This window comes from Mustelus asterias, chromosome 1 (assembly GCF_964213995.1).
Source record: "Mustelus asterias chromosome 1, sMusAst1.hap1.1, whole genome shotgun sequence".
Taxonomy (NCBI): Eukaryota; Metazoa; Chordata; class Chondrichthyes; order Carcharhiniformes; family Triakidae; genus Mustelus; species Mustelus asterias.
In genome coordinates, this window is record NC_135801.1 from 158,311,636 (window position 1) to 158,455,814 (window position 144,179).

General features: G+C 45.0%; 3 protein-coding genes across 6 annotated transcripts; 2 read left to right on the forward strand and 1 right to left on the reverse strand.

Annotated features, from left to right (window-relative positions):
- The first annotated feature begins 34,172 nt into the window (after positions 1–34,172).
- On the forward strand, positions 34,173–49,935 carry LOC144511855 (protein FAM221B-like). The gene is made up of 6 exons (XM_078242284.1): positions 34,173–34,381; positions 36,496–36,639; positions 38,017–38,127; positions 44,569–44,772; positions 47,224–47,343; positions 49,751–49,935. The coding sequence occupies exons 1-6, from the start codon at positions 34,207–34,209 to the stop codon at positions 49,933–49,935; spliced, it is 939 nt and encodes a 312-aa protein (XP_078098410.1). The 5' UTR covers positions 34,173–34,206.
- A 5,346-nt stretch (positions 49,936–55,281) lies between these two features.
- Positions 55,282–83,551, forward strand: cimip2b (ciliary microtubule inner protein 2B). Its single transcript, XM_078221740.1, has 6 exons — positions 55,282–55,493; positions 61,633–61,871; positions 63,516–63,691; positions 67,883–68,021; positions 78,898–79,104; positions 83,314–83,551. Exons 1-6 carry the CDS (start codon positions 55,426–55,428, stop codon positions 83,400–83,402), a joined length of 918 nt encoding a protein of 305 aa, XP_078077866.1. The 5' UTR covers positions 55,282–55,425; the 3' UTR covers positions 83,403–83,551.
- Positions 83,552–85,902: 2,351 nt separating this feature from the next.
- creb3l3l (cAMP responsive element binding protein 3-like 3 like) lies at positions 85,903–120,606 on the reverse strand. Of its 4 annotated transcripts, XM_078221709.1 has the most exons (11): positions 120,291–120,606; positions 117,379–117,426; positions 115,648–115,779; positions 112,535–112,847; positions 106,240–106,355; positions 103,034–103,126; positions 100,598–100,704; positions 99,248–99,316; positions 94,191–94,275; positions 91,534–91,621; positions 85,903–90,389 (listed from the first exon to the last, which is right to left on the reverse strand). In XM_078221709.1, exons 3-11 carry the CDS (start codon positions 115,777–115,779, stop codon positions 89,995–89,997), a joined length of 1,398 nt encoding a protein of 465 aa, XP_078077835.1. In that variant the 5' UTR covers positions 117,379–117,426; positions 120,291–120,606; the 3' UTR covers positions 85,903–89,994. The 4 variants fall into 4 exon arrangements, with proteins under 4 accessions (XP_078077835.1, XP_078077826.1, XP_078077853.1 ...); XM_078221700.1 differs by lacking the exon at positions 117,379–117,426 and having other exon boundaries at positions 120,291–120,450; XM_078221727.1 differs by lacking the exon at positions 117,379–117,426 and having other exon boundaries at positions 120,359–120,422.
- Positions 120,607–144,179: the final 23,573 nt, after the last annotated feature.

The following is a 144,179-nucleotide window of genomic DNA, read 5'->3' on the forward strand; positions in this document are numbered from 1 at the left end:
AGGTGCATTGGCCGTGCTAAATTCTCCCTCAGTGAACACGAACAGGTGCTGGAGTGTGGTGACTAGGGGATTTTCACAGTAACTTTATTTCAGTGTTAATGTAAGCCTACTGATGACACTAATAAAGAAACTAAACTAAAGTTAACGCCTATTTCTGGTAAGGAACTTGCACCTTTTAATGTGAAGACAGACACAAAATATTTGTTCAATGTCTCTGCCATTCCCTCATTCCCCGTGATAGTTTTTCCTGTCTCTGTTTCTAAGGGATTAACATTTACTGCAGTTACTCCCTTTCTTTTTAAAAGCTGTTACAATCTGTTTTTATATTTCTGGCTAGTTACATCTTGTATTCTATTCTTTCCCTTTTTATCAACTTTTAGCTTTGCTGCTATCGAAAACGCTCCCAGTCCTCACACTTGCTGTTTATGTTTTTGCAACACTGTACGCCTCCCCTTTTAATCCCTTCAACTTTCTGAGTGAGCTGTGGATGGGCCCTTCTTGCTGAGTTTTTGTCCTTGCATAGAATGTATTTTTGTTGAACATTTTGAATTGTTTCTTTAAATGTTTCCCATTGTTCACTTACCTCCATACCTTTTGGTCTATTTACCCAATTAATCTTAGCCAGTCTTCTCCTCATGTCTTTGTAATTACCTTTGTTTAAGTTCAAGATTTTTGTTTGTGACTGGAAAAGTAAAGACTAAATTTAACATGGAATTGAATGGTATTATTCTCAGTGGATATTTTACTATGACTACTCATTAACTCTGCTTCATTCCATAATAAGAAATCTAAGATAGCTTTATCCTTAGTCTGTTCCACTACCTACTGCTCCAAGAAACTGTCATACATTCTACAAACTCATCTCCAGACATTCCTGCCAATTTGATATTTGTTATTATTTCATGGAATGTGGGCGTTGCTGGTAAGGCTAACGTTTGTTGCTCATCTTAATTGCACTTAAACTGAATGGTTTCCAAAGCCATTTCAAAAGGCATTTAAAAGTTGACTACATTTCTGTGGATCTGCAGTCATATGTAAGTCAGTCCAGACCATGTAAAGAGGGCAAGTTTCCTTCTCTAAAGGACACTGGTGAACTTGGTGTGTTTTTATAACAATCAATGATAGTTTCATGGTCACCAGTACTGAGACTAACTTTATATTCCACCAGGTGCCATGGTGGGATTCATATTGTAAGAAGGCTCACAACACCAGGTTAAAGTCCAACAGGTTTATTTGCCAGCAAAAGCCACTAGCTTTTGGAGCGCTTGCTGCTCCTTCGTCAGGTGAGTGGGAGTTCTGCTCACAAACAGGGCATATAAAGACACAAACTCAATTTACAAAATAATGGTTGGAATGCGAGTCTTTACAGGTAATCAAGTCTTAAAGGTACAGACAATGTGAGTGGAGAGAGCGTTAAGCACAGGTTAAAGAGATATATTAACTGCTGTTAGGGGGGTCTATAAATTACTTTCACTAGCGTTTTCCGACTCTTGCTATTCCTAATTTTCACCCATACTGATTCAACGTCATGATCTTCAGAGGCCAGATACCTTCTAATGTTCTTATGTCAACCTTTACTATAAGGGCTACCCCACCTTCTTTGCTATTTTGTCTGTATTTGTGGAATATTGTGTACATTGAATATTTATTTCCTAAACTTGATCATTTCTCTCTATTTATGCCACTAACTCATCTATCTTATTACAGATGCCTCATGCATTCAGAGAAAGAACCTTTAATTTAATATGTTTCCTTCTATTCCCTGAAATGACATATTTGCCAATGTACATTTTTTGTTAAACTCTCTGTCCCTTCCCCTGTCCTACTCTGCTTGTCTTTACCCACATCGTTAAATTGTTCCAATATCGTGATCTTTCTCTTTCTAAAACTCGCTTTACCGGGACCCTCCCCCATCCTGTTAGTTTAAAGCCCTGTCCAGAGGCCTGGTTTTAAAATTGGCTAGTACATTGGTCCCCACTTGGTTCAAGTGGAGCCCATCCCAACCGAATAGCTCACTCTTCCCTGCGTACAGATGCTCGTGTCGTATGAATCAAAACCCCTTCATCCCACATCACTGTTTGAGCCACATGTTTAATTTTTTAACCTAATTCACCCTGTGCCAATTGGTGCCTGGCTCAGCTAACAATCCAGAGATAATTACTTTTGGTGTTCTACATTTTAATTTGGACCCTAAGTCCTCAAATTTACTTAATAGAACATAATTCCTGGTTTGGCCTATGTCATTGGTTCCCCAATGGACCAAGACAACTAATTCTCCCCCTCCCATATTAAGGCCATGAGGAAATGTCCTTAACCCTGGCACCAGACAAGCAACACAACCTTAGGAGCACCTTATGCCTGTTGGACAAAGTCAGGACTGAGGCTCCTCCATCGCTACATGCTGTGAGTCCCCATTCCGGCCTTCCCCCTCCTTGACACATGGCAGTGTCTGCAGCTTAGCCTTCAACTCAATGACTCTGAGCTGAAACTCCTCATGCCCCAGACACGTCATGCTGATGTTTGCCCTGGATGACACTGGTGTCCAGGCACTCTCACATTCCTTGTCTTGATGTCATTATTATGTGTTAGTTAATTAATTTTCCGTAATTAACTTATCATTAATAAACCCCACTACTCCCGATAAACATTATTAGTGAGTAGACCTACAATTAGGAATAAATTACGCACTATTGAAAGGTAAAGGAAGGAAAATATTCACCAAGTAATCACTTATCTGTTTCTGTGACCTCACACTTTGATTATTAATCCCTCTTGTGCAGTTCACAAACTCCTCTCACTGTTAACGACCCCACTCCTCTGAGAACAGCCCACTCCTCTCACACTCTCTCACTGTTAACAACCCCACTCCTCTGTGAACAGCCCGCTCCCCTCACACTCTCTCACTGCTAATGACCCCACTCCTCTCACACTCTCTGTTAATGACCCCACTCCTCTCTCACACTCTCTCACTGTTAATGGCCCCACTCCTCTCTCACACTCTCTCACTGTTAATGGCCCCACTCCTCTCTCACACTCTCTCACTGTTAATGGCCCCACTCCTCTCCCTCTCTAACACTGTTAATGACCCCACTCCTCTCACACTCTCTCACTGTTAATGACCCCACTCCTCTCACACTCTCTCACTCTTAATGACCCCACTCCTCTCACACTCTCTCACTGTTAATGGCCCCACTCCTCTCCCTCTCTAACACTGTTAATGACCCCACTCCTCTCACACTCTCTCACTGTTAATGACCCCACTCCTCTCACACTCTCTCACTGTTAATGACCCCACTCCTCTCACACACTCTCACTGTTAATGACCCCACTCCTCTCAGACTCTCTGTTAATGACCCCACTCCTCTCACACTCTCTCACTCTTAATGACCCCACTCCTCTCACACACTCTCACTCTTAATGACCCCACTCCTCTCACACTCTCTCACTATTAATGACCCCACTCCTCTCAAACTCTCTCACTGTTAATGACCCCACTCCTCTCCCACTCTCTCACTATTAATGACCCCACTCCTCTCACATTCTCTCACCGTTAATGACCCCACTCCTCTCACACTCTCTCGCTGTTAATGACCCCACTCCTCTCACACACTCTCACTCTTAATGACCCCACTCCTCTCACACTCTCTCACTGTTAATGACCCCACTCCTCTCCCACTCTCTCACTGTTAATGGCCCCACTCCTCTCACACTCTCTCGCTATTAATGACCTCATTCCTCTCACACTCACTCACTGTTAGTGACCCCACTCCTCTCACACTCTCTCACTGTTAGTGACCCCACTCCTCTCCCTCTCTCACACTGTTAGTGACCCCACTCCTCTCACACTCTCTCACTGTTAATGACCCCACTCCTCTCACTCTCTCACTGTTAATGACTCCACTCCTCTCACTCTCTCTCACTGTTAATGACCCCACTCCTCTCACACTCTGTCACTGTTAATGACTCCACTCCTCTCACTCTCTCTCACTGTTAATGACCCCACTCCTCTCACACTCTCTCACTGTTAATGACCCCACTCCTCTCACACTCTCTCACTGTTAATGACCCCACTCCTCTCACACTCTCTGTTAATGACCCCACTCTTCTCACATTCCTTCACTTTTAATGACCCCACTCCTCTCACACTCTCTCACTGTTTATGACCCCTCTCCTCTCACACTCTCTGTTAATGACCCCACTCCTCTCACACTCTCTCACTGTTTATGACCCCACTCCTCTCACACTCTTTGTTAATGGCCCCACTCCTCTCACACTCTCTCACTGTTAATGACCCCACTCCTCTCACACTCTCTGTTAATGACCCCACTCCTCTCACACTCTCTCACTGTTAAACACCCCACTCCTCTCACACTCTCTCACTGTTAATGACCCCACTCCTCTCACACTCTCTCACTGTTAATGACCCCACTCCTCTCACACTCTCTGTTAATGACCCCACTCCTCTCACACTCTCTCACTGTTAGTGACCCCAATCCTCTCACACTCTCTCACTGTTAGTGACCCCACTCCTCTCCCTCTCTCACACTGTTAGTGACCCCACTCCTCTCACACTCTCTCACTGTTAATGACCCCGCTCCTCTCACACTCTCTCACTGTTAATGACCCCACTCCTCTCACACTCTCTGTTAATGACCCCACTCTTCTCACATTCCTTCACTGTTAATGACCCCACTCCTCTCACACTCTCTCACTGTTTATGACCCCACTCCTCTCCCACTCTCTGTTAATGACCCCACTCCTCTCACACTCTCTCACTGTTAATGACCCCACTCCTCTCACACTCTCTCACTGTTAACGACCCCACTCCTCTCACACTCTCTGTTAATGACCCCACTCCTCTCCCACTCTCTGTTAATGACCCCACTCCTCTCACACTCTCTCACTGCTAATGACCCCACTCCTCTCACACTCTCTCACTGTTAACGACCCCACTCCTCTCACACTCTCTCACTGTTAACGACCCCACTCCTCTCACACTCTCTGTTAATGACCCCACTCTTCTCACATTCCTTCACTGTTAATGACCCCACTCCTCTCACACGCTCTCACTGTTTATGACCCCACTCCTCTCCCACTCTCTGTTAATGACCCCACTCCTCTCACACTCTCTCACTGTTAATGACCCCACTCCTCCCACACTCTCTCACTGTTAACGACCCCACTCCTCTCACACTCTCTGTTAATGACCCCACTCCTCTCACACTCTCTGTTAATGACCCCACTCCTCTCACACTCTCTCACTGTTAATGACCCCACTCCTCTCACACTCTGTTAATGACCCCACTCCTCTCACACTCTCTCACTGTTAATGTCCCCACTCCTCTCACACTCTCTCACTGTTCGTGACCCCACTCCTCTCACACTCTCTCACTGTTAAACACCCCACTCCTCTCACACTCTCTCACTGTTAAACACCCCACTCCTCTCACACTCTCTCACTGTTAATGTCCCCACTCCTCTCACACTCTCTCACTGTTAATGACCCCACTCCTCTCACACTCTCTCTCTGTTAGTGACCCCACTCCTCTCACACTCTCTCACTGTTAATGACCCCACTCCTCTCACACTCTCTCAATGTTAATGACCCCACTCATCTCACACTCTCTCACTGTTAATGACCCCACTCCTCTCACACTCTCTGTTAATGACCCCACTCCTCTCACACTCTCTGTTAATGACCCCACTCCTCTCACACTCTCTGTTAATGACCCCACTCCTCTCACACTCTCTCAATGTTAATGACCCCACTCCTCTCACACTCTCTCACTGTTAATGTCCCCACTCCTCTCACACTCTCTCACTGTTCGTGATCCCACTCCTCTCACACTCTCTCACTGTTAAACACCCCACTCCTCTCACACTCTCTCACTGTTAATGTCCCACTCCTCTCACACTCTCTCACTGTTAATGACCCCACTCCTCTCACACTCTTTCACTGTTAATGACCCCACTCCTCTCACACTCTCTCACTGTTAATTACCCCACTCCTCTCACACTCTCTCACTGTTAATTACCCCACTCCTCTCACACTCTCTCACTGTTAATGACCCCACTCCTCTCACACTCTCTCTCTGTTAGTGACCCCACTCCTCTCACACTCTCTCACTGTTAATGACCCCACTCCTCACACTCTCTCTCTGTTAATGACCCCACTCCTCTCACACTCTCTCACTGTTAATGACCCCACTCCTCTCACACTCTCTGTTAGTGACCCCACTCCTCTCACACTCTCTCACTGTTAATGACCCCACTCCTCTCACACTCTCTCAATGTTAATGACCCCACTCATCTCACACTCTCTCACTGTTAATGACCCCACTCCTCTCACACTCTCTCACTGTTAATGACCCCACTCCTCTCACACTCTCTCACTGTTAGTGACCCCACTCCTCTCACACTCTCTGTTAATGACCCCACTCCTCTCACACTCTCTCACTGTTAATTACCCCACTCCTCTCACACTCTCTCTCTGTTAGTGACCCCACTCCTCTCACACTCTCTGTTAATAGAACATTACAGCGCAGAACAGGCCCTTCGGCCCACGATGTTGCACCGACCAGTTAAAAAAAAAACTGTGACCCTCCAACCTAAACCAATTTCTTTTCGTCCATGAACCTATCTACGGATCTCTTAAACGCCCCCAAACTAGGCGCATTTACTACTGATGCTGGCAGGGCATTCCAATCCCTCACCACCCTCTGGGTAAAGAACCTACCCCTGACATCGGTTCTATAACTACCCCCCCTCAATTTAAAGCCATGCCCCCTCGTGCTGGATTTCTCCATCAGAGGAAAAAGGCTATCACTATCCACCCTATCTAAACCTCTAATCATCTTATATGTTTCAATAAGATCCCCTCTTAGCCGCCGCCTTTCCAGCGAAAACAATCCCAAATCCCTCAGCCTCTCCTCATAGGATCTCCCCTCCATACCAGGCAACATCCTGGTAAACCTCCTCTGCACCCTCTCCAAAGCCTCCACATCCTTCCTGTAATGTGGGGACCAGAACTGCACACAGTACTCCAAGTGCGGCCGCACCAGAGTTGTGTACAGTTGCAACATAACGCTACGACTCCTAAATTCAATCCCCCTACCAATAAACGCCAAGACACCATATGCCTTCTTAACAACCTTATCTACTTGATTCCCAACTTTCAGGGATCTATGCACACATACACCTAGATCCCTCTGCTCCTCCACACTATTCAAAGTCCTCCCGTTAGCCCTATACTCAACACATCTGTTATTCCTACCAAAGTGAATTACCTCACACTTCTCCGCATTAAACTCCATCCGCCACCTCTCGGCCCAACTTTGCAACCTGTCTAAGTCTTCCTGCAAACTACGACACCCTTCCTCACTGTCTACCACACCACCGACTTTGGTGTCATCAGCAAATTTGCTAATCCACCCAACTATACCCTCATCCAGATCATTAATAAATGACCCCACTCATCTCACACTCTCTCACTGTTAATGACCCCACTCCTCTCACACTCTCTCACTGTTAATGACCCCACTCCTCTCACACTCTCTCACTGTTAGTGACCCCACTCCTCTCACACTCTCTGTTAATGACCCCACTCCTCTCACACTCTCTCACTGTTAATTACCCCACTCCTCTCACACTCTCTCTCTGTTAATGACCCCACTCCTCTCACACTCTCTCACTGTTAACGACCCCACTCCTCTCACACTCTCTCACTGTTAACGACCCCACTCCTCTCACACTCTCTCAATGTTAATGATCCCACTCCTCTCACACTCTCTGTTCATGACCCCACTTCTCTCACACTGTTAGTGTCCCCACTCCTCTCACACTCTCTGTTAATGACCCCACTCCTCTCACACTCTCTCACTGTTAATGACCCTACTCTTCTCACACTCTCTCACTGTTAGTGACCCCACGCCTCTCACAGTTAATGACCTTGTTCCTCTCACACTCTCTCACTGGAGCAAAGGAGGTTGAGGGGTGACCTGATAGAGGTTTACAAGATTATGAGTGGTATCGACAGAGTGGATAGTCAGATCCGCTTTCCTAGGGTAGAAAAGTCAAGTACTGGGGGACATAAGTTTAAGTTGCGTGGGGAAAAGTTTAGAGGAGATGTGCGAGGCAAGTGTTTTTACACAGAGGGTGGTGAATGTCTGGAACGCGTTGCCCGGGGAGGTGGTATGCGGAGATTGCCCCTTAAATGATGCTGTCAGGTATGATAGCATCATTTAAGGGGCAACTAGACGAATACGTGAATAGGATCGGAATGGAAGGATACGGATTCCGTAAGTGCATATGGTTTTAGTTTAGGCAGACATCATGATCAGCCCAGGCTTGGAGGGCCAAAGGGCCTGTTCCTGTGCTGTACTTTTCTTTGTTCTTCGATCTTTGCTTCCAAGTTACCTATGACTTCAACCCCTCTTTTTGACTAGTCTGTGACACCCAGGTCAAATCTTACGATGTCCAACTACATTGGTCTTGGGTAAGGGACCTTGAAGGAAGTTTGGAAGGTTGAAGAAATGGGTCACTCCTGCCCAAAAGCTATTGTGTGAGCGTGTTTTTGGTTCAGCCATGACATACATGGTTGTTTTCCGTAAACTGTTCCAACTCCAAAAGTCTGAAAAGTGGTGCTACACTAGTCTGACCTGCCTCCCACAACAATTATTCCTCAAGTTTCAGCTTTCCCCTCTATTAAAAAAAAACATTCACTGTGGGAAGAGGAACTAAGTGTTTAAAACAGCTAAAGCTATGAATGCCAAGCGATACAAAGAAGTGATCAGAGAACTCCTTGTCTCTGAGACATCACCCATCCGTTTTGAGTGGAAGTCTGCATTTGTCCCCTTTGAGTGTTGAGGTAGCGATAATGGAGCTAGAGTTTCAGTACCAGTGAGGCTAAGGTCCAAAGACAGAGATTACAAATCAGACCACAGCAATTGTACAACGATTGCAGATTTAAGAACATTTAATGCAAATTGCAGAGAATTACAATATCATACAGCTCAGAATCATTGAAAGGATTCTTCACAATAGAATTGTTAAAGTAAATGTTTATTTATTAGTCACAAGTAAGGCTTACAATGAAATTCCCCGAGTCGCCACAGTCTGGCGCCTGTTCAGGTCAATGCACCTAACCAGCACGTCTTTCAGAATGTGGGAGGAAACCGGAGCACCCGGAGGAAACCCACGTTAGGCTCGGTTAGGTGCATATGTAAGATAACCTGGCATTAATAGAGAATTAAATATTAAAGTTTTTTTTACTGCTGATCCTTTGAACCCTTAGAAGTTTGCTTACAGTATTGGTTTCCTTATAAATAGCCACTTTCACTTCATACAAAGTCAAAATAGTTATCCATCTCTCTCATTAAAGCAACATTTCACATTTGTACTGTGCTGCATTGGTACCAATTTAAATTCAAACATCTATTTATCGACTATACAATAAAATATTGATGAAACTTGAATTGCTCAAAATCCATGGAGGATCTGTAATACAGGGTTAACCGTGTTTTACTTTTTAGTACTGCAGCTTTATTCATCAAACAAAAATCTCACCACTGTTTATTCAGAGACAATCTGTTCCCTAAACAGAAATCAACTGAGCTCAGGAAAGGCGTTTTGAGTTTACAATTTAACATATGGGTATTGGAATTTCACAAACATGCGATGCAACATAAACCTTCATTTTACAATGCTCTGCACCTTTTGTTTTGTTCTCCAGGAGTATCGCTTTCGGTCTAATCCTCCCACGAAAATAGATATTCAGCTGATCATGAAACACGATCCTCTCCGAGATATATACTAACATCTGACAAGCATAGCCGTTGTTTAGAAACGGCGCCATAGAATGTCGACATGCCCAAACTTGAATTCTTCCAAAGGCCAATCCTTCATCCGACAACTGAAAGTGAGGAGAGTTCAGTCTGGAAAGCCGTTTTTTTTTAAACCATTTTTGGTGTAACCTTTTGCTGGTGCAACCTTGGGTTGGTGTGGAGTTGCCTCTGCCGGCCGCTCATGTGGACTGTTGAAACACTTTGATGGTGTTGAACATGAGCTGGAGGAAGTTATAGAGATCCCCAATCTCTCTCAGCTCCATGGCACACTCCTTCACAACCTTCCCATCTAAAAGCAGCAAAAGACAAAACATGTTTCAATTTTCACTCCAAAGTCAATTGTTTTTAAGACTAGACAATTAACTAACCCGCAGTAACTGATGGCACTATTTTTTAAAAACAAGACCTCACTGTTTATTCCCGCTCTGCTTTCTCTGGTCACTTTCATTATCAGCGGCTTACTTTGCCCCAGTGTCCAACTCCCACCAGAGCAGTTCAACCCACAACCATCGCAGGCTGCTTTATCCCATTTACTCCGAGTGGGGCTGACCCCTGGGGAGGGAGTCTGGTCCGGGGGGGGGGGGGGGGTCTGGTCTCAGGGGTATTTATACTGGGGGTCTGGTCTCAGGGGTATTTACACTGGGGGCCTGTTCTCAGGGGTATTTACACTGGGGATGTAATCCAGAGGTATTTACACTGGGGGTGTGATCCGGAGGTATTTACACGGTGAGGGGGTAATCCTGGAGGTATTCATACTGGGGGAGGGTCTGATCTGAGGGTATTTACACTTGGGGTTAACCCTGGGGACATTTACTCCGGGGAGGGAGTCTGGTCTCAGGGGTATTTACACTGGGGGTGTAATCCCGGAAGTATTTACATTGGGAGCGGGTGATCCCTGGGGGTATTTATACTGGGGGAGGGTCTGGCCTGAGGATATTTACACTTGGGGTTAACCCCGGGGGGATTTACACTGGGGGTCTGGTCTGAGGGGTATTTACACTTGGGGGGGGGGGTGTAATCCCCGAGGTATTTACACTGGGAGGGGCTGATCCCGAGGGTCTTTATACTGGGAAGGGGTGATCCCGGGGGTATTTATACTGGGAGGGGGTGATCCCGGGGGTATTTACACTGAAGCTCTGGTCGTAGCGGTATTTACACTGGGAGGGGGGTTGCTGGTCTCAGGACACTTACCCGGTGTGGGCCGCGGGGGGGCGGGGGGCTTTCCTGAGGATCCCAGGCGAGGTTTCATTGTGTGGCGGTGCGCTCTGTTTCTGCTGCTGGAGACAAGGTGAGGATCTGCGGGGCTGGCTGGCTGCTCCTGCTGTGTCGAGACAGACTGAGTGAGTGAGTGCTTTAATGCCGGCCTCCTCTCTCTCTCAGCACACACTGCCTCTGAGCGCAGCCAGGAAGCTAGCTGCTTATTTTATAGCAGGTTTATATTTAGAAACTCTATGTATGAAATGGGAAACTTCCAACTCGTCATTTTCGTTCTTGTCATCGCTGATCACGTGGCCTGGCGGGTTGTTGTCAAACACCCTTATATGGAATATAGGGTCAATGACATTCACAAAGCTGAAATTATTAATTTACTTTAGATCACTTTACTCCACATTAATTTACTTTAGATTGGGCGGCACGGTAGCACAGTGGTTAGCACTGCTGCTTCACAGCTCCAGGGTCCCAGGTTCGATTCCCAGCTCGGGTCACTGTCTGTGTGGAGTTTGCACATTCTCCTCGTTTCTGCGTGGGTTTCCTCCGGGTGCTCCGGTTTCCTCCCACAGTCCAAAGATGTGCAAGTTAGGTTGATTGGCCAGGTTAAAAATTGCCCCTTAGAGTCCAGAGATGTGTAGGTTAGAGGGATTAGCAGGTAAAATATGTGGGGGTAGGGCCTGGGTGGGATTGTGGTCAGTGCAGACTCGATGGGCCGAATGGCCTCCTTCTGCACTGTAGGGTTTCTATGATTTCTATGAGATGTAGAAAAAAAAAACAAGTTTAACGTTCTCACTGTGCTCCTTTTTCACAGTACACCCTGAAGCCAGTCAGTGCCACCTTCCTGGTTGATGAGACTGGCCAGTAGTGTAGTGGGAGCTCTAAGAAAATGTGTTCTCCATATCATTTCTAAACCGACTGTTATTTTATTTTCCTTCGAATCCATCATCTTAGTCCCCCAAACGTCACTGAAACTATGTTTTGTAAGTGAAAAATATTAGTGCCAGCAGGCATTTTATTTCCAAGCGTGTGGTGTTTTGAAACATTAATCTTTAGCATAGCTCGGAGTTTGTTTTGCAACAGTTTAGTTATTTAATTCAATCCTATTAAAACATAAATTATAGAAGACTTTACTTATTTTTGACTGGGGGATGGTAGGTGGAGGGCTCACTGCTTTTCTTGATTTATATTTGTAACTAAGACCTGGGTGCATTGGCAAATTTCATATTCCAAAGATAGTGCAAGACTTGGACGCATTGTGAACTGTGAGGGAGATTGTGATGGACTTTAAGATGATATTAAGGATAATAAGAACAAACAAAGAACAAAGAAAATTACAGCACAGGAACAGGCTCCAAGCCTGCACCAACCATGCTGCCCAACTGAACTAAAACCCCCTACCCTTCCAGGGACCATATCCCTCCATTCCCATCCTCTTCATGCATTTGTCCAGATGCCCTTTAAAAGTCACTACCATATCTCGCTCTCCCGGCAGTGAGTTCCAGGCACCCACCACCCTCTGTGTAAAAAAACTTACCTCATACATCTCTTTTAAAACTTGCTCCTCGCATCTTAAACCTATGCCCCCTAGTAATTGACTCTTCCACCCTGGGAAAAAGCTTCTGATTATCCACTCTGTTCATGCTCCTCATAATCTTGTAGACTTCTATCAGGTCGCCCCTCAACCTCCGTCGTTCTAGTGAGAACAAACCAAGTTTCTCCAACCTCTATTCATAGCTAATGCCCTCCATACCAGGAAACATCCTGGTAAATCTTTTCTGTACCTTCTCCAAAGCCTCCACACCCTTCTGGTAGTGTGACGACCAGTATTGAACACTACATTCCAAGTGCGGCCTAACTAAGGTTCTATAAAACTGCAACATGACTTGTCAATTTTTAAACTCAGTGCCCCGGCCGATGATGGCAAGCATGCCGTATTCCTTCTTGACTACCTTCTCCACCTGCGTTGCCAATTTCAGTGACCTGTGTACACCGAAATCTTTCTGCCTACCGATAATTTTAAGGGTTCTGCCATTTACTGTATACTTCCTATCTGTATCAGACCTTCTAAAATGCATTGTCTGGATTAAACTCCATCTGCCACTCTCCGCCCAAGTCTCAAACCGATCTATATTCTGCTGTATTCTCTGATGGTCCTCATCACTATCCGCAAATTCACCAACCTTTGTGTCATCCGCAAACATCTGCAAAAATGTGGCGACTAGGGGAATTTCACAGTAACTTCATTGCAGTGTTAATGTAAGCCTTACTTGTGACTAAAAAAAATAAACGTTAAAAATATACTTTTTTACCAATCAAACCAGTTACATTTTCCTCCAAATCAATTATATATATTACAAACAGCAAAGGTCCCAGCACTGATCCCTGTGGAACACCACTTGTCACAGCCCTCCATTCAGAAACACACCCTTCCACTGCTACCCTCTGTCTTCTGTATCCATCTTGCCAGCTCACCTCTGATCCCGTGCAACTTCATCTTCTGCACCAGTCTGTCAAGAGGGACCTTGTCAAAGGCCTTACTGAATAGGATAAAAGGCTGGTGAAATGGGCAGAAATAGTGGCATAGTGGTTAGCACTGCTGCCTCACAATGCCAGGGACCCGAGTTTCATTCCCGGCTTGGGTTACTGTCCGTGTGGAGTTTGCACGTTCTCCCCGTGTCTGCGTGAGTTTCCTCCGGGTGCTCTGGTTTCCTCCCACAGTCTAAAGATGTGCAGGTTAGGTGAATTGGCCATGCTAAATTCTCCCTCAATGTACCCAAACAGGTGCCGGAATGTGGCGACTAGGGGATTTTCACAGTAACTTCATTGCAATGTTAATGTAAGCCTACTTGTGACTAATAAAACTAAACTTTAACTTTAACACATGGCAAATGAAATCTAATGTCAAGAAGTATGAAATTATACATTTTGATCAGAGAAATGAGGTGATGTGACATAAAATAAAGGATACAGGAAATGCAGAAGCAGAGGGACCTGGGTGCATATGTGCAAAAATCATTAAAGGTGGCAGGATAAGTTAAAGTTTATTTATTAGTCACAAGTAGGCTTACATTAGCACTGCAATGAAGTTACAAGTCATCACATTCCGGGGCTTGTTTGGGCACACAGATGGAGAATTTAGCATGGCCAATGCACCTAACCAGCACATCCTTCAGGGAGATTGTGGGAGGAAACCGGAGCACCCAGAGGAAACCCACACAGACATGGAGAGAACGTGCAAACTCCACACAGACAGTGACCCAAGCCAGGAATTGAACCCAGGTCGCTAGAGATGTGAGGCAGCAGTGCTAACCACTGTGCTACCATGCCGCCCCAAAAGTTACAAAAGCAGTTAATAAATTATACTGAATCCTGCATTTTAAAAATGGGGCACAGAGTACAAAAACAAGTAAGTTATGACCCTTCATAAAACACTGGTTTAGCAAACAGAAGGATGTGAAGGTTTTAGAAAGGGTGCAGAAAAGATTTACAAGAATGGTTCTGAGGATGAGAGACTACAGTTATGTGGATAGATTGGTGAAGCTAGGAATGTTCTCCTTGGAGAAGAGAAGGTTGAGAGGAGATTTGTTAGACATGTTCAAAGCCATGAGGGGTCTGGAGAGTATAAATGGGGAGGAACTGTTCCCATAGGCAGAAGGTCAAGGACCATAGGGGTGATTAACAAGAGAACCAGAGGCACGGTGGCGTAGTGCTTAGCACTGCTGCCTCGCAGTGCCAGGGACCTGGGTTCGAATCCCGGCTTGGGTCACTGTCTGTGTGGAATTTGCATGTTCTCCCCATGTCTGCATGGGTTTCCTCCAAGTGCTCTGATTTTCTCCCACAGTCTGAAAAACATGTTGGTTAGGTGCATTGACCTGAACAGGTGTTGGAGTGTGGCGACTAGGAGAATTTCACAGTAACTTCACTGCAGTGTTAATGTAAGCCTACTTGTGACTAATAAAAAAAACTTTTAAACATGAAGGAGAATTCCTTTATGCAATGTGGCCTAGTGGCCAACACCCTAAGCAACTAGACTCAACATACCAACATAAAATTGGACATTCTAAATCAAACACAGCTAAACAGCTTCTGCAAGCAAGGCCTGATGGAATGTGGACAGGCCCCGAGTGGACAGCGAGGTAGGGGGTCACCCTGTCGAATTCTGGTGGTCACGGTGGGGTGGCTCCCGCACAATCTTGAATACATCCACAGAAACCATGGCACACAAGGAGAACCATCATGTTAGGTGGGTTCATTGGACATTTACCGGAGGGATCCGAGACAGACCCATTAGAATTTAGGATAGGGAATACAGTGTGTTATCACCCAGCCATATTAGTGAACCTGCACCAGATACAGAGCACATCCTGGGCTCCGATTTCATGCATAAATGCAATTTATCAATTGACCTGACAAACTGTTGTGTCTGACTGATGGCTCAGACAAATGAGGCACCGATTGAGGTAACTATGGGGAGATATCGAGACAGGATTTGTACAGCTGGGAAATTTTGGATAAAACCTGCAGAAAGGACCAATAACTTTGTTGATTCAGAGGAACTCTTCCGGAGTAGACAATAAAAATATGACAAAACTTACTCCAACTTATAAATCTAAGAAAAGGTTTAATAACGAAACTTCATTGCTCCAACACTTGAGGCCTCACCCTGGGTCATTCCCAGTTCCCCAAAATTCCTGACATGTTCTAATTTATACTGAGTCAGCTGGTCAGCTGATCGTCACATCATTCTGTCATTGGTTACATGGTTTACTGGGCCAGCTGATCATTGTAGCTTGTTACCATTACATTCCAGCAGATCCAATGTTATCACCAGTTACAAAGAACAAAGAACAATACAGCACAGGAACAGGTCCTTCGGCCCTCCAAGCCCGCGCCTCTCATGTGCCCAACTAGACCATTTTAACAAACTTGGGAGCACAGGAGATTATTGCAACGCACACACTCGCATTCGGAGGGCACAAACATAACTGTGAAAGCATGACAGGGGAGATGGTTGCGGAAGGCCCTGGTCGAAAACCCCAAAAACAGTACAGCTTTCCAAAACAAACATTTTTCTGGGCGGCACGTTGGCACAGTGGTTAGCAAAGAACAAAGAACAATACAGCACAGGAACAGGCCCTTCGGCCCTCCAAGCCCGCGCCGCTCCCCGGTCCAGGATTGAATCCTGAATCCAGGATCCCCGCCCAATTTTCCAGCCTATCTACATACCAATATCCTATCCACCGAGCTGTCCCTCACAGCTACAATGCTTTGTTCATCACAACCTATTAACTCACCCCCATCCCCCCATTCCAGACCATGTGATCTCCAGGGAGAGGCGAAAACCCAGAGTGAAAACCCCAGGGCCAATATGGGGAAAAAAAATCTGGGAAATTCTTCTCCGACCCCCTGAGGCGATCGAAACGAGTCCAGGAGATCACACTGGCCCTGATCGGAAAATGCTTCCCAACCCTAGTCATTTCCACTTCCACGAACACCATATGAATTCCCTGCCCCCGAGACAGGTTCCCAACTATCCGCAGTCTCGCTCTGTACTGGCACCAGCATGATGATCATAGAATGAAGCCTTGAAACGAGAAACAAGGAACAATTAGCCCGCGCCGCTCCCTGGTCCAAACTAGACCACTCTTTTGTATCCCTCCATTCCCACTCCGTTCATATAGCTGTCTAGATAAGTCTTAAACGTTCCCAGTGTGTCCGCCTCCACCACCTTGCCCGGCAACACATTCCAGGCCCCCACGACCCTCTGTGTAAAATATGTCCTTCTGATATCTGTGTTAAACCTCCCCCCCTTCACCTTGAACCTATGACCCCTCGTGAACGTCACCACCGACCCGGGGAAAAGCTTCCCACCGTTCACCCTATCTATGCCTTTCATAATTTTATACACCTCTATTAAGTCTCCCCTCATCCTCCGTCTTTCCAAGGAGAACAACCCCAGTTTCCCCAATCTCTCCTCATAACCAAGCCCCTCCATACCAGGCAACATCCTGGTAAACCTCCTCTGTACTCTCTCCAAAGCCTCCACGTCCTTCTGGTAGTGTGGCGACCAGAACTGGACGCAGTATACCAGAACTGGACGCAGTATTCACAGCCCCAGGGGTTTGGGTTTGATCCCTAGCTTGGGTCACTGTCTGTGTGGAGTCTGCACGTTCCCCCCGTGTCTACGTGGGTTTCCTCCGGGTGCTCTGGTTTCCTCAAACAGTCTGAAAGACGAGCTGGTTAGGTGCATTGATCCGAACAGGTGCTGGACTGTGACAACTAGGGGAATTTCATAGTAACTTCATTGCAGTGTTAATGTAAGCCTTACTTGTGACTAATAAATAAGTAAACTAACAAGCTGAGGGCGAGACTACAAAAGTAATTACAAACCTATTACAACAGGGAGTCTTATGCCCGGTAACTTCAACAAACAATTCACCAATTTTTTTCTGTTAGAAAACCGGATAGTTCTTAAAGACTGACAGTCAATTATAGGGAACTAAATAAAATGACCCCACTCACAACATCAACAGTAGCAACCAGACTCAAGAGAATGATGAGGCAAGCCCCACAAATGAAATATTTTACTGTTCTGGATATTAGTAACGGATTACGGTCCTTCTCTTTAAACCAGCAGTGCCAGTACAAACTTGCCTTTATGTTCCAAGGGCAACAATATACATGGACCTTCTTGCCCCAAGGATTTCACAATTCCCCATCCATTTTCCACCAAAGATTGGCCAAAGAGCTAGCAGGTTTCTCACAACTGGAATGTCGAATTCAATATGTAGACAATTTCCTCCTACAGACAGATACCCGGGAGGAACATTTAAAATTGCTAGATGAATTACTGACCCTCCTTACAACAATCGGATTAAAAGTCAATCCCAAAAAAGCCCAGATCATAAAGTCCCAAGTCACATATTTAGGGACTACAGGGAAAACACAAAATTGAAAGGAACCAAATACAGACAATAGCCTAATTGACCCTGCCCAAAGTTAAAGTTAAAGTTTATTTATTTGTCACAAGTAGGCTTACATTAATACTGCAATGAAGTTATTGTGAAATTCCCCTAGTCGCCACATTCCGGCACCTGTTCGGGTCAATACACCTAACCAGCACGTCTTTCAGATTGCGGGAGGAAACCGGAGCACCTGGAGGAAAACCCATGCAGACACAGGGAGAACATGCAAACTCCACACAGACAGCGACCCAAGCCGGGAATCGAACCTGGGTCCCTGGCACTGTGAAGCAGCAGTGCTAACCACTGTGCCACCGTGCCACCCATTTAATAAGAATAACTTGTATTTGCATAGTGTCTTTAACATAATAAAACATACTAAGGCAATTCATATCAGCAGATCAAGCTAAATTGGACATCCAGCCACATAAAGAGATGCTATGGTAGATGCTTAATCAACTAAGTAGGTTTTAAAACTGTCTTAAAGGAGAAGAGAGAGAGGTGGGAAGCTTTGGGGAAACAGTTTCAGATCTCGAGGTCTAGGCAGCTGAAGGAACAGCTGACAATAGTGGATTGTTGGGAATTGGGATGTGCAAGGGGTCAAAGACATAAGACATAGGGACAGAAGCAGGCCACTTGACCCATTGAATCTGCTCTGCTATTGAATGAGATCATGATCATGACTGATAATCATAGAATCATAGAAACTCTACAGTGCAGAAAGAGGCCATTTGGCCCATCGAGTCTGCACCGACCACAATCCCACCCAGGCCCTACACCCCTATCCCTACATATTTACCCGCTAATCCCTCTAACCTACACATCTCAGGACACTAAGGAGATAATCCTCAACTCCACTTTCTTGCCTTATCTCCATAACCCTTAATTCCCTTACTGATTAAAAATCTATCTCTCTCAGCCTTGTACATACCGTACAGCCTTCTGTGGTAAGGAATCCATAGATTCACTATCCTCTGAGAAGAAATTCCTCCTCACCTGAAAATTGGAGAAATGTAGAGAAATGGAGGGATTTACAAACAAGGATGAAAATGTTTAAGGTGCTGCTAGGGTGGCACAGTGGTACAGTGGTTAGCACTGCTGCCTCACAGCGCCAGGGACCTGGGTTCGATTCCTGGCTTGGGTAACTGTCTGTGTGGAGTTTGCACGTTCTTCCCATGTCTGCGTGGGTTTCCTCCCACGGTCCAAAGATGTGTGGGTTAGGTGGATTGGCCATGCTAAATTGCCCCTTAGTGTCAGGGGGACTAGCTAGGGTAAATGTAAGAACTTGGGTGAGATTGTGGTCGGTGCAGACTCGATGGGCTGAATGGCCTCCTCCTGCAGGAGGTGACCAATGTCGTTCAGTGAGCAAGGGCATGATGGGTGAATGGCACTTGGTGAGAATAAAGATATGAACAGTAGAAGTCAGGAAAAACTCGGAAAGCTCAAGGCGGGAGAAAATTGGATTCTCACATCCTTAGTTAACTTGTGTGTTTCAACAGGAGATGATGACCTGAGGCACGGGAGGATGTGGAAGTAGATGGTCATGTCTGTTCGGGAATGGCGTTTGTGGTGGGATCTGAAAACATTGGCTTTAGTTTTCTCTGCATTTAATTGAAGAAAAACAGAAGTGAACAATCTTTTGTTTCTACTGTAAGTCATTCCTGATACACATGTCAATCATCTGACTTTCAAGAAACCTGATTAACCCTATGATTGACAACCATAACTGACCATACTGTCAAAGATGAAACTGGTCAGTGTCACGATACATTATATTGGCCATTTTCCAGTGTTACAGTTCACTTAACCCTTTCCAATTTACCCAATCCCTCCCTGCCCAAAATCTCCAGAATTATCTGAGTCTGGTATCAATGCAATTCCTCATGGGACTGCTTGCAGCCCCTACTGTCACTACAGGGTTAATTGATTCACTATAGTGCCTGGTGGGTGATTGAGCATGGAAGTGCCACAACTTGCCATAGGGGGCTTTAGGGGCCATGAGGGCTGTGGGAGGGGCATAGCTTGACATAGGGGCATGAGGAAGACCGATTAAGCTCATTTTTATAACAGGTCCCCTTGTGCAAACTATGGTCCACGACACCTCTAAGGTGCCATTAGCCATGATTCTTTAATAACCTGACCTGACTCAATGACAATTGCGGTGGTCTAGTACATGCCAATCCCTGTAACTGAGCCGGAAAGGTTAGGAGTGCAGAGTGAGGGATTTTGACCTGAACTAGACTGCGTCCTTAAAAGGCACTCCTGAAAACCATACAACCTGAGAATGGTGTTGGGAATCCCACAATCCAGACCTGCCCACCCTTTTTAAAGGGGTCTCAAGCCACTTGAGCTCCAGGCCACAGTGCTTCCACATTGCTGGGTCAATATCTTAGCACAATAACTGCAGTAGTTCAAGGCAAAAGGCCCATCATCATCTTAAAGATATCTACAGCTAGACACTAAATGCAGCATTGACAATATTACCCAGGTCTCAGGAGTGCATTAATAAAAAATGAAGTATAACTCACATTTCACAGCTGTACAGAGCATTCTCTATCAGTGTAGAAATGTTGCCCTAAGTGTTGATCCCTTATTCCAATTACCCCGATCCCTCTCCTTGGCCATGATTTTAAAATTGACTTGTTCCCTCCCCCATACCTATATTATTTTCTAGGATTTTGCCTCAACTGCACAAAGGAAGAGAAAATCAACCAGATTTACTGCCCAGGTCTCAGTCCATTGACCCTGCTCGTAAAGCTGCAGATTTGTACGTTGAATGCGAACAGGATCGGACACCCCCTTTGCTGACAAACCTTCCAGTTCAGTCTCGAGTGAGAGACTGGAAGATTGTTGCTGCTTGTTGGGCTGTCGCTGAAGAGTTGGGAGTTTCTATGGAGTCATTAACACAAACCATAATGATGTCATAAAGGCCTGGAAATAAGACCTGGTGGGCAACGTCACTAACTTGTAATGCTATCATGTATCCACACAGGTTAGCTGTTAGAGGCTGCAGGAACAATTCAGCACCGCAGCACCAAAACAAGTGAAAATGAAGACTTAACAAAGGTATGAAGGTAGGGGAAAAAAACAACAGTAGCAGAAAATAAGGTAAAAGCAAATTACTGCAGATTCTGGAATCTGAAACCAACGGGTCTGGCAGCATCTGTAAGGAGAAAAAAGAGCTGATGCTTCAAGTCCAGATGACCCTTTGTCAAAGGGGTGAGTGAGAGTTGGGTTTAAGGGGAGGCAATGGCATATTGTTGGAATATAGGCTTCCTGGTTGAATAATTGGACAGAGGCTTTTCCTACTGTGCAGTGGTATTGTTGCTGGACTACTAATCCAGAAACCCAGGGTAATGCTCTGGGGGTCCAGGTTCGAAACCAGCCATGGCAGATGGTGTAGTTTGAATTCAATAAAAATCTGGAATTAATGACAATGAAACTATTGTCGATTGTCACAAAAACTCACCTGGTTCAGTAATGTCCTCTGGGGAAGGAAATCTGCTGTCCTTACCTGCTCTGTCCTACATGTGACTCCAAAGCCACAGCAATGTGGTTGACTCTTAAATACCCTCAGGACTGGGCAATACATGCTGGCCTAACCAACGACGCCCAAGGACCGAATCTTAAAAGAGCATGACCGGGAAAAAGACTAGCTGGATTTAGGGATAACATAAGGGCAAGCCATAAATATTGATTCTGGAGAATTCTCTGCAAATTGTATCTCAAAGATAGCAATGACAATAAGCACCATATTGTTTGAAATGGAATCCATTGTTTGAAATAGAAAACCACAGATTTGATGTGGTTTGAGCTTTAGCCATTCTCAGCCTCATCCTGATACTTTAACACACTTATAAACAGTTACAAACGATATGCTGAATGGAGAATATTGTTGGAATATAGGCTTCCTGGTTGAATAATTGGACAGAGGCTTTTCCTACTGTGCAGTTATTTTTAACATCCTGAAAGTGATTTTGCTGAAACTGTTTATTACAATCAGGGGAGGCAGTGGCGTAGTGGTGTTGTCGCAGGGCGAATAATCCAGAGACCCAGGACAATGCTCTGGGGACCAGAGTTCAAATCCCACCATGGCAGGTGGCGAAATTTGAATTCAATAAAAAAATCTGGAATTAAAAGTCTACCATGACCATAAACCCGTTGTCGATTGTCATAAGAACCCATCTGATTCACTAATGCCCTTTAGAGAGAGAAATCTGCCGCCCTTACCTGGGTGAGGCCTACATGTGACTCCAGATCCACAGCAATGTGGTTGACTCTTAACTCCACTCTGAGATGGCTGAGCGTGACACTCGGTTCAAGGGCAATTAGGGATGGGTGACAAATGCTGGCCCAGCCAGCAACACCCACATCCCATTGAAGAATTAAAAAAAAATCATTATTAAATTTGGCTGCAGATTTGGATGAGAATTTAGGAGGCATGGTTAGTAAGTTTGCAGATGACACCAAAATTGGCCGGAATTGAACCCGGGGTCCCTGGTGCTGTGAGGCAGCAGTGCTAACCACTGCTATGCTACCGTACATTGCAGTAAAAGTAACACCAGGTGAATTACCTGACATCAATCTAAGCACTGAACACAATTGCCCAGGCAACCCTGCAAAGTTCCTCTCACCAACATCTGGAAACTTGTGCTAAAATTGAGAGAGCTGTCCCATAAATGAATCAGGCAACAGTTGTCTCAATGGATCATATCTTTAAGTTGAACTATCAAGTTTGTCCATCACCCATCCTTGGGTATGTCCCAGCAAACACACGAACAGCGTGCTCGGTGGGATAGATTCAGAACAGTGCGAAGCTGGGCACACTGGAGGCACGATGGGCCATCACATTACTGACAAAGACTAATTTCATCCACGTACACTCATTAAAAGAGAGGGACTCCCCAAAGGAAGGCTGAACAGGAAAGTCTTGGTGTTATTCACACTCATGCTCTTCTAACTTAAAGATTTGTATTTCCCCAAAAGTAAATGCAGTTTTCTTTTGAGCATGGGAGGGAATGAGTCAGCATTTCTGCAGCTGTGCACTTCCAGCTTTTTAAAATTGTGACGTATGTAGCTATTCTAAATTAGAATCACATTGTAATTTAATTGATTATATTCCCTGTTGTTAAATTCCACATCGATTTCATTTTGTTCCATTTGTAACAATTCACTTGATTTTAATTCTCAGATACAAAATGTAAATGTTGTGGAGATGTTGGCGTTGGACTGGGGTGGGCACAGTAAGAAGTGTCACAACACCAGGTTAAAGTCCAACAGGTTTATTTGGAATCACGAACTTTCGGAGCGCTGCTCCTTCGTCAGGTCAGTCCTCACTTACCTGATGAAGGAGCAACGCTCCGAAAGCTCGTGATTCCAAATAAACCTGGTGGACTTTAACCTGGTGTTGTGAGACTTCTTACTGTTACAAATTGGGTTGAATTTTACAGATTCCTAATGGATGTGTTTTTGGCAGTGGGGAAGGGAGGGCAAGTAAAATATGATAACTGGTCAGTTCACTGCATTCCTGCCCAGCCCCGCCGGCCTACATAAAATGATAGACAGGCGGGCATTGGAAATGGTAGCCCACCCACCATTTAAAAAATCTAATGGGCAATTGAGCTTTGAAACGAACCAATTCACCCGAATACACTGTACCCATGATGCCAGGATACAGAAGGCGTGGGCAGACAGGTGGCAGCAAGAGAAGGTCGTTTTTAAAACAACTTTGTGGAAAAGGTGGGAAAGAAGGGAGGGTAGGTACATCATTCGGGGGGAAGAACACAGTGCATGTTAGGGGCACATCCCCTTTCCTCCAAGATTTTACCCTCTCCTTTGTTCCTCCCCACCTGGCCTCCAAACACCCTCACCCACCCCTTTCATCTGCACCCCACTAGGTTCTCTGAACCCAGCCCATCCAAAATGCTGGACTTACCTAGGTCCAGACACCAGGGCTTCATCTCGAGGCCTACCTGCAATCCCAGCAGCAGCCACCACTGAGTTCTGGTGACATCGTTAGAGTTAAAAAGGTGAGACTTCCTCTCACTGAGGAACGGAAGCCCCACTCAGCTTGGTTAATCACCGGCAGTGGGTTATCGCTGCAGTACAGACTGTTCTTTTAAGTAGGCCATCTGATAACTGACTTTCACAATGTTGAGGAGAGAAGTACTCAGCCCATTATATAGGTTATTCATTGGTCTGTTTCAGTCTTACTCTTGTTATTGATTTAATTTCTCCACTTCTCATCATCATTTATCTTTATAAAAATTAAAAATCTGTGCTTTAATTATAAATTCTTTTTGACAATAATTCCATAGAATCATCGAAGAACCATCGAATCCCTACAGTGCAGTCGGAGGCCATCTGGCCCATCAGGTCTGCACCGACCCTCCGAAGACACATCATATCCTGACCCCCCTGCCCTATCCCTGTAACCCCACGCATTTACCATGGCCATTCCACCTAACCTACATATCTTTGGACATGAAGGGGTAATGTTGCATGGCCAATCCACCGAACCTGCACATCTTTAGACTGTGGGAGGAAACCGGAGCACCCATAGGAAACTCACAGACACGGGGAGAACTCGTAAACACAGATCGTCACCCAAGGCTGGAATCAAACCCAGGCCCCTGGTGCTGTGAGGCACCATAGTCAGCCACCATGCCGCCCATTCATTTTTTTCTATTGGTTTCAGTAATAGCATTCACATCTCTGTTGGAAAGTTGTGGTTTCAAGCCTCACTCTGTGGCATCTATCAGCATTTAGCAGGCAATGCAATGTCACAAATGCTGTTCTTTTGATGAAATGGGCTGGCACAGTGGCACAGTGGCACAGTTGCCTCTCAGCGCCAGGGACCCGGGTTCAGCTCCTGGTTCGGGTCACTGTCTGGGTGGAGTTTGCACATTCTCCCCGTGTCTACATGGATTTCCTTCGGGAGCTCCGGTTTCCTCCCACAAAGATGTGCAGGTTAGGTGCATTGACCAAGCTAAATTCACCCCCAGTGTACCCCAACAGGCGCCGGAGTGTGGCGACTCGGGGATTTTCACTGTACCTTCATTGCACTGTTAATGTAAGCCTACTTGTGACTACTGAATAAACTTTACTTCAATGTTAGACTGAGTCTTCATCCGCCCTCTAGTGGATATCAAAGATCTCAAGGCACTAACTGAGGAACAGCAAGGGAATTCTGCTGGTGTCCTGTTTAACATCAATAAATCTATTTGCTGCCATTCACCTGAATATTTGTGGGGTGCTTTTGTGTAAAAAGTGACATGGGGCATGCCTATTTACCAATAATGAGTGAGCATTGAAAGTAGTTCATTGGATGAAAAATGTTTAGACCTGAAATGCATGTAAATGCATTTTTATTATTTTCAAAACTACAGAGGAGCCATATTCTTAATTCCTTCCACCATCAGCCAGTGAAAATTAAATATGAACTAAACAATTTTTTAAAAATGAAAATGTATATTTTAGTGAGAATTATATTGGCTTCTCTGACACTGAACTCAAACTTTTTCCTTATAGATCATCAAAAATGTTTGTCCAGTTTTTTATCATGCTTTGTTGTTTTTGCAATGAAATTTTTTATCTTCTTCGCCCGGGAATTCTCTCCACTCTCTTCAGTCTGATGCAGATTGTCCTCAGAGGGCCCTATTTTACCATTTTGATTCCAAGTGCTGGGCAGACTTGAAGTTAGGAGTGTTTCAGATCCGACTTTTAGACCCGTTCTCAGGCGCCCCCATACACACTCTGCCTGTAAAAATATCAGCGAGTCTGAATCGCGGCTCACAAACCTGTGGGTGGGGTTTAACACGCCCGAAACCCTGCAGCTCTGATCTGCGCTTCCAGATGCGCATGCGCAAAAGAAAATAAGGGAATGTTGTCCCCTGCCACATCCCTCTCGGGCCGGATAATGCCTCCCCCTGACCCCCACAGACATTGTCCCAACCCCCCAACATTACTGACTCCCTTATTCCCCCCACCCGCCTGCCACCCAGACCGAACACGGGCCCCTCCCCCCTCGATCTCAAGCAGAGTGATCTACCCTTCCCCCCCACCCCAGACCCTTCTGCACAAGGCTCCCAATTCCTCCTGACTCTGATGGTTGCATGACACCTCCCTCTCTTTCCCCTGTCCCCAGTCATTGATGTGGAGTGACTCACCTGAAGAAGGGGCTTGGGGCTCCGAAAGCTTGTGTGGCTTTTGCTACCAAATAAACCTGTTGGACTTTAACCTGGTGTTGTTAAACTTCTCACCCAGTCATTGATCCATACTCCCCCTCCCCAGCAGCACACCTGCAAGTGCTCACTTGCCTTCCCCTCAGTGCTAACAAGCAAACTGCATGGAACTTGCTGGAATGCTCTGCCAAACTGCCGGCAGCTGATCTGCCCTAACGAGGGACAGCTCCATAAAAGACCCAAGGATGGACCGGCAAGCAGGCAGTGCAGGAAAAATCAACCACATGACCAGCCCCCCGATTTACTGAGGGCGACCTCTGGAGGCTGCTGGATGCAGCAGAGATGTGGGGGGGGGGGGCGGGTGATGATGGCAATGTGGCCTGGGAGGCCTCGTTCAGTGCCATGGCACTGGCCCCCAGAACCGGAAGCAGTGCTGCAAGAAGGTCAATGATCTCATCCAGTCAGCAAGGGTGAGTGCTGAACCCCATCTAGCATCTTCCCCCAAATCTGCCCCAGATCCTCTCATCCTCAGCACCCTGCATGCTTCCAGCCCCTGATCCCCAAGCACCTCCTTCCTATTCCCCCCCCCCCCACCCCCCAAGAGCCCCACTGCGCTTGCCCTCTAAGGGCCAACACCTGATGCTCTGCAGGAATCACACCATCATTTCTTTCATGGCTCCTTCTGTCTCAATGTGGAGATGCCGACGTTGGACTGGGGTAAACACAGTAAGGAGTCTAACAACACCAGGTTAAAGTCCAACAGGTTTATTTGGTAGCAAAAGCCACTAGCTTTCGGAACAGGCTGTCGGGTGGGTGGAAGTTCTGATTACGAACAGGGCACAAAGACACAAACTCAATTTACATGAATAATGATTGGAATGTGAGTCTTTACAGCTAATCAAGTCTTAAAGGTACAGACAATGTGAGTGGAGGGAGCATTAAGCACAGGTTAAAGAGATGTGTATTGTCTCCAGACAATACACTCACTCGCTGTCCTGTCTGGAGACAATACACATCTCTTTAACCTGTGCTTATTAACCTGTGCTCATAGTGTCGCTCAATCTGGCAACCACTGAGAATGGGTGCCCCCTGCCTGCCTCTAGGTGCCAGGTCCTGCAACAGGTTGCACAGGTGTTGCACTGTCTCCTTTTGAAGGCGGAGCCTTCGGCGGCACACGGTGTCCGACATCTGTTTGAATGACATTCGTGCACGGAACTGCCGGGGTCTCTGCTCCGTCCTTCTCCTGCGCCCTCCCCCCGCCTCTGGGTGAATAGCGGTCACCTGGTGGTCGTCTCCCTCTACTCCTGCAAATGGTAAGCCTGGACCTCCTGTGGCCGTAATTCTTCCTCCAGCTCCTCCTCCTCAGCTCCAGCAGCAGCCAAAATAACAGCAAGATCGATCGGTTGCATTGCAAAAGCCACCTCGTCACTCTGAAGTGGGGAGGGGAGGTGGAGAGGAACACATGTAGAGATTAAGGAATGCTGCTTGCCCCTGGCCCAGCAACAGTCACTGTCCATACTGCCCATTCCCCCATCCATATGCACCCCAGAATCACAGACCTCCCCCATTCCCCCAGCCACGTGCTCCCCAGAATCACAGCTCCTTGAAAAGCTCAGAGGTTGCAGCAGTGCAATTTGCAAGGGCTTTGTGTACACCCTTCAGCTGGCAGTGTGCTGAATGCACTAGGACCCAGCAGCATCCACAAGACCCGAGGTCAGTGCTGAGATCAGGGTCCGTGCTGCAAATCGGACACTGGACACCCTGCCGAGCAACAGCCTCCACCCTGCCCCCATACACTCGCAGAGCCCCCCTCTCCCCGACCCAAGGAACAAAATGGCCACAATGAAAGGGCTCCCCGTAAGCAGCAGAGAGCCATCGGACGCTAGGCACTTACATCCTCACTGATGGAGTGCCCCCGAATCAGGCTTACATGGAGCACGTCTGGTTCACGCCGATTCTGGATTGGCGAAAGTGATGGTAAAGGGGGAAGTGCAGGTAAAGTTGGGCATGCAGCCCATTAAGTCAATGGAAATGTATTTAAATGGCTGTCATGACTGTTTCAGGTGCGGTCCCAATTGTGGCCATTTTCGGATCTTGGTAAAGGGGGAACTGGAGCGGAGGGGGGCACGGATCGCGCTACTCGCCTCACGCCCGACTTTACCAAGTTTCGCACCTGAAAATGGGCGCAATGCGATGATAAAATCAGGCCCATAGTTTCCTATTTTAATGGTTCTTATTGTAAGCTTTGGTTAGACAATTTACTTAGGGTTACTTTTGTTTTGCGATGTGATTATTTGCTGCCCTCATGGTCAAACCCATCCAAGTAGCCAACAACTTTCTTTGAAAAAGTTAGCAGATCATTGTTTTGTTTGTTTAGCAGAGTCCCGAATTCCATTCATGTCCTGTGACTCGAACTGTCACTCGATCTGGCATGTGACCAGCAGTGCTGGGGAAGGTAGCCATACAATTAACTAAACCCTGCATCTGTGGATCGAGTTTTCAATTGCTTGAATAAATATTCTTTTTAGAAAGTCAATCATAAAAAGTAAAGATATAGGGGGGAATTTTCTGCCCCTGTTTTTAGTGGACGGGAATGGGGGAGGGGGGGGGGGCAGGCGGGGGGTGATGAGAATCGAGGTGAATCCCAAAAGGCTTTCATGTTGCTGGGATTTCCCCACCGAATTGTTCCTCCAATGATGCAATGGGGTTCCCACCAGGGAAGGTCGGGAACCCTATTACCATACATTAACATGCACTTAGTGGGCCTCCCTGCTGTATCAGCTTACCACGTAGTGATTTCACTAGCCCCCCTCTGCACCTCCACCCCCCCCCCCCCCACCCCCCGGCCTCGCTGCCGTGATATCACGTCAGTGGGGTTTACTACAGGTGTAGTAAAATGGGGAACTGGCGAACAGAATCTGGGTGCACAGGTAAGTATAGCCCCCAGGGGGAAAAGGGTCATGTTCAGGCCGTACCCTGGCAGTGCCTGTAGAGGGGGGGTGGGGGTGGGGGGGGGGGTGGGAATGGGGTGGGGGGATGGGGATGGGGGGGATGTGTTGTGGGGATGGGGGGGTGGTGGGGATGGGGGTGTGGAATTGGGGGAGGTGGGGGCCTCCCTGGGGGAGGGTTGGTCCCATGTCCATGGTGGGGGTTTGGTTCCCTGGGGAGGGGTTGGGGGGCCTGTGTCCATGGGGGAGGGCGAGGTTCCATGAGGAGTTTCTGCTTTCACGTTAATTTTTTCCGATTTCCCTTTATAAATAGCACCCCGAAATGTCAGGGGCTGAGGTTGCTGGCGAGGTGGGTTCATTCAGAGCCAGCTCCACCAGCGTGACATCATCGGACGCGCGCCTCCCATTTTTTCTTTCAAAGTGTTTGGAAATTTGGCAGGAAAATCTGGCAAGGCCGCTGACAAACTGCCCTCCGTTCTTCTCACCCAAGGCAACACGTCGAAAAAAATCATAAAATTCCCCCTGTACTATAAATTATGTTCTCCCAAAGGAACGTTCTACTGGGTACATTGACTTTTCAACCCCAATTTCTCAGTATGTACTCCGCACAGCTCAGGGAGTCAAAATTTCCAAAATCTACCTAATAGGATTTTATTCCATTTACCCGGGTGCACTCACAGTTTACAGGCATACTGCAGTGTGAATCATTTCCAGATGTATCAATTTTATACTTTTTCCTTTTTTTTAAAAGTATATTTATTAGTCACAAATAAGGCTTACATTAACACTGCAATGAAGCTACTGTGAAATTCCCCTGGTCGCCACACTCCAGCGCCTGTTCGGGTCAATGCACCTAACCAGCACGTCTTTCAGAATGTGGGAGGAAACTGGAGCACCCGGAGGAAACCCACACAGACACTGGGAGAATGTGCAAACTTCACACAGACAGTCGCCCAAGCCAGGAATCGAACACGGGTCCCTGATGCTGTGAGGCAGCAGTGCTAACCACTGTGCCACCGTAAGTGTGTTTCATGCTGCAACTGGAAAATGTTTTTTGTGGAATTGCGCTCAAATTTTCTTCACCTGTTTTCATCAGCATGAAATGCTTTTTATCTGCTTAGCCGTTCTCTCGTTAGGGCTCTTCATCTCAATTCATAGCACAAATCATGGTAAGAAGGACTCCAAATTGGTAGGGAAGGACTCCAAATTGGCGGAACGGTGGCACAGTGGTTATCACTTGCCTCACAGCTCCAGTGACCTGGGTTCGATTCCTGGTTTGGGTCGCTGTCTATAGAGTTTGCACATTCTCATCGTGTCTGCATGGGTTTCTTCCGGGTGCTCCTCTTTCCTCCCACAGTCCAAAGATATGCGGGTTAAGTTGATTGGTCCATGCTAAATTGTCCCTTAATGTCAGGGGATTAGCAGGGTAAATGTATGGGGCTACGGGGATAGGGACTGGGTGGGATTGTGGTTGGTGCAGACTTGATGGGCCAAATGGCCTCCTTCTGCACTGTGGTGATTCTGTGAAAGGGTTTAGAAAAGGATTGCTCTTTTTTGACAGTGTCCTTGTGCAAGTTTAAAAATAAAGAAACTGAGACAAATTGTGGTTAAAATGTTAATGATTCAGGAATAAAGTTCATACCCCGAAGAACGAAAACAATAATGAAGATGTTTTCACTATATTGGTAATTACTTCAGGCACACTGAGGGTGAAATTAAACCTCACTGCAGCATTCATCCAAGTGGAAATCAGGTTCAATTTAAAGGACCAACTCTTAAACCCAAACATGTCTGACACCACGGATCTGAAATTCTAACCCACTCAAAACCCATCCACTGGCACAGAGTGCATTATATAGTTCTTGCCTTCCCTGCTAGCTGCTATATGCTTCAATATGCTAATAAAACACCTCACACCTTTTTGGAGCTGCACCGGAGTAGTTGTCTAATCTACAGCATTCAGAACTACCTGGTATTCATGCAGTACAGCCAGTGGTCCTTAAACTGACACTCACAAGGCCATTAGGCAGTCTAAGGCGGTAATTTTCCAGCTGTTCACACCTCACTGCTGCTGCAAGCAAGGACGGAGAATTTGGCACTCAGCCAAATCTCCGTTTACTGCGGCGGGACTGGAGAATCCTGTCGGTGTGAACGGCTGGGTAAATTCCAGCCTAAGTGTGCAAACTCACAGGGATGTCAGACAGGAGTTTGGGCTGCAACACTCACCAGTAGGTGGGGCTTCTGCACTGAATGTGAATCAGCAACTTCACACCTTCAATCATATGTCAGTTTTCTCCCTCGTCCCTCAGAATTTTGAATAGCTCTATCAAATCTCCTCTCAACCCTCTCTACATAGGATAACATCAGCTTCTCTAATTGATCCACACAGCTGAAATTCTTCATTCCTGGATCCATTCCCGGATGTTCGCTAATACCAGTATCATTCACAACTTCACGGTTACTGAATTCCATGTCCAAATGCAACAAGCCCTGGACAATATCCAGGCTTGGGCCAACACGTGGCAAGTGATATTCATGCCACAAAGATGCCAGGCACTGACTACATCCAAAAGAGGAGAATCTAACCATTACGTTTTACATTCAATGGCATTACTATTGCTGAATTCTTCACTATCAACATCCTGGGGTGTTACCATTGAAGAGTAACTGAACTCAACTAACCCATATGAATACTCTGATTACAAGAGTAGGTCAGAGGCTGGGAATCCTGCGGCAAGTAACTCACCTCCTGACTCCCCGAAGCCTATCCACCATCCACAGGGCATTAGTCAGGAATGTGGTAGATACTCTCCACTTGCTTGGGTGAGTGTAGCTCCAACAACACTCATAAAGCTCGACACCATCCAGGACAAAGCTGTTCACCTGATCAGCATCCCGCCCACCAACTTGTATATTCATTCCCTCCACCACTGGCACACAGTGGCAGCCGTGTTACCATATATAAGATGCACTGCAGCACCTCCTCAATGGTTCTTTGATAGCACCATCCAAACCTTTACCACCTAGAAGGACAAGGGCACCCGCCAGTTCCTCTCCAAGCAACCCACCATCCTGACTTGTAAATATATTGCCATCCCTTCACTGTTGCTGGATTTAAATCCTGGAACTCCTTCCCTCACAGCAACATGGGTGTACCTATACCACAGGGACAATGGTAGGTGGCTCACTACTAAACTTTAAACTTTGAACCTTCTCAAAGGCAATTAGGGATTGGTGACAAATGGTGGATTTTTCAGTGAATACCACATCCCATCAAAGAAGTTAAAAAATAATTCTCATTAATCTCCCCTGCACCCACTCTAAAACCTCACATCTTTCCGAAAGCGTGCCGCCCAGACTGGGCACGAGACTCCATTTGAGACCAAATCAGTGTTTTATGATTGTTCATACTCTGTGACCCAACTAAAAGCCCGGGATCCCATAAAATCATAGAATCCCTACAGTGCAGAAAGAGACCATTCGGCCCATCGAGCCTGCACCGACAAGCATCCCACCCAGGCCCTATCCCTGCAACACCACATATTTATATGCTAATCTCCCTGACACTAAGGGATAATTTAGCATAGCCAATCCACCTAACCTGCACATCTTTGGAGTGTGGGAGGAAACTGGAACACCTGGAGGAAACCCACGCAAACAAGGTAACCCCGGCCTTTGTGCCTTGTCACTCAGCCAACTTTGTATTCACGCTTTCACTGCCCCTTTTATTCCAGGGGTTTCCGCTTTGCTGGCAGGCCTGTTATGTGGCACTTTATCAAACACTTTTTGGAAGTGCATGTACACCACATCTACCACATAGAGTCATAGAGGCTTACAGCATGGAAACAACATGGAAACCAACTTGTCCATGCCGCCCTTTGTTTTAAACCCCAAAGCTAATCCCAATTGCCTGTATTTGGCCCATATCCCTCTATACCCATCTTACCCATGTAACAGTCTAAATGCTTTTTAAAAGACAAAATTGTACCCGCCTCTACTACTACCTCTGGCCATCTGTGTGAAATAATTGCCCCCCTGGACACTTTTGTATCTCTCCCCTCTCACTTTAAATCTATAGCTATACACATGTAGGCCAAATGTGGGCAATTGGGACTAGCTTAGGGGTTTAAAAAAAAGGATGGCACGGACAAGTTGGGCCATAGGGCCTGTTTCCATGCTGTAAATCTATGACTCTATTCCACTCATCAACCTACTTGCCTCACCAAAAATCTCAATCAAGTTAGTTAAACACAATTTGCCTTCACCAAATCCATGCTGGATAATCCACACTAGTATCTATGCCACCACAAAGTTTTTTTGCATTCTCCATCTTCAATGTGTATCTTAAGCCATCCACTAAACTGCTACTTCCATCATAGTGTCAATTTGTTCTGCAGAGAATAATTCATTGCTGTTTACAATGTGCTATTTATTGGGTAGCACTGTGTTTGGCACTGCTGCCTCACAACGCCAGGGACCCAGGTTTGATTCCCGGCTTGGATCACTGTTTGCGGAGACTGCATGTCCTTCCCACGTCTGTGTGGGTTTCCTCCGGGTGCCTCCGGTTTCCTCCTACAGTCTGAAAGACATGCTGATTAGGTGCATTGGCCATGCTAAATTCTCCCCTCAGTGTACCTCAACAGGCGCCGGTGTGTGACGACTAGGACATTTTCACAATAACTTCATTGCAGTGTTAATGTAAGCCTTGTTGTGACAATAATAAATAAACTTTGCTTTCTGTTTTCACTGCTTGTTTCAGTGTTAGTGCTGCCCAGGACAGCCTTATCACCCATTGCTCTGTCTGCATTGTTGTTAATACAAACTGTTTCCTGGTTACTATGCAACTTAACACAACCGCACATGTTTACATTTCCAATCAGGTAGGACTTTACAACCTTACAGAGTTATGTTTTTGCAAAGCTCTAAAGAAACTTAACTGCGTGTTTGTTAATGTAAATGACGTTCTAAATGTACGCCCTAAAATGGAAACCTAATTTCACTTGTCAATGTTTCAGTGTCTGGCTGCAGTGACTGAGTACAGCTCAAACACCCACACACAATGTCTTCTAGTCGAGGCTCGGGAAAGCAAAAGGCAAAGACACAAGCTGCGGGTCACAAATCCAACCAGGGTGTGCCAGGAAGCAAGGCAGGCAATACACCTGGAGCGAGCCAAGCTCTGGTCCCATATCAACCATCACAAGCCCAGCAGCAAAACACAATGCTTGTTCCAAAAGGTAATGTGAAAAGTACTGCTGACTTCAAGGTCCACTTTAGTTATCACTTCATGCTGGTTGCATTGGATGAATGCAAAGTCTAGGGACTGGGGCTAGACTTGCTAAAAAAAATTCAGAGGAGGTGTGCTGACACCTTGCTCTTTCAGAGGGAGTTTTGTCAAAGCCCCATAAAAAGTGCCAAAGTTGTGACAGGAGTTGGGACGTCCACCCTGGAGATTCAGAGCTGCCATCTTTAATCAAGTCCAAAACCACAGAGCAGCAGCAATAGAATCGAAGGAGGAGTTCAAACCATTGTGTTTGGAGATGGATTAGGTCATGGATTAAGTTTTATGTTTTTTTATGTTTTCTATGTTTTCTTTTGTGGTGATGAAAAACCTTTAAAAACACAATAAATGTAATAACAAATGCGTCTTTATTATAGGAAATAGAAATGTGGCCTTCTATTTTATGGCCTTTGGTGTTACTTCAGAAGTTTCACCCAATCAACCTGCCCATTCTAAAGGTGACTATCCACAGCAACACAGAACACCTTAAAGAACCGGTGTTGTCCGGAGTTTCTTGTTCTCAGTTTGTTGCTTGTGAGAATTCAAGGAGACAAAGCAAATGCACCCCAGCATTCGTCAGCTTTGGAGAGTCTTAATTTTCTTCCCCTCCATGTACTTCACGACTGACCTGCTGAGGGACCTGTGATCCCAAAGGTATCAGCAGTCTCTGAAACTTTCACCTCCTCAACTGTATTAAGTGCCTAATTGGCCACCATAAGGCCTTCCCTGGGACTAAGAATCCTGGAAGTGTAAATCCTGCTCCCCGTGAGCTCCAGGCTGTTGTGGGAAATGTACCACTAAGTCAGGCTTGAAGGTTTCAAGAATACAGTTTTATTTTAATGAAGCTTCGTGGAGAAAAGGCACTAACAAGCAGCAAACCTTCTCTCAATGAGACAATAGGAGCAGTCCATCTTTATACCCTTTACACAATAGATGGACCGGACATCTAGCCATTATCACATCATTGTAATCAAGTAAGTGATTGATTGTTAACACATTGTTATAGACAAATACAGACAGATACAGACATAAGCATGTTGACATCACATTGTTCTATGAATGGATACATTTCCTTCATCAGTGACCATCAATGGTTTTAGTTTCTGTCTATTCATATAGTAATTTACAGTCATTGGTTTTCCTGCAGTTATGTATTCCCAATCCCACCTGTAGCTAATCTCGTTATCCAACCCTATTGTCCTTATCCTAAAGAGTGCCTCAAGCCCTGGCTGGCTTCCTGCAGGATTTGATTCCTGCATGTTTAACTTTGAATAGCTGTCTGTCCTTTATGTTTTAATCTCAGGTGGCTGTCTGTACTGAAAGTCAGTGCCTGTTTAATGTCTCTTTCCCAGGTGACTGTTTATGTGCCAGGCAGCCATTTTATGTGTACCCATCTGTATATTTTTCCCACTTCAAGGCCAATAAGAGGCCTGCAGCTCTCCATAGCAAGCAGTGTCACCAGGAGCAGTGGCAGATGCCAGTAATACATACACCGAAGGCCCAGGAGGGGCCCAAGACTCAATCTTAATGGGAGCTGAATGAGGGTCATGAGCTGTGGGTCATGGAACAGAGGTGGAGTGGGGAGGGGGGGTGGGTTTGAAGGAAAGTGTAGGGGGATGGTTTCCAGCTGCGCACCCTCTTCCCAATGGTTGGTGACCAAGCACTGAGTGGCTTTGAATAAGGGACCTACCCTTCCCTTTCCTACTGCTGCGGATTGAATAGGATGAGGTCTTTAAGTGGGCATTAATCATCCACTTGAGGACCTCAATTAGCATCAGGGCAGAAGCCATCCACGAGCCTCGAGGCATATGTGAGAAAGTGGCAGTGTCCCCACCTGGCACCCTCACGTCCAATTAAGTGCCCATCAGCCTCCAAACCCGCCACCAGGGAGCATTCAATTCCGAGCATTTCCTCCTCTCTTGCCAACCTTGATTGTTTCGGACAATATAGATTTTGGCTCTTCACCTTTACTTATCAATAAAGGAAAAATAAAAATGGTTCATAATAGTAGGATGAGGGTAGGTTGGAGAATCTATCTATTGAGAGGTTTCCTGCATTTGTCTTTTACAGGATATACAGTAAAACCCATAGTCCCAGCCGAAAAGGCTGAACTCATCTCAGTCGCCAAAGCAATGCACAGAGAACAGTTTGGGACTCGGGTAAAGGAACTGTTTGATCCTGAGAGAGAGGCAGCACTGGATGCACTTCAAACAGGTGATTCTCATTCCTATTATCTGTTCCCAGGATACGGAAGATACCGGCAAGGCCACAATCGAAGCAAAGATTTCTGACTGATATATTTCAAAAATTATAAACTTCATAGACACATTCTAAATTTTTTGCACACACGGCATGAAGCAAATGTTCCCCTTCATGTGAAGATGGAAAGTCACACTGGGGCTGAAGATTTTTTTCTTCTAAGGCTTAGTTTAATATGCATATTTGGTTCGCCATGATGTGGAAATGCCAGCGTTGGACTGGGATGGGCACAGTAAGAAGTCTCACAACACCAGGTTAAAGTCCAACCTGTTGGACTTTAACCTGGTGTTGTGAGATTTCTTACTGTTTTTGGTTAGAGTAGCAGGAGGGTGACTAACGTGAACCGGAAAGAACAACTCCAACCTTGCATTTTCATAAGTGCTAATATTGCACTGTGGAAGAGAGGTATACTGTTTTTCAGTCTGTATGAGCAGGAATACCTCCATAAGACCATAAGAATTAGGCCACTCAGCCCATCGAGTCTGCTCCGCCATTCAATCATGGCTGATATTTTTATCATTCTCATTCTCCTGGCTTTTCCCAATAATTCCTGATGCCCTTATTAATCAAGAACCTATTTATCTCTGTCTTAAAGACACTCGGTGACCTGGTCTCCACAGCCTTCTGCGGCAAAGAGTTCCACAGATTCACCACTCTGGCTGAAGAAATTCCTCCTCATCTCAGTTTTAAAGAATCGTCCCTTTAGCCTGAGGTTGTGCCCTCTGGTTCTAGTTTTTCCTACCAGTGGAAACATCCTCTCCACATCCACTCTATCCAGGCCTCGCAGTATCCTGTAAGTTTCAATAAGATCCCCCCCTCATCCTCCTAAACTCCAACAAGTACAGACTCAGAGCCCTCAACCGTTCCTCATATGACAAGCTCTTCATTCCAGGGATCATTCTTGTGAATCTCCTCTGGATCCTTTCCAAGGCCAGCACATCCTTCCTTCAATATGGGGCCCTAAACTGCTCACAATATTCCAAATGGGGTCTGACCAGAGCCTTATACAGACTCAGAAGTACATCCCTGCTCTTGTATTCTAGCCCTCTCGACATGAATGCTAACATTGCATTTGCTTTCCTAACTGCCAACGGAACCTGCACACTAACCTTAAGGGAATCTTGAAGAATGATTCCCAAGTCCCTTTGTGTTTCTGATTTCCTAAGCATTTCCCCATTTAGAAAATAGTCTAATTTCCTTTCTTACATTCTCTTGGAACTTTGGTACATTTCGATCTTGCCTTAAGGCACTTTCACTGACAATAAGTGAGTTGTAGATAGTTCAGCTATTATGCTTATAACCAATTTGTGAGTGATTGTATCACTTTGATAGGGATCTATATTGGATGGAGATGTCCTGAGTACAAATGGGATTGCATCCGAGTTGGAGTAAAGTCAAAGTGCTTTTGTGGACACCTCCTCGCTGAACATGAACATTTTACTGGTATGAACCTAACTTTGTACCTAATTTGATTATTTTTGGCTGAATGTAAAAAATAAGCTGGCAGGAATGCACTGAACTCAGCTTCTTCCACTCAAGTCTAAGGATCAGCTCAACATCACTCCAGATCTCAGCACAGCAGTGGTTATTAAACCATTGACATCTCAGGTTTGGAATAGTAGTCTTTATTTATTTCACAGGAACTAGGGACAGGAAAATTAGGTTCTCAGAATCGGGGCTCATCAGCTGATGGGCCGGACACTGAAGATCTTGGTGGGATAATCATACATGGACTCTAGAAGGAACAGCTTGATTCGATAAATGAACTTTTTCCTTCTAGAATGTACTTGGTTATATTCTTATCATAATGCCTACTTGGTAGCAGCAATCACATTGACATTTTATCCCAACCACAAAGATGACAATCTCATTTTATTCCCAAACTAAATTCAGTACAATTAAACTCTGAATGTACGGACATAAGAAATAAAAGCCATTCGGCTCCTTGAAGCTGCTCCATCTTCATCAAGATAATGACTGATATTTGGCCACAGCTTCACTCTCACACTCAATCCACATTCCCCTTGATTCCCCTCGAGCCCATAGATCCAAGTCTCATATATATTTAGTGACTGAGCATTCAGAACCCTTTAAGTGAAGAAATTTCTCCTCAGTTGTAAATGGCCGACCCCTTATCCTGAGACTATTCCTTCCTAGAGCCTCTATTGGAGGAAGCAGCCTCTCTGCAGCTAACCCCAACTCCTTTTTAGTGAGGAAAGGCAAAGTCAACTCAATCTCTCCTCACAGGACATCAATCAAGATTCTAGTAGACCATCATTGCTTCACCTCTGAAGCAAGTATATTGTTACGATGTGGAGGGAGTTAATTTAAACAGCCCTGATTTCTCCTCTCGTCACCATAAACAGAAAGATGTTTTGATTTATTTCCTGCTTTTTAAGCAGTGGCGTATTTCCCAACCCCTCGGTTTTGGTATCATCCAGTTTTCTATTAATAACCCCACAGCAAACCGGAGATAGATTAAATGACAGGATTAGATTATTTGCAGACACAAAATATGGGAAGGGGTCACCATAGAAATCATAGAAACCCTACAGTACAGAAAGAGGCCATTCGGCCCATCGAGTCTGCACCGACCACAATCTCACCCAGTCCCTACCCCCATATCCCTATATATTTACCCACTAATCCCTCTAACCTACACACCTCAGGACACTAAGGGCAATTTTTAGCATGGCCAATCAACCTAACCCGCACATCTTTGGACTGTGGGAGGAAACCGGAGCACCCAGAGGAAACCCACGCAGACACGAGGAGAATGTGCAAACTCCACACAGACAGTGACCCAAGCCGGGAATCGAACCCAGGTCCCTGGAGCTGTGAAGCTGCAGTGCTAACCACTGTGCTACCGTGCTGCCCACTGGGCACTCATACAATAGAGAGAGAAAGATTTACAGGGAAAAGAAAAAATAATGATTGTTTCAGATGAGTCCAGAGTCCAGAATCAAATGTCCATAAAATATTCTTTCACAGAGTGTAGCAGGCTGAAAGCTAATGATGTATCCACTTTTCCACTGGAGTTGCCTTCACATGAGGTGATGGGCATGCAGAGGTGAATCAGTCTTGTAGGTGATGGTCCAGAAGTTCCAGTAGAAACAGTATAGATTTCCCCCGTAAATCTTTCTCTCTCTATCCCGCTTCTGCTGTATGAATGCTCAGGGGGATACGTGGTGACCCCCCTCCCGTATTTTGTGTCTACAAATAATCTAATCCTTTGATTTCATCCTATCTCCGGTTTGCTGTGGGGTTATTAATAGAAAACTGGATCACAATATAGATGGTGCCATGTATTCAAAAAGGGCACAGCCCCTTTGCTGTGCTGCTGTTTGTAGATGGTATAATGGCAGACTGAGTTTTGCAGTATCGCAAGGCAATATAACTGGCTCCACCCATTCGGCTACTCCCATTTCTCCACAGTACGTTTGGCAAAGGGTGTGTATCCCTATCTGGATTCCCAAGATGGTTAAATGTTCCAAGTTTCGTCGCTCTCCATTGTAATTCCTCCTCTGTCTCAACCCCTAAGGGACCCACATTTATTTTTGCAAATCTTCCTTTTTATGTACCAGTAGAAGCTCTTGCAAAGTTAGAGATCATCATAGAATCCCTACAGTGCAGAAGGAGGCCATTCGGCCCAACAACAATCCCACCCAGGCCCTATCCCTGTAACCCCACATATTTACCCCGCTAATCCCTCTAACCTACGCGTCTCGGGACACTAAAGGGCAATTTAGCATGGCCAGTAAACCTAACCCGCACATCTTTGGAATGTGGGGGGAAACCGGAGCACCCGGAGGAAACCCACGCAGACACAGGGAGAATGTTCAAACTCCACACAGAGAGTAACCTAAGCCGGGAATCGAACCCAGGTCCCTGGAGCTGTCAGGCAACATTGCTAACCACTGTGCCACCATGCCGCCTGTGGTGAACCATCGTTGGTTCCCACTAGGTAGTACTGAGCCAGGGTCTGGCCAGTACTACGAGTCTGTATATATGTTGCTGTTGGGGTTAGGGTTGGGTTGTTCTACTTGTTACTGTTGGGGTTAGGGTTGGGCTGTTCTACCTGTATTATAGTTATTATGGTACATCCCAGTCGGGCTCCGCCTCCTGGGAGAGGTATAAAGGTCACTGCTCTGTCTGGGACCCCTCAGTCTGGGATCGTGTACTATATATGGTAGCTTCGTTGTAATAGTAAATAAAAGCCTTTATTTCCTTGAGCATCTCAAGCCTCGTGAGTAATATCGCGCATCACCGCCCCATTGATATTTCTCGCTGGTTCACTCATATTCTACTTTCTTTCGTTTTGGGTGGGATTTTACGGCCTTGCTCATCCTGAAACCATAAAATCCCACCCGAGGTCAATGGACCTTCCTATGCTCCACCCCTCGCCCACTCCAATTCCTGTGGTGGGCGGGCCGGTAAAATTCTAGCTTTTACCAATTTCTTTTTAGCCTTAGTTGGTTTTTAAAACTATTCCAATCTTCAGGTTTTTCGACTGTCTTATCTTTTAATCAAATTTCCTGATCTACTTTACCTAACACGTCCCTCATCACTGTGTAATTGGTTTCACTTAAGTTCAAATTTCAAATTTTAAGTATGTGGCCACAGAACTTGGTGTGAAATTCTATCACTCTTACCCAGAGGATCTCTTATTATGAGATTACAAATTAACCCTTTCTCATTACACATAACAACATCTAAAATACTGTGTTTGAAAAAAAAATTGTCTCACTTAGCAGGCAAGTTTGAAGAATATCAGTGTATCTAATAAATGTTGCAGACTGAATTCTGCTAATAATTTGTTCCAAGATCATGGAGATAAAAATATTTCACATCTATCTTTTACTTTTACATAATTTTAGAGATTCTAGAAAATATCATTGATTACCACTGTGTTTGTGGATTAGAAACATAGAAACATAGAAGAGAGGAACAGGAGGAGGCCATTTGGCCCTTCGAGCCTGCTCCGCATTCATTACGATCATGGCTGATCGTCCAACTCAGTAGCCTAATCCTGCTTTCTCCCCATAACCTTTAATCCCATTCACCCCAAGTGCTATATTCAGCCGCCTCTTGAATACATTCAATGTTTTGGCATCAACTACTTCCTGTGGTAATGAATTCCACAGGCTCACCACCCTTTGGGTGAAGAAATATCTCATCACCTCCATCCTAAATGGTCTACCCCTCAGACTGTGACCCCTGGTTCCGGACTCCCACATCATCGGGAACATCCTCCCTGCATCTACCCTGTCTAGTCCTGTTAGAATTTTATAAATCTCTATGAGATTCTCCCTTATTCATCTGAACTCCAGCGAAAACAACCTTAACCTAGTCAATCTCTCCTCATACAACAGTCTCACCATCCCTGGAATCAGCCTGGTAAACCTTCGCTGCACTCCCTCGAGAGCAAGAACATCCTTCCTCAGAAAAGGAGACCAAAACTGCACACAATATTCTAAGTGTGGTCTCACCAAGGCCCTGTATAATTGCAACAACACATCCCGGCTCCTGTATTCAAAACCTCTCACAATGAAGGCCAACATACCATTTGCCTTCTTTACCGCCTGCTGCACCTGCATGCTTACCTTCAGTGACTGTTGCACAAGGACACCCAGGACCCGCTGCACACTCCCCTCTCCCAATTTACAGCCATTCAGGTAGTAATCTGCCTTTTTGTTTTTGCTTCCAAAGTGAATAACCTCACACTGATCCAAATTATACTGCATCTGCCATTGATTTGCCCACTCACCCAACCTGTCCAGATCATTCTGAAGGATCTCTGCATCCTCATCACAGTTCACCCTTCCACCCAACTTGGTATCATCTGTAAACTTTGAGATGTTACATTTTGTTCCCTCGTCCAAATCATTAATATATATTTTGAACAGTTGCAGCCCCAGCACCGATCCCTGTGACACCCCACTAGTTACTGCCTGCCAATTTGAAAAGCACCAATTAATTCCTACTCTTTGTTTCCTCTCTGCCAACCAGTTTTCCATCCATCTCAATACACTTCCCCCAATCCCATGCTCTTTAAACTTGCATGATAATCTCTTATGTGGGACTTTGTCAAACGCTTTCTGAAAGTCCAAATATACCACATCGACTGGCTCCTCCTTGTCAACTCTACTGCTTGCAACTTCAAAGAATTCCAACAGATTTGTCAAACATGATTTCCCCTTCATAAATCCATGCTGACTCTGTCTGATCCTGCCACTGCTTTCTAAATGCTCCACTATAAAGTCCTTGAAAATGGGCGGCACGGTAGCACAGTGGTTAGCACTACTGCTTCACAGCTCCAGGGACCTGAGTTCGATTCCCAGCTTGGGTCATTGTCTGTGTGGAGTTTGCACATTCTCCTCGTGTCTGCGTGGGTTTCCTCCGGGTGCTCCGGTTTCCTCCCACAGTCCAAAGATGTGCGGGTTAGGTTGATTGGCCATGCTAAAATTGCCCCTTAGTGTCCTGGGATGCGTAGATTAGAGGGATTAGCGGGTAAAATATGTAGGGATATGGGGGTAGGGCCTGGGTGGGATTGTGGTCAGTGCAGACTCGATGGGCCGAATGGCCTCTTTCTGTACTGTAGGGATTCTATGATTTCTATGAAAATGGATTTGAGAATTTTCCCCCACCAATGTTAGGTTTACTGGTCTATAATTCCCTGCTTTCTCTCTGCCTCCCTTTTTGAATTTTGGAGTGACATTAGCTACCTTCCAATCTGCAGGGACTGTTCCAAAGTCTATAGAATCCTGGAAGATGACCACCAATGCATCTATATTTCTAGAGCCACTTGCTTAAGTACTCTGGGATGTAGATTATCACGTCCTGGGGAAGCCTATGGAGAAAATAAAGGAAAAATCCATGTCTAAAAGCTTTTATTAAGAATGTCATTTTTTTCTGTGACTTTACGACGTGGGTTTCCTCTGGGTGCAGCAGTTTCCTGCCACAGTCCAAAAGTGTGCAGGTTAGGTGAGTTGGCCATGCTAAATGTTCCCTCAGTGTACCCGAACAGGCGCCGGAATGTGGCGACTAGTGGATTTTCACAGTAACTTCATTGCAGTGTTAATGTAAACCTACTTGTGACTAATAAATAAACTTTAAACTTTAACTTTAAAGATCTTGAATGGTATTGACAAGGTGGAGATGGAAAGGATGTTTCCTCTTGTGGGTGAGTCCAGAACTAGGGGACACAGTTATAAGATTAGGAGTCGCCCTTTTAGGACAGAGAAGAGAATTGTTTTCTCTCAGGTTGTGTGACTTTGGAACTTTCTGCCTCTGAAGGTGGTAGAGGCGAGGTAATTGAATGTTTTAAATCCGGAAGTAGATAGGTACTTGTCAGGCAAAGGAATCAAAAGTTATCGGGTAGATGGGAATGTGGAACTCGAAACACAAACAGATTAGCCATGATCTTATTGAATGGCAGAGCATCCTTGAGGGGCCGAATGGCCTACTTCTGCTCCTATTTTGTATGTTCGTATGCTGTTCCCTGTCTTTTCAATCAAGCTTTTGATCATCTAACCTAATACCTCCTTGTGTGGGTCAACGTCACATGCTGTTTGAAAATGCTCGTGTGAAGTATCTTGGGATATTTTATTATGTTAAAGGTGCTATATAAGTATAAGTTGTTGTTGTTGTTCAACAAGCGTACAAGTTGGAGAATCAGGCGCACAAATCAGCCTGCCCAATTCTTCTGGCCACGACTGGGAAATCAGGAGAACTGCAAAATGAATGCACTGCCTGCAGTGCTCAGTTTTCTGAGTAGCACACTGGCTGCATTAGGCTGCACCATCAGTGAAACTTTGGGGTGAATCTATATGGTCTCCTGTGGTTTTGTTGAATTGACTAATGCTGTTTATTTTGTTGCTGCAGGTACGAGTGTTCGGGTGCCCTGTGTGGTGGCTGGCTGTCAGTGCAAAGCTTACACCTTCATCCCTTCCCGCCCTGAAGATGTGGGTGAATTCTGGCTGAGAAAACGAAGTAACTTTGACCCGAGCACCTGGAGAGCTAAATGTCGTTGCAAACATAACCACGAAGATCATAATGTTGGTGGAGGCCATAGTTGCAAGGCTGGTGGTAGGTCAGCAGGCTTGGTATCATCTTCGTCCATGTTGATTTATACTTCTGTGATGTTGGGGGCTCAGGAGAAGCTGAGATGGATCTTCCACTCGGTACTTCTGGCTGAAGATTGTTGCTAATGTTTCTGCCTTGCCTATGCATTGATGTGCTGAGCTCCCTCATGATTGAGAATGAAGATATTTGTGGAGCCTCCTCCTCCAGTAACTTGTTTAAGTGGCAGGACTGCAGAGCTTCGTTCTCATCTGTTTGTTGTGGAATTGCTTAGTACTGTCTATCACATACTGCTTATAGAAGCATAGAAATATTGAAAATAGGTGCAGGGATAGGCCATTTGGCCCTTCGAGCCTGCACCACCATTCAATATGATCATAGCTGATCATGCACTTTCAGTATCCCACTCCCACTTGCTCTCCATACCCCTTGATCCCTTTAATCACAAAGGCCACGTCCAGCTCCCTTTTGAACATATCTAACGAACTGGCCCCAATAGCTTTCTGTGGTAGAGAATTCCACAGGTTCACAACTCCCTGAGTGAAGAAGTTCTTCCTCACCTTAGTGCTGTTTAGCATGCAAGTAGTCCTTTGTTGTAGCTTCAGCAGGTTTACAACACATTTTTAGGTATGCCTGGGGCTGCTCCTGGCATGCCCTCCTGCATTCTTCATTGAACCAGGGTCAATTGTAGAGTGGGAGGTATGCCAGGTAAGAGGTTACAGATTGTGGTTGAATGTGGTTCTACTGCTGATGGCCCACAGTGCCTCATGGATGCCTATTTTTGTGTTGTTTTGTCTGTTTGAAATCTATCCTGTTTAGCACAGTGTTCATGTCACACAACACAATGGAGGTTACACTCAATGTGAAGACAGCACTTGTCTCCACAAGGACTGTGCGGTGATCACTCTTACCAATGCTGTAATGGACAGGTATATTTGTGATAGATGGATAGCTGAGGATGGGGTCAAATAGGTTTTAACCTTTTGTTGGTTCTCTTCCACCTGCCACAGGCCCAATCTAGCAGCTATGCTCTTTAGGACTTAAACAGCTCGGTCAGTAGTGCTGCTGAGCCACTCTTGGTGATGGAAATTGAAGCTCTCCACACAAAGTACATTCTGCACCCTTGCCACCCTCAGTGCTTCCTCCAAGTGGTGTTTAACATGGAGGAGTACTGATTCATCAGCTGAGGGGGATGGTAGTGGTAATCAACAGGAGGTTTTCTTGCCCACGTTTAGCCTGATGCAATGAGACTTCATAGGGTCCGGAGTCAATGTTGAGGACTCCCCGGTTCAATCCTTCCTGATTGTGTACCACTGTGCTATCACCACAGGTGGGTCTGTCTTGCCAGTGGGACAGGACCTACACAGGGATGGTGATGGTGGCTTCTTGGACATTGGCTCGAATGGGCTCAATGCTGCTGTGTTTTTTTCATAATTCACTAAACCTACAGAATATAATGTAGTTACTTCATAGTTAATAATTTTAGTGCGGAGAGGTACTCCTCTCCCATGACCTCTGTATTTCTATATAATTCCATCAACCTCTTCTTGTCTTTCTAACACTTTAGAATCTTTCTCTCCATCACATAGTCACCGAATGTTGTCCCAGCCAAAACTCTATTTTCTTCCACTGCTGTCTCCCTCTGTCCTCATGTATCCTTTCTTTCATTTGGTATTCTTTCCCTGTTTCATTCTTCACATTCTCTGACCATACAACAGTCTAATTGTGCATGATGCTGAGAAAAACAAACTTAGAGAGCACACAACTGGAATGTTTTAACAGGTTTAATACAGAAGTTCTGTAATCATAATTAGAAGATCTTGGACGTACACCATTTTGTGAAATTGCTCCTGTGTTTGGAAAGGTCCTGGGTTCTCAGGGGAGTTAGTGTCTATCACAGTAACATGTTGCAAACAGTACAGAACTTGCAATTCTTAAAAAACAGCTGTTTTTGTTCTCGTATCAGCTGTTAATTCCTTTCAAAACTCGATGATCGACACATGCTAAAGATTATAATCCCTAAAAAATAAATTCTGCAATATTATAACCTCATTTCACACAGCTTAGTTCAATGGAAATCAGTGGAGTATGAGAAATGAAGAATATCTTCCGACAGCATAGGAAAAGACATTTGAGTGACCTGCAACAATGATCTCCAAACATCATACAATAACACAAGTATAAATATGGCATTGTGGGCCAAATCGCAGCACATGGATTACAGCGATTCAGGAAGGCAGCTCACCACCATCTTCTCCAGGGCAACGAGGGATGGGCAATAAATGCTGGCCTAGCCAATGACGCAAATTCCCACAAATGAATAAAAAAAACTCCAGCAAGTTTTGGCAGAAAAATAACTGCCAGAATAGGTCATAGTGGTTAAACTGGATTAATATTATTTTAAACCAATATTATTTGAAACCAATATTATTTTAAATCTATGTGCTCTTTTAACAGGTTGTTCTTGCCCAGCTTTTGATTCCAATTTCCTCTGTGCAGCCTGTGATAAACATTGGGAGCAACATCAAACATTCTTTGAAACAGAAGCACATAGAAAAGAAGCTGGCCTCCCATACGGTACGGAGGTGTCACTAAAGTTGCCCTTGTTTGTTAATGTTTTCAGATATTACAGAGTATCAGTTTAAATTGACTGAAGACTGTTCAGTCTGAGAGGACGGGCTATAAAATGAATGGGAACGTGAATCAGTGTAGAACCAGAATGAAAACAATGGGGGTGATTTTCAGCCCGCGCTCGCTGTCAGAGAGAACGGCGACACGGGCAGAAAATCTGGAGAGAATCGCAATTTTCCCTGCCCCTCGCCAGTGACGTCACAAGATGCACGCCCACAATGGGCGAGACCTCATTTTATTGGATTTGAGTGTCTGCGTGGGTTTCCTCCGGGTGCTCCGGTTTCCTCCCAGTCCAAAGATGTGCTGGTTGGTGTCGTGGCCAGGCTAAATCCTCCTTCAATCTACTGAACAAGCGCCGGAGTGTGGCGACTAGGGGATTTTCACAGTATCTTCATGGCAGTGTTAATGTAAACCTACTTGTGACTAACAAATAAATAAACTTTAATTTGAATGTTAAATATTCATGTTGCTGTAAATTCCAGAGTGATGAAATTAAAGTTTTTGTGACACTATAGATCACAGCAAATGAGTCGACTTTTGAAGCTTCCAAAAATCCTTTAGAAACAAGGGTTGACTTAAATAACAAGAATGAAATATGAAGTCCTTATATTGGTGTGCATTGTGCCATTTTGAAATAAGTGTAAAAATAACACCTGTAGTTCATACTGGATTAACGTTGCACAGTTTATTGAATTAATTAATAGAACAAAAATACCTTTGACTACAATTAGAATTCATTAAAAATGTTAAATTTATTGTCTTCAGCATCCAACAGAAAGAGCGCATCAATGTTTTTCTGAGTCACTTGGGCTATGGCACCATCGTGAGGATCCCATTCTGGATCAGGCTTTCATAACAAATCATCTTCCTCTCCATCCATCGAATTGGATATTGTGGATCTTTTAAATGATCTGATGTCATGTGATGCTCTAACAGCACCCGACAATTTTCATTGACACTGAATTCCTTCACTAAAGTGCAGTTATTTGATAAGTGAGCAAATGTTACGACTTTTAGCTTGAAAGCAGCTGCATATTTCATTCATTTTACTGGCGCACCCATTTCCAGTTGTCATTCACCACGCCAGGTACAGTCTGCGTTGTGTGGACATGTCTTAAACTCCTACTCTTCTTCTTTGCAACACTTGCTTTATCTCATACATTGACTTATAAAATAAAGCCAGTAAAACATGCATTTCTGGGTGAAAAGTTGAGGCCGGCTAATGTGAGTGTAAGATTCCCTATCTGAAAAACAGAGTTGATTTATACAGTGAGTACATACAAAACCATGATTTTTGGCACTGTAAAAATGGGGTTTTATACGCTGGGTTGATTTATACACCGCAAGTTATGGTAATTCAGGGGAATGACACACTTGACTGAGGCAAATTGTTTGCAGAGGCTAAGGTTTGCTTACAGGGGTGTCAGTTAAACATTAAAAATGAAAAAGGAAAACCAGGAAGAATATTTGGAAGACCTATGATAGACCAACATGCTTTTGGAGAGAGTGAGGACTATGGGAAGGTAAAATTGAAAGTCCATCCATAAGGAATGATATGGGGTGGGATTTTCCAGCCCTTCCTGCTGGCAGGATCTTCCGGTCCCGCTGAAGACCATCACTTCCCCCCCACTCCTTCACAACTCCATGATGTAGAAAATAGGCTATAGAAATTAGCGGGACCTGAAAACACACCGTGGGAGGGCAGTGGGAGACCACAGGGTGGAAAATCCCGCTGAATTATTATTCTGGTATAAGTCAAGTTCAGGATTGGTCCCAGGAAGCAATAATTCAGTTCAAGAGTGGCTCATTCTGCAATGCTCTTCCAAGAGGCCCAGTGGAGGTATGGACTCATCCAGTGGCAAAACCTTATTCCATTCTATGGCCTAGGAATGATGCTGCAGAGTATTGCACAGTGAAGCAGACTCAAGGGGCTGAATGGCCTACTCCTGCTCTTACTTGTTATGTTCTTCTGTTGTGTTTGTACAGCGACACACCACAGTTTAATTACAAAATATATATTTCCCTCTGATGTTTTGTTTCCTGCTGTCACCTAGAACATTAATTAGCAAGAGTAGCAGCTTGCTTACATGATACATTTGGTGTAATTTTACGATCCGTGCTGTCAACAGAGAGCCACGCCCATCAGCAGTGCAGGTTGTAAATGTGGATGTCAAAAGCCTACAACTTCCCAACCATTCAATTGAATGATCATAAACATTTGGTTCAGTAGGCACACAAATTTCCAGTTTACACTGGCAGTATGTGAGGATTCCTGCCGCAGGCATGGACTCATAAAATTATCCTTAATATGTTGGTGTCCCCTAATTTTATTTTCTTGTTGGACTGGTTTCAGGTGAAGCTTACTTGCCCTTTGCAGAAATGCCCAACTTGCGGAATGCAGTCCTGTCAGGGAGGGAGGAGGATGATTCTGCATACCAAGCCATCACTGGTGGTACTGGATCCTATTCACGTCTAGGGCCTTCTTCCAGCTCAGCCAGACCTGCTTTGCCACCAGATAACAGACCAAAAGGATTCTGAGCAATCTGTAATAAGCAATTAGAGATATCACTGTCTGAATAAATTTCACATCCTCAATTTTGTCTGGTTTTGTTCAAGATCCATATCGTCCATAACTCGGTTTTTAAAAGAAAGCTGATAACAAGTATGAGAGTAAGCATGACAGATATTTGAAAAGTTGCTACCAAATTAGAAACTGAAAAGCAGGCTGACCTTTCTACCTTACAACATGTGCAGCTGCAAAGTATGAGTGAGCAGGGACACATTGTTGAATGTAGTTCACAAGATAGCTGCAGATAAGAATGGTTATTTGACCAAACTTACTTTATCCATCTAGAAAGATCCAAATACCCTCCTGTTGTAGCATGTAACAGTTTCTTAAATGGTTCCAAGGTTTTTGTCTACACTGCTTTATATGAAGGACTATAACATGTACTGATTAGTATTTGGGAGGGAGAATATTACCTTACATCAAAATTTAACTTTTACCAGCTTGAACCGATGAACCCCCTGTCCTGTTCACACAATTTTATTTAGAGTAACGTTGGTTGGTTCCTGTATATCCAACAATATATTCTTCTCACTGAAACCTTGAGTAACAAAATCGTACCTGAGGAAGGCCGGTTTCTAACTCGATCAAAGCTTTGGCCAAAGCCAGGGACCCGGGTTCAATTCCAGCCTCAGGTCACTGTCTGTGTGGAGTTTGGGTGGGATTGTGGTCGGTGCAGACTCGATGGGCCAAATTGTCCTCCCTTTGCACTGTAGGATTCAATGATTCTATGAATTATGGGAATTAAACAACTGGCATTAGGTAAATACTATTCAGATGAAAACAAATAGATGTCCTATTGTTAAGGCTTTACCCCCCCCCCCCCTTTTCTTCTGCAAATGGCTTGATGACAGTTTTGGTCATTATTTTCTCCCTGACATGCAGAAACATTCTGATATGTTTGATATATATTATATATATATAAATATAATATATATATATATATATAGTCCACCTGTTAGCCTGCCATGCAGTGTACATCCTCTTCTCCTGTTGGAGTCCAGAGAGCTTAGGTGCTAGGATGCAGGGCCAAAGCTGGCTCAGCTCCAACTAATAATCCAAATCATGCTAAAATTCCTTCCTGAAGAACGCAAAGATCTCATCAATTCAAAGGATCTTTGCCCTTTGTGCAGGCTAGTCTCCAGATTTATTTACAAATAAATTGATTCAATTACTTCCCTTCTCAAAAGACCTTTTTCATGATTACTGGTGACATGCCACTTGTGAGAACTGAAATAGCCATCTAACCGTGGTGAGATTATAAAATCTAGAGATGCGGGCACAATACAAAACAGCACAGTACTTGCCTGAGAAGACAGAAAGCGATCTATTCTTTTCAGCCACTAGTATAGCAAATGCTGCCTACAGTTTTTCTTGCTTCCTGGGAACAGAGCAGTTCTTCAATGAAACAGATTAACCCTCTTGTTCCTTGGCACCCTGAATATGGTAACGAGGAGTAATGTTTCAAAAAAAGGGGGATGGATTTCCATTTAGGGTACAATTAGTAATCTGGGCACAAGCTTCCCCGGAAGTTGTGCTAATTTTCCAAAGTGAAATTACAGTTCAAGTTTCCATTGATACTCAATTGCATAACCACAAATATGATCAGATAGCATTTCAAAATGTAACTTTATTGTTTTCTCCAGCATTAAAAAACTCCTTGATATTTTTAAGCAGAGTAACCTTGTGTAATTTATTGATGTAGCTGATACTGAGTTTGTTGCAAAAAGTGTTTTTTTTATTGGAATGTCTAGGAAAGGCTGGCATGATGGCACAATGGTTAGCACTGCTGCCTCACAGAGCCAGGGACCCAGGTTCAATTTCCGGCTTGGGTCACACCAACATGTTTTCCGGTCAGCATCGTGGAAAATCTGGCGTGCGGAAGGTCGGCCCTTTATCTGCATCCAATTAAAGGGATGCAACTGAGTTTCATGCCATCCTCTGGTGGGTTTTCCAACCTGCCATAGCAGGCACCATGCTTGCCACCATTCATGCTGGTGTGTTTCTCTCCCTCTGGCCATATTCTCCCACCATGCCCGCCATCAAGCGTTCCAGCAGGAGCTTGGTAGAATTCGACCTGCAGAGTCTGAAATAATAGTAAGACAAAACTAAAGAGTAACATTCAGAGATAGGACATTTATCTCTTATTTTCTTTGTTGTCTTTCTTGGTAATTTCTTTGAAGGCAATGACATAGTGGTATTGCCACTGGATCAGCAATCCAGAGACCCAGAGTAATGCCTTGGGGCCTGGGTTCTAAACCCATCGCAGTAGATGTTGAAATTTAAATTCAATAACGATCAGGAATTAAAAGTGTAATGATTTGATTTGATTTGATTGATTATTGCCACATGTATTAATATACAGTGAAAAGTATTGTTTCTTGCACGCTACATAGACAAAGCATACCATACATAGAGAAGGAAAGGAGAGAGTGAAAAATGTAATATTACAGTCATAGCTAGAGAAAGATCAACTTAATACAAGGTAGGTCCATTCAAAAGTCTGATGGCAGCAGGGAAGAAGCTGTTCTTGAGTCGGTTAGTGACCTCAGACTTTTGTATCTTTTTCCCGATGGAAGAAGGTGGAAGAGAGAATGTCTGGGGTGCGTGGGGTCCTTGATTATGCTGGCTGCTTTTCCAAGACAGCAGGAAGTGTAGATGGAGTCAATGGATAGGAGGCTGGTTTATGTGATGGACTGGGCTTCGTTCACGAACCTTTGTAGATTCTTGCCGTCTTGGACAGAGCAGGAATCATACCAAACTGTGATATAACCAGAAAGAATGCTTTCTATGGGCATCTGTAAAAGCTGGTGAGAGTCATAGTGAACATGCCAAATTCCTTAGCCTCCTGAGAAAGTAGAGGCGTTGGTGGGCTTCCTTAACTATAGCGTCTGCATGGAGGGACCAGGACAGGTTGTTGGTGATCTGGACACCTAGAAACTTGAAGCTCTTGATCATTTCCTCTTCATCCCTGTTGATGTAGACAAGGGCATGTTCTCCACTGTGCTTCCTGAAGTCGATGATGATCTCCTTCATTTTGCTAACATTGTGGGAGAGATTATTGTTGTCGCACCAGTTCACCAGATTATCTATCTCTTTCCTGTACTCCGTTCAATAGTGACCATAATCACTGATTGTCATAAAACCCATCTGGCTCGCTGATGTCCTTTAGGGAAGGAAATCTGCCTTCCTTACCTGGCTTGGCCTACATGTGACTCCAGATCCACAGCGATATGGTTATAGAATCATAGAATGCCTATGTGCAGAAGGAAGCCATTCGGCCCATCGAGCCTGCACTGACAACAATCGCACCCAGGCCTTTCCCCTCACGTATTCACCCTGCTAGTCCCACTGACCGTAAGGGGCAATTTAGCGTGGCCAATCCACCTAACATGCATATCTTTGGACTGTGAAAGGAAACCGTAGCACCCGGTGGAAACCCACGCAGACACGGGGAGAGCGTGCAAGCTCCGCACAGACTGACCCAAGCCAGGAATTGAACCCGAATCCCTGTCGCTCTGAGGCAGCAGTGCTAACCACTGTGCCACCATGCTGCCCCTCCCCTCCCCCCATTGACTCTTGCCTTCTGAATGGCCTAGCAAGCCACTCAGTTGAATAAAAATTAGGAATGGGTTACAAATGTTAGCCTTTTCAGCAATGCCTATGTTCCTTCAAAAATGTTTTTTTTTAAATAGTCCAAACAAAATGACTCAGGAAGTATGTCAGGTTAGTCAAATGATTGGGAGTTTGACCTCGCCAAACTTTTTAATGACAGCAATACAGCTGAGGTACACCTATGATGTACAATTTTAAAGAAACTGCAGCAGGCACAACCTGGAGCACCTTGTAGAAGGTGTACAAATGATACATTTTTATGGCATCTCATTTATTGGCAGCGATTGCCATGCTGCTTGAACAAACTTCATGAGAAAATAAAATACATATCCACTCCACAATTAAAGGAATTTTCTCCCAAAGAAGTGCGGGTTAGGTTGGTTGGCCATGGTAAACTGACCCTAGTGTCAGGGGATTAGCAGGGTAAATATGTGGGGTTACGGCAGTAGGGCCATATTGTAGGTGGGATTGTGGTTGGTGCAGACTCAATGGGCCGAATGGCCTTCTTCTGTACTGTAGGGATTCTATGATTCTATGATAGGTGTGCCTGTTTCTGATGCTGGGAAAACAGATATTTTTGTATATAATACATAAACTTGATGTTCCCAAAGCCTTTTACACTCAGTTAAGTCCTTTTGCAGTGTAGTCACTGTTGTAATGTAGGAGAAACAGTTCTGAAAAGGTATTGAAATAAATTGCTAAGGGACAATAGGGATGCTTTGTTGCATTTACAAACTCTTTGTAAATTTTTGGAAAATGCTCCATTCCAAATTGTATTTATTGTTTTGCAAAATGTTGTTAAGATTGACAAGTTAACCAACAACATCAATGCGATTGCTTTAAACTGTCAAATTATCAAACTCACACCATGTAGCGAAACAACCTGTATTTGCTGCATCTTTAATGTAGAAAGTGCTCCAAGGGAACACACAGAATAATCAGACAAAATTCAATATGGAGACAAAGAGCGCAGTATTAGGAAGGTGACTAAACTTTGGTCAGAAGGTGTTTTTTAAAGGGCTTTAGGGAAATTGGTATTGGGAAGATAGCAGTGTGTGGCTACCTGATGAAGCCATGATGTGGAGATGAAGCAGCAGAGCTCTGAAAGCTTGTGATACCAAATAAACCTGTTGGACTTTAACCTGGCGTTGTGAGACTTCTTACTGTGTCTTAATAGAATGATGTGGAGATGCCGGCGTTGGACTGGGGTAAACACAGTAAGAGTTTTAACAACACCAGGTTAACAACACCAGGTTAACAACACCAGGTCTTGACCTGGTTGGCTGTCGAGATTCGCATTCTAATCAGTATTCTGTAACTTGATTTTGTGTCTCTGTGCCCTGTTTGAGTAGATTTCCACTCCATCTGACGAAGGAGCAGTGCTCCGAAAGCTAATGGCATTTGCTACCAAATAAACCTGTTGGACTTTAACCTGGTGTTGTTGAAACTCTTACTCTTAATAGAATGACAGTGCTCGCTAGTTTGTTCAATGTTTCTAATCCTAGTGAGGTCACCTGCTGGTAGCTTATTGCAATGGTATTTGAAATGCTCTTCCACCTCTTTGGGCTCCAGTTGTCTTTTAAATGGTGTTTTTGGAATGTCCTTGTCATTTGAGACCTGCCTGTGTGTAATGCCCTTCTGAACCACCCCCTGCCCCCTTTCCCTCTGGGACATAAGGCTCCATACAAAAGGCTCCATACAAAAGTGCGAGATGTCCCTGCCTCCTGAGAGATGCTGATCTCCGCCCCATTGCCAGGCCGGCAGCCGGGAAGCAGCGTCCCGGAACCAGCAGCCACCCTGTTGCTTTGTGAGCCGTAGCGCCGCGGAGACCCGCCGCTGAGTGCGGGATGCCAAACACTTACCCACCCAAACTGAGCCCCCTGCTGATGACTCCGGAGCCGCACTATATACCCGGGTGAGTGAATGGCTTTAACCGGCTGGACATTATTGCAGTACACTCAGGGTAGGAATGTTTCAATTGTCCTTCATTCCGCGGCCTGAGGACAGACACACAACGATAGGTGCATTTATTTGCTTTTATATCTTGGGTAAAGTTAACCTTCCCGCACACAATTTATCTTCTTTTTAATTCCCGGCAGCAGAGGCGATACTGTGTTTAATGTTGCTATGGTAACTAGTCTGACAGGACGCACACGGATCTAAACACTGAAGAGATTCCAGCTGTAAGATAATGGGAACGGGGAAAGGGACACTGTCCTTATTGGAACTGGCACCTCAGCTTTTCCTTGTCTTTAGCCATGACTTTGACGAAGGAATAGAGAGTTATAGGGTTTGCTGACCACACGGGGTTAGGCGAATGAAATGCTGCCCTGAATCTCAAGGAGGCTGCAATATAAATTAGAGGGAGTTATGGTCCAACAAAAGAACAAAGAACAAAGAAAATTATAGCACAGGAACAGGCCCTTCGGCCCTCCAAGCCTGTTGCCCGGCTGATCTAAAACCCCCGACACTTCCAAGAACAAAGAACAAAGAACAGTACAGCACAGGAAACAGGCCCTTCGGCCCTCCAAGCCTGTGCCGCTCCTTGGTCCAACTAGACCAATCGTTTGTATCCCTCCATTCCCAGGCTGCTCATGTGACTATCCAGGTAAGTCTTAAACGATGTCAGCGTGCCTGCCTCCACCACCCTACTTGGCAGCGCATTCCAGGCCCCCACCACCCTCTGTGTAAAAAACGTCCCTCTGATATCTGAGTTATACTTCGCCCCTCTCACCTTGAGCCCGTGACCCCTCGTGATCGTCACCTCCGACCTGGGAAAAAGCTTCCCACTGTTCACCCTATCTATACCCTTCATAATCTTGTACACCTCTATTAGATCTCCCCTCATTCTTCGTCTTTCCAAGGAGAACAACCCCAGTTTACCCAATCTCTCCTCATAGCTAAGACCCTCCATACCAGGCAACATCCTGGTAAACCTTCTCTGCACTCTCTCTAACGCCTCCACATCCTTCTGGTAGTGCGGCGACCAGAACTGGACGCAGTACTCCAAATGTGGCCTAACCAGCGTTCTATACAGCTGCATCATCAGACTCAAGCTTTTATACTCTATACCCCGTCCTATAAAGGCAAGCATACCATATGCCTTCTTCACCACCTTCTCCACCTGTGTTGCCACCTTCAAGGATTTGTGGACTTGCACATCTAGGTCCCTCTGTGTTTCTATACTCCTGATGACTCTGCCATTTATTGTATAACTCCTCCCTACATTATTTCCAGGGACCATATCCCTCTATTCCCATCCTATTCATGTATTTGTCAAGACGCCCCTTAAAACTCATTATCGTATCTGCTTCCACTACCTCCCCCGGCAACGAGATCCAGGCACCCATCATCCTCTGTGTAAAAAACTTGCCTCATACATCTCTTTTAAACCTTGCCCCTCGCACCTTAAACCTATGCCCCCTAGTAATTGACTCTACCATCCTGGGAAAAAGCTTCTGACTATCCACTCTGTCCATGCCCCTCATAATCTTGTAGACTTCTATTAGGTCGTCCCTCAACGTCCGTCGTTCCAGTGAGAACAAACCAAGTTTCTCCAACCTCTCCTCATAGCTAATGCCCTCCACACCAGGCAACATCCTGGTTCGTCTTTTCGATGCCCTCTCCAAAGCCTCCACATCCTTGTGTAAAACTTTGTATAGACCGCAGACCACATCTGGAGAGTACTGCATTGATTTCTGCACCTCTGGAAGGATATGTTGGAAGGGGCAGCCTATATTGAGCAGAATGATCCCATGGCTAAAAGGATAAACATGATGTGGAGTTGCCAGCGATGGACTGGGGTAGGCACAATAAGTAGTCTCACCTTTAACCTGATGTTGTGTGACTACTTAAAAGGCGAAAATAATGGGGGCCAGTTAGGTTGTATTCCCTTGAGAGGATTAAGGGGTGCTCCAATTGATGGTTGGTAGGGCAGATTGAGGTAAATAATTTGTTCCCATGGGCGTTTCCAGAACAAAGGAAAAAAATCCAGGGATAATGTGAAGAAAGGTTTCTTCACATAAAGAATATTAAATATCTGAAGTTCTCTCTCTCTGGAAGGCATTGACACTCAGTCAACTGAACATTTCAGAACAGAGATTGGTGGAATTTTGTTACCTATGAGAGAGAAGAAAAAGAAGGGCTGATATTTTGCTACGGACAGGAGAGAGTTAATTTAAGCAGCATGATTCCCCTCTCACCACTCATTCCTAACGAGAAAGGTATTTTTGATTTGTTTCTCTCTTTATAAGCGGTGATATATTTCCCAACTCCTCAGTTTCAGTGTGATCCAAACACAAGACAAGATAAACTCAAAGGGTTAGTTTATTTGCATACACTCAACATGTGAAAGGAGGATAACAACATTACCTCCACTCAGATAATAAAGGGAAGGATTGAGAAAGGAGGCTGTGAGGCCAGGTACTGAATGTATTCAAGAAAAAGATAGATAATCTTTAGATTTTAATATCAGGTAGCATGGGGAGAAAGCAGGAATGTGGCATTGCAACCGCGAATCAGTTGAGTTTATTGAATGGTGGGCGGAGCAGCACAGAGGGCTGAATGGACTACTCCAGCTCCTAGCTTCTATGTTTCTATGTGCGAGTTTCTCTGACCTCCCATGGTGTGTTTCTCAGTGGCAGGAGGTGGCCTGCTGTTGGCCGGCAGCAGGATCTTCTGGTCCCACTGCTGTCAATGGGATTTCCCATTGAATCCACCGCATGCTGTCAGGAAACCTGCAGCAGGGATGCACCATTGGCGGGACCAGAAGATCCCACCGGTGTAAAAAGCCGGAAGATCTTGCCCCATTGGGTGGGATTTTACGACCTCGCTCGTGCTGAAAAATTTCAGTGTGGACAGCACCGTGGCACAGTGGTTAGCATTGCTGCCTCACAGCACCAGGGACCCAGGTTCAATTCCCAGCTTGGGTCACTGTCTGTGTGGAGTTTGCACGTTCTCCCCATGTCTGCGTGGGTTTCCTCCCACATTCTGAAAGACGTGCTGGTTAGATGCATTGGCCATGCTAAATTCTCCCTCAGTGTACCTGAACAAGTGCCAGAGTGTGGCAACTAGGGGATTTTCATAGTAACTTCATTGCAGTGTTAATGTAAGCCTCCTTTGGACTAATAAATAATCTTTACTTTAAATTCCACCCAAAGTCAACAGACCTTTCCGTTTCCTGCCCCTCACCCACTCCGATTTCCATGGCAGGTGGGGCGGTAAAATTCCGGCCTATGTTTCTAATAGAAGGTTTTAGAACACAGAGACCACAAAGAAAATAAATATAGGTTTGCATAGGTTCCAGAGTCCAGAATCAAAGATTAATGAGGTATTCCTTCACAGAGGTTGGTGAGCTGGAAACCGATGCTGGATAATTGACTTTTCCAGTGGTCTTGCCCTCACACAATGAGACAGGCATGCAGAGATGAATTAGTCCTGTAGGTGATGGTACAGAATTTCCAGCAGAACCAGTGTCAATGGGGCCAGGTATTCCACCTGGGCAGAGCTCCTTGTCTATGAGACTGTTAGATATTAAACGGCAGACTGAGCTGTGTAGTTCAGCAGAGCAATATTACTGGTTCCACAAGCCAGAGGTCGATGTCACATGACTTCCACCTCCCCATCAGATTTTTAGCAAGAACGTGTATCCACCGTCTGGATTCCAAAGACTGTTAAATGTCTCAGTCATTAGAAATTGAAAGGAAAGTTGCGGGACCTCTGTCGTGGCAGACCATCCATCTGGCCAGCCAGGGTTATTACATGCAGATGGCCTTTGTATAGTTCTATTGGAAGTTAGGCTGTGCAGTGGTCGTGGCTCCCCAGAGATAATGAGGTGTGAGTTTCCCAAAACTGCCAAGAAGTTTTTTTTTGTTTGTGGGAGGGGGGTGGTGGTGGGGGGTCACAGACAGACATAGGTTCAGCTACTTTCAAGGTTTTTGTTCAGTTTTAAAATCTTAGAAATATCAGTGAGCACATCAATATGTATTTTATGAAGATATATATGATGTGAGGTCATAGTCCCTCACAGTTTATTTAACAGCTTTCAAAATCTCAGTCAATTCAGTACCTATGGTTTTGAAGTTTGGTTACTGTCATAATGTAGAAACCAAAGTGTGTGGACAGAGTTTAAGACACAGATCAGCCATGGTCTGATTAAACAGCAAAAGAGCTAGCGGGCCTGAATGGCCTACTTCTACTCCTATGTTCCTTATATAAAGATTGGAATTAAAGGTCTAATGATGACCATGAAACGATTGTTGATTATTGTAAAAACCCATCTGGTTCACTAGTATCCTTTTGGGAAGGAAATCTGCCGTCCTTACCTGGTCTGTGACCTATATGTGACTCCAGAGCCACAGCAATGTGGTTGATTCTTAACTGCCTTCTGAAATGGCTTAGCAAGCCGCTTAGCTCAGGGGCAATTTGGGATGGGCAATAAATGTTATCCCAGCCAGTGCCATCCACATCCTGTGAATGTATTAAAAAAATTCAACTTAATGTTATTTTGTCTTATTGCACATCATCTTGTGTGTCATTGTTTTGAGCCATTGTTTTGTGCTGATGTGACATTGAGTCCCATGACTCGATTGAAGTGAGTGCATCCAGAGGCATTCATTCGCACCTGAGGAAACTGCAAATTGTTTTTAAAAAATCTGAAGTAAAGTTCTTAATGAAGAATCCAAACAGACGTTCTTTTGCATTTCTGAGTGGAAAAGATCAATTTTTTGCCTCTGCAAGTTGAGTTTAATTTTGGAACGCTAGGTTTGTCTGCTGTGGAGCTTTACATCATGTGAGACAGAGAAGTCAATTTAAACTCATGAGAAAGGGGCATTTGCTGGGTCTGTACATAGGTAAAGTTGCTTTCTTTTTTCCAGGGCTTGTTTAGGTGAAATCACAAGGTGCAGTATTTAAACCTCAGGAGCCTGACTCTGCAATTTTCTCATTAATTCTGGGGTCCCAAGTCTGGCCTTATATCAATTTTGCTGCAGGTGAGACAGAGAAGCCATTTTAAAACTATAGAGAGAGGCTGACATTGAGGTCCTCATCACCCAAAGCCACCTCCACTAAAACACTTCAGGGATGTCCTCAAAGCATCCCTGAAGAGGTCAAACATCTCCACATGGTGACCGACCAAACTGGAAGATGGTTCATTCAGGAATTGGGGTAAGTTATGGGTTGGGCTGGGAGTCCTGATTGAAGGTGGGGAGCCCCAGTTGTGGGGATCTGATCAGGGTCAGGGTGTCCTAATTACTGGGAATTCCTAAGCGTGAGGTGCGTGTGATGGGAGTGAGGGGTTCAGTGGCATTTAGGCATTAGGGTTTGGGTGTGATCTGATGCTGAAGATAAACAGAAATATTGCACGTGGGTTGTTTAGTCTGTAGCTTGTTAATCCTAAAGGAAACATTCCTGTTCCACCTGACCCACATGCAGTGCTGTAAAAGGTTCTTGCCTCATGGACTCAGCCCTTCTTGTCTTTTTCCTGCCGGCACTGCTGCCTCACTGCGCCTGGGACCCGGGTTCAGTTCCCGGCTTGGGTCACTGTCTGTGCGGAGTCTGCATGTCCTCCCCATATTTACATGTGTTTTCCCCGGGTGATCCGGTTTCCTCCCACTGCATAGACCCGAACAGGCACCAGAGTGTGGCGACTAGGGGAATTTCACAGTAACTTCATTGCAGTGTTAATGTAAGCCTTAGTTGTGACTAATAAATGAACTTTAACTTAAGATAGACTGGCTGTTAAATTGAAGGCATTCAGACTCATGATTACGTTTAAATGACCAACCTACATCCCGGTAGTGAATTGGCTGCCTGCTTCTTGCCCTTCCCTGGTTAAAACCAAAAGTGGGCAAGTTTAAGGTGAGTTGGATTTGAGTTCCAGATATTTTGAATTTTAATTTGTGACACGGCCCCAGCCCACAAATTTAAGATTCAACTCAATGTTTCTGGTTGACAGCTGGATGGCTTCTGCAGTCCAACCATAATGAGATTTAATTCCCAACAAAAATATACTTTCTTTCTGAAAAAGTAACAGCTGCTGTATGATATCTTTATAGATACGCTGGCTATTGTCCGCAGTATAAATACAGTGTTGGGCAATGCTATGGAAAGCTGACCTCTAAGTTGCTCACAGATCCTCCAATACCACGTTCTGGACAATTACTGCTCCAACCATACAAGGATCAAGAAACCAGCAATAAAACAGGAACTGAGCAACATGGAAATCAGCACCAGAGTCATAAAGTCAGCAGGAAAGGCCAGAAACTGACTGACTTAATGATCACTGGATACACTGGTTGGTTACCTACTGTATTTTGATAATGGAAGTTCATGGTTTAATTCTTTAGGCAAATGGAATCACTCATTCAAGAAACAGCTAACAGTATAAGTTTATAACAAATTAGCTTGACAAGTAAATTAATGATTGAATAATGTTCCTGTATGTTTCTTGTTTTAAGATATTAAGAATAGACTAGGTGACTGAAGAATGTGACAGAAAGTTAAGACCATCAATCATCAGCCTATCTTCACTTCTCTGACTCACTGGCAAAGCTGTCGTGCCTATCAACACGAAAGCTGTCTCCCCATGTAGGATCAGCTTGGATATATAAATAACTTTTATTTAGATGCCATCACCCACCAACGTCTGGCTCCATATCGTCGCAATTTCTGATAGGACTTTTCAGTTTTGTTCAATTCATGTGTAAAATATATACACAAACACTAAGTGATGTTTGTGTGCAATGTCCTTTATCATTGGTTTACTCAAAGCCTGCTGTTAAAGAGAGGGAAAATCAGAAGAGGCTATTGTGGGCCATTTTTGCTTGTCTCATAAAATAGTCACTAAGCAACATTGGCGAAAACCCAAGAGTATGACACCATGACAACACATCAGCCAAGAAATGGTGGGGGAGAGATAGCCAATGGGAATGTAGTTAAGGTAGCCTGTGAGAACTCAGCACCTAGCTCCCAGTCAATTCACAGTCACTTGCTGTTTTAACTGGGCCTGTTATTTAGGTGGCTGTGGCTTCTGCCTGGCTTAGACTCATATGTAGGAATCGAAGTCCTATGATTGGACCCTGAATGCATTTTAAACCACTGGCTGCCTACTTAGTAAATCCTACCACAGAAGCAGTGGAGGCTATAAAGATAAGATTTATACTCAGCTTAATGGGGACAGAAAGAGCAGGTGTTCCTCCTGTCCTCTCTGCTGCCCCAGGATCCTCTATCTTCCCACCTGTGAGACTCTGCGAGACCCCCAGCATGGTATAACTGAGTGGCAGATAGGGCACTTGGCACTGCTTCATCTCCCTTTGTCTTTAGCCAGGCAGCTTTCTCTCTCTCTCTTTACATCCATTTCAGCACGTCAAAAAAAAACCCAGGAGGTTAAAATAGCCCCAGCCTAAAATTGATCTTAAGCAACACTGACGAAAGCCCAAGAGTATGACACTGTGACAACATGTCAATGTTTAATACTTGCCTATTCTCACCCAACCAGAAGCGAAAAACGGTAAAACCTGGAAATGACTCTTACTGGTCTGAACTGGTGTTGTGTGTGTACCGGAAAATGGAACTCCAGCTTGGAGCAGCAGCGGACATTCCCAAGCTTTACTGGCTTTTCACCTGAAATCCCCTTTGAGTTAAAATTCTGCACCCCTCCCAACCCCTCACTCCGTCCTTGGGTGTCCGACACAGGATTGAAAGTGAATAATACAATGAAAAAATATGTTTAAAATCAGGAGTGATTAAGCGAAACTCACGTGTTCCTAGAAATCTAAAGTACAGGTGATGACAACCTTAGTTAATTCCAATATTCTGTTTCTGTGATTATTCTATTATTTCAGACTTATTCATTTCAGTTGTTTTTTTGTTTGGCACATTAGGAATTTATACTGAATTTTAGCTGATATTTTTTTTTCCTTCCCAATTTTGAAAACAGGTTTTGTTCCCAGAAGAAAAATCTATTTTTCAAAAACCTTCCGAGAAACCTGTGCAGATGCTGTTGGAGATTTTGAGAGAGAGCAGCTTAAGATTGCCTCAAAGAAGCAGGAGATGGAATTAATAAATGCGTTACAGACTGGGAAAATCAGGGCACAGACAGAGCAGGAGAAGAAAGTAACAGCATCTCTGTTCATCTGTATCCGCGTGAACAGAGTGTTTGCCTATAGACACTGGGCTTTAACATCAAAACAAACCCATTTCCTTAGTCTCCCCTCCTCCTTCCTACCCCCTCTCCCCCATTGAATCCACTGCCACAATTTGGGTTCATTAGGTTTAATATGTCTTATAATAATCCAGTCTTTACTGTATCTAGTTGCAATTTCCCACATTAGTCCTTCTATCTCCCATTCTATTTTAATTTCAATACCCTCACTTGAGACAGTCGCATAAACAGAAGGGGTATCAAGATTGATGGCTTTGGCTACCACACTCTTACCAGCTTAAACATTTCTTATTTATGGATATTCCAATTTTTGATTCAATTGTCCTCCCACATTTTACCCAATTAAATGATTAGTCACTGATCTCCAATGTGGATTCCCACAAAGGAATCGCAAAAATTTAAATTTATAACATCCATTGCAGTAAAGAGAAAAGACTAAGGGAGTTGGGGAGGGAGGGGGGGCAGGTGGTGGGGGGGGGGGGGGGGGATTTTTCCATCCCGCCAGCAGCAGGAAGCATGGCAGCTGTGTGGATATTGATTTGGTGTGTGGCCAAAAACCAGTTCCCCGACATTGGGATGAGCTGTGGGAATTTTGTTCTTGGGACTTTGTTGGCAGGCTGAAGGTGAGTTGAGATTCCTGACAATTTCAGAAAGCTCTTTTGCATATATTAGCATGTCATGTAAGCCACTTTGCGGGAATTAAGTTCCCTCCAAAGTGACGCTCCCTGCCAGCGGAAAATGAGAGCGTTTAGTTTTATGATTGTGTATAAGTGGTGTGCACCTGTGGAGCTTCACTTCTTGCACAACTTCGAGGTTAGTAGATGCTGATTTTGCATTCTTGGGGTCCACAAAAAATTTCACTCATATCGGGTGCCACGAGAAGAAACTATGCCAAGGATGGAAAAGGGGGTAGGGTGGAAAGGCCAAGCAGATGCTAGAGCTGGGAGGCAGGCTACGGGAGGAACACTATCCAGGTACCCTTTAAATATGGTATCCAAACCTTTGACCTCTTGAGATAATGGCAGTGAGGGCAACTTCCTGCCCGCCCCGTCACAAGATCTGCTGTGCTCTGCACGGATGTATCAATAATGAGCTATACAGTGTCACCATGCCCATCACTAAACTCAGGTTCCGCCCTAAGATTTTGACCAGAGGGAAGTTTAAACATTAATATATCATTACTCAGTACAGAAGATGATTGACATGGTTACTTTCGATTTTCATAAGAACTAGGATCAGGAGTAGGCAATTCAACCCCTCGGGCCTGCTCCGCCGTTTAATACGACCATGGCTGATCTCATCTGGACCTTAACTCCACCTTCCTGCCCATTCTCTATAACCCTTCAAACCCATTACTAATTAAAAATCTGTCCACCTCATCCTTAAATTTAAAGGTTAAAGTTTAAACTTTAATTAAAAATCTGTCCACCGCGTCTTTAAATTCACAACCCTTTGAGAGAAGTAATTTCTTCTCCTCTCTGTTTTAAATTTACCACCCCTTATCCTAAAACTATGACCTCTTGTTCTAGATTGCCTGACAAGAGGAAACATCCTCCTCACGTCTACTATGTCAATCCCCTTATCATCTTGTACACCTCAATTAGATTTCCTCTCATTCTTCTAAACTCCAGGGAGTATAGGCCTAAACTGCCCAACCTCTCTTTGTAAGACAAACCCTTCATCTCTGGAGCCAATCCAGTGAACCTCCTCTGAACCCCCTCCAATGCAACTACATCCCTCCTCAAGTAACCAAAACTGCACAGTGCGGTCTCACTAATGCTTTGTACTGTAGCGTACTGTAACTTTACTATTTTTATATTCTATCCTTTTAGCAATAAATGCCAAGATTCCATTTGCCTTCCTTATTACTTACTGTATCTGAATACTAGTTTTCTGTGATTCATGCACGAGGGCACCCAGATCCCTCTGCACTGAAGCACTCTGAAGCTTCTCTCCATTTAGATAATAATTTACTTTTGTATTTTTCCTACCAAAATGGATAACCTCACACTTATCCGCATTATACTCCATCTGCCAAGTTTTGGCCCACTCATCTAACCTATCCATCTCCATTTGTAAATTGTTTAATTCTTTATACAGCTTACTATCACACCTATTTTAGTGTCATCTGCAAATTTGGCTTTAGTACTTACTATCCCTGCATCCAAGTCATTAGTAGGTTGTAAATAGCTGGGAACTGAGAACTGAACCCCACTAGTTACATCTTGCCAACCCGAAATAAATCCATTTATCCCAACTCTGCTTTCTGTAGCTTAGCCAGTCCTCAATCCAAGCTAATAAATTACCCCTAACCCATGGGACTATTACAGCATTTGTTTTTTTCTCTATTTTAACTCATTGCATTTCATTTATTCAGCATGACAGTGGGGTGACACGGTGGCACAGTGATTAGCACTGCTGTCTCACAGCGCCAGGGACTCAAGTTTGCTTCCTGGCTTGGGTCACTGTCTGTGTGGAGTCTGCACATTCTCCCCATGTCTGTGTGGGTTTCCTACGGGTGCTCCGGTTTCCTCCCACTGTCTGAAAGACGTGCTTGGTTCGGTGCATTGGCCATGCTAAATTCTTCGTCAGTGTACCCGAACAGACGCCGGAGTGTGGCGACTAGGGAATTTTCACAGTAACTTCATTGCAGTGTGAAGGTAAGTCTACTTGTGACATTCATAAATAAATGTTAAAAAGTATCAAAAGCTCCAGCTAGTTCCTCAGTCATGATTTCCCCTTCTTGAATCCATTTTAGCAGTTCCTTAACAGGCTGTGTCATCTCAAGCCTCCCCACCACATCCTTTGAAATGGTTTTATAAAAAATTATCCTTGAAAACTAATGTTAAAACTGGGAGGCATCTTGATTGTCTTCTGACCTTTTGAAATGATTGAACTCTTCACCCATTTCTTAGAAATTGCTTCCAAATTTAGTGAACTTCTCAAAGCTTTGCTAACTTTTATATTTATTATCTTTAGTCACAGGTGCACATATGTAGGCTGGAGGCTGATGGCTTGTTTGTAGTAAAACTAAGTTCTCCCACTGTTATAGAGTCATAGAGGTTTACAGCATGGAAACAGGCCCTTCGGCCCAACTTATCCCTACCACCCAGTTTTTACAATTAAACTAGTCCCAATTGCCCGTGTTTGGCCCACATCTCTCTATACCAATCTTACTCATGTAACTGTCTAAATGCTTTTTTAAAAGACAAAATTATACCCACCTCTACTACTGCCTCTGGTAGCTCATTCCAGACACTCACTACCCTCTGTATGAAAGAATTGCCACTTCTTAGCCCCATTTGTATCTCTCCCCTCTCACCTTAAACCTATGCCCTCTAGTTTTAGAATTCCCTACCTTTGGGAAAAGATGTTCACTATCTACCTTATCTGTGCCCCTCATTATTTTGTAGACCTCTATAAGATTACCTCTAAGCCTCCTATAGTCCTGGGAAAAAAGTCCCAGTCTATCCAGCCTCTCATTATAAGTCAAACCATCAAGTCCCGGTAGCATCCTAGTTAATCTTTTCTGCACTCTTTCTAGTTTAATAATATCCTTTCTATAAGAGGTGACCAGAACTGTACACCGTATTCCAAGTGTGGCCTTATCAAAGTCTTGTACAATTTCAACAAGACGTCCCAACTCCTGTATTCAATGTTCTGACTAATGAAACCAGGCATGCTGAATGCTTTCTTCACCACCCTATCCACCTGTGACTCCACTTTCAAGGAGCTATGAACATGTACCCCTAGATCTGTTTGTCCTCTAACTCTCCCCAACCCTCCACCATTAACTGAGAAAGTCCTGCCCTGGTTTGATCTATCAAAATGCATTACTAAATTAAACTCCATCTGCCATTCATCAGCCCACTGGCCCAAATGATCAAGATCCCTTTGCAATCCTAGATAACCTTCTTCACTGTCTATTATGCCATCGATCTTGGTATCATCTGCAAACTTACTAACTATGCCTCCTAAATTCTCATCCAAATTATTAATATAAATGACAAATAACAGTGGACCCAGCACTGATCGATGAGGCACACCACTGGTCACAGGCCTCCAGTTTGAAAAGCAACCCTCTACAACCACTTTTTAATGGGGTTCGTATTCGGAACTAATATTTTCCTCTTTCTTCTCAGCTTTTGACAGTCAATTATAGGACACCTCTTAAAGCAATTACTACGAATCCTGTTCCTTATCACTCATTACATTCTTACAAAGTACTGACCTCTCCATACATCATGCAAAATGAAGACCCGAATAAACATTTTATTTCAGGTGAGTACGAAAGTTTCAGATTTGCACATTTGTGAAGGTCAGTATAAGTTAGAGTTTGCATTAATATTGATCAATATAGTACTAATGTGGAACTGGACCCATGAACATCTCAGGTAGGGCCCATGGGCTAACATAAGTTAGCTGGTTGGAAACAGGAGGGTGCTGGAGACAGTACACTGAGTATGATAGAGACAGTACACAGGAGTGTGTTAGAGACAGGAAACAGGAGTGTGTTAGAGACAGGACACAGGAGTGTGTTAGAGACAGGACACAGGAGTGTGTTAGAGACAGTATGATGTGGAGATGCCGGCATTGGACTGGGGTAAACACAGTAAGAGTTTTAACAACACCAGGTTAAAGTCCAACAGGTTTATTTGGTAGCAAATACCATTAGCTTTCGGAGCGCTGCTCCTTCGTCAGATGGAGTGGAAATCTGCTCTCAAGCAGGGCACAGAGACACAAAATAAAGTTACAGAATACTGATTAGAATGCGAATCTCTACAGCCAACCAGGTCTTAAAGATACAGACAATGTGAGTGGAGGGAGCATTAAGCACAGGTTAAAGAGATGTGTATTGTCTCCAGACAGGACAGCCAGTGAGATTCTGCAAGTCCAGGAGGCAAGCTGTGGGGGTTACTGATAGTGTGACATAAACCCAAGATCCCGGTTTAGGCCGTCCTCATGTGTGCGGAACTTGGCTATCAGTTTCTGCTCAGCGACTCTGCGCTGTCGTGTGTCGTGAAGGCCGCTTTGGAGAATGCTTACCCGAAGATCAGAGGCTGAATGCCCGTGACCGCTGAAGTGCTCCCCAACAGGAAGAGAACAGTCTTGCCTGGTGATTGTCAAGCGGTGTTCATTCATCCATTGTCGTAGAGTCTGCATGGTTTCCCCAATGTATCATGCCTCAGGACATCCTTTCCTGCAGCGTATCAGGTAGACAACGTATCAGGTTGTCTACCTGATACACTGCAGGAAAGGATGTCCTGCAGGAGAGGAGCATTGTCAGAGGCTACAGAAGGATATAGATTGGCTGGAAATTTGGGCAAAGAAATGGCAGATGGAGTTCGATCCTGATAAATGCGAAGTGATGCATTTTGGTAGAAATAATGTAGGGAGGAGCTATACGATAAATGGCAGAACCATAAAGGGTGTAGATACGCAGAGGGACCTGGGTGTGCAAGTCCACAGATCCTTGAAGGTGACGTCACAGGTGGAGAAGGTGGTGAAGAAGGCATATGGCATGCTTGCCTTTATAGGACGGGGCATAGAGTATAAAAGTTGGGGTCTGATGTTGCAGATGTATAGAACGTTGGTTCGGCCGCATTTGGAATACTGCGTCCAGTTCTGGTCGCCACACTACCAGAAGGACATGGAGGCCTTGGAGAGAGTACAGAGGAGGTTTACCAGGATGTTGCCTGGTATGGAGGGGCTTAGTTATGAGGAGAGATTGGGTAAACTGGGGTTGTTCTCCCTGGAAAGACGGAGGATGAGGGGAGACTTAATAAAGGTGTATAAAATTATGAAAGGCATAGATAGGGTGAACGGTGGGAAGCTTTTCCCCAGGTCGGTGGTGATGTTCACGAGGGGTCACAGGTTCAAGGTGAAGGGGGGGAGGTTTAACACGGATATCAGAAGGACATATTTTACACAGAGGGTGGTGGGGGCCTGGAATGCGCTGCCAGGCAAGGTGGTGGAGGCGGACACACTGGGAACGTTTAAGACTTATCTAGATAGCCATATGAACGGAGTGGGAATGGAGGGATACAAAAGAATGGTCTAGTTTGGACTAGGGAGCGGCATGGGCTTGGAGGGCCGAAGGGCCTGTTCCTGTGCTGTATTGTTCTTTGTTCTTTGTTCAGAATAGAGGGAGCTAGGAAGAAAGTTAAGAAATCAGACCTTAAAGGCAGTGATCTCAGGATTACTACTGGTGCCACGTGCTAGTCAGAGTAGAAATGACAGGATATATCGGATAAATATGTGGCTGAAGAGATGGTGTCAGGGGGAAGGTTTCAGATTCCTGGGGCATTGGGACCAGTTCTGGGGGAGGTAGAACCTGTACAAATTGGACGAGTTACACCTGGGCAGGATTGGGACAGATGTCCTAGGGGGAGTGTTTGCTAGAGCAGTTGGAGAGGGTTTAAACTAATATGCCAGGGTAATGGGAACCTATGTAAGGAGTCCGAGAAGGAGGGAGCAAGGACAAAATGTGAGGAGAATGTTCCAACTGCATCAAAAATCAGGAAAAAAGTTAAAAGGAAGGAGAACTCAGGAGATGTTATTAATGGAAGTGTTAGAATTCAAAAAGAAGGTACAAAAACTAGCATAAGGGCACTTTATCTGAATGCTGGTATCATTCGAAACAAGGTAAATGAGTTGACAGCACAAATCATTGTGAACGAGTATGATTTGGTGGTCATTACAGAGACATGGTTGCAGGATGGTCACGACTGGGAGTTAAATATCCAGGGGTATCAGACTGTTCGGAGGGACCGACAGGAAGGTAATGGAGATGGTGTAGCTCTGATATTTAAGGATGACATCAGGGCGGTAGTGAGTTCTGTGGACAAAAAGGTTGAATCCATTTGGGTGGAAATTAGAAATATTAAGGAGAAAAAGTCACTGATAGGCGTAGTCTATAGGCCACCAAATAATGACGTCATGGTGGGGCGAGAAATAAACAAAGAAATAACTGATGCATGTAAAAATGGTACAGCAATTACATGGGGAATTGTAATCTACATATCAATTGGTCAAACCAGGTCGGTCAAGGCAGCCTTGAGGAGGAGTTCATAGAATGTATCCGCGATAGCTTCCTTGAACAGTATGTAATGGAACCTACGAGGGAACAAGCTATAGATCTAGTCCTGTGTAATGAGACGGGATTAATTAATGATCTTGCAGTTAGGGATCCTCTCCGAAGGAGCGATCACAGTATGGTTGAATTTAAAATACAGATGGAGCGTGAGAAGGTAAAATCCAATACCAGTGTCTTGTGCTTAAGCAAAGGAGACTACAAAGGGATGAGGGAGGCGTTGGCTAAGGTAGACTGGGAGAAAAAACTTTATGGTGGGAAAATTGAAGAACAGTGGAGAACAGTGGAATGCCATAGCCTTCCTGTCATCAATTTTTGGCATGTTATTTGTGTCTTCCACTGTGAAGACTGACACAAAATACCTGTTCAATGCCTCAGCCATTTTCTCATTTCCAGTTATTACATCCCCCTTCTTATCCTCTAAAGGACCAATGTTTACTTTAATCACTCTTTTTTGTTTTATATATTTGTAGAAACTTTTGCTATCTGTTTTTATATTCTGAGGAGTTTACTCTCATAATCCATCTTACTTTTCTTTATAGCTTTTTTTGTGGCTTTCTGCTGACCTTTAAAGACTTCCCAATCATCTAGGTTCCCACTAATCTTTGCCACTTTGTATGCATTTTCTTTCAATTTGATACCCTCCTTTATTTCCTTAGATATCCATGGCTGATTATCTCTTTTTCTACAGTCCTTCCTTATCACTGGTATATAAGTTTGCTGAGCACTGTGAAAGATCGCTTTGAAAGTGATTCCAAATACTGCCACAGGATCTTGTGCAACCACCTCTCACTTTATACCTGGCTCATGGCTCATGTCTCATGGTTCATGGCTCTGGGGACACCCACCCTAAATTATCTGAACTAGTGGTGTGCCTCAGGGATCAGTGTTGGGACCACAATTGTTTACAATTTACATAGATGATTTAGAGTTGGGGACGAAGTGTAGTGTGTCAAAATTCGCAGATGACACTAAGATGAGTGGCAGAGCAAAGTGTGTAGAGGACGCTGAAAGTCTGCAAAGGGATATAGATGTGAGCGAGGCTCTGGTAGATGGAGTAAAATGTTGGTAAATGTGAGGTCATCCATTTTGGTAGGAATAACAGCAAAATGGACTATTATTTAAATGGTAAAAAATTGCAGCATGCTGCTGTGCAGAGGGACCTGGATGTCCTTGTGCAGGAATCTCAAGGAGTTGGTTTGCAGGTGCAGCAGGTAATTAAGAAGGCAAATGGAATTTTGTCCTTTATTGCTAGAGGGAAGGAGTTTAAAAACAGCTGTATAAGGTGCTGGTGAGGCCACACCTGGAGTACTGTGTACAGTTTTGGTCTCCTTGAGAAAGGATATACTGGCACTGGAGGGGGTGCAGAGGAGATTCATTAGGTTGATTCCAGAGTTGAGAGGGTTGGCTTATGAGGAGAGGCGGAGTAGACTGGGGCTATACTCATTGGAATTCAGAAGAATGAGGGGAGATCTTATAGAAACAAATAAGATTATGAAGGGAATAGATAAGATAGAAGCAGGGAAGTTGTTTCCACTGGCAGCTGAAACTAGAACTAGGGGGCATAGCCTCAAAATAGGGGGAAGCAGATTTAGGACTGAGTTGAAGAGGAACTTCTTCACAAAGGATTGTGAATCTGTGGAATTCCCTGCCCAGTGAAGCAGTTGAGGCTACCTCATTGAATGTTTTTAAGGCAAGGATAGATAAAGTTTTGAACAGTAAAGGAATTAAGGGTTATGGTGAGCGGGTGGGTAAGTGGAGCTGAGTCCATGAAAAGATCAGCCATGATCTTATTGAATGGCGGAGCAGGCTCGACAGGCCAGATGGGTTACTCCTGCTCCTAGTACTTATGTTCTTATGTTAGGGACAGTACGTGGGAGTGTGTAGGGACAGTACGCAGGAGTTTGCTGGGGACAGTACGCGGGAGTGTGCTAGGGACAGCATAGAACATAGAACAGTACAGCACAGAACAGGCCCTTCGGCCTACGATGTTGTGCCGAGCTTTATCTGAAACCAAGATCAAGCTATCCCACTCCCTATCATCCTGGTGTGCTCCATGTGCCTATCCAATAACCGCTTAAATGTTCCTAAAGTGTCTGACTCCACTATCACTGCAGGCAGTCCATTCCACACCCCAACCACTCTCTGCGTAAAGAACCTACCTCTGATATCCTTCCTGTATCTCCCACCACGAACCCTATAGTTATACCCCCTTGTAATACCTCCATCCACCCGAGGAAATAGTCTTTGAACGTTCACTCTATCTATCCCCTTCATCATTTTATAAACCTCTATTAAGTCTCCCCTCAGCCTCCTCCGCTCCAGAGAGAACAGCCCTAGCTCCCTCAACCTTGCCTCATAAGACCTACCCTCCAAACCAGGCAGCATCCTGGTAAATCTCCTCTGCACTCTTTCCAGCGCTTCCACATCCTTCTTATAGTGAGGTGACCAGAACTGCACACAATATTCCAAATGTAGTCTCACCAAGGTCCTGTACAGTTGCAGCATAATCCCACGGCTCTTAAACTCCAACCCCCTGTTAATAAAAGCTAACACACTTTCATCATAAGCACATGGGAGTGTGCTAGGGACAGTACGCGGGAGTGTGCTCGGGACAGTACGCGGGGATGTGTAGGGACAGTACGCAGGAGTGTGCTAGGGACAGTACACGGGAGTGTGTTAGGGACAGTACGCGGGAGTGTGCTAGGGACAGTACGCGGGAGTGTGCTAGGGACAGTACGTGGGAGTGTGCTAGGGACAGTACGCGGGGATGTGTAGGGACAGTACGCGGGGATGTGTAGGGACAGTACGCAGGAGTGTGCTAGAGACAGTACACAGGAGTGTGTTAGGGACAGTACGTGGGAGTGTGCTAGGGACAGTACACGGGGGTTTGCTGGGGACAGTAAGCAGGGATGTGTAGGGACAGTACGCAGGAGTGTGCTAGGGACAGCACGCGGGAGTGTGCTAGGGACAGGACACGGGAATATGCTAGGGACAGGACGCGGGTGTGTGCTAGGGACAGGACGCGGGAGTGTGCTGGGGACAGGATGCGGGAGTGTGCTGGGGACAGGACGCAGGAATGTGCTTGGGAAAGGACGCGGGAGTGTGCTGGGGAAAGGACGCGGGAGTGTGCTAGGGACAGGAGCATGTCCTCCACTATGCTTCCTGAAGTCGATGTCTATCCCCTTCATTTTGTTGACATTGAGGGACAGATTATTGTCATCGCACCAGTTCACCAGATTCTCTGTCTCTCATCATTGTTTGAGATCCGACCCACTACGGTGATGTCATCAGCAAACTTGAAAATCAAGTTGGAGGGGAATTTGGCCACACAGTCATAGGTGTATAAGGAGTATAGTAAGGGGCTGAGAACACAGCCTTGTGGGGCACTGGTTTTGCGGATTATCATGGAGGAGGTGCCGTTGCCTATCCTTACTGATTTTAGTCTGTGGGTTAGGACTTTTAGGATCCAGTCACAGAGGGAGGAGCCCAACGCCAGGCCATGGAGTTTGGAGATGAGTTTCGTAGGAATAATGGTGTTGAAGGCTGAGTTGTAGTCAATAAATAGGAGCCTGACATAGGTGCCTTTGTTATCTTGGTGTTAGAAACATAGAAAAACTACAGCACAAACAGGCCCTTAGGCCCACAAGTTGTGCCGAACACATCCCTACCTTCGAGACCTACCTATAACCCTCCATCCTATTAAGTCCCATGTACTCATCCAGGAGTCTCTTAAAAGACCCAATTGAGTTTGCCTCCACCACCATTGACAGCAGCCGATTCCACACTTTGTGTGAAAAACTTACCCCTAACATCTCCCCTGTACCTACCCTCCAGCACCTTAAACCTGTGTCCTCTCGTAGCAGACATTTCCACCCTGGGAAAAAGCCTCCAAGAGTCCACCTGATCTATGCCTTTCAACATCTTATACACCTCTATTAGGTCTCCTCTCATCCTTCGTCTCTCCAAGGAGAAAAGACCGAGCTCCCTCAGCCTATCCTCATAAGGCATGCCACTCAATCCAGGCAACATCCTTGTAAATCTCCTCTGCACCCTTTCAATCTTTTCCACATCCTTCCTATAGTGAGGCGACCAGAACTGAGCACAGTACTCCAAGTGGGGTCTGGCGATTGATAAAGGCCAGCACACCATACGCCTTCTTAACCACCTCCTCCACCTGCGGGGCCGATTTTAGAGTCCTATGGACCCGGACCCCAAGGTCCTTCTGATCCTCTACCGTACTAAGAGTCTTTCCCTTTATATTGTACTCCTTCATCCCATTTGTCCTACCAAAATGGACCACGACGCATTTATCTGGGTTGAAGTCCATCTGCCACTTCTCCCAGAGGATTGGAGGATAGCCAATATGGTCCCGTTATTTAAGAAGGGTAGGAAGGATAGCCCGGGAAATTATAGGCCGGTGAGCTTGACGTCCGTGGTGGGGAAGTTGTTGGAGAAGATTCTTAAAGATAGGATGTATGCGCATTTAGAAAGGAATAAACTCATTAACGATAGTCAACATGGTTTTGTGAGAAGGAGGTCATGCCTCACGAACCTGGTGGTGTTTTTTGAAGAAGTGACCAAAATGGTTGACGAAGGAAGGGCCGTGGATGTTGTCTATATGGACTTTAGTAAAGCATTTGACAAAGTCCCTCATGGTAGGCTAGTGAAAAAGGTTGGATCCCATGGGATAAAGGGGGAGGTGGCTAGATGGGTGGAGAACTGGCTTGGTCATAGAAGACAGAGGGTGGTAGTGGAAGGGTCTTTTTCCGGCTGGAGGCCTGTGACTAGTGGTGTACCGCAGGGCTCTGTATTGGGACCTCTGCTGTTTGTGATTTATATAAATGATCTGGAAGAAGGAGTAACTGGGGTGATCAGTAAGTTTGCGGACGACACAAAACTGGCAGGACTTGCAGATAGTGAGGAACATTGTCAGAGGCTACAGAAGGATATAGATAGGCTGGAAATTTGGGCAAGGAAATGGCAGATGGAGTTCAATCCTGATAAATGCGAAGTGATGCATTTTGGTGGGAATAATGTAGGGAGGAGCTACACGATAAATGGAAGAACCATAAAGGGTGTAGAGACGCAGAGGGACCTGGGTGTGCAAGTCCACAGATCTTTGAAGGTGACGTCACAGGTGGAGAAGGTGGTGAAGAAGGCATATGGCATGCTTGCCTTTATAGGACGGGGCATAGAGTATAAAAGTTGGGGTCTGATGTTGCAGATGTATAGAACGTTGGTTCGGCCGCATTTGGAATACTGCGTCCAGTTCTGGTCGCCACACTACCAGAAGGACGTGGAGGCTTTGGAGAGAGTACAGAGGAGGTTTACCAGGATGTTGCCTGGTATGGAGGGGCTTGGTTATGAGGAGAGATTGGGGAAACTGGGGTTGTTGTCCTTGGAAAGACGGAGGATGAGGGGAGACTTAATAGAGGTGTATAAAATTATGAAAGGCATAGATAGGGTGAACGGTGGGAAGCTTTTCCCCGGGTCGGTGGTGACGTTCACGAGGGGTCATAGGTTCAAGGTGAAGGGGGGGAGGTTTAACACAGATATCAGAAGGACATATTTCACACAGAGGGTCGTGGGGGCCTAGAATGTGTTGCCGGGCAAGGTGGTGGAGGCGGACACACTGGGAACGTTTAAGACTTATCTAGACAGCTATATGAACGGAGTGGGAATGGAGGGATACAAAAGAGTGGTCTAGTTTGGACCAGGGAGCGGCGCGGGCTAATTGTTCCTGGTTTCTCGTTTCAAGGCTTCATTCTATGATCATCTTGCTGGTGCCAGTACAGAGTGAGACTGCGGATAGTTGGGAACCTGTCTCGGGGGCAGGGAATTCATATGGTGTTCGTGGAAGTGGAAATGACTAGGGTTGGGAAGCATTTTCCGATCGGGGCCATTGTGATCTCCTGGACTCGTTTCGATCGCCTCAGGGGGTCGGAGAGGAATTTCCCAGATTTTTTTTCCCCATATTGGCCCTGGGGTTTTTCACTCTGGGTTTTCGCCTCTCCCTGGAGATCACATGGTCTGGAATGGGGGGTGGGGGTAAGTTAATAGGTTGTAATGAACAAAGCATCGTAGCTGTGAGGGACAGCTCGGTGGATAGGATATTGGTATGTAGATAGGCTGGAAAATTGGGCGGGGATCCTGGATTCAGGATTCAATCCTGGACCGGGGAGCTGCGCGGGCTTGGAGGGCCGAAGGGCCTGTTCCTGTGCTGTATTGTTCTTTGTTCTTTGTTCCACCCAGTCTTGCATCCTATCTATGTCCCTCTGCAACTTCTGACATCCCTCCAGACTATCCACAACCCCACCAACCTTCGTGTCGTCGGCAAACTTACCAACCCATCCCTCCGCTTCCTCGTCAGGTCATTTATGAAAATGACAAACAGCAAGGGTCCCAGAACAGATCCCTGGGGCACACCACTGGTGACCGATCTCCATTTAGAAAAAGACCCATCTATACCCACTCTCTGCCTCCTTTGGGCAAGCCAGTTCTGGATCCACCGGGCAGCAGCCCCTTGGATCCCATGCCCTCTCACTTTTTCTAGAAGCCTTGCATGGGGGACCTTATCGAACGCCTTGCTAAAATCCATATAAACCACATCTACCGCCTTCCCTTTGTCAATGTGTTTAGTCACATTTTCGAAGAACTCCACCAGGCTCGTAAGGCACGATCTGCCCTTGACAAAGCCATGCTGAGTATTCTTGAGCATACTAAACCTCTCTAAATGCTCAAATATCTTGTCCCTCAGGATCTTCTCCATCAGTTTACCAACCACTGAGGTTAGACTCACCGGTCGGTAATTACCTGGGCTATCCCTATTCCCCTTCTTGAAAATAGGAACCACATTCGCAATCCTCCAATCCTCCGGCACCTCTCCCGTCTCCATCGACGACGCAAAGATCATCGCCAGAGGCTCTGCAATCTCCTCCCTCGCCTCCCACAGTAACCTGGGGTACATCCCATCCGGACCCGGCGACTTATCTATCTTGATGCCATTCAAAGATTCCAGCACAACCTCTTTCTTAAAGTCCACATACTCAATCCTTTCAGTCCACCGCACGCCCGCAGTACATCCACCCAGGTCCTTCTCCTCTGTGAAAACCGAGGCAAAATACTCATTGAGCAGCTCTGCCATTTCTACTGGTTCCGTACAGACTTTCCCGCCTTCACCTTTTATAGGCCCTATTCCATCATGTCTCATCCTTTTACTCTTCACATATTTATAGAACGCCTTAGGGTTCTCCTTAATCCTACCTGCCAGGGCCTTCTCGTGACCCCTTCTGGCTCTCCTAATTTCCTTCTTTAGTTCCTTCCTACAAGCCATATACTCTTCTAAATCCCTATCTTCGCCAAGCTCTCTGAGCCTTTTGTACGCTTTCCTTTTCTTCTCGACTAGGTCCCGCACAGCTTTCATGCACCACGGTTCCTTTAACCGACCAACACCTCCCTGTCTGCTCGGAACGTTGTCCTGTAGAACTCTAGACAGACATTCCTTGAAAAACTGCCACCTCTCTTCAGTACATTTCCCCGAGAATACCTCCTTCCAATTTACTCCTCTAATTTGCTGTCTAATGTCTTCAGATTTCCCCTTACTCCATATAAACACTTTCCTAGCTTGCCTGATCCTCTCTTTTTCCAATGCAAGCCTAAAGGAGATAGAGTTATGATCGCTATCCCCAAGATGCTCTCCCACTGAGAGATCTGACACCTGTCCAGGTTCATTGGTCAGTATCAGATCAAGTACAGCCTCTTCTCTTGTAGGCTTGTCCACATGCTGTGTCAGGAAATCCTCCTGAACACACCTAACAAACTCTTCCCCATCCAATCCCCTTACCCTCGCGATATTCCAATCTATGTTTGGAAATTAAATTCTCCCAGTGTTCCAGGGTTGAGTGTAGGGCCAGGGAGATGGTGTCTGCTGTGGACCTGTTGCAGTGATAGGCAAACTGTAGTGGATTCAGGCAATCTGGGAGGCCAGAATTGATTTGTGCCATGACTAACCTTTTGAAACCTTTACTATTATGATTAAGTTGTACATTTTTTGCTTTACAGGATACAAAGGGCATGTACCCCATGTTCAATTTCTGCTTGGAAGCAGCTACCCTACCCTTACTAACTGTGCCTTGATCAAATTCGACCAGATGGTTAATAAGTCAAAATGTCTGACTGGGAATTCAGAGGGTGAAAGCCTGCCCCAGATTATGCACATTTATCCCTCAGAAATGGGAATGATGCCCCTGTATACAGGCCATATACCAGGTAAGAGACCACAGCTGGATGACTGTGAAAAGTTTTGGGAGCCATACCATAGGAAAGCTATATGGACCTTACAGAGAGTGCAGAGTATATTCACCAGAATTATACCTCACTTTCAAGTGTTAAATTATGAGGCAAGATGACACAACTAGGCTTGAATTGCCTAGAATTTAGAAAGTTAAGGAGGGATATGCTCGAAGTTTCTGAGATATTAAAGGGAATAGATGTGGCAATAAAGAGAAAACTATTTCCTATAGTTGGGGAGTTTAGTAGCCAGGGATATAGTCAGACCTTTTAGGAGTAAAATTTGGAAACACTCCTACACAAAGGATGATAGAGGTTTAGTGCTCCCTTCAGCAAATGGCGATTGATGCTTGATCAATTGTTAATTTTAAAACTAGGTTGATTCATTAATAGATTAAAGTAAAGTTAAAGTTAAAGGAAGATTTCTGTTACCTCAAAAGTTGCTAATCACTGTGCCACTGTGCCGCCATTTTGCAGGATGACGATTAAGATGACATTGTGGCCCAGATTATCTCATGCAGCAACTACATTGGGTGGCACAGTGGTTAGCACTGCTGCCTCATAGCGCCAGGGACCCAGGTTCGATTCCCGCCTTGGGTCACTCCCTGGGTGGAGTCTGCACATTCTCCCCATGTCTGAGTCGTTTCCTCCGGGTGCTCCAGTTTCCTCCCACACTCTGGAAGACGTGCAAGTTAGATGTTCTGGCCATGCTAAATTCTCCCTCAGTGTACCTGAACAGGCGCCGGAGTGTGGCGACTAGGGGATTTTTGCAGTAACTTCATTGTAGTGTTAATGCAAGCCTACTTGTGACTAATAAATAAACTTTAACATTGCTGAAAATGAGGGGTCACGAATCATCTCCACCTGCCAGGTTTCCCAGGGTCAGTCCAATTTGAATATTGCTTGCAGGATTTCAAGAGGATTTCTCTCAGTTGCCAATGGTGGTAGTTGAAGGAAATTCTTGCTGAAGGGCACTGGCACACTCAAAGTGCCAGCCCTGCCTGTAAACCAGAAACATTCGGGAAGGAAATCCTGCCTTGCAGCTCCAGCTCCATCCAGATTCAAATGCAGACTCTTATAAGTACCTTCAATTGTTCTTAACCATTGCCAGGGAAGTGACCAGTTGACAAGTTCCTGGATATCTGTCTTTATTCTAGATGATGGAGTTGAGTGATTGTTAGCCTCTGGGATCAGTTGCTCTCTGTTGTTTAGTTATAATGATGTGGAGATGCCGGCATTGGACGGTTTAGTTATAAGGCAAGGGTTCTCAACTTATCGAGGCCCCCCGCCCTCCCTGTTTTAAAATTCCACAGACTCCCTTCAGGACAACACAAATATACTTTTCCATATAAAAATTAATTATACTATTTAATAAAATATATATAGTCATCATGATGGATATATATTTATTATTGTCATTGGTTTACTCACAATGTGAAACTTGTTGCCAATGCTGTGCAACAATTCTAGCAAGACATGAAGATGTCTTCGACAAGAACCTGTCATGGTCAATGTTATCCTGGCTCAGAACTTGGTTTTTATTCACATCATTGCTGAAAATCCAGTCTTTGGGAAATGTAGACAGAGTCGATGGACAGGAGACTGGTTTGCGTGATGGACTGGGCTTTGTTCACGACCCATTGTAGTTTCTAACGGTCTTGGACAGAGCAGCAGCCAGATCAAGCTGTGATACAACCAGAAAGAATTATTTCCATGGTACATCTGTAAATGTTGGTGCAAGTCATAGCGTACATGCCAAATTTCCTTAGCCCCCTGAGAAAGTAGAGGTGTTGGTGGGCTTTCTTAACTATAGCATCGGTGTGGAGGACCAGGACAGGTTGTTGGTGATCTGGACATCTAGAAACCTGAAGCTCTCGACCATTTCCACTTCTTCCCCATTGATGTAGACGGGGGCATGTCCTCCACTATGCTTCCAGAAGTCGATGACTATCTCTTTCGTTTTATTGAAATTGAGGGAGAGATTACTGTCATCGCACCAGTTCACCAGATTCTCTATCTCTTTCCTGACCTCCCTCTCACCATTGTTTGAGATCCGGCCCACTGGTGTCATCAGCAAACTTGAAAATCAAGTTGGAGGGGTATTACCAGTGCTGCAGAACAAGAGGTGCTATACTCATTGGATCACTCATACTTGGATCACTCATACCTGAAGCCCATATCATGTGGGAAGCTCAGCAGTTTTAACTGCGTAGGTTGGAGTTGGATAATGGGAGAGGGGAACTTCCTTTGCCCAATGGAAGCAACTGCCCTCCTCACCACCCCTCCTCCCCACCCACCTCCAAGGTCATCTCCCATTTTAAACTCACCGCTCGCCTCTTGAACACCGCCCTGCCTAGAGGTGAGACCCTTGACCTGGACTTACCTGGACTCCTTGGCATGATGGAACTGCCTGTACCAGCACCCCACTCCCAGCTGGCATTGCTAGGGCTATACAGCTGTTAGCCGGCCAATTGGCTGGCAGCCCTCACAGGTGGGGTTTCCTCCCAAAGACAAGGGGGGGGATGTTTCATCTTAAAACAATTAACGGTGCTCTTAGTATTAAAGTATTGCACCTGAAATCCATTGGGTGGGTCACACGCCCTGACCTTTGAACCGGGTCTGCAGGAGCCAGAGCGCCCGTGTAATTCAGTCCAATTGGACTAAAGGAAGAACAGATTGGGGTGTGAACCCACAACTTACTCATCAGCACACAGTGCAGAAAGGAATCGCAACACAGAGGCCGAAACAAGAGCATTCCATTTGGACAGTCAGGGTCTTTCCTCGATAAATCCCAACTTCCTGACATTCTTTTCGCCAAAACTCCTTTCGCCGGGTATACATTTAACTTGTCTCTTGAGCCCACACTCTTCACTAATGATCTTCATAATAACATATCTACAATTACTCTATGGATTAAAAGGTCCTGGGGCCACCATTCCTAACAACTTCCAAATGTTTTAACTCCTGTCTCTTTGGTATTTGAAGCCCTTGCCACACATCAGGTATCTTTGAGTTATTTGGAAATATTTGATTAGCATAGCCCAACAATTTTGTTGAAATTGGATCCCTGGTACATCATGCTCATAATGATTAGACCCAAGTATCATTCACATAGTTTTCCACACTTACTTCAATAATCCAAATGCTGATCCAGTGATAGCAGAGACAAGATTCCTGTTACAGGTATATTCCAGGTCAGCCGCTTCAGTTAAATTGTTGTAATCTGAATCCACCAAGCTGCAATATTGTATTGCTAAGGTCAGGTATAAAAGCAAATTACAGCTCCTGGCCTTCTTTTCCTTTCAGTCTCAAATTGCAGAGTTGAAACTGTGACTTTCCCCAGTTTTACCATCACCTTCACACCCTTTTGCATAGTTTGACTTACAGCAGAATTTGCGAACATTTTTATTTTTAATTCTTGAATGAGTTGTAGTCACAGGGTCACTAAGCAACTGTCTGGCTGACTCAATAGCCAAATTTGAACTGTGACATACAATCAGAAAATGCTGTCAATGGTTAGCAGTGAAAGGGTCACAATCAGAAACGTGAACTCTGTTTCTCTCTCCACACACTGCCAGTCCTGTTGAGTATTGCCAGCATTCCCTGTTTTGATCTCAGATATCCAGCATCTGTAGTGTTTTACCTTTCTAAATGTGTCACACTGTCCCATCTGTATAAATGCTGAATAGAAAATATTGCGGAACTCTAATGAAAGGTGGCATGGTGGCACAGTGGATAGCACTGTTGCCTCACAGCGCCAGGAATCTGGATTAGATTCCCAGCTTGGGTCACTGTCTGCGTAGGTTTACCCTGGGTGCTCCGGTTTCCTCCCACAATCCAAAGATGTGCAGGTTGGGTGAATTGGCTATGCAAAATTGCTCCTGAGTGTCAGGGGGACTAGCAAGGGTAAATAAATGGGGTTATGGGGATTGGGCCTGGGTGGGATTGTCGGTGCAGACTCAATGGGCCGATTGGCCTCCTTCTGCACTGTAGGATTCTATGATTCTAAGTAAAAGTAAATAGTTAACATATTTATTTGTATTGCCTGTTGGGACTTGATTCTTAGCAGAAGGTAGAGGTTTGAAGGAATTGTAGCATTTTACCGTTGCAATTTTAGTTGAACTGTTTAATGTATTTCTTAACAAAGGTTAATAGATTTATTCAGGTCCGTTCTGATCTGACTTCCAGGATACAAGTATCAGTTTGGCCACACTTTTGGAAATCTTACGGAGGACGCCCTCGGAATGAGCACCATCCAAAAACAAGTTTTGGATTGAAAATCAGAGGAACGGAGACTTTTTTCACATCAAAAATCAAAATTGTTCAGAAGATAATCAATATTTAGAAAGCAATATTATGTTTACCAATCACAATCATTCAACTTGAATCGAAAGATTGTACAATTATTATTTCTGATACAAAGGTTGGACCAAGGAGCGGCACAGGCTTGGAGGGCCGAAGGGCCTGTTTCCTGTGCTGCACTGTTCTTTGCTCTTTTGTTCTTTGTGATGGTGAAAGTTATTTCAAAGTTGCTTTAAAACATTTACAAGATACAAAAGGTGTTTTAAAATGCACTGTCTTTGAGCATGTCTTAGAGTGGATTATTTGAGTATGTAATTTGAGTTGGATTCTTAGTCAGAGTTTTACAGCACAAAAAGTGGCTCTTCGACCCATCATGTCTGTGCCGGCCATCAAGCACCTATCTATTCTATTCTATTCTATTTGATTTGATTTGATTTATTTTTGTCACATGTATTAGCATACAGTGAAAAGTATTGTTTCTTGCGCACTATACAGACAAAGCATACCGTTCATAGAGAAGGAAAGGAGAGAGTGCAGAATGTAGCGTTACATTCTAATCCCATTTTCCAGCACTTGGTCCATAGCTCTGGGGTTTCAAATGCTTATCCCAGCTGTAAATGCTGAAACACATTGATGGTGAAGGGAACAAGTCTCAACCGTTAAAGTGGTTCTGGAGAGTTTTTACCTCAATGAGCAATAAAAGCAATCTTAGCATTCCCAGGATTACATTACACCGGATATATGGCACAGAAACAGGCCATTCAGCCTGACGAGTCCATGTCAGTGTTTATGGTTCACTTGAGCGTCCTCCCATTTTTTCTCATCTAAATCTACCATCATAACCATGATCCTTCCCCCTCAAATGGTTGTCTAGCTTCCCCTTAAATGCATCTATACTATTCCATAAGTTAGAATGGAACTATTTCTAGCCATCTGTTCCATTTGGTAGCAAGTTCCACATTCTCACCATTCTTGGAGTAAAGGAGTTTATTCTAAATCCTGTATTGGATTTATTGGTGACAGTCTTATGTTGACAGCCTCCCGCTATCCTCTTCCACACAAGGGGAAACATTCTTTCAGGTTACGGAGAGAAAGAAATTAGCCAGTATAACTGCTCATGATCACTGCCCAGTAATTCTTCCTGGGAAAGATGCTTGACTTATGGACATTATAACTCATTATAACATGAGTTATAATGCCTTCCATAGCTGAAAAGCCCACTAGCACTCAGTGCCATGATTCAAACATGAAGAATGGCTAATTGAGGGCAGCTATTACTTTTGGAGCTGTACTGAAGAAGGCAGCATGTTCAGGAAAGGAGAAAATTGGGGAAAGGGGCGAGGGAGAGAAGCATTGGCAAAATGAAATTCTGTCTTTACCAAGGAAGATGATACTGGCCAAGTCATGGTGAAAGAGGAGATAGCTGAGGCAATCAGTGGGTTTAACGTTGATAAGCGGGATGTGTTAGATAGGCTGGTTAAAGCAAATAAATCGCTTGGACTAGATGAGATGCATCTGGTGATTTTATTATTTTTCTTTCATGGGATGTGGGCATCACTGGCAGGGCCACCATTAATTGCCTATGCCTAATTGCCCTTGAAAACAGAGTGGCTTGCTAGGCTATTTCAGTAGGCATTATCAGGTGGGCACTGTCAGGTCGGCATGGTGCCAACCAGTGCTAAGGGGCAATGCCAAGGGGCATTGGCAGGGCACTATCTAACCATGTCCCTCTCCCCGGGCGGTTTGAATATATGGCGAGGGGGAGTGGGAGCGGTGGTTTAATGACATACACAGGCATGAACCTGATTATATCACTGGTGATGGCAGCAAAAATGGGAAGTCGCGATCTTGCCGGCGAGATCCATGACTTCCAGGGTTTCGCCAAATCCCATGGACAGCGAGCGTGTGCTAAAGATCGCTCCCCTTGTTGTTAGCTGAATAGTAATCAGAGTACAGAGATAGATCTGGAATACAAACCAGATCCTGTGGGCTCATTATAACATTTATAATAACCAGAATGTAACTTTCAATCCCACAACCCCCAAAGAGAGCACCATCTGTTGCTCAGATATAATTCTGTCAATGCAGGTACCTCTTTCAAATGTCTATTATTACTGTGACAACAGAATTAATAAACAAGGGCTTTATTGAAGGGCTTTATAACTAAACCAATCCCACCCCATTTAATATTCACTTATTTCCATCAAGGGTCATTGGATAACAATTAGAAATAGGAGCCTAGCTGATATTTCCCAAGGTACCAAGTCCAATTATGGCATGCATATTGCTGCTGCAATTTAGAATTTTATTTTGTTAAAAATTAATGATGTACTTCGCCACAAGATATGTGAAAAAATGACACTGACTTGAAGCAAGGCTGATCTGGTGTTCACTGAATGGACATTAGCCAACGAAGAATGTTGCAATGCAGAACTATACTAAAAGGAAGCTACAACACACGCTGCTGTTTTTTTTGGAAATAGTTCATTGTATGTGAACAATACAAATTATAAAGCAATGCAAATATTTAATAACACAAAACAGTTACTTAAAATGTAGATCTTCTGAACTATATTCTAATATATACAGAGGTCTCACCAACTGAGAAAAACAATGCCGATATAATCTACAACTACAATATATTCAGTAGGCTGAGCAAAAGCTTCAGGCAGGATATAGTGCAGTCGTAGGAAAAACATCAGTGCAGCATGACTATAAAAGTTCAGATATATTCCCTGCAGTTACGTTACAGCTAATAAACTAGGTTTAAAAATTGAGAATAACATTTGTTAAGTGCTGCATTTTATTCATTGAGTTTGAAGTAATTAGTAACTATTGTTTTGCAGCTTTTAAAGCATTTTAACATTCCAAACTATCCATTTTGATGAAATGGGAAGTGGTCAGTGGCAGAACATGTAATGAAAGCTGAACTAAAGAGTTGTGTGTGTAAAACCTTAAACAGCTTCTTAAAAAATATTCAGATATTCCAACTGAGACAGTCATAACAGATCGTCAAGTAAATACATGGGCAGTAATATCTATTTATTTAGATTTTCAACTTACGCACGTCACTGTGTCTTTAACTAACTGTATGCTGCACTTCTACACAGTACTTTTCACCAAGTTTTAATAGTTATTTACATATACACAATATATTTACATGCTAAATAGCTGCCAGCAAGCAAGGAATCAACTTTTGAGATGTTTATCTCCCATTCACCTACTCACCCTTCTGCAATCGAGATAAATCCCAAATTAAATCATTTCCGTCTTTTGATTTAGGAGAACCAATTGATCAGAGCTCAATCATGGGCATTCCCAGTCATCAAGTTCTGATCCCGACTAATTCTAAATGCTTCCCCCACTGAACGCTTATCCAGTACGCTCCAGAAATATTCCAATGATACTTCTCCTACATACACTACTATAGCAAAAAAAAATCCAACGCTAATGGAAACCAAACAGAAAGATGGTGCAGTAAGTCAAGAGGGTGAGGAGGCTGGAGATTGGCTTGTTAAGGGGCTTTGTGAGGGGTAAGGAAAAACAGTGGGAAACTGATGAGATTGAACTGTAGTTTGATGGTGAACGGCATGTGGAGCATGAGGGAGTGAAAGGATATTGGATGGGAGGAGGGTGTGCCTCCGGGAGGAAGCAATTTAACGTGGGAGAGGGTGCATGCAAGTTTTCTTTATTCATTCATGGGACATGGACGTCGCTGGCTGGCCAGCATTTATTGCCTATCCCTAATTGCCCTTAGAGGGGCAGTTGAGAGTCAGCCACATTGCTGTGGCTCTGGAGCCACATGTAGGCCAGACCAGGTAAGGGATGACAGATTTCCTTCCCTAAAGGACGTTAGTGAACCAGATGGGTTTTCTGACAATCGACAATGGTTTCGGGGTCACCTGTAATTCTTAATTCTAGATTTTTCATTGTTGAATTCAAATTCCACCATCTGCTGTTGCGGGATTCGAACCCAGGTCCCCAGAACATTAGCTGAGTTTCTGGATTAAGAGACTAGCGATAATACAACTACACCATCATCTCTTAGAGTTAAAATTAAAATGTCAATTCAATGTAATGGAAAATGGAAAGCGCACGGCATGGTGGCACAGTGGTTAGCACTGTTGCCTCACAGCTCTTGGGAACTGGGTTCCACTCTTGGCTTGGGTCAGTGTCTGTGTGGAGTTTGCACATTCTCCCCGTGCTTGCGTGGGTCTCCTCCGGATGCTCCGGTTTACTCCCACAGTCTGAAAGACGTGCTGGTTAGGTGCATTGACCCGAACAGGCGCCGGATTGTGGCGACTTGGGGAATTTCACAATAACTTCATTGCGGTGCTAATGTAAGCCTTACTTGTGACGGATAAACAAAGTTTAAAAAACGTTTCAACTTTTCACAGGAAAATAACATCCCATCAATCGGCAATTTAGATAGATCAAGACACCATTCAGAAAGGGACAAATGTCTCAAATTAAATCACCTCGGCCAGGACGAGAATCTTTAAACAAAAAGGAGACCACAAAGTGGGAAATGTGGTGTATTGCCCAAGAGATTCTCAACAACACTGAGAGACAGAAGGTAATGATAAGTAAGGGGTGGGGGGTGCTGAATACTTATCTCTGACTTCATATGACATTCCTAAGGCTGAAAAAAGATTTTTAGGATAATCAGCTCTTTCACAGAGAAATCTAATGAGGTAACTTAATGCAAAATGGATAAAGTTGGTGGTAGCATGTTGTGAATTGCAATTCTAGTGGCGCAACTCCATCTCTACAGGCAGTTTTACCCCCAGTAACAAGCTTCACATTTCTGCAAAAACAGAAGTATTGTGTTGCATATTTACCATTGGTGCAACTGTAAAACTGGTGTAACCAGCACTCCGGAGAGAACAGTCTTCATTCATTCATTATTAATTGCTAAATGGTGACACTGCATGCTGCAATCTGACCTATCTGAGTTACTATGACAGCACCAGTATCTGGGCAGACTGAAAGGCTGAAGTTCAACCAAGATAAGAAACTGGGATTTGAAGCTCGGTTTGGATTCTGCTGTTTCAAAATGTCTGCTTCAAAATGTTTTAAAATTACTAGTGACTCATCCATCCTTTAACACAATTGAGCTATTAGTCATCATGGATAGTGATTGGCTGGAACATTTTTCCCCAGACAGCTGAATTCGGAAAGCCAAAATTGAAATTGACAGATTTTTGTTATTTCAAGGTACTTAGGAATAGACCTCAGCCACAATTTAACTGAATGGTGCCAACAGGCTTGAGGTGCTGTTTGCTCTTTCCAGTAGACAGCTGTCCAACTGTCACATTTCCCAATTGTTAGTTGTTGATGCAGGTGCGATGGGCCAAATGGCCTCTTTCCGCGCTGTAGGGATTCTTATGATTCTATGTGAACAGCCATTCAGTTATAGAAACATAGAAGATAGGAGCAGGAGGAGGCCATTTGGCCCTTCGAGCCTGCTCCACCATTCATTACGATCAAGGCTGATCATCCAACTCAATAGCCTAACCCTGCTTTTTTCCCCATAACCTTTGATCCCATTTGCCCCAAGTGCTATATCCAGCCGCCTCAGAAGTATACACAGGACTGTTTTACCACACGGCAAGTTTAACAATAAGGAGGAGTTGCTGGTAACAGATAGTGTTTGTGGAGAGATAGGAATTTATGTTCGACCTCTGCCCAGCTCAGCAATCAATCTGAGCCACCTGAAACATAAGAAACAAAGTTGATCCCAGTAGGTGAAAGGGGAAAATAGAAAGGTGTTATGCCTTGATAATCTCTGGCATTCTGTATTAAATAATTACAAGAGTCTGGGTTACAACTAAAACCAGGAGCAGACAGCAGGCTTACCTTCTCCAACATCAGCCATCACACAAGCCAGATGATGAACAGGAAATGAAAACATGGCAGAACAAAAATCTCCAAGAATAAAGAGAGAAGAATATTGTGTTGTAGAGACATGCTTCACAAAGCCCCGTGTTTATAACTGTACTTAGTAAACGTCACAAATAGGCAAAGGGAGATGTAACAAAGGCTGGGAGGGTTAGTTGAGAGATCGGATTCCTTGAACCAAATGCCGTTCCAGCTGCGCAATCCAATGTTGAAGAAACTTCTGAACTGACCCTACATTTCAAAGGGGGCAAATCAACAGCAGCAGGACTGGAGGAGAGGTTCCTTTAAAGAGGAACCTGAGGAGGAAAGTAATGAGAAGCAATACATGCAAAATATGGAGTGGTGTTTCTAAACAGATTGGCCAAACTTATAAACCCATTGCGGGGTTCAATCATTTGCACTGTTAAAATACTTGATTTTGGTAACTGCCACTTTTTCACAAAAATGAGACTATACAATTTTTAAAATAAACAGGTTTCTTTTTGCCAGCCCACTCCCATAAATGATGCCAAGTTTCTTTTACTGGCTAAATAATTTTTTTTAAAAATCCTATATGTTACCTGTGTATATGGAAAACATTTTTCATATGCTCATTTTACTCCTCAATTTCAAAAACAAAGGACACACAATTCATAATTCACTGTTAGGAAATGCCCTGCACACCAGTTACATTTCGTCTGACCGTGGATGTGCTTTTATTATTACTGTTGCGGTGTGCTCTGTCCAGTTTGACTTATTCACTGGTGAAGGAGAGATACCATAGCCCCCCTTTTCATTTCCTGAAGCCGCTCTCCCCAGGCCTGTATCCTCTGGGGCAGCGGCCTGCACTATTCTATCCATGTCTGAAGAGGAATTGGTGTTCAACGTCGATGTAGATTCGACCTTTCCCAAGTCTGAAGCTTCAGGTGTGCTGTTCAGGCTTCCTGACAATAATGCTTGAGGCGTTTCTCGATCGATCCTGTGATCCTTTTCCATTATCTCTGGATCAGCATCCGGATTGTGGGTGTTTGGCACCAAACGTACGTGGGATGAATCGATATCAAGTAATGCCCGGGAAAGCACTGTAAAAGAACAAAGGAACTGGCATCATAATCCATAAGACAGTGAGCCAGTTTAAAACTATTTTCTTGCTTTGGATAATAGTGCATCTTCTGAGGCCAACCTACAAACTCTCAGGAAGGCTAATGGAATGTTAGCCTTTATTGCAAGAGGGATGAGTGCAGCAGCAACAAAGCCTTGCTTCAGTTGTATAGGAGCTTGATTAGACCGCAACTAGAGTAGTGCACAGTTTTGGCCCCTTTCCCCATTCGATAATGGAAGGATATCATTGTCATGGAGGGAATGCAATGAAGGTTCACCAAACTTGTTCACAAGATGGCAGGACTGTCCTATGGAGAGAGATTGAGGAAACTGGGCCTGTATTTGCTAAGTTTCAAAGAATCATAGAATCCCTACGGTGCAGGAGGCCGCCATTCGGTCCATCGAGTCTACACCGACCACATTCCCACCCAGGCCTTGTAACCCCACATATTTACCCTGCTAATCCCGCTGACACTAAGGTCAATTTAGCATGGCCAATCAACCTAACCTGCACATCTTTGGACTGTGGGAGGAAACCGGAGCGCCCGGAGGAAACCCACGCAGACACGGGGAGAATGTGCAAACTCCACAAGGCAGTGACCTGAAGCCAGAATTGAACCCGGGTCCCTGGCGCTGTGAGGCAGCAGTGCTAACCACTGTGACACCGTGCCGCCCTGTGAAAGGTGATCTCATTGGAACTTACGGAATATGTGAAGAGATAGAGAGGTAGCTGCAGGTAAGACTTTTCCCCTGGTTGGGGAGTCTAGAAGCAGGGGACATAGTTGCAGCATAAGGAGAAAGCCTTTTACTCTGAGGTTTGTGAATCTTTGGAATTCTCTTCCCCTGAGAGATGTGAAAAGCTCATTACTGAGAACACTGAAAGCAACTTTGCGCCCGATTCTTAAAATGATGCTGTTTTGAAGTTTAACATTTTTCTTTTTCACTCTGTACCTCGAGAACCAGGAAAGCTAATGTATGGGAAGGTCCAAACAGGAAAGCATTAAATAAATTACCATTAAACAACAGAGCAAGAATTTCAAGACCGTTTATTGATTTTGTCCAGGATTCTAGAACTACGTGGACTACGATGCACTTTTATGTGTATTTTCAAAAACATTTTCTCACCACTATATGACTCATCCTGGGCCCCCAGCTTTGCGCCGAAAGGATTGATACTTGGGAAAATGATAAGTGTAAAAGACAACAGGAACACCTAGAGGGGAAAAACAGGAGGCAATTAACTTTACTGGTTATTAGCAAATAAAAATATACAATATAGAAAAAAACTGAAGCGCGTGAAAGTGATAGCTTCCTACTTGTACGTGGCTAAGGGCACCATTAGGGAGCCATCCATGAGTAACACACAATGTCCTGCTCCATGGACAGCGAATAACATGGAGCAAGGCAGATGAATAAAATAGAATAAAAATCAGCTGAGTAGGTTTAAAATAAAATGGTCAGCAAGAAAGTATTGAACTGAAAGCACTTTACAGAATTATTTTCTATTTCATTTCTTCCCTTCTCTTTTGACACTGAATCATGATTAAGTGTAGTTCCACAATTCCAACTGTCATCTGTTTCTTCATCCCAGTGCCAGACTTCATGTGGGAAAATATCAATGTTTGTACAGTCAGTATCACAGCTGTCTTTATCTGATCTCTGCACAGGAATGTGAGCTGCCTGATCCTTAGCCCAGTCCAGAAAGCATCTGCAACTTTCCTATTGCAATCGACCTTCTCATTAAACATGCTTTTGTTAGTCTCATTGTATCAATCATTGATTAGGCATCCGATCACTTCCTCGTATCACTTTCCACTCACATCCTCCTTCCACACCCCAACCCTACCTCCTCATGTATCCATCCCAAAAACAATCCCCCCCCGATTAGCTTAGTTTACGCAGTTTCAAATCCCAGTTCTCCACCTATAACCCTTCATTTGCCACAACGCTTCTGCAGTTATCGATCTGTTCAACCGCATGTGCACCTCCAGCTTTGGTGCCTTAGTCCCCAATGAAACCATTATACTCCCACACTCTGGCTCTTTCCCCTCTCATCCTGGAACGTAAAGAAAATTCCCCCAGCGCCTTTTGAATCACTGCAAACAATCTTCTTAAATCTCTCTCCCCTGTCTCCTCCAAGAATAATAATCCCCTATTGCCCTGGCCCTCTGAACTCACGCCTTGCTCTAGTTTCTCTCACAACACCCCTCATGCCCTCTCCATGTCATCTTGTCCATGCACCTCCCACTCCTGCTAAACTGCTGACCACTCAAATTCGCCTCCTGGCCCCCATGTTAGCCGATAATGTTAACAGTTTTCTCACTTCAGGTGTTGTCCCTCTCTCCTTCAAATCTGCTGTCATCACCTTGCTTCCCATAAAACCAACTCTTGACCCCCACCGTCCTTGTAAACTATTGCCCAATCTCCAACCTCCTTTCCTTTTCCAAAGTCCCTCTGAACGTGCTGTCAACTCCCAAATCCAACCCCATCTTTCCCAGAACTCCATGTTTGAATCCCTCCAATCAGGTTTTCGACCCTGCTACAGTGCCGTAACAGTTCTTAAACAAACTTATGACTTAGGAGCAGAAATAGGCTATTAGGCCCCTCAAGCCTGCTTTACCATTTGATAAGATCATGGCTGATCTGACTGTAGCCTCCATTTTCCTGTCTACCCCCATACCCTTTGACTCCCTCATCAGTCAAGATACAAATATACAAATTAGGACTATTCCAATAGATAATTATGAAAGATGCAAATTATATTCAACGTGACTGTGATAAAAGATAAACATTTCTCCCTTGTCCTCCGTGACCTGAATCAGGCCTTTGACATGGCTGACCACACCATCCTTTCCCCAACACCTCTCCACTGTTACCCACTGGAATGGCTCTTATCTGGTCCCATTCTTATCTATCTCCTTGAAGCTAAAAAATTAACTCCAATGGTTTCTCTTCCTGCTCTCTCACTGTTCCCTTTGACATCCCTCAGGGATCTATCCTTTGACTCCCTCCTATTTCTCATATATATGCTGCCCCTCAGTGGCATCATCTGACAAGAAAACATCAGTTTTCACTTTTAGGCTAACCACACCCAGCCCTCCCTCCTCAGCATCTATCTCTCTGACTCTTCACCATCACAGAATTATCACTGTGCTTATCGACATCCAGTACTGAATGAGCAGGAATTTCCTCCAATTAAATATCGGGATGACGGAAGCCATTTTTTTCTGGTCCCGGCGCCAAACTCCCCCAGTTACAGGATTCATCCCTCTCCATGACAACAGTCTGCGATTCAGCTAGTCTGTTTGTAACCACTGTGGCTCATTTGATCTATTTGCAGTCTTGAAGTCATATTTCACCCAGCGATGAGCTTCTGATCACTGTCGCGGCATCACTGTTTCCACCTCTGTAACGTCACAAACTTCACTGCTCTGAGCTCATCCGCTGCTTAAACCCTCATTCCGGCCTCTGTTACCTCCAGACTTGACCACTCCAATGCTAACGTCAGAGGTGGGTGGGTCGGGAGGGCACCCAGGAACTGTTCAGCAACCCCCAACTCACACCTGCAAACCCTGCCACTGGGCACCTGCAAACTTCTGAGCACCGTCCCAATCTTTTGTAGAGATTTTGAAGCCTTTGGACAGCGTGACATAGTGAGTATTATAATAAACACCCTTACCTTGCATTAATGTGTTAAACCACTGAGGGAGCAAAATAGCACTGCTTATCACCCCCTGGACACGCCTGACATACAGTCTGACTGTTTGATAGCTTATTCTTACCATTATGCAAGTACTAATGTTAGCACTTTTAGTGGTAGTTTGCTTGACCAATGCTTGCAGCTTCCTCAACTGTTCAATTAGAGACCTATAATTAAAAAAAATTAAAAATCAACTCCTTCATTAACCATCCATAAGCAGCAAGGGGACAAAAATAGAAAGCTGCTTTATCTATGTGTTATATTGTATTTTTGCTTCATTTGATCATCTTAATGTTATAAACATTCATCTTCATTGATACATAATTTGAATATTTCTATTAAAAATATACACAAGACATAACAAACAGATTTGCAATGGGTTTTTTTTTAAAGCCAAAAACAACTAAGTGTCTAAAATGTTATTTCCCAACAATCAGTTGTTGATCAGTAGCCTGGAATCTGCCGTGGGTTATATCATGATTGCAATTAGCAATCGTAGTGAAGTCAACCAGCCACACACACATTTCTAGCCAATGTTCATTGTGATGACAACATAAGAAATACAAGCACAAGTGGGCCATTTGGCCCCTCGAGCCTGCTCTGCCAGTCAATAAAAAAAAACAATGAAAAATATCTGGAATTAAGAATCTGCTGATGACCATGAAGCCATTGTCGATTGTTGGAAACACCCAGCTGGTTCACTAATGTCCTTTAGGGAAGGAAATCTGTCATCCTTACCTAGTCTGGCCTACAGCAATGTGGTTGATTCTCAACTGCCCTCCAAGGGCGACTAAGAATGGGCAATAAATGCTGGCCGGCCACTGATGCCCATGTCCCATGAATTAATAAAAAAAAGATTCTGGATGATCTGATGTGGCTTTAACTCCACTTTCCTGTCTGTTCCCCATACACATCGACTCCCTTGTCAAACAAAAACCTGTCTAACTCAGCCTTAAACATATCTAATGACCCAGCTTCCACAGCTGGCTGGGGGGAAGAATTCCAAACACTAACGGTCCTCGGAGAAGAAATTCTTCCTCATCTGTGTCTTAAATGGGAGGTCCCTTATTTTGCCCTGCATCCCCTAGTTCTAGATTCCCCCATGAGAGGAAACATCTCTCAGTATCTACCCTGTCAAGCCCCCTCAGAATCTTATATATTTCAATAAGATCACCTTTCATTCTTCTAAATTCCCATGAGTATAGGCTCAACCTGCTCAAACTTTCCTCCTAAGACAAACCCCTCACCCCAGGAAACAGCCTAACAAATCTCAAAACTGTCTCCAATGCAAGTATGTCCCTCCTTAGGTAAGGTGACCAAAACTGTACATAGTACTCCGGGTGTGGTCTTGCTAATGATCTGTACACTTGCAGTGACATTTCCCTTCTTTTATACTCCAGTCCCTTTGCAATAAAGATCAACATCACATTGGCCTTTTAAATACTTGCTGCACCTGCATGCTGACTGTGTGATTCATGTACAAGGATATCCTGGTCCCTATGTACCGCTGCAGCCTCTCTCTATTTAAATAACTACTTTTCTATTCTTCCTGCCAAAGTGGATTAGTTTATACCTTTTCACATTATACTCTGACTGCCAATGTTTGTCACTTACTTAACCTATCTAGATCCTAGTGCAACTCTTTGGGTGGAATTTTACTGCTGCTTTACACCCATTTTGCAGTGGGAAAATGCTGTAAAATCGGTTGTAAAGCGGCTAGCGCGAATGGTACTGGTTTTCGCAACTGGCACGGTTTTACGACACCCGGATTTCCGGCGCAGTCAGCCTCTCGCTGGAAATGGGCGAAAGCCTGGTTAATTTATTTAAATTTATTTTAATGTTCATTTTAATGTGTTTAGTGAGCCCAGCGCTCACTCATCCAGGCTTGCTTGCTTTTATGGCCTCGCCGGAAGAGGTTCTCTCTGGCGAGCGAAACACCTGCTCCCCATGAACAGTCATGTTGGCCTCGCCAGTGAAACAGGAGGCCACTGAGGACCCCCGGGGAGGCTGAGGCGAGGGGGCCAATGGGGGAGAGCCTGTGGGGGGAGGGGGCCCACTGCCACTCTGCACGCGTTCAGTGTGGGAGGGAAGGGGGCCGCGGTTGGTCTGGGCGGCAGGGCTGCAGGGTCGCAATCGGTCTGGGCGGTGGGGGCTGCCTCTCGGGCAGAGGGATGGTTGCTACTTGAGGCTGCCTGCAGTAACAGGGGCCTGACAGCTCTCTCTCTGTCAGCCCCCGGCTATTGTTAATGCGCATGTGCAGCATCAGAGGTCTGCACATGCGCACTACCTCCCTCTCCAGGCTCTTTGGTGAGTTAAGCCCCGCCCTCAGCCTCACTGGTCAGAATCTGAGTAGTCCAAAATTTCAGAGACAGAGCGCATAAGGTTGGGCACGAAAACTCACCCAAAAATTGGATCTGGAACTTAGCTGGACACTTAGAACAAATCTCGTAAAATTCCACCCTTATCTTCCTTACAACTTTCTCGCTCATCTAGCTTCATATCATCAGCAAATTTGGCTAAAATGCAGTTGGTCCCTTCATCCAAGACATTAATGTGAATCCTAAATAGTTGAGTCCCCAGCAGTGGTCTCTGCAGCATTTCATAAGTTACAGTTTGCCAACCTGAAAATGGCCCATTTATCCCGACTCTTGTTTCCTGTTCATTAGCTAGTCCTTTATCCATGCTAGTATATTAGCCCCAACACAATAAGCTATGTGCAGTTACCTATTACGGGACATCTTATCGAATGCCTTTTGGAAATCAGGAAACACTATGACCAGAATTTTCAAGATGGTGGGGTTGCCTTTCTGAAGATTCAATGGCGAACACATCCCCACCAACACTGGCTGTCCCCCAACCATTTAATTTTCCAATCGGCATTGAACTGGAGGTGGGACCTTTGCCCCTCACTTGGGAGAAGTTCCATCTTTGAGAGTTGCCAGCTGATCTGATTACAGTGCCAGGACCTGCAGTGTAAGGACAAGTAGTCCTCAGCATCTAAGTCCTGGTGGGAGTCCAGGGTCAGCTAAGTGCAGGGGCTGAGAGTGGGTATGGGAAGTGAGGTCTGGGGTTTGGGCAGAGGGTTCCGTGGGGGTGTTGGTAGAGATGCTGGCTGGAGTGGATGGAAGCACCCATAGTAGCCAGACCTTGGGGGGAATGGTGGTGGTGGGAGGGGAGGGGGGGATGCATTATGTTGAAAGGAGACTGTTGGTGTCCACCTCATTCCTGTCCAAGGCCTGAACACAGTCACCTTCAGAACCTCCCTACTGTCCCTGAACTCCTCGTGCCAGTCTGAAAATTGGGGCTGGGCAGGAAATGGCCCTTAAATGGTCATAGGGCGTGAATTGGGGAAGGTAGGCCTAGCCACTGTAAAATTGCAGAGTGGTTGAAGCAAGTGGAAGCCCAGTGGGAAAGCTACCAGAGGAAACCTGCTGACAGGCAACATAAAATTCCCCACAACTACTGGTTCCCCTTTACCCAGCCTGTTAATCCTCAAAGAGCTTCAATACATTTCACAAACATGATTTCCTTTTCACAAATCCATGCTGATTCTGCCTGCTGGTATTATGATTTTCTAACTGTCTTGTTGCTACCTCTTTAATAACGGCTTCAAGCATTTTCCCAGTGATAGATGTTTGGGGAACTGGCCGATGGTTTCCTGCTTTCTGCCTCCCTCCTTTCTTGAACAGAGGTGCTGCACTTGCTATTTTGGAAGATTGCAAACAATGCACCCATTTTCTCTGCAGCCACTTCTTTTAAGACTCTTGGATGCAGGCCATCAGGTCCAGGGGGCTTGTCAACCTTAAGTCCCGTTAGTATTGAGCGGAGGTGATGGCCGAGTGGTATTATTGTTAGGCTATTAATCCAGGAACTCAGCTAATATTCTGAGGACCCAGGTTTGAATCCCACCACGGCAGATGGTGGAATTTGAATTCAATAAAAAATATCTGGAATTAAGAATCTACTGATGACCATGAAACCATTGTCAATTGTCAGATAAACCCATCTGGTTCACTAATGTCTTTTAGGGAAGAAAATCTGCCATCTTTACCTGGTTTGGACTACATGCGACTCCAGAGCCACAGCAACGTGTTGACTCTCAACTGCCCTCGGGCAACTAGGGATGGGCAATAAATGCTGGCCAGCCAGCAACACCCAAGTCCCATGAATGAATTTTTAAAAAATTCTCATTGTACGTTTAGTGATAGTGATTGTTATAAGTTCCTCCCTCCCTTTTCTTCTCAATTTTCACCTATTCTTGTGTCCTCTCCTGTGAAGACAGATACAGAATACTTGTTCAAAGTCTCTGTCCTTTCCCTGTTTCCTATTATTAATTCCCCAGTCTCACTTCCTAAAGAATGCTCACTTTAGCTACTCTTTTGCTCACTTAATTGTTGAAGTTTTTATTGCGTGTCTTTAAATCTCTTGATAGTTTTCTTGTGTACTCCAATTTCTCCTTGTTTTTTTGTCAGACATTTTTTGCTGGTCTCTAAACCTTTCCCAAACTTCTGCCCTATCACTAAACTTTGCTACATTGTGCACGCTTTCATTTTGATACCATCCTTAACTCCCTTAATTATCTATGGATTGTGCATCTTTCTGGTAGAGTCTTTCTTCCTCAATGGGACACATCTTTGTTGGGAGTTACAAAATACTCCTTAAATGTCTCCCACAGCATCCCACCAGCTTAATTTTAATCTATCTTTCCAGTCCACATTAGCCCACTCTGTCTTCATGCCCTTGTTTAAGACATTTGTTACGGATCCACAAATCTCAAATATACGTCATGTGCAGAGAGAACCAAAATGCAAACAGGAATCAGGATAAAAATGCTCCATGGAGGTAACTTCGGGCAGTTCACAAAGGGGTTCAGCTGCTCTTAGATTCCCTCAGACCTCACTCCACCGGTTAGTCATGGGAATCCCTTGATGCCAATTATTGTCCCCCTTCTAGTTTTCTTTTCTAAAAAAAAGCTGAATTTCTCTGGTAAAGCGAACAAGTATTAGTGCAGTGATTTATTTATTTTTCCAATGGTTGGCAGCCACCTCATGCCAGTTTCAAGCATTCCTATATTAGGCATAGCGCACACAAACATTGCAATCACATGTATATCAATATCTTACTCTTAGCGGTACATACATGTTTTGGTTTTCGAGATGCTGTACTTTCCTCTGCAGTTCCTGGTTCTGGACAGTGCACGCTACAACTCTATAATACAAAAAGACACAATCAATCAAGACATAGATAGGATGCAAAGCTGGGCTGAAAAATGGCAAATGGAGTTTAACCCTGATAAATGTGAGGTGATTCATTTTGGTAGGACTAATTTAAATGTGGATTACAGGGTCAAAGGTAGGGTTCTGAAGACTGTGGAGGAACAGAGAGATCTTGGGGTCCATATCCACAGATCTCTAAAGGTTGCCACTCAAGTGGATAGAGCTGTGAAGAAGGCCTATAGTGTGTTAGCTTTTATTAACAGGGGGTTGGAGTTTAAGAGCCGTGGGGTTATGCTGCAACTGTACAGGACCTTGGTGAGACCACATTTGGAATATTGTGTGCAGTTCTGGTCACCTCACTATAAGAAGGATGTGGAAGCGCTGGAAAGAGTGCAGAGGAGATTTACCAGGATGCTGCCTGGTTTGGAGGGTAGGTCTTAAGAGGAAAGGTTGAGGGAGCTAGGGCTGTTCTCTCTAGAGAGGAGGAGGCTGAGGGGAGACTTAATAGAGGTTTATAAAATGATGAAGGGGATAGATAGAGTGAACGTTCAAAGACTATTTCCTCGGGTGGATGGAGCTATTACAAGGGGGCATAACTATAGGGTTCATGGTGGGAGATATAGGAAGGATATCAGAGGTAGGTTCTTTACGCAGAGAGTGGTTGTGGTGTGGAATGGACTGCCTGCAGTGATAGTGGAGTCAGACACTTTAGGAACATTTAAGCGGTTATTTGATAGGCACATGGAGCACACCAGGATGATAGGGAGTGGGATAGCTTGATCTTGGTTTCAGATAAAGCTCGGCACAACATCGTGGGCCGAAGGGCCTGTTCTGTGCTGTACTGTTCTATGTTCTATATTCTCTATTAGAATACCCACAGAATTGACAGAGGAATCCTGATATAAGTTTGCAATCGGAAACTAGGGAGTCTGCTCAAGGAGCAGGAATGAGTTGAAACGCAAGTATATTACCTGCAAATAACAAACACTAATTTTAAAACCATGCAATAAATCATGACTTGTGAATCTTAATAATGAAGCGGTGAAAAGAGTTACACGATACTAATTCCTGCATGGCCATTCATTAACACATTGGTCTAATTATTTGCACATTCATTGGCAATATACACTCACACATGGATACAAAAACATTGTAAAATTCTCTGAACAACTTCTAAACACATTTGTTCCAAGCAAAAAGATTTTTTGTTCAAGGTGTTAATTTTGTTTTTAAAAGTTAGTTTCGAGCAAGTGCAACATTTGTCCAATCGTACCTACTCTCCAGCCCATCAATATAATTCTTCTTCTTCTTGCGACTCTCCTGAGCTGACTGTTTGTTTCTAATCTTCCTTCGGATTCTTTTTAAAGCTCGTTCCTCGGACTGCAGCAAGAATTGAATGAAAGTTTGTGAAATAAAAACCAGTTGAATTACCGAGGGGCTACATTGTTCATTCTATCCGCCAAATTAGATCATTTCATTTTCAGAATTACACTTTCCATGGAACAATTCGAGACTCTGCCTCATTCACCAAACTAACAGACACTTCTCTGTCTTTTCAAAGCAATGGGCGGCACGGTGGCAGAGTGGTTGGCACTGCTGCCACACAGCTCCAGGGACCTGAGTTCGATTCCCGGCTTGGGTGATTATCTGTGTGGAGGTTGCACGTTCTCCCCGGGTCTGCATGGGTTTCCTCCAGATGCTCTGGTTTCCTCCCATAGTCCAATGATGTGAGGGTTAGGTGCATTGGCTGTGCTAAATTGCCCCTTAGTGTCCCGGGACGCATAGGTTAGAGGAATTAGCGGGGTAAATATGTGGGGTTAAGGGGAGAGAGCCTAGGTGAGATTGTTGTCAATGCAGATTCAGTGGGCTGAATGTCCTCCTTCTGCACTGTAGGAATTCTATATCTAATTCTATATCAAATCAGCACCAAGTAGCTCAAATGTGTTGGACCAATCTGTGGTGAATGGATGGTAATCTATCCCCTTCACCACATGTACATGTTCAAGCCTGACATTCAGTCTAAAGGGATAGATATGAGACCCATTCCCAGGCCTCCTGAATGAGCCATTAGAAGCCTGCTCAAACAGCAGAATTCAATTTTCTCTCCTTTTCTCAATTCCTGCAGGTTACATATCTGGGGCGGGTGCTAGGTAAAAACAGGACAACATTGCCAATGTTTCCATTGTCCATCTCTGCAATATACCAACACAATAAAGCATTGGAGAAATAGCACCAGTAGTGCCTTTGCAAGCTCCCCCAAATCCAGTGGCAAGAAAGGCAGTCCATCAACAATGTCCCCTCACAAGCCAACCTGTGGAGCATCAAGGTGCCAATCCCTCAAAACGCTGGGTGGGACATGTCATCCCTACGTCTGTCACCAGATCCAGCAGGAACTGCTGTTTGAGCAGGCTTCTAATGGCTCGTTCAGGAGGCCTGGGAACGGGTCTCATATCTATCCCTTTAGGCTGAATGTCAGGCTTGAACATGTACATGTGGTGAAGGGGTTAGATTACTGTCCATTCACCACAGATTGGTCCAACACATTTGAGCTACTTGGTGCTGATTTGATATAGAATTAGATATAGAATTCCTACAGTGCAGAAGGAGGACATCCGGCCCACTGAATCTGCATTGACAACAATCTCACCTAGGCTCTCTCCCCTTAACCCCACGTATTTACCCCACTAATTCCTCTAACCTATGCGTCCCGGGACACTAAGGGGCAATTTAGCACAGCCAATGCACCTAACCCTCACATCTTTGGACTATGGGAGGAAACCGGAGCATCTGGAGGAAACCCATGCTCTACTCGGAACTGAATCATGGTAGGACACTCCCGTGGTGGACAGTGGAAACAGATTAGGCATGTCTTTAAAGCATCCCTGAAGAGGTCAAACATCTGTGCTGACTCACTGGAGACCCTGATTTGTGACCAAGTAAAATACAGATGCCTCATTTGGGAAGGCACCAAAGACATGCAGAGGTGAAGTCAAGACATCGGAGGGAGCACACAAATCTCTAAACAACCCCCAACCCTTCAAGTTGCTACCGGGACTTGATGGTTTGAGTTATAAGGAGAGGCTGGATAGACTGGGACTTTTTTCTTTGGAGCACAGAAGGCTGAGGGGTGATCTTATAGAGATCTATAAAATAATGAGGGGCATAGATCAGCTAGAAAGTCAATATATTTTCCCAAAGGTAAGGGAGTCTAAAACTAGAGGGCATAGGTTTAAGGTGAGAGGGGAGAGATACAAAAGTGTCCAGAGGGGCAATTTTTTCACACAGAGGGTGGTGAGTGTCTGGAACAAGCTGCCAGAGGTAGTAGTAGAGGTGGGTACAATTTTGTCTTTTAAAAAGCGTTTAGACAGTTACATGGGTAAGATGGGTATAGAGGGATATGGGCCAAATGCGGGCAATTGGGACTAGCTTTGGGGTTCAAAGAAAAAGGGAGGCATGGACAAGTTGGGCCGAAGGGCCTGTTTACATGCTGTAAACCTCTATCATTCTATGACTTTAAGTAGCATCTTCCCCACGTGTGGCAAAGTCTGTAGATCCCGCATTGGACTCATTAGCCATCTCAGAACCCATCGCACCAGAGTGGAAACAAGTCATCCTCAATCCAGACACACTGCCTAAAGAGAAAGACTAATACAAAAAATATTTGAATTCTTTGTCATCAGTAGGCAAACCACAGTAAAGATCCTCTGACCTTTGTGAGGGGTAGGTTTGTAGGTAAATCCACACCATCTTTGGCTAAGAGTCTTTTTTCTTCATCAGTCAGAGCCAGTTCTTCAAAGCAAAGCTGGATAAAGAACAAGAAAATATTAAGAGATTGTCTGACACACACTTTAATCAAATGTTTCTGATAAATGAAAACATAGTTAAGAGAGAAATCAGGAAGGCAAAAAGGGGACACAAGATTGTTTTGGCAGATAAGGCAAAGGAGAATCCAAAGAGATTCTACAAATACATAAAGGGCAAATGAGTAACTAGGGAGAGAGTAGGGCCTCTTAAGGATCAACAAGGTCAACTATGTGTGGATCCACAAGAGATGGGTGAAATTCTAAATGAATATTTCTCATCAGTATTTACTGTTGACAAAGGCATGGATGTTAGGGAACTTGGGGAAATAAATAGTGATATTTTGAGGAGAGTACACATTACAGAGAAGGAGGTGCTGGAAGTCTTAAAGCGCATCAAGGTAGATAAATCCCCGGGATCCTGATGAATTGTATCCCAGGACGTTGTGGGAGGCTAGGGAGGAAATTGCAGGTCCCCTAGCAGAGATATTTGAATCATCGATAGTCACAGGTGAGGTGCCTGAAGATTAGAGGGTGGCAAATGTTATGCCTTTGTATAAGAAGAGCTGCAGGGAAAAGCCTGGGAACTACAGGCTGGTGAGCCTAACGTCCATAGTGGGTAAGTTGTTAGAAGGTATTCTAAGAAACAGGATTTACAGGCATTTAGAGAGGCAAGGACTGATTAGGGACAGTCAGCATGGTTTTGTGAGTGGAAAATCTTGTCTCATGAATTTGACTGAGTTTTTTGAAGGGGTAACCAAGAAGGTAGATGAGGGCAGTGCAATTGATGCTGTCTACATGGACATTAGCAAGGCCTTTGACAAGGTATCGCATGGTAGGTTGTTGCCTGAGATTAAATCTCACGGGACTGGGGGTGGAGGTAGCCAATTGGATACAAAATCAAGTTTTATTTAATTTAGTTTAATTCAGATAAACGCGAGGTGACGCATTTTGGTAGATCGAACCAGAGCAGGACTTATTAAGTTAATGGTAGGGGGTTGGGGAGAGTTATAGAACAAAGAGATCTGGGGGTACAGGTTCATAGTTCCTTGAAAATAGAGTCACAGTTGGACAGGGTTGTGAAGGCGGCATTCGGCATGCTTGGTTTCATTGGTCAGGTAATTGAATACAGGAGTTGGGATGCCTTGTTGAAGCTATACAAAACATTGGTAAGGCCTCACTGGGAATACTGTGTACAGTTCTGGTCTCCCTATTATAGAAAGGATATTATTAAACTAGAAAGAATGCAGAAAAGATTTACTAGGATGCTAATGGGACTTGATGGTTTGAGTTATAAGGAGAGGCTGGGTGGACTGGGACTTCTTCCCTGGAGCGTAGGAAGCTTAGGGGTGATCTTATAGAGGTCTATAAAATAATGAGTTGCATAGATAAGGTAGATAGTCCAACACCTTTTCCCAGAGGTATGGGAGGCTAAAACTAGAGGGCATCGGTTTAAGATGAGAGGGGAGAGATACAAAAGGGTCCAGAGGGGCAATTATTTCACTCAGAGGGTGGGGAGTGTCTGGAACAAGCTGCCAGAAGTAGTAGTAATGGCGGGTACAATTTTGTCTTTTAAAAAGCATTTAGACAGTTACGTGGGTAAGATGGGTATAGAGGGATATGGGCCAAATGCTGCCAATTGGGACTAGCTTAATGTTATAAGGGCAGCATGGACAAGTTGAACCGAAGGGCCTGTTTCCATGCTGCAAAGCTCCATGATTCTATATTTCTGACAATTTACAACACAAGTACATCACAGCATTATATCCAGCATGTAGTCACTTGGGGATTTGGGGTAACATGAGGGCTGCTGGTTGCAGCCAGGAACACGAGTTTAACAGCATGACCTCAGTAACATTTTAATTCGATTCAAATGGCTCCCAAAATCCAAGGAACAAGTCTTATTTAAATGTTATTTTCCAACCCACCAACAAGTCACTCTTGGCTGAATTATATTTTAGTTTTATTCTACACCATGCACACTCTCAAACTATAGCATGTTCGTTGAATTGACCAGGAGGCCTGTTCCCAGGCCTCAGTCAACACCACTCTTGAAATAATTACCAAGACTTCCAGCCTGTGCACTGCCATCCTCCAATACGAAGTCTCACAACACCAGGTTAAAGTCCAACAGATTTATTTGGACTCACGAGCTTTTGGAGCGCTGCTCCTTCACCTGATGAAGGAGCAGCACTCCAAAAGCTTGTGATTCTTAGTAAGCATGTTGGACTTTAACCTGGTGTCGAGAGACTTATTACTGTGCCCATCCCAGTCCAACGCCGACATCTCCACCTCATGATCATCCAATAATGAAGACAACTTGTTTCCAATCTGCCTGTAATGCTTGTATGTATGTATGTATGTGTGTATGTGTGTGTGTGTGTGTGTGTGTGTGTGTGCGCACATGCGCCACTGTTATCCCATTCACATAATGATAACGCATTATACTGGGCTGTGCTAATAAAAGAACAATACATGGGATAGTTTGCATCTCACGTGGACTGAGGGTGAAACAATGGCCATAATTTTACCACCCCGCCCGTCACGGGAATCGGGAGTGGGTGAGGGACGGACAATGGAAAGGTCCGTTGACCTTGGGCGGGATTTTACAATTTCGGGATGAGCAAAGCCCTAAAATCCTGCCCAATGGGTGGGATTTCCTGCCTATTCCAGCCAGCAGGATCTTCTGGTTGCTCTGAAGGCAACCCCCACCCCCCCCCCCCCCCCCCACCACCCGGCCCAGCGGCAGGATGAGCGAGCCACGCAAAACGCTGTAGACATTGGCGGGACTGGAAGATCCCACCAGTGGCCAATGGTGAGCCATCCTGCCGCCACTGGAAAATTCCACTATTTCTCCAAAGAGTGGAGCAAATTAAATTAAAACACCAGGCCGAGCAACGAGAGAAATTTTCAATAATATCCTATAGTCAAATGATGCAGCCTTTCCCTCTTTACAGAGGGATTTGGCCACCTCATTGATGAGCTGTACGCAGCTCATTCTTGTAAGGACCCACAACACCTCTCCACTCCTACTGAATAAAACGCTTTCTTTACATCAATCTAAATTCAAAGTATGCGTTTGTGACAATTAACCCCAATTAAATTGATCCCTTACCTGATTTGTTTCATAGCTCTGCTGCAGATCCTCAATGGTGAGGGTTACAAGGCCTGTGCTTTCTTCTGCAGGAATAACCTGTGGGTTCTCAGTCAGAAAGTCAGGTTCCCAGTCTTCTACGATGAAAAAGAAAAATAATTGTTACGCACTAAATAAACTCGAATTGCGTAACCTGATAAATAGGAAGACAATTTGACAAACTTCAAAACGTCATGGAAAAAATCGAATATTTTGAAAGGACAAGAGGGGGGTGGGGAGCAGACTGGAAGATTTTAGCGGGTCAAAACCCAAGGGCTGCTCATTTTTTGAACCCTTTTCTCCTGAGAATAAAGTGAGGCTATACACTACTTAACCAGGCTCAACATAGATCCTTAACACTTTACCCTCTTTCTTCACTCCTTCATGAAGCGTGAGCATCATTGGCTGGGTCAGAACTTGTTGCTCATCCTTAATTGCCCTCAAGAAGGTTTCTTGAACCACTGCAGTTCATCTGGGTTCATCTGCCACAGTGCTGTTAGGATGGGAGATTTTCATCCGGCAACAGGGAAGGAATGACGGTACTGTTCCAAATTGGGATGGTGTGTGGATGGGAGGGGAACTTCCAGTGGTGGAGTTCCCATGCAACTGTCCATCTAGGTAGTAGAGGTCATGTGTTTGGAAGGTAATGTCAAAGGAGCCTCAATGAGTTGCAGCATCTTGTAGATGGTACACACTGCTGCCACTGTGCATCGGTGATGGAGGGAGTGAACATTTAAGCTGGTGGATGTGGTGTCAATCAAGGGAGCTACTTTGTCCTGGATGGTATCGAGCTTCTTGAGTGTTGTTGGAGCTGCACTCATCCAGGCAAGTGGGGAGTATTCCATCACACTTCTTATTTGTTCCTTGTAGATGATGGACAAGCCTTGGGAAGTCAAGAGGTGTGTTACTTTCTGAATTCCTGTCGAAATCCCAGCCTCCAACTTGCTCTTGCTGCTGATCTATTCATATGGCCAGTCCAGTTTAGTTTCTGGTCAACGGTAACCCCCATAATGGGGAATTCGGTGATGGCAATGCTGTTGAATATCAAGGGGAAATGGTTACATTCTCTCTTGTTGGAGATTGTCATTGCCTGGCACTTGTGTGGCACAAATTGTTACTTGCCACTTATCAGCCCAAGCTTGAATGTTGGTCAGCTCTTGCTACATATGTACACAGACTGCTTCAGTACCTGAGGACTGGTGAATGGCACAGAACATTGTGCAGTCATCAGTGAACATCCCCATTTCTGACCTTATGATGGAGAAAACGTACGTGGTAGCCATGTTGCAAAATGACTACTGAAAACACCAAACCAACAACCATATATCTTTCATTTTATCCCTTCAGCTGTCTTATGGAACTTGGACTAAAGCTTTCAAAATACACCTTTTCCATTTTGCACCTTACTTTAAAAAATCTATATAACAGAAATTTATAAAATCAAGTTGTAGGTGGTGACAAAACCATAAAATCTTTGCAAATGCCCTGTATAGCAAAACAATCATTCATTTGATTTAAACTTTAATAGTTAACTTTGTGTACTGAAGAGGAACTATTTTAACCTACTCTTTCCCACTGCTCCTCTCAAAATTTAGATAATACTTGTCCAGTGTTGTCCCTTATGGACAGTCAGAAGGCATGAGCTCATTAATAAAAAAATGTTTATGGATTTAAAAGACAAATATTGTTTTTATGGAGATGAGAATTTGGGTATTTTTGAAGCTGGAAAATGGATTTGCTGCTGATCCATTTTGGGTCTTGGAAGTAGAAATGAAATAAATCTTCCCCTCAAAGAAACTGAGTGAACCATTAAGCAGGAAGCACATCTTTAAATCAACAGAAAACCTGTTGGATTATTCACCATAGCTGTAATACAATCTTTCCTACTGCATTCTGAATCCATTGAGTAATTTCAGGTTCTATTACCTAGAAGGACAGTGCCTAACACATTGAAAGGCCTGGCTATATACAGGTGTGGCGGTGCATTGACAGGAGGAATAAAACACCTACTCCTTGGAAAATAAGGGGATTAGTTGCATAGGGATCAAAGCTTACAGATTCACAAAACATTAAGAATAGTAACATAGGTTAACAAAGTCAGTGAAAGTCAGTGGTGGTACAGTGGTTAACCCTGCTGCCTCACAGCGCCAGGGACTCGGGTTCGATTCCCAGCTTGGGTCACAGTCAGTGTGGAGTTTGCACGTTCTCCCGGTGTCTGTGTGGGTTTCCTCCGGGTGCTCCGGTTTCTTCTCTCAGTCTGAAAGACGTGCTGGTTAGGTGCATTGACCTGAACAGGTGCCAAAGTGTGGCGACTAAGGGAATTTCACAGTAACTTCATTGCAGTGTTAATGCAAGCCTCACTTGTGACTAATAAATAAACTTTACTTTTGAAAGAGAAAGAAAGCACCAAGGTTCATTTCCAGAGAAAATCAAAATCAAAAGACAGTGAAGATATGTTGAACGAATATATACATTTAAAGAACCACACTTTAATGTACAGTTCTGGCCTCCATGTTACCTCTCGGAAATAGAAGCACAGGAGAAAGTGCATAAAAACAATTTCAAAAATGACAACAGAACAGAGAGCATAGAACTATTAGGAAAAACTGAACAAGCTACAAAAGAAAAAGACTGTGGGGCGATGTGATATAAACATTTTCACTTGAAGAGTTTAAAATTAGGGGCCATAAATATAAGGGCCAGGATTCTTCCAAAATAAGTATTGGATTCATGTGAAAATTGGAGTAAATCACAGTGGTTTTTTTCAGGGGGAAGTTTAAAAATGAATCTCCCACACTCTGCGCACGGCTGAGTACACTAGCGAGAATCACGCTGAAAATGAGGGGGCGGGACCTATTCCCGCCTGGGAGGCCGGCAGCATAACACTGGGTGGGTCACTGCGCATGCGTCGATCTGTCAGTGCCGAGATCAGCGCACGCGCTGTGGGTCCACACTGCCGGCCTCCCGATTGCTGGCCAGCTGGATCGCTGACCAGCCCCATGACTTCCACAATGCCGGCCACACAACCCCCACCCCATGCCCCGATCACTCGTCCCCCAAGCATGCCCGGGCCCAGCCTCAACACCTCCCTCCCCCCCCCGCCCCCAAAACCCCCCGCAGCCCTGATCTCCTGCCACCCTCCCCCGCAGTGCCGACCCCCACCACCACCCTGATGTCCAGCCCCGATCGCTGGCCTTCCTCCCTCTGTCACTCAGCCCACACTCACAGATCACCCCTGAGGCCCCACCCCATCAGGCCCTGCCCCCTTGGAACTACCATGCCTGGTGCGCAGTGCCAAAGTGCCCCCTGGGCATTGGCACCTTGTCCCTTGGGCAGTGCCAGGGGTCCAGGCTGGCACTGCCAAGGTAACAATGCTCAGGAGCACCCCCACCCAAAAGTGGGGAGCTACTGTAAAGCCCGCTGGAGTGAAATACTCCTGGCGGTGGGGGAGAGATTAGCGGGCCTGGAGACTTCTGTACCGGGCCCGCTAATTATATTTAAATCCGATTTACATGTTCATTTGCATGTATAATGCGGCTCCGTGCTTATTTCCGGTGCGGAGCTGACGCCACCGGAAATCCGGCACTGGGAGACACTATCGGGGCGGGACACCCAGCGCGGAACACCCAGTGCGGAACCCGCGCATTGGGCACCGCTTGAACCACCTCCAAGATAGTCACTAATAAACCCAATCAGGAATTCAGGAAAAGCATCTTTACTCAGAATGTTCAGCATGTGGAACTTGCTTTCACACTGAGTGGTAGCAGCGAATATCAGATGCATTGAGGGAGTAGCAGATAAGTACATGAGGGAGGAAGGTATAGAAGGACATAGCAATAGGGTAAAATGAAGTAACATAAGAACTAGGAGCAGGAATAGGCCATCTGGCACCTCGAGCCTGCTCCACCATTCAATAAGATCATGGCTGATCTTTTTGTGGACTCAGCTCCACTTATCTGCCCGCTCACCTTAACCCTTAATTCCTTTACTGTTCAAAAATTTATCTATCCTTGCCTTAAAAACATTCAATGAGATAGCCTCAACTGCTTCACTGAGCAGGGAATTCCACAGTTTCATAAACCTTTGGGTGAAGAAGTTCCTCCTCAATTCAGTCCTAAATCTGCTTCCCCCTATTTTGACGCCATGCCCCCTAGTTCTAGTTTCACCTGCCAATGGAAACAACTTCCCTGCTTCTATCTTATCTATTCCCTTCATAATTTTATATGTTTCTATAAGATCTCCCCTCATTCTTCTGAATTCCAGTGAGTATAGCCCCAGTCTACTCAGTCTCTCCTCATAAGCCAACGCTCTCAACTTCAGAATCAACCGAGTGAATCTCCTCTGCACCCCCTCTAGTGCCAGTATATCCTTTCTCAAGTAAGGAGACCAAAACTGTACACAGTACTCCAGGTGTGGCCTCACCAGCACTTTATACAGCTGCAACATAACCTCACTGTTTTTAAACTCCATCCCTCCAGCAATGAAGGACAAAATTCCATTTGCCTTCTTAATTACCTGCTGCACCTGCAAACCAACTCCTTGAGATTCCTGCACAAGGACACCCAGGTCCCTCTGCACAGCAGCATGCTGCAATTTTTTACCATTTAAATAATAACATGGAAGGAGACTCTTGTTGAGCAGAAACACTGGCTGCGATTTTACCGACACACCCCACCCATCCATTGGTACAGCGAGCCGGTAAAATCGCACAAGAGCTGAGAAATCAGGATCACACCCAATTTCGCAGCTCCCGCAATCTTGACGGCACTGGAATTCCAACGTGGTCAGCCTCTTTCCCATTTCCGGCGAGAGGCTGAATAAATTATTTAAATTTATTGAAATGCTCATTAGCATTAGCAAGCCTGGCGCTCAATCGTCCGGTCTCACGTGCCTTTGTGGCCTTGCCAGGAGAGGTTCTCTCCGGCAAGGAAAACACCTACCCCCCATGAATGGGGAACAGTCATGTTGCCCTCGCCAGTAGAACCAGAGGCCAATGAGGCCTCCCAGGGAGTTCGAGGACCAGGGGGGTGCCCCTTGGGCAGTGCCAGCCTGACACCTTGGTAATGCCCACTGGGCACCTTGGCACTGCCAAGGGGCAGGGCTTGAAAGAGGCAGGCAGGGCCCACAGTGCACTCTGCCACTCTGCAGTTGCGATCGGTGGGGGACGGGATGGTGCCCGCTGCGTCTCTGCATCGCGATCATGGGGGCAGGGGGGGGTTGCAATTGGTCTGGATGGTGGGGAGGCGGCGGGGGTGATCTTTCCGGGCAGTGTGGGGCTCGCGATCGGCCGTGGGCATCCACGATAAGCGAGGGGGGTGTTTGTGGAGGCTGGCTGCTGCAGCAGAGGTCTGACAAATCTCTCTCTCTCGCTCTCTCTCTGTCAGCCGTCTGTTGTTGCAATTGCGCATGTGCAGCCACAGAGGTCTGCACATGCGCAATAGCTCCCTCTGCTGCTAGAGCATGCTGGCTGATGAATTAAACCCCCGCCCACTGCCTCTAGCAGCTAGAAAGAGTCTATCCCATTTTTTCATGCAGTAAGTGCATGAGATTGTGAGTAAAGACTCACCCAAAAAACAGATCTGCAACTGTCCCATTTTCACACTAGCTAGACAATTAGGCTGGAATTTTACCGACACGCCCGCCCTGATTCCGGGAGCGGGTGAGGCTCAAAGAACTGCATTCTCCGTTGGCCCCAGGCGGGACCGTATGAAACTCGGGTGGATGTGCCGGTAAAATTCCGCCCTTAGAATTTTTCTCCTGAAATTCCGCCCACTGTTACTGAACTGTTTGACCAAATGAGCAGTTTCTATGTAATTCTACATGCAATAATGCATGCCTTTACACCCATGATTACTGGATAACAGGCACGCTTTGAAAGTTAGTACACAACTTCAATAGTTAGTTCTTTTTAAGTTTTAACATACCATGTCATTACCATAAATAAAAGTTACTGAGTAACTATAGCACATTGGGGCAGCACAGTATGTTGTAACAGATGGTCAGATTGCATATAGTGTTAAGTTCCCAATATCATCATAACCTCCAAGAGATGGGGTGGTGGATTAAAAAGGAGACACAAGGAAAAAAAAGAAACAAAAATAGGTTTAGTCAGTATCAACAGTTGTTGATACATGTTGTAGCATTTGATTCTAAACAGGGTTAGTCCAACTGCCCCCCACGTTCTTTTATATTCCTAGATGACCTGAAAATAAAAAGACAAGCCCACAGCAATATACGGTTAAATATTTACAACGTAGGAACAACTAGAGGCACTAACCTAAATCAATCGAGATGTCTGCTTCTACTGAAGGGTTTTCAGTTCTTACACTGTACAAACAATTGTCTTCATTCTGGGAGTCCTGAAGAAGTGAATAATTATGGTCGGAATGTATGACTTCAAAAACGGATGGGCTATCAGACAGTGCAACATCGTTGCCTGATGAACTATCTTCATGGCTGCAGTTGTTGTTGTCTTCTGATATCCCACTGTCACTACCCAACGGAGACCAGGACATTGCGTTAGGGGCCTCATCCTCCAAAGAACCGATGATAGAGTTGAAGAAATCCTCTGTGTCGTGGTCATTCAACATCTGTAAATGCAACAGGCAAACTCAGGGAATGGACGTTTGTTCAACAATACCATCTGATAGAGTACAGATAAATGCTGCCAGCCCATTGGATAACTGCTGCCAGCCCATTGGGTAAATGCTGCCAGCCCATTGGGTAAATGCTGACAGCCCATTGGGTAAATGCTGCCACCCCATTGGACAAATGCTGCCACCCCATTGGACAAATGCTGCCACCCCATTGGACAAATGCTGACAGCCCATTGGACAAATGCTGACAGCCCATTGGACAAATGCTGACAGCCCATTGGACAAATGCTGACAGCCCATTGGACAAATGCTGACAGCCCATTGGACAAATGCTGACAGCCCATTGGACAAATGCTGACAGCCCATTGGACAAATGCTGACAGCCCATTGGACAAATGCTGACAGCCCATTGGACAAATGCTGACAGCCCATTGGACAAATGCTGACAGCCCATTGGACAAAAGCTGACAGCCCATTGGACAAAAGCTGACAACCCATTGGACAAATGCTGACAGCCCATTGGACAAATGCTGACAGCCCATTGGATAAATGTTGCCAGCCCACTGGGTAAACGCTAAACACTAGATAGATAAACGTGTTTTGACTAATCTTCTTTACTTATAAAAATATAAAATAAACAAAGATGTGCAGGTTAGATGGTTTGGCTATGCTAATTTGCTCCTTAGTGTCCAAAGATGTGTAGGTTAGGTCGATAAGCCATGGTAAATGCGTGGGGTTACAGGGAAAGGGCGGAGGGGGGGCATGTGTGGGATGCTCTTTCAGAGAGTCGGTGCAGAATCGATGAGCTAAATGGCCTCTTTCTGCACAGTAGGGATTTTATAATTCTATGAACAGTACAGCATGGACACAGGATCTGGTGTCCATGTAGCCTCATGGCTATAATAATAACCCACACTAGTCCACACTACCACTTGTGCATGCTCAAAAAGACATCAGTATACATATTCAAATAGGAAGATACTTAATGTACTCACCATAACACTCTATAACACAGCCCATTGGGTAAATGCTGCCAAACCACTGGGTAAATGCTGCCAAACCATTGGGTAAATGCTGACAGACCATTAAAACTAGTTGAAGAGAAAAATGAAACATTGGGCCGAATTTCACAGCCCCTCCTCCTGGTGGATCTTCCAGTCCTGGCAAAGTCAATGGATTTTTGAGTGGCTCGCCAGAAGGTCCTACCCCTGACATGACAGGGCAGCAAAATTCCACCCATTGTTTTCCCATATTATCTATAGTTGGATCATTAGTACTGTTTCGTTCTAGATCGGGTGCTGCTAGTTTTAGTTCCTGTGCTGGCAAACAGATACTTAAACAAAAAAAGCATGTGACTAAACAAATTTAGACATTAAACTTTTGAATATTCTGGCTTTGCAAAGTCCTACTTCGGCAGGTTGGCAGTGCTACCCATCCCAATGGTCCAACCCTGATCATCCAGATTTCCCAAGAAAATGGCAATGTAAACATTGTCAGTGGGCTGCCAGAAGGATTTTCCTCTCTTTCCCAGGAGCCCAGCATGGAAAAAGATAATGTAGAATGGCTGTGACAGGCCTTAAATCTCCTGCAGTGAAGTGTGGCTGGCAGACTCGACAATTGGCTGCAACCTGCTTCTTGTTTAAAAATTCCCTGTTACTGCTTTAGTGCGTGCAACTAATTAATTGTGATTACTATCCTGAATATTTCTTACCCCGAGGGCTCGGGTTTTCCAGCCCCTCCTTCCCAGTCGGATATTACAGTCCCACCAACGTAAACGACAATTTAAAGGCCCACCTCATCTGCTGGGAGGAGACATGGGGAGCCATAACATCTGGCCTAGATAAATGCACCACTTGGTATGATACAAGGCTGTCCAGTTTAGAAGGCCCCAGATTAGGTTTGTATAATTTTGTTTTTAGTTATTCTTTAAAGGGATGGGAGCATCATTGGCTGGGCCAGCATTTGTTGCCCATCCCTAATTGCCTTAGAACTGAGTGACTTGCTAGTCCTTTTCAGAGGGCAGTTAAGTTTCAACCACATTATTGTGGGTCTAGAGTCAGGATCAGGTAAGGTTTCCTTCCTCAAAAATACATTGGTGAACTAGACAGTTTTTTTTACAACGATCAATGATAATTTCACGGTCACCCATTATTGAATCTGGCTTTTAATTCCAGATTTATTTTATTAATTACATTTAAATTCCACCAGCTGTCATGGTGGGCTGTGAACCTGTGTCCCCCAGAACTTCAGTATGGGCCTCTGGATTACTGCTAGTCCAGTGATGTCACTCTATTTTAGGCAAATCAAATAACTAACTGAAATAAACCAAATAAACTGAGGAAGAAATTAGAAGGACAGCCCTTTAAAGGGATACAGCCTTAAACAAAAGCCAATTGCAAATTAAAGTTAAAAATGGCACTAAAGACGTCGCTAATGCACCCCAGTTCCTGTGGTACCCACTGGGCGTGACAGGCCTCGACTGTACCAGTGGACACTGAATGCTCCCTCTCCAGGGACACCCAGCCACAAATATAGCTGTGGTAAAGGGGCAGACAGTCAGGTTGGACAGCCCCCATGGTTACCCGCTGCCTGGACCTACATGGATGTCCAGTGCTACTACCACTGCAAAGTTCTTAGGAGGGAGGAGATCCTTTAACCCCACTCAATAAAGGCTCACACACAAAGAATTGGCACTTATGAACTAGAGGAGAACCAGCACAGGTGTGGAACTACACAACAACACCTTTAACTGAAGAGAGGAGGGAAAAAAAAGAGATAACAATGAAACACTTACATCATGTTCACACAGTCCCCACTCCTTCATGAAATTGGTGCCATCACCAAACTGCTCATCGGGAAGTGACCCAGACTGCTGCTGAAAGAGCAACTCTAGCAGCTCATTATCAAGGTCTTTGCTAAGAGACATCTACAGGGAAAAGAAGGATATACATTTAACAAGAAATTTAAACTGTTATTAAATGCAATTCTACTACAATAGAGTTCTAAAACACATGACCATGTTTATCAAACCTAAGTTAAGATTACAATACTAATTAGAAATATGCAGAACATAAGTAGTTATATTTGCCTAGACTAGTGTACATCTGTCATCTTTAATAGCACTTGCCATAAGCCAGTTTTACTTTCACAGGAAACTTCTACACTTGTGCAGTTTTATAGACTCAGCTTATAATTAATTGCTGCACATTACAAGTGGCAGATAAACAAGAGTCTAGTTTTCTTTCACCTGAATATATACAAACTGTAAGAGGCAAATGCTGCTCCCCTTTCTGAAATGCGCCATCTAAACTATTAGGTGATTCTTATAAATAGGCAGCTTGACAAAAGCATGCCCACTTTCTTGAATCTGAAGAGCTGCAACTTCATGCAGAAGATAGACTGGCTTTAGACACGAACCCTCTTTGTAGCAGTCACAGCCTTCCAGCAAGCTCCAGTTACTGCCACTCTCAAATCACTACAATTCCTTTGCTGCCGTCTGAATGCCAAAAATACATCTGAATAGATCTGTAGGAGGTAGCAGTGAATGCTGGGCCTGTGAATGGAGGTATCAGCAATTCTACAAGACTCTTGCGCCTCCTCTACTAAGGAGTGGGAGGGGGGGGGGGGGGGGGGGGCAGGATAGAAGAGGAAAAAGAGATTAGGAAGGAGTTCTTTGGGAGCTGGATTATTAATTCCCAGAAGTAATTGAGGCAGCCAGAAGGTCAAATTTGTTTCTGTTGTTGCAGAGCCTTGCAGCGATCCCATGCTATAATCATTACCCAATGACTCCTCTTGTGGCGTGTGGAAGTCCACTGTGCAAAGGATTTGTCTCAGCTCTGAAGCCCCCCCTCCATCCCGACTGCCAGAAAGCATTTATTTTTTATTTATTTCTTCATGGCACCTGGGCATCACTGACTGGGCCAGCATTAATTTCCCATCCCTAATTTCCCTTGAGGGGGCAGTTAGGAGCCAATCACATGTAGGAGTCACCAGGTAAGGGTGGCAGATTTCCGACCCAAAAGGGCAAAGAACCAGATTACAACAATTGACAATGATTTCATGGTCACCATTAGACACTTAATTCCAGATCTTTATTGAATTCAACCATCACCATCTGCAGTGGTGGGATTCGAACCCTGGACCCCAAAGCATCCAGTAATAATAATATTAGGCCACTGCCTCCCATGCTGGTGCTTTCTTGTCTAAAATTGTTGACTTACTGCTCGCATAGACTTAATGGCCCTCGAATCGATAGGAATTTACTTTTGAACAAAGAAAACCTAACATTTTTTTTAAATAAGTAAAACACCAAGAAAACATGAGAGATAAACAAGTACAGCTTGAAATATTAGACACAACTGGAAAAACATCTTGAAGCTTCTCCTCGAATAAAAAAAATCATGATACACGTTTCCTCAATGTAGCAATGATCTACAAATAGCCTCTCCTTTATTTAAAGAACGCAAACTAATGAAACAGAGCGATACAGTATGTTGTAAAACCAGGATGGGATTGTAGAAATTACCTGCAGTCACAAGACAGGATTACATCCCTCAGGGCATGCAGAACTCTACTGCACAAACAGAAAACAGGGCCAACTGAGTGAAAACCATCAGGCAACTACTTTCATCTGTGTTACACAAATGTGCAGTCAAATCTCAATTACTACTGAAAATAATAATATATTCAATGAACACAGAGTCAAATATGTAGTATTGCCACTCCATTTCATCTCTTTCACAAGGATGTGAAGCAATATTTAACTTAAATGTTGAAGGGTATTGTTCACCTGCAAGTATTTCAACACTGCTTCACATTCCTTTCATCAAATTACACAGAGGGAACTGGATTTCAAATAGCACAGGAATAGACCAAAACTCCCTCAGAAAGCAAGAGAGAAACTTCTGGTTCCTTACAGGATATAGAGCAGGATTGCTTCCTGGAGCCAACACTGTGCAATCTCCTGTAGGAAGATCAAGTTTTAAACTTGAAGCCACCAAAACTACTGAAGTGATCATTGAGCTGTACATGGATTGGGAGCCCAATTAACCACTGCGCTTTTAATAGACCCTAGAAAGGTGAGACAAATCAGCTTATTTTTTAATACTAAGAAGCAGACGAATGCGAAGCCTTGCTACATGCACATTCCCCTGCCCCCATTCCACCAGCATAATCCAGCACATCTCCCATTACAAATACACAACAGCAGTGTGAAGCCTTTCCCTGGGTGCAGGCTGCCTCTCTCATCCTGGAACAGGCTGCCCTCTCTCAGCCCGGGTACAGGCTGCCCTCTCATCCTGGTACAGGCTGCCCTCTCTCACCCCGGGTACAGGCTGCCCTCTCATCCTGGTACAGGGTTCGCTCTCTCATCCTGGTACAGGCTGCCCTCTCTCAGCCCAGGTACAGGCTGCCCTCTCTCAGCCCGGGTACAGGCTGCCCTCTCTCACCCTGGGTACAGGCTGCCCTCTCTCACCCTGGGTACAGGCTGCCCTCTCTCACCCTGGGTACAGGCTGCCCTCTCTCACCCTGGGTACAGGCTGCCCTCTCTCAGCCAGCTGCAGGCTGCCCTCGCTCACCCCGGGTACAGGCTGCCCTCTCTCACCCCGGGTACAGGCTGCCCTCTCTCACCCCGGGTACAGGCTGCCCTCTCTCACCCTGGGTACAGGCTGCCCTCTCTCACCCCGGGTACAGGCTGCCCTCTCTCACCCCGGGTACAGGCTGCCCTCTCTCACCCCGGGTACAGGCTGCCCTGTCTCACCCCGGGTACAGGCTGCCCTCTCTCTTACCCTGGGTACAGGCTGCCCTCTCTCAGCCCGGGTACAGGCTGCCCTCTCTCAGCCTGGGTACAGGCTGCCCTCTCTCAGCCCGGGTACAGGCTGCCCACTCTCACCCTGGGTACAGGCTGCCCTCTCTCACCCTGGGTACAGGCTGCCCTCTCTCACCCTGGGTACAGACTGCCCTGTCTCACCCTGGGTACAGACTATCCTGTCTCACCCCGGGTACAGGCTGCCCTCTCTCACCCCGGGTACAGGCTGCCCTCTCCCAGCCCGGGTACAGGCTGCCCTCTCTCACCCTGGGTACAGACTGCCCTGTCTCACCCCGGGTACAGGCTGCCCTCTCCCAGCCCGGGTACAGGCTGCCCTCTCTCACCCTGGGTACAGGCTGCCCTCTCCCAGCCCGGGTACAGGCTGCCCTGTCTCACCCTGGGTACAGACTGCCCTGTCTCACCCTGGGTACAGGCTGCCTCTCTCAGCCCGGGTACAGGCTGCCCTCTCTCAGCCCGGGTACAGGCTGCCCTCTCTCAGCCCGGGTACAGGCTGCCCTCTCTCACCCTGGGTACAGGCTGCCCTCTCTCAGCCAGCTGCAGGCTGCCCTCGCTCACCCCGGGTACAGACTGCCCTCTCTCCCCCTGGATACAGGCTGCCCTCTCTCCGCCCGGGTACAGGCTGCCCTCTTTCACCCTGGGTACAGACTGCCCTCTCCCAGCCCGGGTACAGGCTGCCCTCTCTTACCCTGGGTACAGGCTGCCCTGTCTCACCCTGGGTACAGACTGCCCTCTCTCACCCTGGGTACAGGCTGCCCTCTCTCACCCTGGGTACAGGCTGCCCTCTCTCACCCTGGGTACAGGCTGCCCTCTCTCAGCCCGGGTACAGGCTGCCCTGTCTCACCCCGGGTACAGGCTGCCCTGTCTCATCCCAGGTACAGGCTGCCCTCTCTCACCCTGGGTACAGACTGCCCTCTCTCACCCTGGGTACAGGCTGCACCCTCCCACCCCGGCTGCAGGCTGCCTGTCTCACCCCAGGTACAGACTGCCCTCTCCCAGCCAGCTGCAGGCTGCCCTCTCTCAGCCTGGGTACAGGCTGCCCTGTCTCACCCCGGGTACAGGCTGCCCTCTCTCAGCCCGGGTACAGGCTGCCCTCTCTCACCCTGGGTACAGGCTGCCCTCTCTCAGCCCGGGTACAGGCTGCCCTCTCTCACCCTGGGTACAGGCTGCCCTCTCTCAGCCTGGGCACAGGCTGCCCTCTCTCACCCCGGGTACAGGCTGCCCTCTCTCAGCCCGGGTACAGGCTGCCCTCTCTCAGCCTGGGCACAGGCTGCCCTCTCTCACCCCGGGCACAGGCTGCCCTCTCTCACCCCGGGTACAGGCTGCCCTCTCTCACCCTGGGTACAGGCTGCCCTCTCTCACCCCGGGTACAGGCTGCCCTCTCTCACCCCGGGTACAGGCTGCCCTCTCTCACCCCGGGTACAGGCTGCCCTGTCTCACCCCGGGTACAGGCTGCCCTGTCTCACCCCGGGTACAGGCTGCCCTGTCTCAGCCCGGGTACAGGCTGCCCTCTCTCAGCCCGGATACAGGCTGCCCTCCGCTCTGTTCTCCGCTATAATGTTTTATTTGTGTCCAGACTGTACACCGCTCTGTTCTCCGCTGTGCTGTCTTACCCTGGGTCCAGGCTGTATTCCGCTGATATTTTACTCTGGGTCCAGGCTGTATTCCGCTGATATTTTACCCTGGGTCCAGGCTGTTTATCCGCTCTGTTCTCCGCTGATATTTTACCCCGGGTCCAGGCTGCACTCCGCTGTGATGTTTCTCTCCGACGGCAGATTCCAACTGGGCAAAAATGACATCAGGAAAGGCGGAAGTGCGGGTTGCAATGCCAGGCTGGGGCTTGTAGTTCCTGCCGCCCTGCCTCTGCTCACTGCCACACAGCAGCGCGGAGCTACAGAACTACAGCTCGCTACAACTGCCTGTCCTCTCTCTGCCACATCAACCCACTGGCTTCCTGCAACTCTGCACCATCGCTAGAAATCCCGCCTCTCCTCTTCCCCGATTGGTTTTATTTAATGCGAGTTTGCATTTGCGGATAAGTCCTGAAAGATGTCAATCAGTCTGTTATTCTCGCATCGAAACAATATGAGGGTGCGGGGAATTCCAAGTGATGCAACTGGGCATTGAATAAACTTGTTCAGCCAAAAGTTGCATCATGAGGATTTGGGTGGGTCAGTTTGCTATATAAACCAGGAAAGGAGACACTGGGCTGCCCTAAAGTTAACTTTATTTCTTAGTGTCACAAATAAGCTTACATTAACACTGCAATGAAGTTACTGTGAAAATCCCCTCATCGCCACATTCTGGTGCCTGTTTGGGTACACTGAGGGAGAATTTAGCATGGCCAATGCACCTAAACAGCGCGTCTTTCGGACTGTGGGAGGAAACCGGAGCACCCGGAGGAGATCCACGCAGACACGAGGAGAACGTGCAGACTCTGCACAGACAGTGACCCAATCCAGGAATCAAACCCAGGCCCCTGATGCTGTGAAGCAGTAATGCTAACCACTGTGTCACCCTATAGTGTCAGACAGAACTAATAAATAATGAAACCATAAAAAGTGAATTAATAAATGTAAATAATAGCTACTCAAATGCACTCCAGTCCCTGGGTTGCCCATCAGCCACAACGCCTCTCCAGGGCCATCCAAACATTCACAAGACAGTGGAAGAAAGGCAGGCAGACAGAGTAATGATGCACGCAGGCTGCGCCCAATTGCCCAGAAGGAATAAACAGTTCAGCCCAGTATTCTTATTTCCCCGTTTAACTGCTTTTGTTTTCCTTCTGGCTACCAATTGGTCACAGTAAGAAGCCTCACAACACCAGGTTAAAGCCCAACAGGTTTATTTGGTAGCACAAGCTTTCGGAGCCACTCACCCGATGAAGGAGCAGCGCTCCAAAAGCTTGTGCTACCAAATAAATCTGTTGGACTTTAACCTGGTGTTGTGAGACTTCTTACTGTGCCCACCCCTGTCCAATGCCGGCATCTCCACCTCATGGCCAATTGGGCAGGCCCAGGAGTAGACCAACATGAGCAGACTTGCTCACCACCCCCTGCACGGCATAGGGTGCCCAAAGATCAGCAAAGCGGGACTAAGTGGAACCAGAAGTTGAGGAGCAGCCCCATCAAGTAATGGAAGAGTTGGATTTAAGTAATATCAATAAAACTGTTCGCTGCAAACTTTATTGTAACGTATTTACTGTTATGAGAACACCCCCTTGCACTAGCTTCTTTCCATACTGCTTTCTCCTAGACCCTCAAATCACTTGAGAATAGGTCACTTCCTTATATCACATCACAGACTATTAAAGTTAACCTTTTATGGGTCGCAGTCTAACATATTCTGTCATATTACAGGTGGAATTTTAGGTAAATGTTGTTTTTCTATCTGTCTCTGTGTTCTCTTCTTATTCTTCTCTCTCCTTCCACTGATTTTTTTTGAGATTCTCATTGTCTCTTACACTGATAAGTATTGTGATGTCTTCACTAGTCTACTATACCTCATTCTCCTCTCATTTGTAGGGATAAGGCTTTCTCTCATTCTGCTGTTGCTCCTCTAGAAGCTGCTGAACACAATTCAAACTAGGAGATGGTTCGGTGCTTTGGCGTCTTCTTTCACTGTGGCGATTGCAATCTCCCTGGTCTCTGCTTTTCACACTGTTGCTCCATTGCAATCAAACTTCTGTTTTCTCTTACTGTGCCCTGTTCCCTCTGGACAATGTAAGATGCTAGAAGTGCTGATTTCTCCACCATTTCTCCAAATTTTGTTTGATTTCTGATCTGAACCCATTCTCCCTGTCGCAGATCTGATAATAGTCTTGCTCTGTGACAACTATCATGGTGTTTCGGTAACTTTCCTCTCTTTCTCATCCTTCCTCTAAGTCTGTATCTTTGTGGCATCAATGTATGTGGAAGAATAGGAATCTGTGGCCACAACCTTTTTCCCATGAGTAACTCACATAGAACCAATCTACTCTAGTTCATTGAGGAGGTAACAAGGAAGTTAGATAAAGGAGAACCAGTGGACATGATTTATTTAGATTGCCAGAAGGCCTTTGACAAGGTACCGCATAGGAGACTGTTAAATAAGTTAAGTGCCCATGGTGTTAAGGGTAAGATCCTGGCATGGATAGAGGATTGGATGACTGGCAGAAGGCAGAGAGTGGGGATAAAAGGGTCTTTTTCAGGATGGCAGCCGATGACTAGTGGTGTCAGGGGTCGGTGCTGGGGCCAGAACTTTTCACACTATGCATTAAGGATTTGGAAGAAGAAACTGAAGGCACTGTTGCTAAGTTTGACCTAGTACTGGGGAATGAGCCTGGTCAGGTCTTCAAAGTTTCGGTAGGGGAACATGTGGCAAATAGTGACCACAATTCTGTTAGCTTTAAGATAGTGATGGAAAAGGATGAGTGGTGTCCCAAGGGTAAGGTGTTGGATTGGGGGAAGGCTAACTTTAGTGGGATTAGGCAGAAATTGGCAGCTCTTGATTGGGAGAGGCTGTTTGAGGGTAAATCCACATCTGGCATGTGGGAGTCTTTTAAGGAACAGTTGTTAGGGCTACAGGACAGTCATGTGCCTGTAAAAAAGAAGGATAGGAAGGGTAGGATTCGAGAACCGTGGATAACCAGGGAAATTGAGGGACTGGTCAAAAAGAAAAGAGAGGCGTATGTTAGGTCCAGGCAGCTAAAAACGGAGGGAGCTCTGGAGGAGTACAAAGAAAGTAGGAAAGAACGCAAATGGGGAATTAGAAGGGCAAAAAGGGGTCACGAAATGTTCTTGGCAGACAGGATTAAGGAGAATCCCAAGGCATTTTATTCATACGTTAGGAACAAAAGGGTTGTCAGGGAAAAAAATCGGACCTCTCAGGGACAAAAGTGGGGAATTATGCTTGGAGCCCAAAGAAGTAGGGGAGATCCTAAATGAATACTTTGCGTCGGTATTCACAAAGGAGAGGGATGTGTTGACTGGGAGTGTCTCAGAGGGGAGTGTTGAACCGTTGGAGAAAATCTCCATTACAAAGGAGGAAGTGTTAGGTTTGTTAGAGAATGTAAAGACTGACAAATCCCCAGGGCCTGATGGAATCTATCCAAGGCTGCTCAGGGAGACGAGAGATGAAATCGCTGGGCCTCTGACGCAAATCTTTGTCTCGTCACTGGACGCAGGTGGGGTCCCAGAGGATTGGAGGATAGCTAATGTGGTCCCGTTATTTAAGAAGGGGAGGAAGGATAACCCGGGTAATTATAGGCTAGTGAGCTTGACGTCCGTGGTGGGGAAGTTGTTGGAGAAGATTCTTAGAGATAGGATGTATGCGCATTTAGAAAGGAATAAACTCAGTAACGATAGCCAGCATGGTTTTGTGAGAGGGAGGTCATGCCTCACTAACCTGGTGGAGTTTTTTGAAGAAGTGACCAGGATGGTTGATGAGGGAAGGGCCGTGGATGTCGTCTATATGGACTTTAGTAAAGTGTTTGACAAAGTCCCTCATGGTAGGCTGGTGAAAAAAGTTGTATCTCATGGGATAAAGGGGGAGGTGGCTAGATGGATGGAGAACTGGCTTGGTCATAGAAGACAGAGGGTGGTAGTGGAAGCATCTTTTTCCGGCTGGAGGCCTGTGACTAGTGGTGTTCCGCAGGGCTCTGTATTGGGACCTCTGCTGTTTGTGATTTATATAAATGATCTGGAAGAAGGTGTAATTGGGGTGATCAGTAAGTTTGCGGACGACACAAAATTGGCAGGACTTGCAGATAGTGAGGAGCATTGTCAGAAGCTACAGAAGGATATAGATAGGCTGGAAATTTGGGCAAAGAAATGGCAGATGGAGTTCAATCCTGATAAATGCGAAGTGATGCATTTTGGTAGAACTAATGTAGGGAGGAGCTATACGATAAATGGCAGGACCATAAAGGGTGTAGATACGCAGAGGGACCTGGGTGTGGAAGTCCACAGATCCTTGAAGGTGACGTCACAGGTGGAGAAGGTGGTGAAGAAGGCATATGGCATGCTTGCCTTTATAGGACGGGGCATAGAGTATAAAAGTTGGGGTCTGATGTTGCAGATGTATAGAACGTTGGTTCGGCCGCATTTGGAATACTGCGTCCAGTTCTGGTCGCCACACTACCAGAAGGACGTGGAGGCTTTGGAGAGAGTACAGAGGAGGTTTACCAGGATGTTGCCTGGTATGAAGGGGCTTAGTTATGAGGAGAGATTGGTAAACTGGGGTTGTTCTCCTTGGAAAGACGGAGGATGAGGGGAGACTTAATAGAGGTGTATAAAATTATGATAGGGTGAACGGTGGGAAGCTTTTCCCCAGGTCGGTGGTGACGTTCACGAGGGGTCATAGGTTCAAGGTGAAGGGGGGGAAGTTTAACACAGATATCAGAAGGACATATTTTACACAGAGGGTGGTGGGGGCCTGGAATGCGCTGCCAGGCAAGGTGGTGGAGGCGGACACACTGGGAACGTTTAAGACTTATCTAGATAGCCATATGAATGGAGTGGGAATGGAGGGATACAAAAGAATGGTCTAGTTTGGACCAGGGAGCGGCACGGGCTTGGAGGGCCGAAGGGCCTGTTCCTGTGCTGTATTGTTCTTTGTTCTTTGTTCTTTGTTTGCAGATGATACAAAGATATGTAGAGGGACAGGAAGTATTGAGGAAGCAGGGGGGCTGCAGAAGGACTTGGACAAGTTAGGAGAGTGGGCAAAGAAGTAGCAGATGGAACATAATGTGGAAAAGTGTGAGGTTATGCACTTTGGAAGGAGGAATGGAGGCATAGACTATTTTCTAAACGGGGAAATGTTTAGGAAATCAGAAAAAAAGGGATTTGGGAGTCCTTGTTCAAGATTCACTTCAGGTTAACGTGCAGGTTCAGTCGGCAGTTAGGAAGGCAAATGCAATTCATGTTGAGAGGGCTAGAATACAAGAGCAGGGATGTACTTCTGAGGCTGTATAAGGCTCTGGTCAGACCCCATTTGGAATACTGTGAGCAGTTTTGGGCCCCATATCTAAGGAAGGATGTGCTGGCCTTGGAAAGGGTCCAGAGGAGGTTCACAAGAATGACCCCTGGAATGAAGAGCTTGTCATATGAGGCACGGCTGAGGACTCTGGGTCTGTACTCATTGGAGTTTAGAAGGATGAATGGGGATCTTATTGAAACTTTTACAGGATACTGTGAGGCCTAAATAGAGTGGATGTGGAGAGGATGTTTCCACGAGTAGGAAAAACAAGAACCAGAGGGCATAACCTCAGGCTAAAGGGACGATCCTTTAAAACAGAGATGAGGAGGAATTTCTTCAACCAGAGGGTGGTGAATATGTGGAAATCTTTGCTGCAGAAGTCTGTGGCGGCCAGGTCATTGAGTGTCTTTAAGACAGAGATAGATAGGTTCTTGATTAGTAAGGAAATCAGGGGTTATGGGGAAAAGGCAGGAGAATGGGGATGAGAAAAATATCAGCCATGATTGAATGGCGGAGCAGTCTCGATGGGCCGAGTGGCCTAATTCTGCTCCTATGTCTTATGATCTTGTGGTCTAATCTGGAAGGGTGAGGATCTAACTCAAGAGTGCCACTTGAAAATCCTCATTCTTTTTCAGGAATGTCTTTACAGGTCTTTAAGGGTGGCACGGTGGCACAGTGGTTAGCACTGCTGCCTCACAGCGCCAGGGACCTGTGTTTGATTCCCAGCTCGGGTCACTGTCTGTGCAGAGTTTGCATGTTCTCCCCATGGCTGCGTGGGTTTCCTCCGGGTACTCCGATTTCCTCCCACAGTCTGAAAGACGTGCTGGTTAGGTGCATTGACTCGAACAAGCACCATAGTGTGGCGACGAGGGGAATTTCACAGTAACTTTGTTACAGTGTTAATGTAAGCCTTACTTGTGATTAATAAATAAACTTTACTTTAGGTCTGACCCATCTCTCAGCTTCTCCATCAGTCTGAGGAAACCTGGGTAAACCAGGTTGTGTGAACAAATCTAAATGATTCTGCACTTTCTTGAAATTCTATATTCGCGAATTGTGGACTGTTTTATGAAATCACAAAACTAAGAATCACAATACCAAGAATCACAATACCAAGAATCACATAGACAGCAATAATTCTAATGACGTTATCGCTGCCTCTAATGTGTGACCCTGGAACTGTTTCACTTCAATCCACCTCCAGATGTAACTTACTATTATTAGGTTATTAACATTATTATTATTTTCCCCAATGCTCAAATATTGCATTTTCATGGCTCTTTTAGGAAAAGAAGATGACATTAGAGGTTCTTTTGATTCCTGTCTGTGAATTGTATGTGTGGTCGATCTGGATATCATTTCTTCCAATGACTTTGGGAGACCTGGCCACCAAACCAAATACCATACTCTGACTCTGCACTTGGTAAAACTTAAAGGACCTTAATTAATGTAGGCATTGAACGATTTCAAGTCTCAATGCTCTTGGGATTATTATTCTATCATCGTTTTCCAGTAAATCATCAATCACTTTCAGCTGCTTGAAATATGGTCTCCAGTTAGCTCTATGTTGTATATATGTTGGCCATTCTCGAGGGCATAATTCTCTGATCTGCTGACATTCCTCATCCGATTTTTGATCCTCTTTTGATTTCGCTCAGTCTTTGTGAAGTTGTGGGTAATATGCGGATTATCATTACAGCAAACTCCCTGACCTCTTCCACAAATTCAATTTCATATATTTCTGAATTCTCTGTTTCAATGTGTGATAACACATCCACTGTGCTCTGTAATTTCCCTTGAACATCACATAATCACAGAATTGTTACGGTGCAGAAGGAAGCCATTCGGCCCATCATGTCTGTACAGCTTTCCAAGTGAGAATTATGACTTAGTGCCATTCTCCTGCCTTTCCCCTGTACTGTTGCACATTGTTTGTAGTCAAATAATCATCTAATGCCCTCTTGAATGCCTCGATTGAACCTGCCTCTTTCAGGCAGAGCATTCCAGATATGAACCACTGATTGTGTGAAAAGGCTTCTTCTCACATTGCATTTGCTTCTTTTGCAAATCAGTTTAAATCTGTGCCATCTCATTCTTGATCCTTTAAACAAGTCGAGGTAGAGATTTTTCTTGTGCCATCCTTTAACCATTTGCCACCAGATTGTTTGGGTCGAATAGTTTCAATAACTCCCGAAGCTGCGAACATCCTAACTTTATTGTAACATTTAGGCTATTGGGTTGGACAATCAGCCATGATCGTGATGAATGGCCCAAAGGGCCGAATGGCCTCCTCCTGCTCCTATCTTTTATGTTTCTATGAAAATACTTACAATTATTAGACTTTTAATTGCATGTTTTTATTGAATTCAAATTTCACCGTCTGCTGTCCTTTCGGGAAGGAAATCTGCCATCCCTACTGGTCTGGCCTACATGTGACTCCAGAGCCACAGCAATGTGGTTGACTCTCAGCTGCCCTCTGAACAAGGGCAAGTAGGAATGAGCCATAAATGCTGGCCAGCACAAGTCCCATGAATGAATTTAAAAACTTGTCAGCTTCTTTGATGGCATGCTACTGACACATTATTAGCAGAGTGCTTGGTGACCTAGATACTTAGCACATTCCTCATCAGTACAGTCTGCCAACCCCATCATGCAGCAATTGGACCAAAGCTATTAGAACACAGTGACGTCAGCACTGACAGCATTGTCTTTATTACATCATGCTGCCTTAGAGCCCGAGCCAGCCTCATATTCCTCCTGCATTCATGACAGCATCCTGTAGCACACTGACACAAGATAACACATACTCACCCTGGCCACCTTCACAAGTAAGAAGTCTCACAACACCAGGTTAAAGTCTTGTGAACACCTTCACAAGGTCATTGAGCGTCTTCCGGCAGTGAGACCGTGTTTGCCTCTCTAATGTCCTAACTATGATTGGGGTTGTGAGTTTTAAACAAAAAGTAAAGATGTGGTTTGCACATATAGGGTGGAATTTTACTGGCATGTCCGCCTGAGGGTCGTACGATTCCATCCAAGGCCAATGGAGAATGCTGTTCTCCGAGCCTCCCCGCTCCCGGAATCGGGGCGGGCGTGCCGGCAAAATTCCGGCCATAGGTTCAAACTAACAGCAATAGATTTATTCTAGGAGCTCTTGCCTGTAGAGGACAAACTGAAATTAAGCAGCAGCCTGTGCAACACCCCAATTACATCACCATCAAATCATGTGGCCGAATCTTAAAGCAAGAATACAATTGCTTCAATTTATAACATCCCTTCCCCTTTACTTCTGTGGCCATGGCAACAAATTACTACAATGTTATACATAAGATCAATAATACTCTACATGCAATACTATGCATCTTTATTCATTGTACACAATTAATAAGAAAGTCCATCAGGAGGACTTCTGTTCCTTAATGCTGTATACGACATTCTGGAATTTGGTTGTCCTTAACCCTAGAAGTATGATTTGGAAGTTTAGTAGCCGCATGGAACTAATTCTGCATCATTCTCACAAATTGGAAGTAGCAAAGACACAATCATCAGGGAACTCAGATTAAACTAATTCTTCCGTATTTGTATTCACAACACTAAGGACTAAAGATGTTTGTACTTCCGGAATCATTTGGAGAAATCATTGTGAGATGACAATTGGTCAGCATGGCATCATCAAACTAGTTCACCTTTGGTTTGAACCATGTAAGAAATTTGATCTGTTTTTGATAAAACTATGGCTGGTACTCATTTTGTATTTGTGGCGTACTTACACTCGATCTCCTTGTTGAAATGAGTGGTGTTTTGCCCTCACTTCTCATCTAGCAATTTGAGATTGTTGTTGATGCTTTACTATCTCTGAAGTTTCTGGAGGTAACAACAAATCAAATGTAGTTTTCAACTATCTCTTTAACAATAGTAATGCAGGTGAAATTTGGGTAGTCACATGAGTAGTGTTGCTATAAGATTCCAAACAGTTATCCACACAATGTGATAATGAATTTGCTGTCTTGAAGCCTTTAAAGAATATTTCAAGGAGTGTATGAATCTTTCAGCCAATCGATGGTGGTTAGATGATAAGGTGCGGATTTTATATGCTGAATACCATTTACTTTGAGATGATCCTCAAACTCTTGTGAAGTAAACTGTGAACCATTATTCCTAACAATCTGTTCTGGTTTACCAAATGTTGCAAAGATTTCATCAAGTTTTTGAATGATTTGTTCAATTGTAATAGATCTCATGATAGCAACTTCTGGCCACTTTGAGTGTGCACCAATTATGACTAAGAACATGGAAGCTCGGCTAAATGTGTTAACACAGGTTAACAGCACTGAAATTAAGATGTTTTCAAGGCCCTTTGCCCTCAACTGATAATAAAGGTTACATAAAGTGAAACAAATTGACCTGGCATTGCCATTTATGGCAGTGAGGGTATCTGAAGCAAACTGGGTAGGATCTTCCACCCAGCAGCTTTTAGCTGAAGATGCTTACCCATATTTCACATGCTGGGTTCTACCATGGTTGTGGGCAGGAATCTCATAGGATTCCCTTCCAGTTAGTTCCCCCATTACAGCAGCAGCAATAACATAATTTGCATTTATGTAATGCTTTTAATGTAATACAACATCCGAAATGTCTCACAGGAATATTTTCAAACAATATTTGGTACCATACCGCATAAGGAGATGTTAGGACACATGACCAAAATCTGGATCAAAGAGATAGGCTTTAAGGAGTGCTTTAAAGAGGGACAAGTGATAGAGAGGTGGAAAGGATTAGGGAATTCCAGAGCTTAGAGCCTATGCAGCAGAATGCATCACCACCATTTGGCAGAGTGATTAATATTTTAGATGCAGAAATGGATAGAATGAAAAAAGTACAGGCTTCTTGAAGGGTTGGAGTCTGCAGCAGTTTGCAGATCCAGGGATGGATTAGACCATGGAGGGATGTGAATTGCGATGTTGTGGGACTGGGAGTCTATCTAGGTCAGCGAGCACGAGTGACTGATGAATGGAACTTGGTGCATATAAGCAATAGATGTTTGGATGAGCCCTAGTTTATGTAGCGTGGAAGATGGCAAGGTTGCCAGGAGAACATTGGAGATCAGCTAGTTAATTCTGGAGGTAACAAAGGATTGGATGAACATTTCAGTGGCAGATTAGCTGAGGCAGGAAAAGAGTTGAACAATGTTATAGAGATGCAAGTAGGCAGTCTTGATGATGGAGTGGATTATGGGTTCAGAAGCTCATCCAGAATCGAGTACCAAGGTTCCAAACAGCCTAATTCAGCCTTAAGATTTTGTCAGAGAGTGCAGTGGAATCACTGGCGTGGCAGCAGTGTTTGTGGTAAGAATCAAAGAAAATTGCTGTCATCTTCCAAATATTTAGTTGGAGGAAATTTCTCATCTGATGCTAGCTGTTGGACAAGCAGAGAGACAAATCAGAAATGATGGTGGGGTCAGAGGAGGTGGTAATGATCTATCTAGAGGTTTTTGTCATCAGCTTACATGTGGAATCTGATGGGTTTTTGGGTGACGTCACTCAGGGGCAGTATATAAATGAGACAAAGGAGGTGGCAACGAATAGATCCTTCAGATATTTCAGAAATAACGGTGCAAAAAAGGGAAAAGAGGCCATTGCAAAGTAAAGCAGATACTCACCATTAAGATTTAGCTCAGTGTTATCATCAGTTATAGAGTCATAGAGGTTTACAGCATGGAAACAGGTCCTTTGGCCCAACTTGTCCATGCCACCCTTTTGTTTTAATCACTAAGCTAGTCCCAATTGCCTGTATTTGGCCCATATCCCTCTATAAGTCCCCGGGCCAGATGGAATGCATCCCAGGGTTCTGAAAGAAATATCAGAGGTAATAGCGGATGCGTTAGTGGTTATTTATCAAAATTCGTTGGATTCTGGGGTAGTGCCGGCGGATTGGAAAACGGCTAATGTTACACCACTGTTTAAAAAAGGAAATAGACAAAAGGCGGGTAACTACAGGCCGGTTAGCTTAACGTCTGTAGTTGGGAAAATGCTGGAATCCATCATTAAAGAAGAAATAGCAGGCCATCTGGATAAGAATGGTTCGATTAAGCAGGCGCAGCATGGATTCATGAGGGGAAAGTTGTGCTTGGCGAACTTGTTGGATTTTTATGAAGATGTGACTAGTGCGGTTGACGGAGGGGAACCGGGGGATGCGGTGTTTTTGGATTTCCAAAAGGCGTTTGATAAGGTGCCTCACAAAAGGTTGCTGAAGAAGATTGGGTCACACGGAGTTGGGGGTAGGATGTTAGCGTGGATTGGGGATTGGCTATCCGACAGGAAGCAGAGAGTCGGAATAAATTGGTGCTTTTCTGGTTGGCAGATGGTAACTAGTGGCGTGCTGCAGGGATCGGTACTGGGGCCTCAACTATTTACCATTTATATAGACGATCTGGAGGAGGGGATTGAGTGTAGGGTAACAAAGTTTCCAGACGACACAAAGATAAGTGGAAAAGTGATCGTGTGGAGGACGTAGAAGGTCTGCAGAGAGATTTGGACAGGCTGAGTGAGTGGGCGAGGATCTGGCAGATGGAGTATAACGTTAACAAATGCAAAGTTATTCACTTTGGAAGAAATAATAGCAAATTGGATTATTATCTAAATGGAAAGAAATTACAGCATGCTGCTGTGCAGAGGTACCTGGGGGTCCTTGTGCATGAGACGCAAAAACCCAGTCTGCAGGTGCAACAGGTGATCAAGAAGGCAAATGGGATGTTGGCCTATATCGCAAGGGGGATAGAATATAAAAGCAGAGATGTCTTGCTGCATCTGTACAGGGCATTGGTGAGGCCGCAGCTGGAATACTGTGTGCAGTATTGGTCCCCTTATTTGCGGAAGGATATATTGGCCTTGGAGGGAGTGAAGAGAAGGTTCACCAGGTTGATACCAGAGATGAGGGGTGTTGATTATGAGGAGAGACTGAGCAGATTGGGTTTGTACTCGTTGGAATTTAGAAGGCTGAGGGGGGATCTTATGGAGACCTATAAGATAATGAAGGGGCTGGATAGGGTTGAGGTGGAGAGATGGGGCGGCACGGTAGCACAGTGGTTAGCACTGCTGCTTCACAGCTCCAGAGTCCCGGGTTCGCTTCCCGGCTCGGGTCACTGTCTGTGTGGAGTTTGCACATTCTCCTCGTGTGTGCGTGGGTTTCCTCCGGGTGCTCCGGTTTCCTCCCACAGTCCAAAGATGTGCGGGTTAGGTTGATTGGCCAGGTTAAAAATTGCCCCTTAGACTCCTAAGATGCGTAGGTTAGAGGGATTAGCGTGTAGAATATGTGGGGGTAGGGCCTGGGTGGGATTGTGGTCGGTGCAGACTCGATGGGCCGAATGGCCTCCTTCTGCACTGTAGGGATTCTATGATTCTATGATTCTTTCCACTTAGAAAGGAAGCTAGAACTAGAGGGCACAGCCTCAAAATAAAGGGGGGGTCAGTTTGGGACAGAGTTGAGGAGGAACTTCTTCTCTCAGAGGGTGGTGAATCTCTGGAATTCTCTGCCCACTGAAGTGGTGGAGGCTACCTCGTTGAATATGTTTAAATCACGGATAGATGGATTCCTGATCGGTAAGAGAATTAGGGGTTATGGGGATCAGGCGGGTAAGTGGAACTGATCCACTTCAGATCAGCCATGATCTTATTGAATGGCGGGGCAGGCTCGAGGGGCTAGATGGCCTACTCCTGCTCCTATTTCTTGTGTCCTTATGTTCTTATACCCATCTTATCCATATAACTGTCTAAATGCTTTTTAAAAGACAAAATTGTAGCTGCCTCTACTGCTACCTCTGGCAGCTTGTTCCAGGCATTCACCACCCTCTGTGTGAAAAAGTTGCCCCTCTGGACCCGTTGGTATCACTCCCCTCTCATCTTAAGTCTATGCCCTCTAGTTTGAGACTCCCCTACCTTTGGGAAAAGCTGTTGACTATCTAGCTGGTCTATACCTCTCATTATTTTATAGACCTCAGTTACTAATCATCTACAATAAACTCATGGCTGACAAGGAGTTTTTCACAAGTGAGTGGACATTTTGAGGGCAGTGTGGAGATGGGTGATGAGAGCTGATCCTCAGGCAGAGTCCACAGTGTCAATGTTGGGAGGGATGAATAGAATGGGAAGGCGTTTGGCAAGATTGGCCTCTAGCATATACACTGGGCTGGAAGGTCAGCAACAGGGGCAATTAGGGTAACTGCTTGTAAGAAGGCAGGGGCAAGTGCCTCAACAGACTCTGCGGAGGATGTAAAGAAAGGCAGTGGGAAGCTGTGGATTTAAATAAGAGGAAGTCAAGCCTCGGATGGTTGAATAATACTGAAGGGTTGGGAAGGATTTGAGAGGACAGGATAGCCAAGCGGGGGAGAGATGAAAGGAGGAATGATACAGGAGGGAGCGGCCTATGATGCAGAAAGAGAAAAGAAGGCAGAGAGAATGGAAGTGATGCACTTTGGTCTGGAGCAGCAGCCCAATCACCCGCCAATGGACATGGGGAAGTTCAAGTTACATATATGTGGTTACAGCTAGAGCCTAACCAGAGCTTTATAAAGATTCAGCAGAACTTGCCTACTTTTGTATTCAATGCTTCTATTTATGAACTCCAAGATTCCATATCCTTTACGGACTGTGCTCTCAATGTATCCTACCATCTTCAAATATCTTCGCACATGTACCGCCAGGTCCCCCTGTTCCTGACACTCTTTAGAACAGCGCATTGAAGGCTCTATTGCTCCTCCTGATCCCTTCTTCCAAAATGTATCACCTCACACTTCTTCTCTATATTAAATTCCACCTGCCACTTGCCTGCCCATTCTGCTGGCCTATCTATCTTATGTTGCAGACAATTCATATTATCCTTGCTGCTTGTCACTCTTCCAAGTTTGGTATCATTGGCAATTTAAATTCTATTCTGTACTCCAAGATCCAAGTCATTTATATATAGCAAAAAAAGTTGTGGTCCTAGCACTGTCCCTTGAGATAGCAATGGCTATCACCTTCCAGTCTGAAAAATAGTTGTTTACCATAACCTACTTCAACTCCCCTTCCAACCTGTTATATTTGACCTGGTTCTCAGTTGAAAAATTCATCTGACATGCTTCATAACCCTCTTCTTTAATTTCTTCATAATTTCTATCTCCTTCGTCTTCCAGGGACCCCTTGTTTATGGGTCCATTATTGAGGGAATGCTATATTTGAAGGTGCCATTTTTGTGAAACCGATGCCCTGCCTATCCTCTTAAGTGGCCATAAAAGATTCCATGGCATTATCTTGAAGAGTTCTTTGACAGAGTCACATGTTGTTGATAAAAGGAAACCAGTGGATGTGCTGTACTTAGATTTCCAGAAGACATTTGATAAGGTACCACATCGAAGGTTATTCTGTAAAGTAAAAGCTCAAAAGTTCATGTTGTAAGGGATAACATATTTGCATGGATAGAAGATTGGCTATCTAACAGGAAACAGGTTTGGCATAAATTGATCTTTTTCTGGTTCACAGGATGTGACAAGTGGTATGTCACAGGGATCGGTGTTGGGGCCTCAACTTCTTACAATTTTTATAAATGACTTTGATGAAGGGACTGAAGGTATGGTTGCTAAATTTGCTGATGACACAAAGATAGATAGGGAAGTAAGTTGTGACGAAGACATAAAGGGCGGGATGTTTTGGCCACACTCGCCCCAAGGCCGGAAATTCCCGCCCGAGGTCAACGGACCTTTGCATGGTTTGCCCCCGCCCGCTACGATTCCCATGGCGGGTGGGATGGTAAAATTCCGTCCAAAGAATCTACAAAGGAACATAGATAGGTTAAGTGACTGGGCAAAGATCTGGCAAAGGAAGTATAATGTGGACAAATGTGAAACGGTCAAATTTGGCAGGAAGCATAAAAAAGAGACTTATTATCTAAATGGTGAGAAATTGCAAAACTCTGAGGTGCAGAGGAATCTGGGTGTCTTAGTGCATGAATCACAAAAGGCTAGCATGCATGTACAGTAAGTAATTAGGAAAGCTAATAGAATGCTCTTGTTTATTGTGAGGGGAATTGATACAACAATAGGGAGGTTATGCTTCAGTTGTACAACAGTAAGAAGTCTCACATAACCAGGTTAAAGTCCAACAGATTTATTTGGTAGCACAAGCTTTCGGAGCGTTGCTCCTTCTTCAGGTGAGTGAAGAGTTGTGTTCACAAACAGGGCATACATAGACACAGACTCAAGTTACAAGATAATGGTTGGAATGCAAGTCCTTACAGATAATCAAGTCTTTACAGGTACAGACAGTGTGAGTGGAGAGAGGGTTAAGTACAGGTTAAAGAGGTATGAATTGTCTCAAGCCAGGACAGTTTGTGAGATTTTGCAGGCAGGGGTGTTCTCTTCCTGTTGGGGAACACTTCAACAGTCAAGGGTATTCAGCCTCTGATCGTCGGGTAAGCATTCTCCAAGGCGGCTTTCACGACACACGACAATGGAGAGTCGCTGAGCAGAGACTGATAGCCAAGTTCCGCACACATGAGGACGGACTCATGTCACACTATCTGTAACCCCCATGACTTGCCTGGGCTTGCAAAATCTCACTAACTGTCCTGGCCTGAGACAATTCACATCTCTTTAACCTGTGCTTAACTTGATTACCTGTAAAGACTCACATTCCAACCATTATCTTGTAAATTGAGTCTGTGTCGATGTATGCCCTGTTTGTGAACACAATTCTTCACTCACCTGAAGAAGGAGCAATGCTTCGAAAGCTTGTGCTACCAAATAAACCTGTTGGACTTTAACCTGGTGTTGTGAGACTTCTTACTGTGCTTACCCCAGTCCAAGGCTGGCATTTCCACATCAGTTGTACAAAGCATTAGTGAGACCACATTTGGAGTCTTGTGTACAGTATTGGTTTCCTTATTTAAGAAAAGATGTAAATGCATTAGAAGCAGTTCAGAAAAGTTTTAACCGACTAATACCAGGGATGGCCAGGTTGTCTTGTGCAGAAAGGTTGGACAGGTTGGGTTTGTATCCAGTAGAGTTTAGAATAGTAAGAGGTGACTGAATTGAAACCTTTAAAATCCTGAAAGGTGTTGACACAGAGGATGTGAAGATGATGTTTCCTATTGTCAGGGAATCTAGAACTTGAGGTCACTGTTTAAAAATTAGGTTTGCTCATTTAAGATGGAGACGAGGAGAAATTTCATCTCTCAGAGGCTTGTGGTACTCTGGAACTCTCTTCCACAAAAGACAGTGGAAGCAGAGTCTTTGAATATTTTTAAGGTTGAGCTGAATAGATTTGTGATTAACAAAGATGTGAAAGGTTATCAGAGGTAAGCAGGAATGTGGGGTTGAAGTTACATTCAGATCAGCCATGATCTTATTGAATGGTGGAGCAGGTTTGAGGGGCCGAATGGCCTACTCTTGTTCTGAATTCGTAAATCCGTATGTTCATATGTAGCAGCATTATCACTGGTGTCCTGGCCAATGTTTATTCCTCAATCAACATCACGAAAACTGATTGCTGTTTGTGGGAGCTTGCTGTCTGCAAATTGGCTGCCTTATTTCCTACTTTACAACAGTGACTATAATTCAAAACATATTTTGTTTGCAGTAAATATCTTTGGAACATTTTGTGCTGTATAAATGCAAGGCTTTATACTTTCTGTCACTAAATAACTTGTCTGAGTCACATCTTCACAATGAGGATGCTCTCCATCATGACACTATGCTGAATGCAAAAGGTTAAGTACCGAGTTAGCGATTCAAACTGAGCAAGGTATTTTCCTTCTAAAACAACTACAGGATTGTATATCATCATTTTGATGTTCTTGGAAAGAAACAGTGAGGTTCAGCAAGAAGCAGAACTGTTGCATGTGCTGTTAAAATGTGGATTCCTTTATTCTCCTCCTTGACTCCCTCTGCTGGTACATGTCTGTATGGGTAGCTTTAAGCGAACAAAATGCACAATGAAATTTCCAATACACTATGGCCACTCTCTAAATGTTACCATCCCACCCACATCAATGGCCACCGCTGGTGCTGCCAGAAAATCCCATCCATAGTGTATTGGAAATTGCACTGTGCATTTTGTCCACTTAAAGATACCCATCCAGATATGCACCATAAAACAGCAGGTGCATTTAGTTGGAGACCTGGAGACAGATATCTACAAGGATGCGGAAAAGTGCCAGAGAATTTTGTTTTTGGGAGTTAGAGCTAAACTTGTTTAAGAGCACCCCCAGTGAACTCGGACAGGCTATGGCATCACTGAGAGATGTGCAGATTAAAAAAGATTATCTGGTTTCAATTTATCTGTGTTTTCTTTCTGGGAAAGTTGGTTGGTTACAGTTTGGACCTTGTGTGGTTTGCAGCCCACAGAGACCCCCCCCCCTGGGAGCCGTTCCATGCAGTTAGTGTGCAGAGGAAGTCCTGGGGAGCTGAGAAGGTGATGAAAGGTCACTGGTTCCATGTTGGAGATAGATAAGACTTCAAAAAAGCCCTTGGAGCCATTTATAACTTGGTGCAGCCAGGAGCCTGGTGTTCCCAGAAACCTAGGGGCAGTTTCTACTGAGTAAACCTACTGATTTTCAAAAAGGTTGGAAGTATGCTGGTAATTAGAGGCAGGGGTACAGATTTGTAAATCCTGTGAAACCCAGTCTCAGGAGGAGAGATTGAACTACGAGCAGCCATTGAGGCAGTCCGAGTCAGAGCAGGTTTTGAGGGAATTCAGAGCCTAAATTCTTCAAATATGAAAAGTTGAAATCCCTCATGAAGGAGCCAGAGTTTTTGTGACTCACAATGGTTACTGGCATCAGATTGGGTTTTTGAAAAATCTGTGGCTTCCCCGGGGCGGCACGGTGGCACAGTGATTAGCACTGCTGCCCCACAGCGCCAGAGACCTGGATTTGATTCCTGGCTTCGGTCCCTGTCTGTGTGGAGTTTGCACATTCTCCTCGTGTCTATGTGGGTTTCCTCCGGTTGCTCCGGTTTCCTCCCAGAGTCCAAAGGTGTGCGGGTTAGGTTGATTGGCCATGATAAATTGCCCCTTAGTGTCAGGGGGACTAAATATGTGGGGCTATGGTGATAGGCACTGGGTGGGATTGTGGTCAGTCACACTCGATGGGCCGAATGGCTTCCTTCTGCACTGTAGGATTCTATAATTCTATGCTTCTATTGTAATCAAATCTGCCAATCAATGTGCAGTGTGGTGTGCTTGACCACAGTTTGAATTCATGTTCGCCTCAATGTTCCACGGTACAGATGCGATAGGAAAGATAGAACAGCAGGTAAGGGAGGAGGGGGAGTAGCAATATTGATTAGGGAAAACATCATGGCAGTACTGAGAGGGGATGTATCCCAGGGTTCGCCCACTGAGTCTATATGAGTAGAACTGAGGAATAAGAAGGGGGAAATCACTTTGATAGGTTTGTACTATAGGCCCCCAAATAGTCACCGGGAAATTGAGGAGCAAATATGTAAGGAGATTATAGATAGCTCCAAGAAAAATAGGATGATAATAGTAGGGGATTTTAACTTTCCCAACATTGACTGGGACAGCCACAGTATTAGAGGTTTGGATGGAGAGAGATTTGTTGAGTGTATTCAGGAGGAATTTCTCATTCAGTATGTGGATAGCCTGACTAGAAAGGGGGGCAAAACTTGATCTCCTCTTGGGAAATAAGGAAGGGCAGATGACGGACGTGTTAGTGAGGGATCACTTTGGGACCAGTGACCATAATTCCATTAGTTTTAAGATAGCTATGGAGAATGATAGGTCTAGCCCAAAAGTTAAAATTCTAAATTGGGGCAAGGCCAATTTTGATGGTATCAGACAGGAACTTTCCAAAGTTAATTGAGGGAGTCTGTTGTCAGGCAAAGGGACATCTGGAGGCTTTCAAAAATGGTACGGTAGCACACGGGCGGCACGGTAGCACAGTGGTTAGCACTGCTGCTTCACAGCTCCAGGGACCTGGGTTCGATTCCCGGCTTGGGTCATCGTCTGTGTGGAGTTTGCACATTCTCCTCGTGTCTGCGTGGGTTTCCTCCAGGTGCTCCGGTTTCCTCCCACAGTCCAAAGATATGCGGGTTAGGTTGATTGGCCAGGTTAAAAATTGCCCTTAGTGTCCTGAGATGCGTAGGTTAGAGGGATTAGTGGGTAAATATGTAGGGATATAGGGGTAGGGCCTGGGTGGGATTGTGGTCGGTGCAGATGGGCCGAATGGCCTCTTTCTGTACTGTAGGGTTTCTTTCTTTCTTTCTATGTGTTAGTCAGGGTTCAGGGTAAGCACATTCCTCTTAGAGTGAAGAGCAAGGCTGGTAGAAGTAGGGAATCTGGATGACTCAGATATTGAGGCCCTGGTCAAGAAGAAGAAGGAGGCACATGACATGCATCGGCAGTTGGAATCAAGTGGATTCCTTGAAGAGTATAGAAGGTGTAGGAGTAGAGTCAAGAGAGAAATCAGGAGGTCAGAAACGGGACACAAGATTGCTTTGGCAGATATGGCAAAGGAGAATCCAAAGAGATTCTACAAATATATAAAGGGCAAATGCGTAACTAAGGAGAGAGTAGGGCCTCTTAAGGATCAACAAGGTCTTCTATGTGCGGATCCACAAGAAATGGGTGAGATCCTAAATGAATATTTCTCATCTGTATTTATTGTTGAGAAAGGCATGGATATTAGGGAACTTGGGAAAATAAATAGTGATGTCTTGAGGAGTGTACTTATAACAGAAAAAGAAGTGCTGGAAGTCTTAAAGTGCATCAAAGTAGATAAATCCCCAGGACCTGATGTATCCCAGAACATTGTGGGAGGCTAGGGAAGAAATTGTGGGTCCCCTAGCAGAGATATTTGAATTATCGATAATCACAGGTGAGGTGCCTGAAGATTGGAGGGTGGCAAACGTTGTGCCTTTGTTTAAAAAAGGCGGCAGGGAAAAGCCTGGGAACTACAGGCCTGTGAGCCTCACATCTGTAGTGGGTAAGTCGTTAGAAGGTATTCTCAGAGACAGGATCTACAGGCATGTAGAGCGGCAAGGACTGATAAAGGACAGTCAGCATGGCTTTGTGAGCGGAAAATCATGTCTCACAAATTTGATTGAGTTATTTGAAGGGGTAACCAAGAAGATAGATGAGGGCACTGGTGTTGATATTGTCTACATGGACTTTAGCAAAGCGTTTGACAAGGTACTGCATGGTAAGTTGTTGGATAAGACTAAATCTCACAGGATCCAGGGTGAGGTAACCAAATGGATACAAAATTGGCTGGATGACAGAAGACAGAGGGTGGTTGCAGAGGGTTGTTTTTCACTGGAGGCCTGTGACCAGCGGTGTGCCTCAGGGATCAGTGCTGGGTCCACTGTAATTTGTCATTCATATTAATAATTTGGATGAGAATTTAGGAGGCATGGTTAATAAGTTTGCAGATGACACCAAGATTGGTGGCATAGTGGACAGTGTAGAAGATTATCTCGGATTGCAATGGGATCTTGATCAATTGGGCCAATGGGCTGACAAATGGCAGATGGAGTGTAATTTAGATAAATGAGGTGATACATTTTGGTAGATCAAACCAGGGCAGGACTTACTCAGTTAATGGTAGGGGTTGGGGAGAGTTATAGAACAAAGAGATCTAGGGATACAGGTTCATAGCTCATTGAAAGTAGAGTCACAGGTGGACAGAGTGGTGAAGAAGGCATTCGGCATGCTTGATTTCAAAGAACAGTACAGCACAGGAAACAGGCCCTTCGGCCCTCCAAGCCTGTGCCGCTCCTTGGTCCAACTAGACCAATCGTTTGTATCCCTCCATTCCCAGGCTGCTCATGTGACTATCCAGGTAAGTCTTAAACGATGTCAGCGTGCCCGCCTCCACCACCCTACTTGGCAGCGCATTCCAGGCCCCCACCACCCTCTGTGTAAAAAACGTCCCTCTGATATCTGAGTTATACTTCGCCCCTCTCACCTTGAGCCCGTGACCCCTCGTGATCGTCACCTCCGACCTGGGAAAAAGCTTCTCACTGTTCACCCTATCTATACCCTTCATAATCTTGTACACCTCTATTAGATCTCCCCTCATTCTCCGTCTTTCCAGGGAGAACAACCCCAGTTTACCCAATCTCTCCTCATAGCTAAGACCCTCCATACCAGGCAACATCCTGGTAAACCTTCTCTGCACTCTCTCTAACGCCTCCATGTCCTTCTGGTAGTGCGGCGACCAGAACTGGACGCAGTACTCCAAATGTGGCCTAACCAGCGTTCTATACAGCTGCATCATCAGACTCCAGCTTTTATACTCTATACCCCGTCCTATAAAGGCAAGCATACCATATGCCTTCTTCACCACCTTCTCCACCTGTGCTGCCACCTTCAAGGATTTGTGGACTTGCACACCTAGGTCCCTCTGTGTTGCTATACTCCTGATGACTCTGCCATTTATTGTATAACTCCTCCCTACATTATTTCTTCCAAAATGCATCACTTCGCATTTATCTGGATTAAACTCCATCTGCCACCTCTCCGCCCAATTTTCCAGCCTATCTATATCCTGCTGTATTGCCCGACAATGCTGTTCGCTATCCGCAAGTCCAGCCATCTTCGTGTCATCCGCAAACTTGCTGATTACACCAGTTACACCTTCTTCCAAATCATTTATATATATCACAAATAGCAGAGGTCCCAGTACAGAGCCCTGCGGAACACCACTGGTCACAGACCTCCAGCCGGAAAAAGACCCTTCGACCACTACCCTCTGTCTCCTATGGCCAAGTAAGAAGTTTAACAACACCAGGTTAAAGTCCAACAGGTTTATTTGGTAGCAAAAGCCACACAAGCTTTCGAGGCTCTTATGGCCAAGCCAGTTCTCCACCCATCTAGCCACTTCTCCTTGTATCCCATGAGCCTTAACCTTCTTAACCAACCCGCCATGTGGGACTTTGTCAAATGCCTTACTGAAATCCATATAGACAACATCCATGGCCCTTCCTTCATCAACCGTTTTTGTCACTTCCTCAAAAAACTCCACCAAATTTGTAAGGCATGACCTCCCTCTTACAAAACCATGCTGTCTGTCACTAATGAGATTGTTCCGTTCTAAATGCACATACATCCTGTCTCTAAGAATCCTCTCCAACAACTTCCCTACCACGGCGTCAAGCTCACCGACCTATAATTTCCTGGGTTATCCCTGCTACCCTTCTTAAACAACGGGACCACATTTGCTATCCTCCAATCCTCAGGGACCTCACCCGTGCCCAAAGAAGCGACAAAGATTTCCGCCAGAGGCCCAGCAATTTCATCTCTCGTCTCCCTGAGCAGTCGAGGATAGATGCCATCAGGCCCTGGGGCTTTGTCAGTTTTAATGTTCCCTAAAAAACCTAACACTTCCTCTCTTGTAATGGAGATTTTCTCTAACAGGTCAACACCTCCCTCCGAGACACTCCCGGTTAACACGCCCCTCTCCTTCGTGAATACCGATGCAAAGTATTCATTTAGGATCTCCCCTATTCCCTTGGGTTCTAAGCATAATTCCCCTCCTTTGTCCCTGAGAGGACCGACTTGTACAAGACATTGGTAAGGCCACACCTGGAATACTGTGTGCAGTTCTGGTCACCCTATTATAGAAAGGATATTATTGAACTAGAAAGAATGCAGAAAGGATTTACTCAGATGCTCCCGGGACTCGATGATTTGAGTTATAAGGAGACACTGGATAGATTGGGACTTTTTTCACTGGAGCGTAGGACACTTAGGGGTGATCTTGGAGATCTATAAAATAATGAGGGGCATAGATCAGCTAGATAGTCAATATCTTTTCCCAAAAGTAGGTGAGTCTAAAACTAGAGGGCATAGATTTAAGGTGAAAGGGGAGTGATACAAAAGGGCCCAGAGGGGCAGTTTTTTCACACAGAAGGTGGTGGGTGTCTGGAACAAGCTGCCAGAGATAGTAGTAGAGGCGGGTACAATTTTGTCTTTTAAAAAGCGTTTAGACAGTTACATGGGTAAGATGGGTATGGAGAGATATGGGCCAAACGCGGGCAATTGGGACTAGCTTAGTGGTTTAAAAAAGGGATAGCATGGACAAGTTGGGCCGAAGGACCTGTTTCTATGACTCTATGACCTCCTGTTAGTTCTGAATGTTAGTGTTTAAGATAGTTACTGTAGATTGTTTTACTTTTCAGATTGTGCATATGAAAGTTTATATTTGCTTACTTAAAACTGCGGAATTCTGTGGTTTTGTTTCCCTAGCAGGTAACTGGGGTTGCAAACTTTGTCTACTTTAAACAAAAAGTTACCAGTCCTTAACCAGATCAAAGCACTGGATTTCAGAAGTCCCCACAATTCCCATGGCCAGCGGGATGGGAAAATTCCTCCCTATGACTCCATGACTTTCTCACTAACAAGTGATAGGCAAGGAATTCAGATTTGCCAGTGGCGCTCATGTCCATTCACTGTGTAATGTATCAAAGCATTTATAAATGCATCGCATCAATGGAGATGAATTAGAAAGGGTCGAGAGCTTCAGGTTTTTAGGTGTCCAGATCACCAACAACC

What these genes read in the sequence shown, in the direction of transcription:
- creb3l3l (XM_078221709.1), bottom strand. Translation starts at nt 115,779, where the DNA reads ATGTCTCTTAGCAAAGACCTTGATAATGAGCTGCTAGAGTTGCTCTTT. An exon ending in ATTGATGGGCTGGAGAGTAG is followed by an intron (nt 99,317 to 100,597) that starts GTACGATTGGAC and finishes TTTGTATTATAG; the next exon opens with AGTTGTAGCGTGCACTGTCC. An exon ending in CCAGGATGAGTCATATAGTG is followed by an intron (nt 90,390 to 91,533) that starts GTGAGAAAATGT and finishes GTTCTTTTACAG; the next exon opens with TGCTTTCCCGGGCATTACTT.
- cimip2b (XM_078221740.1), top strand. Translation starts at nt 55,426, where the DNA reads ATGCCAAACACTTACCCACCCAAACTGAGCCCCCTGCTGATGACTCCG. An exon ending in GAGCCGCACTATATACCCGG is followed by an intron (nt 55,494 to 61,632) that starts GTGAGTGAATGG and finishes ATATCTTTATAG; the next exon opens with ATACGCTGGCTATTGTCCGC. An exon ending in AATGATCACTGGATACACTG is followed by an intron (nt 61,872 to 63,515) that starts GTTGGTTACCTA and finishes TTTTGAAAACAG; the next exon opens with GTTTTGTTCCCAGAAGAAAA.
- LOC144511855 (XM_078242284.1), top strand. Translation starts at nt 34,207, where the DNA reads ATGTCTTCTAGTCGAGGCTCGGGAAAGCAAAAGGCAAAGACACAAGCT. An exon ending in TGAACATGAACATTTTACTG is followed by an intron (nt 38,128 to 44,568) that starts GTATGAACCTAA and finishes TTGTTGCTGCAG; the next exon opens with GTACGAGTGTTCGGGTGCCC. An exon ending in CCATAGTTGCAAGGCTGGTG is followed by an intron (nt 44,773 to 47,223) that starts GTAGGTCAGCAG and finishes CTCTTTTAACAG; the next exon opens with GTTGTTCTTGCCCAGCTTTT.